The 138,338-nt window shown below is 38.5% G+C and overlaps 3 protein-coding genes across 4 annotated transcripts; all 3 read right to left on the reverse strand.

Moving 5' to 3' along the window:
• Positions 1-1,334: 1,334 nt before the first annotated feature.
• On the reverse strand, positions 1,335-17,723 carry fgf10a (fibroblast growth factor 10a). Its single transcript, XM_058416515.1, has 3 exons — positions 16,666-17,723; positions 3,293-3,396; positions 1,335-2,251 (listed from the first exon to the last, which is right to left on the reverse strand). The coding sequence occupies exons 1-3, from the start codon at positions 16,979-16,981 to the stop codon at positions 2,057-2,059; spliced, it is 615 nt and encodes a 204-aa protein (XP_058272498.1). The 5' UTR covers positions 16,982-17,723; the 3' UTR covers positions 1,335-2,056.
• Positions 17,724-49,672: 31,949 nt separating this feature from the next.
• rai14 (retinoic acid induced 14) lies at positions 49,673-119,358 on the reverse strand. Of its 2 annotated transcripts, XM_058415841.1 has the most exons (18): positions 119,130-119,358; positions 115,557-115,628; positions 82,626-82,756; positions 79,950-80,038; positions 79,570-79,634; positions 75,039-75,096; positions 72,132-72,202; positions 63,065-63,171; positions 62,800-62,987; positions 61,910-61,935; positions 61,542-61,631; positions 61,286-61,369; positions 61,035-61,157; positions 59,131-59,226; positions 56,886-58,448; positions 55,383-55,538; positions 54,448-54,513; positions 49,673-53,585 (listed from the first exon to the last, which is right to left on the reverse strand). In XM_058415841.1, exons 2-18 carry the CDS (start codon positions 115,590-115,592, stop codon positions 53,508-53,510), a joined length of 3,027 nt encoding a protein of 1,008 aa, XP_058271824.1. In that variant the 5' UTR covers positions 115,593-115,628; positions 119,130-119,358; the 3' UTR covers positions 49,673-53,507. The 2 variants fall into 2 exon arrangements, with proteins under 2 accessions (XP_058271824.1, XP_058271825.1); XM_058415842.1 differs by lacking the exon at positions 61,542-61,631.
• A 10,487-nt stretch (positions 119,359-129,845) lies between these two features.
• LOC131368795 (granzyme K-like) lies at positions 129,846-136,173 on the reverse strand. Its single transcript, XM_058414931.1, has 5 exons — positions 136,031-136,173; positions 135,797-135,941; positions 134,750-134,900; positions 134,396-134,665; positions 129,846-130,735 (listed from the first exon to the last, which is right to left on the reverse strand). Exons 1-5 carry the CDS (start codon positions 136,083-136,085, stop codon positions 130,565-130,567), a joined length of 792 nt encoding a protein of 263 aa, XP_058270914.1. The 5' UTR covers positions 136,086-136,173; the 3' UTR covers positions 129,846-130,564.
• Positions 136,174-138,338: the final 2,165 nt, after the last annotated feature.

Raw genomic sequence — 138,338 nt, forward strand, 5'->3', positions numbered from 1 at the left:
CAGATTTCATCAAACATGGTTATCTCTTCACAGAACTCTGGAAAGTTTCTGGAAAGAATCTACATGGGCAATACTTTGGACACATTTCCTCTTTCAATACAGTCTGATATCTCGTCTCGTCCCTCCACACTTCCTTTTAAAGTATGAAGGGATAAAGACAATGACTTTATTTCAAGCTTAAATGTACACTACATTGCCAAAAGTTTTGGGACACCCCTCCAAATCATTGAATTCAGGGGTAATTCAGTGAAAGGAACTCTTAATGCTTCAGCATACCAAGACATTTTGGACAATTTCATGCACCCAACTTTGTGGGAACAGTTTGGGGATGGTTTATCGGGTTGAGGTCAGGACTCTGTGCAGACAAGTCAAGTTTTTGAACTTTATGGACCTTGCACTGGTGTGCAGTCATGTTGGAACAAGAAGGGGTCATCCCCAAAGTTGGGAGCATGAAATTGTCCAAAATGTTTTGGTATGGACTGAAGCATTAATAGTTCCTTTCACTGGAACTAAGGGGCCAAGACCAACCCCTGAATTCAATGGTTTGGATGGGTGTCCCAACACTTATGGCAATATCGTGTATATACAGCAACTCTTACTGTGATTTTTTCAAACTTGTTTATTTACCAGATGTGATTATGGAGTTTAAAAATATGGTTAGAAGCAAGTATATGAATATTTGTCTCGGACAGACTTCCCTGACTAGTTTCAAGCTTTAACAAATTTAAAACCAAACATGTTTTAGTTGATTTACATGATTTTTTTCCCCTGAATTGAATCATTTCTTCAAATATAAATCTTAATTATCCCTAATTCTTAACCTAATCAATAATTTCCATCATGCTTATCTACGTCTAGACAAAAGTAGTTGAACGAATCACACAAGTCATGCTGCATAAAATTAATAACTCTCCTTCATGATGTCATTTTAGCTAACTGTCTTTGCATATGGTATTTTTATTTCACTGCATAAGAGCTTATATCCTAATATAATGAGGAGCCAGGGACTGTTTTTAGTTAACCGTGTGTCATTCTGCACATCAGCAAGGCAATCTGAGATGCTGAACATCTCCACAAAGCTGTTTGTGTGATGATTAACACAAGCGCATTTAATACACCATGCTAAACCTGTGTTTTTTCCATTAGCTGTTAGTGACATTAACCCCGTCGCTTTGATGTCAAACTAAAGAAGCAAACTTAACACATCACAATTGCCTTGGCTTTATTTCACAGAAAACTGCTCCTATACTTTAATAAAAGTATACTTAGACCTTATTCAGACACAACGAACACAAACTCTGCAGTAAACAGACAGTTCTTTCTTTATATCTTTCTTTATTTCTTTCTTTATTTATTTATTCATTCATGTTTTACCGATAGAATAGCTTTTAAAAGAGGAGGCATAAATGATAAAAAATGTCCATTTCATATTTTTTTGTCTTTGTATCCCTTTAAATATTACATAAAATAAATAATTTATTCCAAAGCAGTCAGGTAAAGAATGGAGCTATCAAATACAGTGGCTTTGCATGTTAATAAGGATTTTGTTAGAGTTGTTTTATGCTATGCTTGGCTAAGTCCAGCGGTTTGAACGCCGTCCATCCGTCTCAACTCCTCTCCTGTACGTGTTTGCGGACAGAGCACACAGCGAGTCCATGAAGGAAAGTCAGTATAGCATACTATACGAGTTAGTATAGCATAAATAACTGTGTCCGACGGTCACACGCACACACTCACACGTACAAATACACAATACACGTGATACGCTCTGTGAAACGTCTCTGTAGGCCGTTCAGGAAGGCGGGAAGGGGGCGTGGCCTTGCCTTGCTGTCCTTTTATCCTTTCTGGCCCGTCATATTGTCAAAGGATTTCGGTGACTCATATTATTTCAGGCGCCAATAATTTATATATTTATAGATATTCATATATATATATCAGCAAAGAGTTCAGCTCAGTTACTATACATAGTGCTGTCCTTCCGAAGACATCTCTTTATACTGTAGAAAAAAGTTCCAAGTGTTTTCTCAGTGCAGTGAACGCGTCCCGTGTACAGGCCCTATGGGATGGGAATGGGCAGGAAGTGCGTGGCTGTGTTTTTTCTCCGCGTCTTCTTGGCCCTCATTGGCTTGCCGTTGGCGCTCAGACCCACGAACATGTGCTTCTTCTTGTTCTTCCACTCTGCCGAGGCGTACGTGTTGTACCGGTTCTCCTCGATCCGCTCTATCAGCTTGCAGTCAGTGCCGAACTCCTTCTGGAAAACGGAAAAGAAACGAGATTTGAGGTCACTATTTTTTGTGAAAATGCATGTCAGCAGAACATACATGAACCTATATATAAAAGGCATATATGTATTTATTTATTTATTATTAATTTAATACTTGAAGTAGTATTTTGTAGATGTCAGTATTTGATATCCCTTTTGCAAAAATAAGCATCCGTTAAGGGGGTGTATTATGTTACAAATTTGTGTTATTTCTTGTTATGTTGCTAGAATTTTTTTCTTGTTTCAGGTAACATTTGCAATTCGTGAGAGCAGCTGAACGGGTTCCGGCGGAGCCGGAGGGGGCGAGGGACAAAGGCAGAGCTCTGGATAGTGTTGCGGGATGGTGAATGGAGCAGCGCTATGAGCACGGTGCAGTGTTTTGCGGTAAGAGATGGCTGTGTAAGGAAGAGGGGGCTTCTCGGCTTACTTTCCCAAAGATGACAGAACTCTTTTTTTAGCTAGGGGATTATTTACAGGCATCGGAGTGGAACTGTCCTTTAAAAGGACCCGAGGCTTTTTAAGGGTCTTCAGACACAAGAAATAGAGCGTGGGCTCAGGCGACATCAAAGAACCTTCATCCTCGCTGATTTTTTACAGAGCTGCTGAATAAGAACTGTTGCTGATGCTGATGTTAAACACAGCTGTGCAGTAAAACTGAATTCGGGGTCGTTTTTATGCGAGTTGTTATCTGTTTCGGAGCTAATTTCAGGGGATAGGTGTAAACAAATCTCAAAAACAAATTTTATTTTACAGTAGTCCTGATTTGCTTAAAGGTAAAAATCTGAGGTAAATTTGAGGTCATAAACCTTATCATATGACACCAACAAAAGTTAGGCTAATCTCACCAGTATTCTAGTCAGTATGTGAGAATCTGTTGCTAGGGATCATGGTTTGGTCCTTAATTTCACATAGCTTCTGCTGGATAGGTAATGTTAATGTCAGCCAAAAAAAATGAAAGGAAATGAACATAAAGGCTAGCAGTGATGGCGTGTGTGTTTTGATTGGATGAATGAATTTAATAGAACTTACCGCTCCATACACCACCCCTTTCTTGTTGATTGCAAGGTAGTAGTTGCTATTGAGGCCTTTAATTGCCACAATGCCAACATCCACAGACTTGATTTCGAGTATACCTGCAAACAAACAAACACAAACAGACTTGTCAATTAGTGTGAAACAAACGCCATTAAAGGTGCTGATGGACATCTTGAAAATTGTTTCCCATTCAGCGTCAGTGCTGGTAACACCCCCATCCCCTTCCTGTTTTTTTTCAGCTAAATAAGTGCATCATCCAGGTATTTGAAGTGTACTTCTTGTTGGAATTTTCAGTATGATCACACTATTCACACTATTTACACTACAACAGGATGTAGAATAGTGCACAAGTATGCAATTTCGGAAGCGCCCATCCTGTACAGGCCATGCTTCTCTCTGTAAGCTGTTTTTCCACGTTTTCTAATTAAATAGATTAAATAGAAACATTTACCATAGAAGATATGATAAAATTACAAATATTCATTTGTATGCACAACAAAAGTGTTACACACACAAAAACACACTTTTTGTCAGGTTCACCTCAATCTGTCCCCTTTGCTTTCAAGCATCAAGCCTCACCAGGGTATAAACATACACACACACACACACACACACACACATACACACACACACATTCTTATTGTGGCATTCTTTCACTGACTTGCTCATTAACGCAGCTAATAAATGTCATGTGATGCTACCTCCAAATCTAACCCTAACCTTAACCCCAGTGCCCGAAAAGAGGAAACTCCTTCGCTCTTTCATTTTTTTTTAGTTTTCATTTTTTTTTGTAAGACCAAGATCCAAAACCACCATGATTACCCCCTCCCCCACCCCACCAACTCCCCACAAGAAAACCAAAATGCTATGATCCAAATTGTGGTAATCCAGCTCATCGGGACCTTCATCAGAACAGTCATCAGGTTGTAGGAAGGGTATAATGTTACAAAAATCAAGCTCCTGCTTCATTCCCAACATTCCCAGGCAAGAACGAACACCCTGGAAAGGTTAGCGTTAATGCTCTGACAAATAAAACTTTGCAAGAATGTTTTCCAAACAAAAAAAAAAATGAAAAAAACATGAGCGAGGCTTGAACAAAGGTTGGTCGAAACCTAAAACTGGTACCTGAGGAGAACAATCGCCTCAAACCACATCCAGTTCTTCAGTGATGTCACATGGATGTACTGCTGTGGCACTGTGGTTTAGGACACAATTGGGCTTCCTGTCATCTAAAAACATGACCTGAACTGCTCAAAATACTGGAAACTTGTGGACAAAAGGAATTGAATATTCATCTAGAGAATTGATGAGGATGATTAATAAAGTTCTGCTTTGATCTTGACTGTGTAAATACAAAAATCACTGCACTGGTGAATCCTCCGATCTTATTGGTCAGAAGCTGATGATTTATTTTCCGTAACGACAGACAAATCACATGTTTATGTGAATGCGTCGTCATGGTAACAGCTCATTCACAGGGACCGGTATTGTGGATGCTTGAAATGTGTATAACTGTTAATGTGGTGACGTTTAGCATTTATGGAAGGAGTCTCCAGTGTCAGAGCTTTGTCAGAGGTAACTTTTAGTTTTCCAACCTGGATAAGTCTTTAGGATTGGGTAGAGGAGCTTATGCTTTTCAAGAGAGAGAAAAAACAGAGGTTGGTGAGGTTGTGACTGCTTACAGCTGTTATAATGTACATGAACTTATGTTACTTTTATGTGTTATGGTAAATGGATAAAAATGTAATGTTTATTTATTCATCTTTAGGAACTGTTTTATCTTGGATTTGTGGAGGGTCCAGAGAGGGTCCAGAAACACTGGGTGGGAGAATTGACTCTATATGAGATGCCTCTCTCTCTCTCTTTCACACACACACACACACACACACACACACACCTAGGTACATACAAAATATGATGTATCTTTTTTTATTAGCTAAAAAAATGAGATAGACGTCTCTTTTCCAGTTCCTCCTGACCATTCCTTTAAGCCACACCTGCACTAGCGAGGACACAACAGAAGGATTAGTTGGGATCTGAGAGTTGTCCTTCCATACAGAGTCAGGTTGCAGCCATCTGAAGGGAGATGTAAGAGAATCTAGTGAGCTTCTCTTCTGTCCTCCCTTGCCTCAGGTTTACCAGCAAGAGAGAGAGAGAGAGAGAGAGAGAGAGAAAGAGTGACAGAATGAAAGAGGAAGAACAGAGCATAGATGACAGAGGTGCTGGGATTAGAGTGGAATAATCCTCTGATCAAAGAGTGACAGCATGGACTCGAGTTGTGCATGAAGCTGGACAGAGCAACGTGTAGGTATCAGAATCAGCGTAAAGGTGTAGTGTATAAACACAAACACACACACACACACACAGGCTCTGAGGGATGTTACACATCCAGCATACTCATATCCTACTCCTTCACTTGAGGATGTGTCAAAGTGAAATGTCAAAATACGAGCTACTGAGGATGTTGGAGCACAGTCGCACCTGTACCATCCGTTCCTTCATCCAGCTGTTTGATGTGGTCCATTAGATCAAAAAGCACAATTTCTTTTACAGCCCATTCGCTAATCACCACAAGCTTTTCATCTGCCTGCACCCACAAGTTGAAAAGAAGAGCAACAACAAAAGGTGCAAGAATGTAAACGAAAAGAAAAAAGTATTTGTCCCTTTAGATCTTCACCTGGACACTGAAAGGAAAACAAAATCAAATGGACACTGTTTTGGTCAAAAATGTTTGGAATAATGGATATCTGCATGAACCAAAAACCTTTTGTGTAAATCTGCAGCTCAGGCCATGTCCGGTTTATCAGGGATGCCACACAGACGTGCTGATGTGGTTTAGGACACAGTGGGGACTTCTTGTCATCTATCAACATACACTCAACTGCAGTGTAGCTGAACACCGGAACTGGAACTGGATGATGGTGAATATATATGAACATTTGGGTGTGTATTGATATATATGATTTTGGGTAAGATTTCCATTACTCCAATCTTGGTTAACTGATTATATTTATGGTTTGGCTTAAGGCCTGTCTGTCTGTCTGTATCTCTGTCTCACTGTGTTTGTATCTGTGCCTGTTTCTCTGTCTGCCTGTCAGTCTGTGTTTGTATCTGTCTGTCAATCTTTGCCTGCCTGCCTTTTTGTCTGTCTGTCTGTCTGTGTTTGTATCTGTGTCTGCCTCTTTCTCTCTCTGTCTGCCTGTCTGTGTTTGTATCTGTGTCTGCCTCTTTCTCTCTCTGTCTGCCTGTCTGTGTTTGTATCTGTGTGTGCCTCTTTCTCTCTCTGTCTGCCTGTCTGTGTTTGTATCTGTGTCTGCCTCTTTCTCTCTCTGTCTGCCTGTCTGTGTTTGTATCTGTGTGTGCCTCTTTCTCTCTCTGTCTGCCTGTCTGTGTTTGTATCTGTGTCTGCCTCTTTCTCTCTCTGTCTGTCTGTCTGTGTTTGTATCTGTCTGCCTCTTTCTCTCTCTGTCTGCCTGTCTGTGTTTGTATCTGTGTGTGCCTCTTTCTCTCTCTGTCTGCCTGTCTGTGTTTGTATCTGTGTCTGCCTCTTTCTCTCTCTGTCTGCCTGTCTGTGTTTGTATCTGTGTGTGCCTCTTTCTCTCTCTGTCTGCCTGTCTGTGTTTGTATCTGTGTCTGCCTCTTTCTCTCTCTGTCTGCCTGTCTGTGTTTGTATCTGTCTGCCTCTTTCTCTCTCTGTCTGCCTGTCTGTGTTTGTATCTGTGTCTGCCTCTTTCTCTCTCTGTCTGTCTGTCTGTGTTTGTATCTGTCTGCCTCTTTCTCTCTCTGTCTGCCTGTCTGTGTTTGTATCTGTGTGTGCCTCTTTCTCTCTCTGTCTGCCTGTCTGTGTTTGTATCTGTGTCTGCCTCTTTCTCTCTCTGTCTGCCTGTCTGTGTTTGTATCTGTGTGTGCCTCTTTCTCTCTCTGTCTGCCTGTCTGTGTTTGTATCTGTGTCTGCCTCTTTCTCTCTCTGTCTGCCTGTCTGTGTTTGTATCTGTCTGCCTCTTTCTCTCTCTGTCTGCCTGTCTGTGTTTATATCTGTGTCTGCCTCTTTCTCTCTCTGTCTGCCTGTCTGTCTCTCTGTGTTTGTATCTGTGTCTGCCTCTTTTTCTCTCCGTCTGCCTGTCTGTGTTTGTATCTGTGTCTGCCTCTTTTTCTCTCTGTCTGTCTGTCTGTCTGTGTTTATATCTGTGTCTGCCTCTTTTTCTCTCTGTCTGTCTGTCTGTGTTTGTATCTGTGTCTGTCTTTATTTGTCACTGCCTGCCTGTCAGTCTCTCTGCATTTCTGTCCCTGTCTGTCTCTTTGTCTCCATGTGTTTGTATCTTTGCCTGCTTGTCTGTCTGTTTGTCTCTCTGTCTCTCTCTCTCTGATGCCAATTACTTACTGTAAAGCATAGTAGAGCATAGAAAAATGCAATCTGGAACTAGGCTACATTTATCTAATCAACATTTTTTGGACGTTAGCTAAAACACACCTGTGTGTGTGTGTGTGCATGTAAAGTTTTTATGTGGCAAATTTGTTAAAAAAAAAAAAGACCGGACCCCCTACAATGCAGCAGACACCAGGACGTGTTAATGCACACAAAACTGTTCAAACTGTTCTCTTGGCAAAGTGAGATATTTATAATATTTCTATCAGGTGCTGGTCCTGTATTCTAACAAGGCTTATAATGGTGGTGTCATTCACAGCATCTGCTGAAAAAAAAGTGTGAGAAGTTTCTTATGGTGCAACTTAATCCCTCTGCTATCCTTGGTTTAAACCCCTCGTAGAGCTCGGATTACAGCGGCTTAAAAGCATCTCAGCTTCTAACAAGCTCGCTGTGTAAAGTTCAGCTCCCTGGCCACGTGTCTTAAACACACACGTGTGTGTCTGTGTATGCGTTTTTATAGTTTCGGTCCAGTTCTGATCTTGTTCCTGATGTGTTTTTGTGCTTCAGGTTTTAAGCAGACCTGGCTTCTGCCCTGTGCTCTGTAGGTGGTCACCCTCATGCTCGATGCCTGTCTACGCTCGCTTGGCAGAGTGACAGAAAAACACGTTATCGCATCTTGGGATGATTACAAAAAAAAATTCTTTGTGTTTTGTAGCCGAGCGCATGAGGCCCATGGGAAAGCTGAAGAGGCCCGCAGACTCACCAGTGTTCTGATGTGTTTGTCACTGAATTTGTGAAATTTTCTTTCTTTCTTTCTTTCTTTCTTTCTTTCTTTCTTTCTTTCTTTCTTTCTTTCTTTCTTTCTGTCTTTCTTTCTTTCTTTCTTTCCTTCTTTTCTTCTTGTTTTGTCTTTTCTTCTCAACACCCTTAGCAAGCCAGGGCATATATCCATGTCAGAATGCTTAATTGTCCTGGGAAGTCTGAACTGCAGCTCCTATGACAGACATGTCTTATCAATTAGCCCCCTGGTTCCCAGACCATAAAGGAAACAGGGTCCCCATTAAAAGCGGTCGTTGCTGCTGACCCCGCGTTGGCTCCTGATGACACCAGCCTGCACCTTTGATCTGGCCACTACAGACCCCCACGGCTCCTGGAGCTGAGTGCTGGGCCGAATGCTCCGCTCTCTCGTTATGACCTCCCTCCCGTGGCCATGTGGCCTCGCATGTTGTTTAAACAGCATTGCTCTCACAGCCAACCTCAGTTCTACCAATTGTACAATTCATTATCCATAACTGAGAATAATGAGAAAAATATTGGCGGAGGTAGCAGCCAAAAGTATTTTTTTCTCTGTGTTAGAAATAACTCAAACTTTTGTTTGGTGCTATGTCTACCAACCTCCTTAGGGGACTTCTGAGAGCACAGTGTGTTATTAATTCAGTGTGTGGACTATAATTCATACAAATCCCAGGATTTCTCACCACAGTATGAACAAAATGACAATATTTAACAAATATAGCCTTCTATTATTACACCCTGCAGGCTTGTTTCCTTTAAAAAAATTCATAAAACTCTACAATGGAGGATATCTCTATTGTAAAAGGTCCCTTTAGGAAACTAGAACCAGTAACAATCAAAGAACCCTTTTTTTCTGTGGGTGAATGATAAAAGATATGAAATAGGTAGCTAAGATAAATGATTAAATACACACACACACATTTCCACACATAATGGAATTTTTTTCTAGGGTAGGAAATGTACACAAAAACAAGGGAAGAGCATGAGAAACTCCACTCATCTCATGATGAAGCCCAAGGTCCTGGATCTGCAGGTCCTGCAGTGCCACTGTGCCGCCTTAAAGCAGAACTATGAAACTGTATATTATTGTCCAGTCAAATACATGATTCTGCACCAATTTACTGCAAATGTAAAGGATTTGTTCCATGGTAAATTTTCGAAATTATGACTGAAGCAAATTTGTTCAAGGTTTTCAATTTAAGCGTTTTCATTTGTTACAGTAATCAACAATGGAAAGGTGCAATGAAGCAGAGCTACACTAACCTCTGTAACAACACTTCTCCAAGTGGTTTTTACCTCTTACTTTTAATGCAGTGGAAGTTATCACGTACGTTGTAACCGCTTTGAAGCATCGTTTCCTCACGTCATCTTCTCTCTGTCTCTCTCTTGAAGTTAATAAGGCAGAAACACAGCAGAGTACTGACTCCTCTATCCTGAAGACTTTCCCATGCCAGATAATGTAAACACTTTACCTCTGACTGTTACACAGTGCTGACACTGGAGACTCATTCTATAAATGATAAATAAACATCTTCCCCATTCCAACAATTATTCCTGTTTCTCCTTTTACTGAAAAAGACTTGAATGATTTATAATAATAATAATAATAATAATAATAATAATAATAATAATAAATGCTTTATTTAAACAAGGGCATTGATATAACCTCTCAGCTGTACATGTTGTACATGTTCTAAAAACTGTAACTCTCTTGAAGGGGGCATTTGGAAGATTTGTCTTCCTGTTAAACTCTATGATTCATCACTTTGCTCCAGAATTCACTATATGGATTTCCCTCCCATCCAACAATTTATCATCTGAAGAATGGAAATCTGCTGAAAGGTCATAACATCAGCCTTCACGTGTCTTTCGTTATCGCTTCATACTCCACGTATCTGCCTTTGCCAAGATCTTGCGATCTCGATGAAACACACTTGAGAATTTCACAACATGCTGGAAACCTCCATCATTTAATGCAACACCATCCTTAGTTGTGTACGGTTTGAATGTGGAACTGTCTTTTTTAGCATCAAATAATATGCTGTTCAAGTTTTAACATATTATATCGGGACTGAAAATTCGACTCTTGCACGGTTTAGATGTTTGTTAAGTGGACCGAATTGCATTATGGGGTGACTCACATGAAGGCAGCAAAAACAAAATGTTTTTTTTTTTTTTTTTTTTTACAAAGTGCATGTCTTCTTTTCCCTATAAACCTGTTCATCTGTCTCTGTTTGAGAGCAGCCATATGGAGACTGATAAACAAACTGATAACAAGGCCTTAAGGTTCCTTTAAGAAAGAAAAAGAAAAGCCTTTGGCACATGTAGATCTACTATATATTATATTTCTGTGTATTTCTACATTAACTTTTGATATTAGGAAAAGGTTGATTTTTAATCATTGAAAGATTCCTGTATTTTCTGTACATCCATGTGCAGCGGTTAAATCAATGAAAGAATCCTGTAACACACCAGTACAGGAACCTCAGAGAACCGAGAGACATGCAAAGATGGATAATAACACACAATATTTGTCGTATCGTCACGAAGCAATGATATCAGTTAAACCTTACTACTTCTACTTTGTTGATTTCTCGATTCTGAATGAAACCTCATGCTTTCAGTTACAGTTACTGTTGTGGGACGTCTATGAAACGAGTTACTTCCTCTTATCACTTACATTACCGCAGCTGTACAGAGCTGAAAAAGCCAAAAAATACACAGTAGCGTTAGCATGAAACCAAAACCTGTAAATTTCCTTCAGCTTTTCCCTCTGACTATTCCAAAGCGCTGACACAGAAGACCATAAATAATCTCCTTACAGAAAAGTCACCATTTCAGTGATTACACACATATTTTAAAATCCTACATGTGAATGAGCCTAATGTATTAGAATGAGTACATGAATAGAAATTTTTGAGCTACTGTTATAGAAAATTCAGCAGTACTCTCTTTACCAATCAGGGTTTTTATCCTGAAAAGAGAGCTTTTATCTCAGCTAATTCTACTCCATTTCTATGCCACAGATGGTTTTAACACTAACGAAAAGCCACCTTTCATAATGTGAATACATACACTCTCTCACACATACACACACGTGCTTCAGTGGTGGCAAATGGACTCCAGTGACAGACTGTTAAATGTCAGAGAAGGCACCAGTGCAGACGCAGAGTGGAGAGATGGGAACCTGTTGCATTAGCAGCCTCTTGCTTTAAATATTTGGGGGTGAGCATGAGCAGGATATAGGATCTGTGACAGATAAAACCCAGGACTTCTGCTCCAGCTACCAGTTGCCTTAGGATAAGCTCCCTCCCACTACCCAGACTCCATGCCTTTTGTTCACACAATGTATAATTAGCCAGCATTCCTGCTTGCTTCTTTAAAATCCGGGCCGGCCAACCATGGTCACATCACCGGTCTTACATCGCTACCTTTGATGCTTCCATTATACCCCCTCTCCCCCCTAACACCACCACCACCACCACCACCATCTGTCCAACCACACTCTGCACAGGAATTCACTCTGGTGATGATGTAAAGACGTGCCTGGGAAAAAGTTCACCCCATTCACAGCTAGAAAGGCATGCGTGCGGTGCACCTCGCAAAAAAGCATGCTCGCTGAGCCGCGATATCCATCCACATTCTCCTGAGAAAAGCGTGCAAATCTGAAATTGGATTGGATTTGGTGGGAATATGCACAAAAACATGATTCACAGATGACCAATTTATGCTTTTGCATGATAAGAAGGTCAATCAGATAATAAAAAAATGAATAAAACTTTAGTACTTACCACCTCCAGGGATCATTTTATTGTTATTAGATTTTCTTTTCTTCTTATATAATCTTATTAAGCATAACAGTGTACTACTTCATCTGTTTTTCTCCTTTATAATCATCTGCTGCATGAATTGACTCTTACTGCACAGCAACAAAGAAGGTCACTTTCCATTATGGACCCAGCAGTTATTAAGACACTTCATTCTGACCAGAGACTATGACATGGTTAATTGGATTTATGCCGGTCCAGTTCACTTTACGCTTAATGATTGAAAAATAAGATGTTCAGTCATCCTGACAGCATCTCTGTGGTTCTATGATTGGCATTGATAACTAATTGGGAGAAGGAAATGGGGTGGGTGTAAAATATGACTCCTCAGTGTCTCGTGTAACTTCTAAATCAACAGAAACCACACAATGAAACACATTCCACTTTTCCATCTTCAACTCAAATGATATTTGACCACAAAAGAAGCAGCGCATTATAAAAAATTGGAGTCGGAATAAGTAGTTTGGAAAATCTGGCAGTTCCACAGCTGTCTGCGGGCTAATGGTCAGTTGTGTAAAGTAAACAGAGACAGAGCTGTTCCTCCCCAGCACAAGCCATGCTACAAACAGCCGTTTTCTTTAAGTTATGGGGTCAAAGGTTAGGCATACATCTGGTCTCCCATACCTCTGCTGTGAACTTTCAATAGGGTAAAAACAAGGCATTAAACTGAGAGGAGATGGAAAGAGGTGGCAATGATTGAGTTGTGACTGCATGTTTATGTGGTAAGCTTTCAAATATTTTGAGAAGCTACCAACTGACATGTCAAGAAGCACATTTAGCTATAATGCAGTAAACAATTTGCATTGGGTTCTATGTAGCTGCTGAATGATAAGAATAAAGGGTTTGGGCAGAACTTGATGTTTGAATAGTGGATGAAAAAAAGTGGTTTATGAAACATCACTGCTAATCTGCACCTCCTGAAGGCATAATGTTGTGGTTATGTATAAACTTGTTAAACTTGAATTTTTTGGGGTCAGCAGTCTTGTTTGTGTTCTTAAACTGTCTAGTAAAAGTGAGCTCAATTATTTATGGAACTCCACAAGGTCAAACAAAAATTAATGACGTACCAACTTTGTATTTTTTTTTCTTTTTTGCACATCCATTTGCATCCCCTAAGTCATATTTTTATTAGTCATATTTCTCTGAAAGCCGTGCACGTGCGGCATGATGTCATGATGACCGGCGCATGCTAAGAGCTTTCTGTCTTCTCTTCATACGCCGTTGGCTGACCTGTACATACACTAGCAGCAGTTTGACAATCTCGCTCCCTGCTGAGAAACCTTGTTAACTACACATGATGCGTTTAATATCTCAGCAGCCTCCCGTTCCAGCTCAGGTCACCGCCAGCACGGTTTACAGCAAGCTAAATGGTAGTGTCTCTTGCTCCTGATCTGTTTCCAAAACTAGCAGTGCAGTGGCTTGTATCCTTTGCAAATGGACATCCATTATGCTAACAACCCCATCCGCAAGGTTAGAAATGTGTGTAGAGTAAAAACATGAGCTGACAGATGAGGTGTTATGCCTCTTAACCGTCCAAGAATGCCACTAGCACTCAATTAATTTTGGCCTGGATTCGCCTTCTTGCAGCTGGCACCATCTTGATTCCTAATTGAGCTCTATTAGATTCAACCAGCTCTAAATGGACCAAGCACAGGGGGTGGAAATGGGGGAAATGACCACCACATTGACCTCTGTTTGATGTCCAGCCCACAAGCTGACATGATGATTGGATAGACCCCTGCACTCTAGACCCCACAACCAGTAGTTGAACCCTAAACTGCTAAATATGCTCAGTCAAACATGTCAAAGCCTAATGATGCTCATTAAGAGTTTCCTCCCGCCCCGGATTTGGACTTAAAAAGCGACATTTTTTCTCCCCCCTAAAGAACTGCATGGTTAAGATCCTGGATCAGGTTCGCTGCTAACAGAACAAAACAAACAGAGAGCCATCCCTAAGATGAAGAAGGGAAGAGAAAGTCTGGGCAGTATGTTCGGCCGAATCTGCTTTCTCACGCCAAAAATGCATCACAGTGAGACTGTTGTTTTCCACTGGGCTCAATATGCCAAGGACAGCTCGGACTTCCAGCGGCACCAGCACCAGAATCAGGGGCCGTGTTAAAGAAAAAAAAAATGTCTTGTGGGAGATTGCAAGTTTCAAAACAACAATGTGACAAAGTGATACTGAGCAAATGGATTCTGAAAGGGGGAAATCAAACAATATGGCCGGGATTGGATTACAAGCCGCACATAGTTCTTTTGTGGAGAGCGGGACTTTAGAACTAAAGTCGGCTGAAGACTGGCTCAGCGCTCTGTCCTGACAAAGAGTCTCTCTCAGTCTGGAAAAGAGGGACGCTTCATCACACTTAGGCTTTCTGTAAATGTTTCTCCAAATTGAAACACGATCATGGCATATATTACATGTCTCATTGCGATATCTCATTAATCTCTCTGTCTCTTTATATATATATATATATATATATATATATATATATATATATATATATATATATATATATATATATATATATTGTATATAAATATATATATATATATATATATATTGTAAATAAATATATATATATTATGTTTATAATTGACTTCTTATAAGCACATTACACTGAAAGCAATCTCCCATACAGCATCTCCACCTGTGATTTATACTTCTACTCAAACCGAGCACAGAAGAAAGAATCAAAATTAACTATTCCTAAACAGAATATTTGGAAATTTGATGCCAAGGACATTTGATCCGTCCATCGACTTTAGAACTGAGGTCGGTGTCCCTCTTAACGTTATATAATTTCAGGGTCATGCCAAATCAAACTAATGAGCCTCAATTACTTAATTAGCCAACTGATGATGTTCAAACACTCAGGATGGTAACCTGGCCTGAGGTGATCACTAATGTGATGCCGCTCCACACAGATGTATGTGTACGCATTCTGGTATTTGCATATTAAGAAATATTAGTACCACATACAGGGGAAAGTTTAAAAATGTCCCCAGCTCTGACTAGGGTTAGGCAAAAACCTTGCTGCAAAGACATTCCAGGCGAGACGGTTTTACAGGCTTGTTACAGACAGCAAGGATGGGTTCTGATTACAGAATAAACAAACCGCAAAAGCCGCACGCTTACGCTTCGTAGACAGTGCTGCTTACTACCTCATGGACATCCACAGCATCCTAAGCTTAACGTCTGAATCTGTTTGGAAGAAACATTTCTTTGCATCCCCGGAGGCTGTCTCCATACTTCTGCTGTGACGGCAACCGAGACAAGATGCGAATCCACACTGAAACCCCTCGTGCATCTGGCTGGAACATTTACCAGCATGGTTTGTGCCTTGAGCTCACTGTGGGAGCTAATCACAACCGCGTTATATTCACATGTGGTAAGCAGTTGGCACGGAGCATCTAACGAAGAGAAGACTTTCCCCCTCTATAGGTGATATGAGGCTAAACCGGGTCATTTAGTTCATTTTATTGTCATTTTACTGTCAAAAATCACCTTAATGGAATAAACGCTTGATCGGGTTTCGACTTGCCTCGCCGCTTCGTTCAGATGCCCTTTACCGCGACACATTTAAGAGGTGGCTCAGCTAATTGAACTACCCGCAGCCATGTCTCACAGGGTTCCAGCACTCTCCATCTGTAATAAAAAACTCACGCACATGGGCCCCATATGGCAAAGCCTTTTTTTATTAGGACCAATGTACACGCAGCACAGCAACGGAAAAGTGTACAGGGTGGGTTTGAGGTGTGCTCGCCAGGTGTTTGGCCGTAATTCGGAAGCCTGGGTTTAAGCCTAACAGTAAACTTAACATGGAGACTGATGGAGTATTTTAACTCAAATATAACAGCAACAGGACAGAGCATCATTTCCATTCAGCGGGGATTAAAACTAAAACAACATGACCTGATCATTAGATTAGCACAGATTAGATTACTAAAATGCAAGCCACTTTACTTCCAAGTGAAGTTTAGAGCTCTGCAAGGTTTAATGATAATATAAATATGGTGCCAGTTTTGTGACGAATTTAAATTGATGAGTTTTGCTACAAAAAAGGGGGGTCCCTTGTTATGTCTAATTGCTTCCAGAAATTCTGCTATGAATAAATCTACGCTGAGGAACAAAAAAAAAAAAAACCTGAGGGAAAATGTTTCTGTTTTACACGCAAAGCTGAATCTCCAAACAACGTGGTAACTGCTGCCACCGCAAACTCAGGTAAGGTTCTTATTATCTGTGGACAAATATCAAAGGCTGGGAGGAATAAACTGAACTATATCCTGGGAAACATTTTGCCTCTATAGGTCCCACATGTTAAGGGAAAAGGAGAAAAAAAAAGGAGAAAGCATGAGAAAAAAGAAGAAAGTCTACTCACTGAACGGATCATCCTTGGACTTGGTGCCATTGACAGTGCCGTTCTTATCAATCCTGAGAAAAAACTTCTGGTAGGAGAAGAGCTTCCTGCGGCGCACATCTCCTGTGAGGTGGCTGTAGCTGCGGACATGCCGGCCCACCACCACCGCGGTCGAGGATGAGTTGTTGGCCACCCTGGAGGTACGTGCCGCCCTGCGGGCATCGTGGCACGCCACAGGCAGAGCCGAGAACGCGAGCACGAGCAGCAGCAGCAGCGAGGACAGGTAGGACACACGAACCCAGGCTGCGGCACTCTTAGTCACTTCCCATGTGCACATTGTACTGGAGGGTGGAGGACTGGGAAGAGCCTCACAGAAAGGTACATGCTGGAGAGCTGCCTGGAAGAAGGGAAGAGGCCAGGGGGCAGAGCCCCGAGCGTTCACCGTAAATGTCAATTCCTACTCTGGACCTGGTTCCCTTCGCGTCCGAAAGGAAGGTGTCAACATCCATAACTTGGTTCACTCACCCTCTTGGCCTTGGAGACGGACCCACGGTGCCCGTCAAAGAGCTCCAGTCAACTTTTAAAAAGTCAGGGAGAATAAAAATGTCCTTTGGAGAGGAAAAAAAAATGTCCAAATTGAATTTGAATCAGGAATTGCAGGTCTGTTTTTTAGACAGAAGATGGGAGAATCCAAAACTTGCGTAATCCCTGGTCCTTCTGGAAGTGAGTCTGTGTGAGCAGTGAGAGAGACGAGAACGTTCCTCTTCCACTCCTTTCCTCTCGTCGGTGTGTAGAGTCCCTCCTGTGTGTCCTGTTCTTTACCGAAGTTGAAGTTGTGGGTCCTGAGGTGAAGCGGGATGGATCTCTCCCTCTGAAGTGACTGAGCTCTGCCACTCTTCTCACCTTATTTATTCAGAGCAGGGCCCATATGTAATCTTTTTAGCTAATAGGCAGTCTATGAAAAGCCCTCGGCTTTGAAGATTTGTGTGTGTGTGTGTGTGTGTGTGTGGGTGGGTGTGTGTCAGAATGATTTTTTTTTCCGCCCTTCTCCTATCTGTCTCGCTTTCTTTCTTCCAGTTGCTGTCTTGTGCACTCTCTCTCTCTCTCTCTCTCTCTCTCTCTCCCGCTCTCTCTCTCTCCCGCTCTCTCTCTTTTTCTCATAGCCCCTCCCACACGGCTCCCTCCCTTTTAAGTTGTGAGCCCCAAGTTGCCCGGTGCAGAACAGCCAGGTTTCTCTCTCTCTCTCTCTCTCTCTCTCTCTGTCTCTCTCTCTCTCAAACTTTTCCTCCAGATCCCTCTGGCCATGTGAGCCTTATCAGAGACACCTGGAACTTTTCCCCTCATTTACTCACCACCCCTTCTTTCCTGGTCCTCACCAGCAATCCTGTTCCTCCCTTTTAAAAATCGATGACACACCTTCACTCGAGCTGCATGTGAGCCGTGGCCTCTCTGAACTTCAAAGCACCTGGAACCTTGCTTTTATTGTCATGAGGACAATTAAAGTCACCTAAATGCCCCAAAGATGACTGGGGGAAAGACAGAATTACAGCACTCACACTGCACGAGAACGCAGGCTTGTCGTGTCACTGAGAATACACCGCATCTGACTCATGTCTGCCTTCTTGTTGGTTGTTGTTATTTCATTTCCTTTTTACGTCGTCGGATGAAATCCATATCCCTGCTCTTTTTTTGTCATTCTTGTCATATTTGCTCAAGTGCTTCTGCAGCAACAGAGTGAAGTACAGCAGACAGAATAAAGAGGATTCACAATGATGAAGCTTTCCAAGTTTAACCATATCCAGACTCACATTCTTCAGCATTCTCTGTTCTTTAGTTTAAAAATGCACTTACAGAATAACAAGATTTCTAACATGAACAACCAAATAATAAGCCGTAAACATTTCAGCCTAGAATCAAAAGTACAGAACCTTCGACTTTACACCAAAATGTAATCGACCATCAAGATTAATGTAGCTGACAAGCAGATGAGGCTACCAGTTTGGCACTTTTGAGCATTTTGCTCAAAAGTACCACTTGTACATAAAGTGTGCAGAACAACTGTAAATCATTATATATACAAATTATATGTGAACTCACTGCTACATTAGGCCGCTCCACCTACCTGAATTGTGGACTGACACTAAACACTAAACTATGTGCTGAAGAAAACAGATAGAGTTGTGATTGTTTTTTTAATCTTAGCAGCATCTTGATGCCCTCTGGGGTAATACGGTCCCAGGTTGAGTCTGGAGCTCGGTTTTCTGTCTGTGTGGAATTTCTGTGCATGTTCTCCTCTAGTCTGTATGGGTTTTCTCCAAGTTCTCCAGTTTCCTCTCACCCCCCTAAAAAAAACTGACAGTAAGAAGATTGGCTAAGGTAAAGTTTCCCTAGGTGTGAATGTGTGTGTGTGTCCATAATGCCTTGCAACAGATGGATAGATTCTGGATATACCATGACCCTTACCAGGATAAAGCGTTTACCAAAAGTACATGAATGAGTTTGAAAGTATTCCCACAGTCTAACACAGTCAATTTGGACAGGATAAATATCACCTAGGGTTATTTCTACTGCTCATTTTGTAGATGGTAAAATATGGTGTATTATTTCAAGATGTGTCCATGCACGATCAGACAGACAGACAGACAGACAGACAGACAGACAGATAGATAGATAGATAGATAGATAGATAGAATCTCAAATAAATTAATCACGTCCAAATAAGGCTGTACACCACAATGTCAGAGAAGTCTATTTGAGATGCTACAAAATGCCACATAGCTGTTTGTATGCTAAACTTTAAAAAAGTCTAACTGACTAATTGAAAAAAATAAAGAAAAGTGTTTTTCGTTGAACATTTTTAGTTGAACTGCTCCTTTAAATCAGGTGGTGTGTCCTACTGCAACCTCTGTATATTGTTATGTGGGGTTTTGTTTTTTTTTGATATATTTTTTTTTCATGCCGTTGTTGCGTGACAGTCGTACCGCCAGGCTGATTTCATGTACTGTCCGCTGCTAGATTGTGGGTTCGTCTTTACAAAACCACGGGAGAGAAACAAACTCTTCAGGCGGGCGGGAGGAGGGAAGAGGGAGGGAGGGTAGGAGGGAGGGTAGGAGGAGCGGCAGGCCTGGAGAAGGAACATCTGTTATCTACCAAACTGTCCATTGCTTTTGAGTGCAATGACAAAACAGTGTGGTTTTACTGTCGCTGAATGGTGCACATATCGATTTAATTTAGTCTGGCTTGCTTCTGTAGATGCCCCATTCTTTACTCACTGGCTTTGCCTTCCTTCCTTCCACTGTCCTTTACAGGCTTCGTATACTGAAACTCTCCAAGCATGTGTATTTGATTTATTTATTTATTTTGTACATACTGCTGAAGGAGTCCTGCTTTTAAAATAAAAAAAAAAAAGCATCTACACCTATGAGCTCTAAGCTCTGAGCTCTAAGCGTTGACAAACCAAACATGCAGCTACACCAGTAAATTTACCAACAAGAACAAAACCATGAAACTCAAACCTAATCCCTTCAAAAGCTCTGAGACGAATGGCTCTCGTCGATCCAAGGTGTCTTTAGCCATTCCAGGGAAATCTCTCCAACTCCTTTGAGTCTATCTCTGGGCTCTATCTTGGGAATATCCCAGTGGACCGAGTACTGGCTCAGAGCTACAGCTGATGTCAAACTTATCACAGACTTACTCTGTGGGACATTTCCTGCCAACACAAGGAACAACAGCCAACCAAAAGGACGGACGTGCCCAGAAATAAAGTACTGAATTAAATTGAAGTAGTGATTGTTAAACCTAGATATGACTGTGTGTAAGAAAATCATCTCTCAACGCTTTAGTAACAATACAGTAATATAATTAGAGTACAAAATATTCATTTCACTGGTAAAAAAAAAAGTTATGCTTTTGCATTGCGTGGGGTAAAATGAATGTAGCAGTTTAGAAAAGATTTTTTTATAAATAGGCAAAATATGTCTGTATTTAATAATTCAGCGTATACCACAGCGCTGCTGATTTCTGGATTCTGATTGGTTTCATTTTTTATAACAATGGCTTCGACAGTAGTGCAGTCATTAGTAACAGCTCACAATCACATATATAGCTGATGCTCCACATAAATAGATTATAATTGTTGAATTGCACTTTTCTGTAAGGAGACATGTCATTTAAAATGCATTGCAGGAGTGTCCTGGCTGTTTCCTAACATGAGAAAGTCTTAGAACAGAGAAGTTTACACTTTGCGGTTTCTTGTTACCTTGATAAGCTATGCTTATTTTTCACTTTAGCTTCAAGAGAGGGAAAAAAACGTGGTACTGTTGAGGGAATGACTTTACATCACTATAACAAAATAATAAAAGGAGCTTAAGGTTATTTTGTGGACATTGCACAGCATTAAATGTAACTATAAATAGATAAAAAGGTAAGTAATTCTCTGCTATCTTTGACCAACTACTAGGAGCAAAACAATTATTATAATCGTAATCATTACTAACACACAAACTCTGTCTTAAACTTCAGGTCATGGCTCCTACCTGAATTAGATGGGGTGCAGTCATTCCAAAGAGCAAGAAAGAAAGTGATTTGTCTTCAAGATGGCTACTGTTACATTTGAGGTGAGAGTGTGATGATTGACGTATAGGCTTTTGCCAACTTTAAGCTTCCTTTACATGTTGCAGGTAATCGCTTTCATAGCAAATTGGAGGAATATTAAATTCTTCAGCAATCTGAGCAAGTAGCTTGTCTGTTGGATCGGACCACACGGGCCAGCCTTCACTCCCCACGTGCATCAGTGAGCCTTGGCCGCCCATGACCCTGGCGCCGGTTCACCACTGTTCCTTCCTTGGACCACTTTTGATAGATTCTGACCACTGCAGACCAGGAACACCCCACAAGAGCTGCAGTTTTGGAGATGCTCTGATCCAGTCGTCTAGCCATCACAATTTGGTCCGTGTCAAACTCGCTCAAATCCTTACGCTTGTCCATTTTTCCTGCTTCTAACACATCAACTTTGAGGACAAAATGTTCACTTGCTGCCTAATATATCCCACCCACTAACAGGTGTCATGAGATAATCAGTTTTATTCACTCTCAGTGCCTATAATTTTATGCCTGATATGCCACTTGGCTTTACTATAAACAGTAGAAGTCGAGAAGATAAACAGTGATGACATTACAGTATTTAAAAACTTAAAGATGCCATGATTAGAAGTTTGTAGACTATTTTGCACTATATTTATATAAAAGTTGTAGAGTAATATTTATGGAAAGCATCTCCCACCTCAGAATATACATCAAGATCATATTAATATATTTTCAAGTCAACGGAAAAGAGTTTTAACCCCATTCTTACACATCTGCCTGTAATTTATTAAGGAACTTAGTTGGCTCTAATGATCCAAAATATATGCAGATTAGAAATTAGACATCCAACATGACCCTGACCAGGATAAAGCACTGATAAAGCAAGATGAGTAAATAATATAGTATATTAATAAGCAACTGTCATGCAGCAGCATATGTGCCTCATATATGCTCTCATTAATGAACCTGTATTCATTCCATCAAATACAAATCTGACTGGAACATAAAAACCTCAACTTAGCAACTTTTTTATGGGGTCCTGCAGAATCCCAGTCCTGTTGAACACCTCTAGAAACCATGTAACATTAGCAAGCTAGTAAAGGGCAGCCAGATACCAAATGCTGATTCATTTAGATTCACCAAATGATCACTTTTATATTTTGCAATAACTTGATAGTTCAGAGGCTTCCACCACACATTTTTTTGTATTTTTTTGCTTTAATACTGGTGATGGTTTAAAAGGGAGACTAGCCAAGTGCAGGTGAGTACAGAGTGCCATTCACAGAGATAACCTGTCTACAGAGGGATTTGTGAAAGGGGAGAATATGAGAAAGCTGAAGGATTTTTCCCAGCCAGACTCTGCCACTGAATGTCTCGCAGTGTTTTTCATTGTTTGCCGCCTCACAGGAGATGGCCGAGAGAGCCTGAGAAAAAGCACCAAACAGCACTATTTAACGGAATTCAATCTGTCCCAATAGATTCGAATCGCTAACTTACATGTCTGAGTGTAGATTCTATCTGGCTAATGAGGGGCCTGAATCCTTCTCTGTTACTTCAAAGAGGATGAAATTCTACCTTTCCTGCAGTGAGAACTGTCGCCTGGTCTCTCTCTCTCTCTCTCTCTCTCTCTCTCTCTCTCTGTTTTACCCAGCTAAAAGCTAAAAGAGAGAGTTTTCAGGCAATAAGGGCCTATTTGTTTCCTAAGTTCAATGTTGAAAGCTAAATATGAGTAAATATACAGCCAGCTTTCAAAGCCCCGCATTTATTTGACCACGACCGTGATCCAAGATTTCCTTAACGATTAATTTAAATGCCAACCACAATATTTAAGAGCAAACTATTACCACGCAGGCATGACATGAGAACCCGGCCTGCATTTCAGCATATTACTCATTAACACAATCAATCAATTAATTAACAGATAAACACTGTAGATCAGGCTGGCGTGCCAACATTTTTGAGAAATATAGCGGTCTATGAATTAGGGCTTGTCCAATAAACATGTGATACAGATTTTAATCATATACAAACTGAAATCATTAAGATGCTGTTCATTTTACTGCCAGGAAAAGGATCGCCGCAGGACAAAATGGTGAACAATTAAAGATTCGAGTTTTCCATGCACTGTGAATTCTAAAGAACATTCAGCATTTTTTCACATAACCGTTCTCCACTGTATCTGTAGCGCATGTGTGATTACCACAACTATGAATTTGGACTCAACTGCCTGCACTAGGGGACGTAACACAATGCCAATATCTGTATATGGTTAGCGCTCTAAATATGTGTATCTGCATTTGAACTAGAAGTGTGTGTGTGTGTGTTTCTAACTCTTCCACTCCACCCCTATAAATCATTGGTCAATATGAAGAACATAACTTCTTTTATTTAACCACATTTATTTCTCAGCCAAAGAATATTAGATCAATATTGTGATATTAAGGTGGATAAAATTCAACAATGTACCACTATCATATACAGTACCCTACAACTTCTGTGTCATTGCTGCACTGGGAAACACCACCTGAGTTGTAACCACTAGGTGGTGGGCTTAAGATAGTCCCTTTTCCCACTGATGGATGGACTAGAAAGAATCCAGTACATAGATATAAGTGGAGGTGAATACATTAAAATGGTGGCTGGATCAGATGAACACAATGGCTTAATTTTACACATTATGTATACTGACTACAAATCCATCTGCACATACAGTGACATTAGCATTGACCTTTGATCATTTGAACCTGCTGTTACCCTCCAAACCCATTCAGGGCAACTCCAGGAAAATAAAAACACTGGCTGCCTAATGTTGAAAAATTTATAACGCGAGTGTTCACAGATGATGAATGATGCATGGCCAGGGTTAGTTTTGGTTTCAGGGAAAGCAGGACCTGGATGAATAAATGATCACGCTAGATACCTGCATCTCAGTATCAGCAACGCAGCCAGCACACAGTGTTGTATATATCAAACCTGAATATATATATTCTGCTCATGTGGGGTCAGGGTCCTGCAGCTGCACCCTGTAGGCTCATTAACTTAAATCAAGTCGATGGCCAAGTATAACTTTATTTAACTACATCTGAACTTTATTTTAGAAATTCCAGAACAGTAAAATGATAAATAGAGTTTAGTACTCGGTTATCAGTACTCAGTGCTCAGTACTTAGTGTTTATTACTCAGTGCCCAGTACTCAGCCATCAGTAATCAGTACTCATTGTTTAGTGCTCAGTAGTGGTCAGTACTCAGTGGTCAGTATGCAGTATGCAGTGGTCAGTGTTCTTTTCTTAGTGCTCAGTATTTAGGACTCAGGGTTCAGTGTTGCAGTATAGTGTGCAGTACTTAGTAATCAGCAGTTGGTACTTTAGTTAGTGTTCTGTGCTTACTGCTCAGTTCTCAGTGTTTAGTATGCAATGCTCAGTTGCCTATGTCCAGTGCTCAGTACTCAGTGCTCAGCAGTCAGTGTATAGCATTCAGTACTCAGTGCTAATAGTTCGGTGTTCAGTATGAAGCGCTCAGTAATGAGTGTTCAGTGCTTGGTACAGTGTTTAGTGCTCATTACTGAGAAATCAGTGCTCCATACTCAGTATTCAGTAGTCAGTGTTTACTGCTTATTACTGAGAACTTAATGCTCAGTACTTAGTGTTTAGTAGTCAGTGTTTAGTGCTCATTACTGACAACTCAATGCTCAGTACACAGTGTTCAGTAGTCAGTGTTTGGTTCTCATTACTGAGAACTCAATGCTCAGTACTCAGTGTTCAGTACTGACCCAGTAGGGACACAAATCTCAGTCTCCTGTGAGTTTGAATAAGCCGTTAAGCTTTTTGTAGGCTGCATATGTTTGTACCTTCAGGTGGTCTGTGAGTTTTATCAGGTGTTTTCAGAGATATGCTGTGGAGGAGAGGAAGAGAGGAAATGAGGCCCAGGTGCCACTAAATGGGAAGAGACTACAGGCGATTAGGACAGAAGTTCTCCCAGACCTTTTAGCACAAGCCTGGCTTATTTCTGTCCATATCAACACAGTTACTGATAGAGCGCTGGGGCGGAAAATGTACACAAGATTCATGTTCTACTTATTAACATAACTTTAAAACTTACAGAAACATTTATGAACCTGATATCAACTTCTCCTCCCTATAATGACAACGTTTTTACTCCTTCTGATGAACCAATCTTGGGTCTTTATGGAGATCCACTAGGCTTCTGGTGGAAAACTAGGTTTTCATCACATTGAGGCTCTCCAGAACAGGGAGAAGGATTGTGTTTGTGATAACTATATATAGTCAACAGACACTTAATTAGGAACACCAGACTGATATTTAGTTAGGACCATGACTGGTGTTAAAGAAAACCTTCTTCATACTATTACATCAACAGTAGAAGCCAGACTTTGACACAAGGCAGATTGGAGATCAAAATCTGATGCTATCATCTGCATGCCAAAGCAGAAGTCAAGATTCATCAGACCAGGCAATGTTTTTCCAACCTGTGCCTGCTGTAGCCTCAGACTCCTGTTCATGACTGATGCATGTTCCAAGACTTACCATAGCTTTTCTGTCAGATTGAAACAGTCTGGCTATATTTTTTTCTTTTACTCAGTCTTATTTTTTAGAGGGAAAATATTAATGCATTTCTGATTCACGGTATCTGCATTGTATGCGAAACCTGGCAACCTTGCTCAGATAAATTTTTAGTTAAGTAGAAGTTCTTGAACATCTTACTAATAGGAGAAACACTATTCTGTATTTATTTTTTTTTGCCTCAGTGGTTTGCACCTGTATCCTGACCGAAACACTTTACTTTGCTGGACTCCCAAATAGAACTATATTTGTATTATATGTCTATACAGAAAAGAAATTGCTATTCTATTTCATTCCTGAGAGCAGGTGTTTTGGTTCCTGTAAACAAAATATAGTTTTAACATAGACTTACTCTCAGTAGGAAGATTCTCCTGTTAGCTAGCTACCAGCCTAGCTTAGACCTTTATGGTTGAATTACCCATAAAGTTTTTCTCCATTTCAAATGTCCATGACATTCTTCACATGTCTGTTTTTCGTATTTTGACAGTGAAATGCATCAGTAGCATAGGCTGTCACATCCATTCTTAACCCTTACATGCATACCTTGCATCAGTAATGACCCATGACCTTATTTCCTCCCTTGACCTTGTTTTTTTTTTTCTCTTGAGTATTACTCATTCTTTTTGCTTTGAACAAATTATTAATACTGGAAAATGGCAATGGGAAGTTTTTCATAACATGGAGCAATTACTTGTGAACAAAATGTTTGGGTTTAATATAGATCCTTTAATAAGTAGTTATCAAACATAAGCGGTTATTTGTATCCAAAAAATCCAGTTATACCAATCATTTCATTATTTGACTGTTTGCCAATAAAACCAAAGTTCAATACATTTTTAGCATAACTCCTATTACAGTATAGATCCTAAATACTACACCACACCAAGGACACCAGATCTGTGCTGATTAGCTATCTATGAAGCTACACTATATTACCAAAAGTTTTGGGACGTCTGCCTTTACATGCACATGAATTTAATATGGCGGTGACCTGCCCTTTGCAGTTATAACAGCCTCAATTTTTCTTGGAAGATTTTCCACAAGGTTTAGGTGTGTGTTTATGGAAATTTCTGACCATTCCTCTAGAAGCACATTTGTGAGGTCAGGCACTGATGTTGGGCGAGAAGGTCTGGCTCGCAGTCTCTGCTCTACTTCTTCTTAAAGGTGTTCTATTGGGTTGAGATCACTCTTTTCATCACTCCGGGTGTCTGAGTTCACTACGTTTTTTCTTTACTACACTCACTGTGGCCTATCAGTCAGTCTGTAGTTCATGCAACACTCTCTCCAGCTGTGCCTTCTTTTCTTATCGATGGAGCAAAAAAATGACTAAATATTTAGTTCTATTGTGTCTGAAATGTCAGTTACTCAAATTATATTTTCCTGTTTATAGATCTGTTGTATAAATCTCATGTCACACTCATACAATCATGCTGTATGAATATCAGCACAGCTGTGATTACCTGTAGCTGAATTACAGCTGTGCTGATATATAGTTCAACAGCACTCACGTCAGCATTATTACTTTATTATTCTCTGCTATATGCATTGGGGTTGAACGAACACCTGATTCTTTAATGCAGTTTGATTATTTGGTATATACAGTGCTGTGCAAAAGTCTTTGGCATATGTAAAGACATAAACAAATAAAAATTACTGTGCTTGAAACTTTTGCATAGTACTGTATCTTAGAGTTTAGTTTATGCACAGATTAGCCATAACATTGAAACCTCTGAGAGGTGCAGTGGACATTGATCTCTGAACATTAATCTCCTGAATAAACCCTTGGGTCCTGGCATTTATGTGGATGTTACTTTGACCTGACCACCTGCCTAATCATTGTTGCAGACTATGTACACACCTTAATGGCAACGGTGTTTCCTAATGTCAGTGGCCTCTTTCTACAGGATTATGCTCCCTGCCTCAATGCAAAAATTGATCAGGAATGGTTTGAGGAACATGACAAGAAGTGCAGGCTGTTGACTTGGCCTCCAAATTCCTCAGATATCGATTTGAGCCAGCAACTGTGAAATGTACAGGACAAACAAGTCCAATTTATGGAGACCCCACCTTACTACAAAGGATCTTGCTGCCAGATATCACAGTACCACCTTCAGAGATCTTGTGGAGGCCACGAATCAAACGGTCAGAGCAAGGGGACCTGCACAATATTAGGCAGGTGGCTTTAATGTTATATAAATTATTATTTCAGTCTCACACATTGACCTGTGCTTGGCATGAAGCTCACTAATAGGATCCCCATCTGAGGTGCACACAACGTGAACCACTTGACTCTTGGTGTAATAGTGAGCTGTAATAGCCCCGGGTCTGGTGTATGCCGTCACCTCCATTGCTGTGGCTAACGTCTGCCTAGGTGCATACCAGCCTGCACTAGGTGAGGTGTCGTGTTCCCATTCATGAACATCAAATACTCAACAAACAAGGCCAAGGGTCAGGAAAGGTCTTTGTACTCTGGCTCTCAGACATGTATCCGGTTTCGTATCTATATTATCCTTGTAAAACACATCGTTCGCCACTTATAAATTTTCTTTCCATGACCGTGTTTTATCGCTAACAGAATTCGGACTTAAAGACGAAACATGAACTTTTTTTTTTGTCATCACGCTAACCTGTTCATCTTATGACAGCTCACACTGACATGAGACGGGGCAGAGTTGAAAGGGTTGCACAGAGATCCGAGCGTGCAAAGGCTAACAAAAGCTGTTCAAGGCTCTGATGTGGTAAAAACATCTCCAGAGCCAGACAATGAGTCCTCCATTCATAACCAAGCCCTAGTCTGTCTCTCTGTCTGTCTGTCTGTCTGTCTGTCTTTTGTCCAGTGGGGATATGAATGAGTATGTGATATTTTTTTCGCCTGCAGGAAGCGAGAATCCAGAAACATTCCGCAAAGGATGAAGGGTTCGTTGCACCATCACATGAGCTCACGTTCGCTTTAGATTGAACAAAAGTGTTTGGACTTCTCTCCACCACCACACCACCCATCTTACATGCTGACCTCTCCCTGACCTCACTATAAAACAACCAAAAATATTTCATGTCATATTTGTAATACTCTTGGTGAATGCATGTAGGGTTTGCAGCAACATTTTTTTAAGGAATAAACATATCTCGGTTAAACAGGTGAACAGTACTGGATAATTCTATACACTTTACATGAATACACTAATATCCCAGTTGCTTATGATTAGTGAGAATAGTTGAGAAAATTTGCACACTAGTTTCTGTATGTTTCCCATTTGATAGAGGTTTTGTCTAGTCACTAACATAACAGAATATCTAATAGAATAAGCCACACTATCTTAAATATCTGTTATCAAAAGTAGCAACACAGAATCGATTTGAAAGATTTTATTGTTAAACTTTGCTTTTAGGTCTCAATACAATACTGAACTATGATAACAATAACAGGACACTAAACACTAAGCTACACCACATTAAAGCGTTTAGATGCTGCATTAATGCAAATTACCCAACAAAGTGGCACATATTCAGCATCAACCTTTCACAAGACATGATATAAGCCCTGAAAATCCTTCGCATAAAGCCAGTCATCATATTTATCTGCATTAGCACAGTGAACTAATTAAGTACAGTTTTCTATTTAATGTGATATATGCCTCATATATCAAATCTCTATTGTCGTTTCCTAGAATATGGCGAGTAAATAAAGAACAAATACTCCATATGGCTAGAAATAGTCTTTGATGGTCATACGTATGCCATATGTCACATATCAGCATTATGCACAAACAGAAGGGAGTTGGAATCGCTGGGACAATTTCATGCACATCTAACTGGATATGAATGAAGCTCAGAAATAGCTCTAACAAAAATCTATTCATGTATTTTTTTTAAAAAGCTGCAAAGTTACAATTTTTTGAGTACTTTTAAGGGGTTAAATTGCTAAATAAAATACGAGAAAATTGCGATTCAGTGCTCTTCCACTTCACTGACATTGGCACTATATACACTACACTGTATGGCCAAAAGTTTATGGACACCCAAACACAACATCATAATATATGCTTTTAAACATCTCATTCCAGATTTTGTCCCGCTTTGCGGTTATAATAAACTCCAGTCTTCTGTAAAGGCTCCTTGATGTTCTATATAGTACTCCAGTGCCAAAAAAAATCTATTTATAAAGCTTGAAAAGCAATGAACCAATTATATTAAAACAGTTCTATAATTCAAGGAACGCATAAGGTGAAATCAGTGGCATTTGTTTTTTGGAATTTTATGTATATATAGATAAATGTAGAATTATTAAGTTTGTGAAATAATTCGAACTGCTGTTATCAGTAGTCTAGTTCAAGCTGTGTTTGAATGTGCTGTATTTTCCTGCTTACATTTATTCAATGAATGCTTCAAAATCGTTCTGCATAAAGAACCATTGTGGGTTTGTATATATGAAGCAAGTGACTTTAGGTTCCATATTGAACCATTTCTTGTAAGAGTACTGGAAGGATCTCCACTAGATGTTGGTGTGTGGCTGTGGGGACTTGTTCATTCGGCCATAAGAGCATCAGTGAAGCCAAGAACTGATGCTGGGTGAGAAAGCCTGGTGTGCAGTCAGTGTTCCAGTTCATCACAAAGGTGTTCATTTTTGGGTTGAGGGTTGAGGTCAGGGCTCATGTAGTCTAGTCCAAACTCAACAGCGATTTAGGTAAAGCCCACGTACTGTATGTGTGTGATGGCGTGTCCATATACTTTTGGCCATACAGTGTTTAATTAATGTTAATCTTAATATAGTGTGTATTTTAATACTACTTAAACAATTCTCCTTCCCTTTATGTTACATAAGCATCTTGTTACAAAAAAATGATGATGCATTTCCATAAAAATAATTATGTGTTAAAACAAGTGCATTAATATAAATATAAACCTGTGATTTGAAGCTGCACTTCTGTCAGAGCTGCTGTTAAAGGAGGTAACCAATCTGACCAATCAGAAGTGACAACACAATGTGGAATATGTGCATGATAACCTTTAGGCCAGCCGCTTTGAACGGTGTTGAGACAGAATGAATATGAACTACAATTGCTTACAACAATGCCCTTAGAAAAAGCTTGAATTGTTCCCCAGCTCAGTTTACATTACAGAATTCAATAGCATTCTGTACATTCTATATCTATAGTCTATACACCGATTACCATTATGATATGACCTGTATGAGCACTGAGAGGTGAAGTGAATAACACTGATTATCTCCTCATCATGGCACCTGTTAGTGGGTGGGATATATTAGGCAGCAAGTGAACATTTTGTCCTCAAAGTTGATGTGTTAGAAGCAGGAAAAATGGACAAGTGTAAGGATTTGAGCGAGTTTGACGAAGGGCCAAATTGTGATGGCTAGACAACTGGATCAGAGCATCTCCAAAACTGCAGCTCTTGTGGGGTGTTCCCGGTCTGCAGTGGTCAGTATCTATCAAAAGTGGTCCAAGGAAGGAACAGTGGTGAAGCTGAGACAGGGTTATGGCCGGGCCAAGACACATTGATGCACATGGGGAGCGAAGGCTGGCCCGTGTGATCCGATCCAACATAGGAGCTACTGTTGGACAACTCAAACTGCTGAAGATGTTAATGCTGGTTCTGATAGAAAGGTGTCAGAATACACAGTGCATGATGGATCAGGTCTGTTTTGGCAGCAAAAGGGGGGCCAACAAAATGGTCATAATGTTATGCCTGATCAGTGTATAAGCATCCTTGTTTGAACACACATCATGACAGATTCTTATTCTGTATGAAACTCAAATTAGAGCTGTCTAATGGTCAGACTTCTTGTCTGGGTCCAGGAGTCTTTCAGACTCTTGCATCTTTTTTATGGTCTTGCATGAACTGCAGTTTCTCAGAAGATGTACATGTTGATTTTCACCAACATGTCCCTATTCTTGTTTACAAATTAATTAGTGGAACAAATTGGGCACAGGTCTGTAAAAAGTTAAATGTATGAAAACATCTTTCAAATGATAATTTATGCCACCATTGTTCCTGTCAAAGCCATATTTTAATGGATTTTTTTTTAGGAGGAAGCATCTGTAATCCTGTATTCCTGTATATCTGGAGGTAAGATAAGTACTTAGGAATTGTTATTCTGGTTCTGAAATGCTAAACTATAAAGCTGTTTTTAAAACTGTTAAGTGAGAGGGTCTGATGAATATCGAGAGGTAGTGTGTTCCAGATTTTCAGAGCATGAAAACAAAAGGCTGCTTCACCAATTTTTCATGTGTTTTAGCCTTAGGATGTTGAGAAAGACAAGCACTTGATCTTCAAATCTGGAACATGGGTCTGTAAGACCACATGAATGCGAGACTTTGGTTACAGTAATAGTTCCTCTGATCTGCCATTACAGATATATGAAGGGATCAGTGAAGTCCACATTGCAGAAATGTGTCACAGTTAATATATCACACCGGTGAATGTGTACTACATTAAAGTGAAATTAAGTTTCAATTAAAAAAAATAAATAAAAATAAATATTTTTTTTCTTTAAGTTAAATATTAAAGGGTAGCCTGAGATACCAGATGAGTCCAGAAAAAATAATAGATTTTTTTTAAACCTAAAAAATAAAACTGCCTAATAATATGAGGTTTTCCACATTTCAACATGACCCAGTGATTTGACATCATACTCATACATCTGTTTTATGAAAGAAATTAGATGCAGTATTTAATACAAATTTAGGCATGTGTATGGGACTTTACAAACAGGTGAGTGAAATAAGGCAAACAAAATAATCATTTGTAATGTAAAGAAAGCTCAGCTAATGATACGGTGATGCTTATGAAACCGTGTCTCAGGCATGCTGAAACAATTTTTAGCATAAAACATTTTTAGATCATGTGCAAGAATGAATTAACATCATCATCTTTTCCCATCATATTCAGATTCACTCGCGAGTACATTTTGTGTTAGAGTGATTGCCTTTTCTGTGAAGTGCTCTCTATTCTTGGAGGGAGAAACAACATTCTGAGTGGTGATAGCTGGTGATAGGGGGTGCTGCGTTGTCTCAGATCAACAGGGCTGTACCTCATCCTGACAGGTCTTGCACTCCTCAAGCGCCCTCACTCGGTCTCATCACTCCCCCGTGCCGATTCGCTCCGCCTGGTACAGTCCTGGAGGCCCCTTTCCCCCTTGAAACAAACCATGGCCATATCCATGCCTTATTCATGACACTGTTACCTGTTCGGACAGCTGTGAACAGCACTGGCAGGATGACAGGTTCCTCAGAGCGGCGAAGGGAAACCGACACTATCCGGCTGTCCATCCCTCACACACACTTCAATCTCTCTCTCACCCGTATACACTTCTTCTCCATATGTAACTTCAGCCACTTTAAAATGCATTGGCTTTATGAGCTCTCTGACCTGTGGCCAGCGTGCATATAAATCCAGCAGATCCTCTGGTGGAGTCGTGACCACACATGGACATGTGCTCCAGGCTGCTCTGTCATTCAACTTCCACTTTTTATTTTGAGGAATGTTTTTGTCAATAATCAAATGTTCAATTCATAATTACCACCAATTACATTAAAAGACACACAAAAAGATGATACTCCTGATCATCATCAATATTGGACTCTACACCCAATTTTGGAGTAAAATAATACTTATTTTTATTAATAATGCTTTATTGATATATCACTTTGATATATTATTTCTGCTTTCCAGGGGTCAGACCCTTAAATAGTTGAATAGAGAGGGACACAACTCAACAACATTGGAGAAAGAGCTCATCTGATGAATGGAATTCATCAAAAATGTCTTTAGAAATTTGTGTACACTATATAGACAATGTCACAAAGCAGTTTTACAGAAATATGGAGGTAGATTTAGATCCCTACATATCTAAACCAACTGCAACGACATCCTGAGATCAACCAAACTCAAAAGGAAACCCATCCTCCTCTGGGTGAGACAGGATGGCAGGATTATAAATCATTATAGTACATAGTCATAAAACAAGCATGATAAACCTTCCCTAAGTAGTCCTAACTGATATATTTTCTTCATCCAAACAGTATGTCCAGGCCAGATGTTCCTCTCTGGTGCTATACCATGGTAAGTTGAGGGTCTAGCGTGGGCTGTTTCATTATACACAGAGAATAGGTCACATAGGTCAATTTGTTCTGAAGTGATTAGGAAAATTGAAGAGCTAATCCAAATCTTGATCCACAGTGTATGTGCATTTGCTGTGTATTTATCTGTATTTGTATTCTGACTGAAAGCAGAAGTGGGCTGAACAGGAAGGTTTAGTTGATTGCAAAGTATAAGCAAAATATTATCAATGTGAAAAGGTGCAGGCTCTTTATTAGTACTTAAATTAAAGTGGCTTTTCTTTCAAAGTCCCCCCAGTTATTGAACAGCCTTTCAGTTTGTGTTTGCAACTCACACATAGTCTCTTTAAGTCTAAACTGAAAAGTAAATGTGTAATGATTCACACTGTCCAGTGTCACCCAGAAAGGGATGGATGGAGTCAGTTGAGTCTGATTCCTCTCAAGGTTGATTATTTTCCTACTACAGCATGACACAGAATGTTTTCTTCCTCATATATAACATGCTCAGTTGTGAGCTCCACTGCAAGCCTATTCTACACCATGTCCCAAAAGTCTCTATACACTAAAATTAACACTTTTTAACAAAGCGTAACTTTATTTACAAACCATCCTCTGCATGATTGCTATTTCTTTGTAAACACACAGTCATCTATCTAACTTTGGCTCCCAGTTTGGCAACAGTGTCGTGTATGATGTGCTGGCCAAATTTCCTTTTAAAGTCCATCACACCCTTGTGAAAGCTTTTCTATCCAGCCATAAGAATCACTTCAATACATTCTTTTTATTTTTTTGCAGAATATAAGCAATTCAACCATCCATCCATCCATCTATCCATCTAATTTCTTCTTAGTAATCCATATCTGTAATTCTTTAAAGCTGCTTTGTGACAGTGTCTGTTGTCAAAAGCACTTTATAAACTTTTTTCATCCTGTGTGATCCCAGTCCTGATGTCTCAGTCAGATTTTTGTGAACATATCAGGCAAGCTTTATATATAGTAGTATGCCTTAACAAATGATCTAACAAATTATGTATCGAACAAATGATCCATTTATTCAGAATAATGTATTAGTATTTGGTTCCAGCACAAGTATCTAGATAAATAGATAGATATACATAGTTGGCCTAAAACTAACCCTCACCCCCACTGAGAACCATAAAAGACATCTAGCATTATCTATGGCTGCCAGCTCCATGGTCACTATGAAATTGTCAGAGGATCTGATGCTTGGCACTGGGAGGGTGTGAATTATACTAACAAGGGTTATAAGAGTCAGTGGGATCAGTTTTCCATGAGAGAAATGAGGTGCATTCCTAAAGCACACTGACTGACCTGATAAAACACTCATGGATGTCCTTTATTGGTCTAGTCTGACCTGACCACTCTTAGCTGCAGATGCAGTTATAAGTTGTTTCGCAAATGACATTAATTTAAACAAAAAGCAAATAAATGTAAAAATATGCTTTTACTCTACCCCAGTGCTGTTGGAATCTGGTAGAATAATTTTCTCTACTATACCCTTGTTATCGTTTCTGTAGCATCAGTAAGAAACATTCACAGCAAATTGTGTAATAAACTGAAAATGTAGAAAATTTGTGGATTTGTTGATATGTTTTCTGTAAGGAGACATTTATTTAACATGTATAAAGGAGTCTCCAGTGTCAGTGGTTTGTAAGGCTTCAGGGCAGAAAAGCTTCTGCTTAGAAGTCTGTCTTTAACATGGCAGGTTCTATGGTGTTTTTGTCTTATTAACCTCAGGAACAAGAAAAGAGAGGCTGGTGACGGAATGTTTATAGTCACTTTACAATGTAAGTATCTATCTATCTATCTATCTATCTATCTATCTATCTATCTATCTATCTATCTATCTATCTATCTATCTATCTATCTATCTATCTATCTATCTATCTATCTATCTATCTATCTATCTATCTATCTATCTATCTATCTATCCAAGGTCAGAAGTAGCCCGCAGCCTCATAAGACTCAGGACATAAGGTGAGACACAAGGTTGGGACAAATCTATTTTTTTTAAATAGTTGTTTACACTGATGTTTAAACTGCATGAGAACTGGTAATACCCTAATACCTCAAGAGTAATTCTTGGTTTTCTAGAAAGGAAAAAAAATGTCAAAAATGTAAATAATTGGATCATAACTGTTGAAGATTTTGGATTTGGTGAGTCAAAGAGGAAATGGAAAGTACAGACAAGATGTCTGTGTTTGTGACATTCACACTCCCAGATCCACTGTTCACAGGCCTACAGCATAAAAAAGTGCACACAGCTGAGCTTAAATATTTACCCCATGCACTTAGGGGATGACTTCGATTTGTGCTGAGTAGCTTGATAAAACAGCAGGGAATTCACATATGACCAGAGGGTGAACGTTAAAGACCATGTGTTCTCCATTGTTTGTTACTGTATAAAAAATTACAGAGAGAGTGAGAGAGAGAGAGAGAGAGAGAGAGAGAGAGAGAGAGAGAGAGCATAAACTCTTTTACTTTATATGAAGTGAGGATGTCAAATTTCTGTTACAGAAAACTATCAATGCTCATAAAAGGGTCCAGGAGTCTGTTTGGAAGCAAAGGTAGAAAAATCTTGCTTTCATTTCTGGTCATATATTGAGAACGTTTTTAAGAGTAGGGAAGTTGCTTTCTGGAGTTTATGATCAAACTCATCATGTTTACCGAAGCTAAATATTTGCCTGATGAGCTAAACTGCCTGGAATTAAATGCCGGAAATCTCACATCTCCGAACTTCATTTGGAAAATGGGGTTCTTTACCGAGTTCTCTGTTGTAAGAGATAGAAAGGTGTCCTAATTAATCCAGTAGCTGCTTTTACAATGGCATCAAGTCACAGGCATCTGTGGCCCAACGAGCAAAATTGCTCAAACAGTCGCAGACTTGATAAATGGCATACGATATATGACCGCTAGACATTTATAGTACTTAGCATAAATAACTTTAAAGACACACATAATAAAGGTTTCGTAGTATTTGTTATGCTTTGTGGCCAACTTTTTACGTGAAAGAAAGAAAGAAAGAGTTGATAGGAAAGAAGTAAGAAATAAAAAATAGAGAATAAATAGGAGTGATGAAGAATGAAAGAAAAGGGTAAAGAGAGAAAGAGTAAAGCTGCCTAGCAAGCTATAGTAAGATGTGTGGGAAATGTGTGATGATAGATCTTCCCTCTCATTCACTGTACAGGGTTACAGAATTCTTTTTCCCCCTCTCTTATGATGCTAATATCTCAGCAGCTTAAACAGCACCACCCTGATTAGGAGGCATGATCTCGCTGATCTGCTTCATCATCTCCAGTCGTACAACATTTAAGTGACTGTGAGGGATGAACACAGGTGCACCGAGAGAGAAAAAAACAAATGGCCCCAGGACTGTGCATCGGATTAAAATCACGCGAAACACATGGGTTTGGCCTTGTGTGATGGTTTCTGCTTTACTGTTCTGTTGACTTCATTCCAAAAAATATCTGCTACTAAAACACAAACACACACACACACACACATACAGTATAATAGGATACAGGCTTACACACACACACATACACACACACACACGTGTATGTATATGCATAAAATTCTTATTTGGGATCATATAAAATAGCTGTTAATTTTTGTTACAATGATGGCCATAATACTTCAAGCGTAATTGAAGTATATGTAAAAAATGTAAAAACAAGCATATATATATATATATATATATACGTATGTATGTATGTATGTATATATATATACGTATGTATGTATGTATGTATATATATATATATATATATATATATATATATATATATATATATATATACATATATATACGTATATATATATATATATATATATATATATATATATATATATATATATATATATATATACAGTATATATATATATATATACAGTATATATATGTCTGAATGACCAGGGCTAAACTGTGATGGCTAGGGTCAGAGCATCTCCACAATGGCAAATGAGCATAAGAGCTAGACCATGGAGCAGTAGAAGAAGGTTTTATCTTTTATTATGTGGACATCTGGGTATGTGAGTGTGTGTATGTGTATGTGTCGCTTTCCAAGGGAAAATATGGCACTACGTAAATAGTTCCACCTGGTCATAATAAGCTAAAAATGTGCATATGCATATCTCTACCTATATTTATAAATATATATTGTGTGTGTGTGTGTGTGTATGTGTGTGTGTGTGTGTGCATTTGTGGAAATACAGTATCATGTCTTCAGTGGTGCATGTTCTCTGAGCAATGTGATGAGGAAAAATGGGAAACCAACACAAGCGTGTCATGTTTTTCCTCCAAATGGCCTCTAACGTGCATGTTTTACTTTGCAATTAAGACATCTCGGTTACAACAACAATCTGCAAGAAAAGGTCTTGAACCCTCAAAGGCAAATGAAAAAAAGGCAGGCATTTATCTTCCCTAATTATTATCAGATTCCTGTTGAAAAAAGTTCTTTCAGCTGCTCAAAGGGTTTGAGTAATGACGATAAAGGATGGGACATTCTGATGAGGAAATAATATGATAATAAAAGGGACAGCCCATGGCTTTGAAGGAAAAGCTGATGGGAGTTAATGTAATTCAGATGGAGAGATGTGTTAACTGAATATTTGTAGGGAAGAGAAGAGGGAAAAACTCTTCCAGTAACGGTGTAAGGCTATTTCAGTCCCAAATTTCAGAGGGAATATGGTAATGATCTCATAGACACTCAAGAAACAAGTGCATGTGGAGCATGCTGAAAGAAAATTACAAAAAGGAGTGAAAAAGAGTGTTAGTTTGGTAAGTATTGAGACCCCCTTCACTCTGTACTTAATTGTAGTATAGATTTTATTATTGTTCTCCCATGCTTTTTCTTTCTCTCTTCATAACTCTCTTCTTTTCTTATTTTTTCTCTGCCTTTGTCCATCCATATATAATGGGTTCAGACCTCTTCAGTCCTTCATTGTGTCATATATTTATTAACAATGGGTTAAACTGACTTTTTGCCACATAATAATGTCTGAAATCCTTGTCCTTCCGGCAGGGTCTCACTTATCTGCAAAGGATTTTTGAAAATATCTTGGCTTCTTGGCCATGGAAAAGTACCCACTGGTTACTGGGTTCTTGGTCACCTCCCTAAAAAAGACCCGTCTAGCCCCATTACTGAGTGAGCTCTAGGTGGTCATTCATTTCCAAAATTCAAATATTCAAAAATCCATATATTGACACAATTTGATCATTGAAGTTTCATGACGTTGGTCTGACATAAATCGTGTCCAGTCAGTTACATTTGCTGCAAGTGATCTCCAGTCAAGATTTGAAGACAATCAAAGCAAACAGGATGTACCTGAGCTCAGTTTGGAGTCCCTTAGCCAAGCCTCTGAATACTTATCTGAGTGGTCTATTGTGTGTGGATCAATATAAAATACATATTAATAGATAGTAATCTTTTGTTGATGTGCCTCTAAAAGGTTACAGATTTCTTTAGCTACATCAGTCTGTACCTGAACAAATACATAAAAACCAACCAACCAACCAAAAAAAAAAAAAACAAGATACATATCATATTTCCCCTATCCCATTCATAGAAGCCATGCAGGACAATAGCATGCAGCTAGCAGATTATCCAAATTCTTTTCCAAATATTTGCAAAAAAAATAAAAGAAAATAATGAGTACATTACATCACATACACACACAAATATCATTAACATTACGCTGTATTGTTTTCTGTGGTTTGCTGTGGGCCTCAAAATAAAGAGCACATACACCCGTGGAGAATGGTCAACCCCCTTCCTTTTTTGTTAGTGTGTTACTTTGTGAAAATTTTTGCTTTGATGTAAAAGATTACATTCACTCCACCTTAACAGATCTGCATAAGTAATTTCAGTATCTTCCAGGGGATGTCCTGATGCCACATTATCTCCATCGCATCTGTTGTCTTATGCCAGGAATAAACTCACAGAGAACAACTAATCCCCGCTGAACCCGCAGCCAAGCGTTGCAAAGGAAGACTGGTTTGGTGCCAGATGCAACAGACCTCCTGGCACTTTCAGTTTTAGATTCAAACTCTGTCCTGACCAAAAATAGAAATATTTTGCCCGAGAAATCTTAGGCAGCTAGTATGCATCACTATTACCATAAACTACTTCTTTATAATCAGATTACAGTTAATATTAATCTCACTATCTACAGTACAGTGTCTGAATAAAATTTATCCTTTTTCAGTGCAAACTGTGCCTGGTTTAGTTTATGTAAGATTCATGCTCACAGTCACCGGGCTAAACTTCTTCTCTGCTGGCTCCTCACAATGAAAGTTAACTTAGTGAGTGAAATCTAATCAAGTGAGTGAAAGTTAACTTAATCTAGTTAATGAAAGGTAACCTAGGTTGTGAGTTTGAATCCCAGGTCCACCAGGCTTCCTCTGCTGGGCCCATGAGCAAGGCCCTTAACCCTCAATTGTATAAAATGAGATCAATTTTAAGTCGCTCTGGAAGTCTGCCAAATGACATAAATGTAAATAAGTGAAAGTTAATCTAGTTAGTGAAAGTTAATCTAGTGAGTGAAAGGTAATATAGCAAATGAAATCTAATCTAGTGATCGTTTATCAAAATGATATATTCATATTAGAACATATTTTAAGGTATGAGTGACAAAATCAGACCTAGGAAATGAAAGATTTACACAGGATGTAAAATCTAACTTCATAAGTGAAATGTTACCTAGCAACGTAAATAAAGTAAATAAAGCCTCACCTAGAACAAAAGCTAACCGAGTGAAATCTCACTTGGTGAGCCAATTATCATCTAGTGAACAAAATATAACTGATCCAGTGACATCTAACCCAGGGAAAGTTAACCTAGAGAGTGAAATTTCAAAACTAGTGAGTGAACGTCAACTTAGTGAGTGAAAACTAATCTAGAGAGTGAAATTTATCCTAGTGTGTGAAGTCAAAACTAGTGAGTGAACGTCAACTTAGTGAGTGAAAACTAATATAGTGAGTGAAATCTAATCTAGTGAGTGAAATCTATTCTAGCGAGAGAAACTTAACTTAGTGAGTGAAATCTAATCTAGTGAATGAAATCTATTCTAGCGAGAGAAACTTAACTTAGTGAGTGAAATCTAATCTTGTGTGTGAAAACTATTCTAGCGAGAGAAACTTAACTTAGTGAGTGAAATCTAATCTTGTGTGTGAAAACTATTCTAGCGAGAGAAACTTAACTTAGTGAGTGAAATCTAATCTAGTGAGTGAAATCTATTCTAGCGAGAGAAACTTAACTTAGTGAGTGAAATCTAATCTAGTGAGTGAAATCTATTCTAGCGAGAGAAACTTAACTTAGTGAGTGAAATCTAATCTTGTGTGTGAAAACTATTCTAGCGAGAGAAACTTAACTTGAGAGCTAAGCCTAAATGCATATTTAGGTGTTTGCTACATGGAGTTCTGCCATGTTTGTCTGCTTGATTGACATCTCTGGCAGGTTTTTTTTGTCTTACTTGCTTTATTCAGACTTTATTCCACGGTACTTTAAAACATATATTGCCGACATTGCCTCTAATGTGTCTAGGAAAATCAGCATTAAGCTTTATTTTCACGGCGCTGTGAACAAGCCAGTGAGCTGACCTTGCTAGGATGTGTCAGGAACACATTTCGAGAGCCAATCCAAATATTAGTTCAAGCCAAGCTCGAGAAGTGTTTGCATCCCAGTAGCTGAAACCACAGACGGGATGCGAATGTGCTTCAGAGGCTCCACATAAACGGATGGATGTGTGAGGACAGTGAGACATGTGGCGTACACAACTCCTCACTCTGGGAGAGCAGACGGTTTGATCCAGCATATGCAGATAGAGATGCAAGCCCTCGTGAGCAACTTCCTCTTTGGACTTCCTTCATGGCTTGCTAACGGTTCTCCAGTGACACGACTGGCCTTTTGAAGTCACTTTTAAGAGCACAATTATTTCCCCTCGTCCAGACAGTACAGTCACTTCTCACCTTTTTAATAAGCCACTCATAGACCAGGGTTTGACTTTTTTTTCTCCCCCTCATTCTTACTCCACAAGATGCCTAAGTGCTCCCATAAATTCCCTGTCACTTGGCTGTGAACATGCCTCACTGCCCACCCCCCAACCCCCCGGCGTCTTCCCAAACCGGCTCTCCTGCTACATTTCAAGCCAGTCTGAATGCTGCTTCTGTTCTTTTGATTCTTGATGAATCTGGTGCAACTGAGCCATTAACTCGCCGGATCACAGGAAGTTCAAAAGCGCCGTCCAACGTGTTAAAAAAAAAAACGCCACCTTTCGTGAACCAGATCCGAAAACTTTCATTATGTCAGGGTTTTTTTTTAAGCCTTGACGTGTTAAAGAAAGAGAGGGGGGTCTTGACGTACTGTGTCATTAATAACACAATCCCATCTGTTTTGAAATATATTTACTCCATCTGGTTCCGTTTAGCTTCATAGGAACCTGATGTGGACACCGTAAGGGAGACGGTATGGAGCGTGTTGGTGGCAGGTCAAGACAGGGCAGGCTAACACAGCCACAAAGATCTCAGGGTTGTATAAAAGACCCTTGATTTAATCCCAACATCACAGTTGTGTTATTGATTGTTAGGGGCTTTTTCTAATATGTTACCATTTCTATAACAGCTCATTCACAGGAAACTGTATAGCAGATGTGCTACATAAGCTAAGTTCAATAATAAACTGATTTTAAATGACATTTTGTTTACTTAAAAACTATGTATCATTGAAATGGTGAGGTTTCCTGTAAGGTGCAGATTACTAAATATTTATGGAAGTATGGAAGGAGTCTCTATACTCTGTCCCATGAAAGATTCTTTTTTTTTCTTTTTCGAGTTGAGGTCAGGGCTTTGTGCAGGCCATTGGAGTTCCTTTATCTTTTGATGACTTTGGTGTGAAGGAACTTCAATGGCCTGCACTCTTTAGAGCCCTGAACTCAAATAAATGATCAGTTTTATTTGTATATCTCTTTAAACAAGGGTCACAAATCAGCTTTACAAAAATATATACATTTCGGATATAAAATATTCATTTTATCCCTAATGACCGAACCAGAAGTGATGGTGGCAAGAAAAAATCCCTGAGACAGTATGAGGAAGAAACCTTGAGAGGAACCAGACTCAAAAAGGAACCCATGATCACTGAAGTGAGATCCTGCCTTAATCTGTTGTCACAAAGCTGAAACCAAAAATTGTCTAAAATAACTTTGTATGCTGTAACCTTCACTGGATCCGAGACCAAACCCTGAAAAACAGCTTCAAACCATTATCCCTCCTCCACCAAACATTACACTATGCTTTTCAGTAGCTTGTGTTCTCCTGGTATTCTCCAAACCCAGAATCATCCAGTGGCAGAGCACTGTTTTCTAACTGATGCTTGGTACAGCCTCTCAAGATCATGCTCAGGCATGGAAACCCATTTCAGGAAGCTCCTGATGCACAGTTCTTGTGCTGATGCTGCTCCTGGAGTAATAATAGAACTCTATATTGAGTGATGCAAAAGAAGAATTTATGTACTACACATCAGCACATCCTCTCTGTGACTGTGTATGGTGTTCCTCCTAGATGCTTTCTATTTGTCAATTACAGTTGCCTGGGGAAGATATATCAGAGAATTTCTCAAACTCATGGCAAAGGTGAAATCCTTGGACGGTGCCAAAAAGTAAAGTCACTGACCTCTTCTATATGACGCAGTGTGATACCTGAATGCAATCATTGGGCAGGGTGTACAAATACTTTCAGTCATAATAGTGTGTGTGAATTCTGTCTTTTTTATGTTTAAATAAGGAACATAAAATGACTTAATTTTTAACAGACAAAATAGGAGGTTGAGTTACACTATACTGCCATACGTTTTGGGACACCCCTACAAATCACTGAATTCAGGCGTTGTTTTTCAGGAGTTGGGTTTGGCCCCTTAGTTCCAGTGAAAAGAACTCTTAATGCTTCAGCATACCAAGACGTTTTGGACTTCATGCTCTTGGACTTCAACTTCATGCTCCCAACTTTGTCGGAAAAGTTTGGAGATGACCCCTTCCTGTTCCAACATGACTGTGCAGCAGTGCACAAAGCAACGTCCATAAAGATATGGATGAGTGAGTTTGGTGTGGAGGAACTTCACAGAGTCCTGACCTCAACCTGATAGAACACCTTTGGGATGATTTAGCGCAGAGAATGCGAACCAGACCTTCTCGTCCAGCATCAGTGTCTGACCACACAAATTTGCTTCTAGTGGAATGGTCAAATATTCCCATAAACACACTACTAAACCTTGTGGAAAGCCTTCCCAGAAGAGTTGAAGCTGTTATAGCTGCAAAGGGCGGGACAACTCCATATTAAATTCATGTGCATGTAAAGGCAGACGTCCCAAAACCTTCGGCACTATAGTGTATTTACGAAATTGAAATGTGCTTCAATGAAATTGGAAGTTGAATTATTACAAAACTCAAAAGTGAAGACAAAATAAGAGACTATGGAGTTTGAGTTACAAAATAATCCAAATGATGGACTAGTTAATTACACTGTACGTAAGGATGCTTAAAGGAATATTCCAGATAAATCTTTTCATAATTTCTCAATTAGCACAAATTGATTTGATTGGTCAAGACACGTTCATTGACCAACATTTATTTATTTGTTTGTTTGTTTATTTAACTAATTCATTTGAGAAGCTTATGACTATCCCTTTTAGAATTGTGCTGCTTTTACAAAATCTGCTTTACTGATTATGAAATATTAGCTTTATGGTGTAAAAATAAGATTTTCATATTTGATCTGTACAATACAGACTTCCTCAATTATATGCTGGCTATATTATCATTGTAGCACCAGTAAAACACTAAAGAAGTGAAATTCTGACACTAAACATGTCTTGGTTGATCGACTCCATTTGGGAAAAAGTGGGAAGACGTGTATGTTTCATTTTTGCCAAAAAACCTCCAGTGTAGCAGACAACATCCTGGCACATGATGTATGATCTGTTCCACATGAGGGCCTCTAACATCAAATCTACAATGACTGCATAGATCTGTCTTTCATTGGCTTGTCTGGATCATTCACACTCGCTGTCTTTATTCCAAGATCTTAGAATGATAAAGGTTTAGCTGAAAAGATCTATTGCTAAATGTTATCACTTACACTCTGACAGATATCAACAGCATCTTTTTTTTCTTGAGCTTAGAAGTATCTTGTCATGCTTTTGAGAAAACGCAAAACATCAGCTCTTCTGTCTCAGAGACTTTCCTGTGCCAGAAAGCACTGACACTGGAGACTCCTTTAATAAATGTTAAATAAACATCTTCTTACAGAGCTCAACAATGATTATATTATCCCAAGTCCTGTGAAAGAGCCATTACGACAGAAACCGTAAAATATTAGAACAGGCTGCTCTGCTGTTTGAGAAAATCTAACCGATTCTGACCAATCAGGATCCAGCACTGTGCTTATAAAACTCTATACCTATTTCTAATATGCTTACAGTATTTTTATTTATTGCTTCACATTCTCACGTCACACCACTGACACTGTATAACGGCTTCCGCAGCCAGGGTTAGGGGTACAAAGCTTTCTTTTGAATATTTTTCTTATACACAGAAAGCAGAAAACGTGTCAGTGCAAACCCAGTACTTTGACATGCTGCACTAAAATATATGACTGTGTGAAATATGGACCTGTATATGACATGACTGTTTAATGGTTAGGGTCAGTGGAGGGAAGTGTAATTACTTCCTTTGTAAAATATCATGGTAGAAAAAAAGGGTTTTGCTAATGAATGTCTTTTTAATATCTCAGAAGTTATACTTCTACTTATTAAAACTTTGTTTTCCTTGTTTGAATCTATTTTGGCTGAATTAAAAAAGGGTATGTATTTAAAGTAGAAAGTGGTATTGATTACTGATTTCTTTATACTATTTACAAATGACTAAAGAGTTGAAAGAACCACAGTATTAAATATGTTGCAACTCATCCATCCATCCATCCATCCATCCATCCATTGTCTATACCCGCTTTATTCCTAATTAGAAAGGCAGGGGTACACCCTGGACAGGTCGCCAGTTTGTTGCAATTCATTTTAGAGCAAATTTTAGCAGTTTTTAGGCCATCTTTGTATTCCCATATATTTATTTGATCTTGCGTTGACTCTTATTTTTGATTTGACTATCCATGTAAACACCTATTAAATCACCATCACATCCCAGGAGGTGTCTTTTTGTGACAGTAAATGAATTTCCATTGTCTTAAAGGTCCGGTAGGATCTGTCTGCTTTGGTTTGTAGGATTCGGTGGAAGTCATTTCTGGGCAAGAAAAACATAAACTAAAGCCTGAAATGAAAATAGCAGCCATATTTGTTTATCAGGCTTTTAGCATGTTGTTTACTTTAAATGTAATGTAATGAACTCTAAATGTCATGTCATTTAAGTGTAATATAATAATATTATTTTTTATTATTTATTATTTGTAATGACAATTTTAATAAGCTATGGAATGCTGGCTAAACCTTTTTATTTATTAATAAAAAAATTAATTTATTAATATTTTATTTATTAAATTGTTTATTTAATTAATATCTACAAGAATCTGCAACTTGAATATTGATTAATCAGTACTGAGTATAGTAAATAGATTAGATTATGAATATTAAACTTTAAATGGATTATAAATGATTTTTTTATGTTGTTCTACACTATCAGTATCTTCTGTAATGTTAAATAAACGATATATTGAGCATTTCTCATCAGTGGATAGATGGAAGCAGTTTCCCAGGATTATTTCAGCAGAGCAGGACAAAATGACCATACTGCCACCTAGTGGATATATACTGCAGGTGTAGCTGTGATTTCATATTGGCAAATACAGTAAGGCACAGAGTTTGTTTATGGGCTATTTTGTTTGGGGGGGGGACAATTTTCTGTAAGAAAAAGTTTAATATTTGGATGCAAAAAAGAGAAATTATTTAAAGGTTTAGGTTCAGAGTATAAATGTTGTCATATACTGGACACATTAGTTTACTTTCAAAAAGAAAATTACTTATTTACACTGAATATTAAACATCTACACATCCCTGTTAAATGGCAGTTTTATGGTGTAAAAAAGAAACAAAATGAATAATATCAGAACCTTTTCCATCCTCAGTGTGAAATTACAATATATAAAAATAAAGAAAAATAAAGAAACACAATGAGAAACATTTAAGGAAAAAATTTGGAAAAAAAAAAAGAAAGTATAAAAGTATAAAAGAAACTATAACCTGCTGCCATAAGAGTGCACACTTTTATAATCAGGGATTTATTCAAGAACAATATTTTGATTAACTCCAAATAAAGCTAAGGCTGTTTACATAGGATATTCTATCTCCACATCCTCTTGGTTATTTTTAATTGCTGAAGCCATGGTCCAAAAAATGAGCTAACTTCACGAAGGGTATAAAGGAAAGAAATGCTGTAACACTGCCATTGTTAAGAAATTGAGAAATTAAAGCCCCACACTGACATCACCAATGACAGGACGTCCCTTCAAGGCTACCAAGAAACCTACAGCTACACTAAAGGAGCTGCAGAAATATCCGAGAAGTACTGATTACTCTCTGTATTTGCCCACTATGTCTTATTCTTCATGTCTGCATATAGTGCTGGACGGCTAGACAGATGTTCCTCACACAATGACATCCAAGCTCTAATAAATCACCCCAAACCATATGGTCAAATGTGTGATGGTCTGATGAAACCAATTCTAGAAGATAGAAGACCAAATAGATCAGCACCCACAGTGTAGCATGGTGGTGGCAGCATCACGCTTTAGTGCTGCTTTCTTCACTCAGAACTGGGGCTTTTATCAGTGTGGAGCAGCTACAAATAGCAGACCATTTTTAGTGCAAAACCTTCAGGTGCCTGATAGAAAGCTGAAGATGAAAAGGGAATTCCACCTCTCAGCACAACAACGACTCGAAGCTCACATCCAAATAAACAAAGAAGAACAAAGAACATTCTTTACCAAAGGAAGATCCATATTTTTGAGCGAACTAGATAGACTCTTATTTAAATAGACTGTGGAATAAAATCAAAAGGTGCTTCAACAAAGTATTAGTTTAGGGATATGCACAATTATGCAACAAGGCTATTGTAACTGTTTGATTTTTCTTTTCTTTCTTTTTTTTTTTAAACCCCTAAAACCCCTTTCAGATCCCTTTATTGTAGGAAAACATCTGGTCTGATTGATCTTGGTTTTATTTATTTATTTATCTTTATTTACAAAAAACTGCCATTTTAATAGAGGTGTGTAGAGTTTTAAAAAAATGTATTTAGAATTTTTTTTTAGTGATAATAGTAATAATATAATACACCTATTTTTCATTCATTTTAGTTTTGGACCTGAAAGGAAGTCAAGCATGCTACAAACATTTCAGTATGAGCAGATCCGATTTGATTTCCTGGATTTTGGTTGCAGCAGCTGCTCTGAACCTATAAACCATGCTATTGGCGACTGAAGTATAATACTGACCTTACCAGGAATTCAGCCTGGCACCACATCTGAGTAGAAAACCGGCCAATTTGTGGATTTTTACACATGCATAGTGAACACAACAGGTCAGTACGAGCCTAAAGGCAGAGCCGTGCCACTTTTTACTAACCAAAAGGAAATGACATTCAGGTCAAAACTGGCAAATATTTCAATTTCTCCTCTAGCAACGCCTAAAAGAATCTGAGCAGCATATTAGGAGATATGAAAAGCACTTCAGGCCTGAGCTGCTGGAGTCTTGACTCACTGCTATTCATCATTATTGATAGTCTGCTGCCTCGGGCTACAGGCAAACACATGGGTCCTATTGCGGTAATTGGTCTTCCTGGAAAGACTTAGTTGTAAAAGGTCTGACTATGAGTATTGCAGAATCATCACACAGGTAACAGAAACACTGAGCCCCAGCAAATTACTACCATTTCAAACTAATTACATCATTAAAATAACGGTTCTTCTTGATACACATCCTTTCAGATAAACACAAAAATGCTAAAATATCTAAATTAAAACAACTAAGAACGTTCTTGCTCGTCATTATACAAACTTTTTTAGATTATGTAGAGGAAACTCAGAAGTTCTTCACTTCCTCATGAGGTTTATATTGGCAAAAGTTTTTTTGAATTCAGTGTTGGGCTTAATTTTTTAGATGTTGAATATTTCCCTTTGAGATCCTGCTCCATGTTGATATCACTGCATTGTGTAATTCCTGCATCCCACATCCCAAAGGTTTGATTCAGATGTAGTGACCGGAAAGACCCAGGAACACTGAACTCATTGTAATGTTCATGAAACCAGTTTGAGATGCCTTTTGATTTGAGACGTGGTCCATTATCATGCAGGAAATAGCCATTAGAAGATGGTAAATTGTAGCCATGAGGAGATGGACATGGTCAGTGACAATATTCAAATAGTCTGTGGTGTTCCAAGTGGTGATTGGTATTAACAGCCCAAATTGTGTCAGGAAACATTCTCCAAACCATGTCTGGACTGGGAAGGTTGTCTCTCGATTCTGCCAAATTCTGACCCTACCATCTGCGTACCTCAGCATGAATCAAGATTCAGACCAGACTATGTTTTGGTGAGTCTGATTGGATGAGAGTAAACTCTAGAGTCTTGAAAATTCCAAGAGATGAGCAGTTACAGATATTCTCAGACCAAATTGTCTGGCACTAACAAAAATGCCAGAATCAAAATCCGGATGTAAACACACACACACAATTATTTTCTCATTGAAGACACGTGAACAAATTCATAGCAGTTTTATTAACTAGTAAAAACACATGCCAGGACAAGTTCAAAAACATCTCTATTACAAAAGCTGGAAAAAAAACCCCAAAAAAAAACAAACACACACAAAATATTATTAAATCAGTTTTGCATTATGCACCATGCCAGTCATGGAGGATAACTGAGATGGAACAGAATGTAAAGTCCTGCAGACCTCTGGCCTTTGATAATTTGGCATTTTCTCTGTTTTCACACACCTGATCCGACTCATCAGTTAATGAACAGGCCCTGGAGTCAGACTGGAGTGTGTGTGTGTGTGGCAGGGGGGAAAAAAAAAAGCAGTAAAGTAGGTAGAACAGGAGGACTGCAGGCTAGACAACCACCTTTTCTGTGAAGCCAGACAGTTGTGGTTAAGCAGTTAAAATGTTGTGCTAGTAATAAGAAGGTTGTGAGTTAAAATCCCAGGACTGCTGCTGTTGATATTGTTAGCTCTGAGCTTGGATTGTCCTCTTTCGCTCTTATAAATCTTTTAGGATAAGCTACAACGCATTAACAGCATTCTAACCCCTTACACTGTTATAACACAGTCGGCTTTATTGCACATAACCACACTCAACATTCTTAAAACTAGTTTCAGAATAAAGACTTCTATATGAAATAATAACACTATCCTATTTACTGCATATATTTAAGGTTTATATAGTAGCACCACATCTGTGACAGCATTTACTAAATTATCTTTATATAATCCTCAGTAATAATTATTACTAACTGTTTAAAAAAGCCATACATTTATGTCCCAAGTCTCTCTTTAAAGACTATAAACTGAAAATCTGTTTGCTAACAAAAAAAAAAAAAAAAATGCTTCGTCATTTTGCCTTTAATAATATTATCTGCTGCTAATATTTAGTCGGAGGACGTTTGTACCCAGTTTAAATCACTGCTAATCTAGCTACTAGCCCTTGCTATGCAATGTGGCTAAAAGGTTTGATATAATAATCTTCTGTCAGCTGAAAGTAGCTTGTGTTAATCTCTGTAATGTTCATATTTGTTAGATTTTATGTCCATGGACTTTGCAAAGAATTAATATTGGGTTCCTGGATTTGAACTCACAACCTTCTGACCACTGTGAGGAGCTATGAAAAAAAGAGAGCGAGCACTGCCGTGTGCTGTATATTTGAAAAGCACTTGTCTGAGTGTCATTACTGACCCTGTGATGAATGTTTACACTGTAAATATTTACATGTCCATACGAATGGGAAAAAAACAAAAAAAAAACAAGGTTACAATATTAAAACCTAATACTGAAAAATCGTCTACACCAGGTAACTGACATGCAGCTAGTGTGTACTTCAAAATACTGCAGGGACACGCACCCACGGCTTAGTCTGGTTTAAATAAGTGTGACAGGACAAACAACACTTCCTAACAGGCCTTACAAATTAGCACAGGCACATGGACACGGCGTTTTTATGTCCTGGTTAGCAGGGACTCCAGCTGGCATTGAAATCGGGAAACTGCTGTGTCTGGGAAGTGCATGGTTCCATGGGCATTTCTGTCAAAGCTACACTGGTGCTAAAGCCTCCCACAGCCCTAAGCAACATTCTGTCAAACGCATCCATCTGCTAGCACTATTATTAATCTATCTTCCTGTACACACCGTTTCCATATCCCTATCTTTATCACAGTCTGCAGCTAGTAAACCAACAGCACTTGCTAATCAGCTTGCTAGTTAATTAGCTAAACTGCAGAAAAGGCTACTGAACATCTGCGATGATCACTAACTTGGTAACACACTGCGAAGCTTACTAGTTAGCAAAGACCGCACTCTAAACTTATCTAACTACCATGTTTAGCTAGCAGGTCATATAGCTAGCGTGTCTCTTCTCAAATTCTTCAATTTAAGCCACTAGGAATAGAAAGTGGATCCCAAAAACTCCAAACAGTCAATTCATTCAACTTCAGTTTCTTCACAACCAAGATAAAGTAAGAGAAGGAGCTCTTGCCAATACATCAGCACGCTGCCTCAAAGTAAATTGGATTTATAGGTTTAGCTACCATTAAGTTAGCTATATTAATCAACGAAAAGTCCAATTCCATTGCTTAATAACTACTAAGGATCATCCATATGTATTATGGCCAGTGTGTAGTGTAGTTAGATATTGTAGTGTACTGGAGATTTGCCTGCTTTTAATGTTTGTGTGTATTTTTTTTTATTAATACTGTTATCCAATATTAGCTACATGAGCAGTGAAGATCAGACATTTATAAAGGTATCACTATAAATTCCTGTCAGGTTAGCTGATGTTAGTTTATGAACAGAACTTAAATATCCTGCCAGAACTCCTGTAAGTTTGGCTTGTAGAATTAGTTAGCTGGCTAGCACAACATTCTAAGCTGTGAATGTGATGCTGTTGACATAGCTAGCTGGCTAGCACTAGCATTGAAGATTATGAACAGTTAACAGTTATCAGCTGTTAAAGGACTATTTTTAAAAGTGAAGATCATGAAAGGTTAACTTATTTATCCTGTCAGAAATCCTGTCGAATTAGCTAGCTGTGATTATGAAAATGTACATGACTTAAAAATCTTCCTAAATATCTGTCAGATTAGCTCATAAGTTATGTAGCTACTGTTAGTACATAGGTATCATAAATATTTATGAATAGCTAGGCAGGTTCTGCTGATGTCTGATGAGCTCTACTAACTCACAATAACAGGATTCCTAATTTTAAGTAATCAGGCAGCACGGCATGGTGACTAGCATGTTAATGTTAGCATCCATCCTCTGTTTCAGTAGCTAGCAGGGTTAGGGTTTTCATTTTTTTTTTTTAAACAATACATAGAAACACAGCTTTACTTTGCTGTCTCGACATCAAGTCACTTTTTCCTTTCTTCTTTCACTTATTTTCTTTACTCTGCACCAGATAGCGCTGCTGAAATGCTAGCTCTGACACTAGCTCTGTACACAGACATCACACAGACATCATAGTTTTGGTTCATGAGAAGCTGCTGTCTGTCTGTCAGACTCTTTAGAAGTGTATCAGGCCATTTACACTCTTTGCTAGATAATAAATAATAATTCATGACTTCATTATGGGAAAATCTGCATCATTTCGAATCTGCTACTGTGCCGAGTTTCTAGCATTCGCTCATGCTGATTTTGCCAAGCGACAAACAATTGGGGGTGAAGCTTACATAATATCTAATCAGCCAATCACACCTCAATACTTTAGCTAACTTTACCAAATAAAAATTCAACAATTTTTTTAGTTAGCCTGCTAGTTTAATGTTAGATAACCAGATAGCTGGCTAACAGTGTTGTGCTACACTTTGGTAGCTGAACTGGCTAGCTTAGCTAATGCTGCTATACTATTATGTTGTGTAAAGAAAATACTTGAGCTAGATGAGTGAAAAGGAAAAACAGTGATATCATTGGCTGATTAATATAACTTAAGCTCCACCCCTTTCCTGATTCGGTTTTCTGCCGTAGAGCACAAATATGCAAACTGAAGTAACAAATCTTGCAGTGTGCTGAAAATTTCTGATTCAAAATGTATTAATGCTCACAAAAATATTTTCTTTTTTTGTTCCATTACAAGATAACATGTAGAGTATGTACTCATGAGCGCAATGTCACGGCTTTATTCTTTATTTATTTGATTGTCTGATGCGGTCATAAGCAAATGCTTGCTAATAAAAAAAAACCAAAAACCCACAGTTATAATTTCACAACATTTTTCTTTTTTCGGAGAGATGCAGGAAGGACTGAAGAGTCCATAAAATCTGGACATATTCTCAATACATGTGCAAGTTTCCTTATACCACTGTTATTTAAGTCAGACTCCGGAGGAACATATCAGCGATGTCATTTTTCCTCTGATGGTATTTTACACATCACCAGAATTTGTTTCAGGGCCTTTTGTACATCTTCATCCATCTGACCCTGAAATATACAAAAAAAAAAGTTAATGTTAAAGCTGAATTCTGAGCAAGTCTTGCCCTAGAACCATGAAGCTAATGAACCATGAGCTCACAGGTAATGAAAACTTCTGACCTACAGTTTAGGATCGTACAGTAAATCTGCCTGTATAGATCTGTTCACTATCTCAAACAGAACTCCTAAAAGCAGGCGTAGCTCCATCTTTCTTTCTTAGCACACAGTTTATCATCACACCAAACTACAATTGGATAAATGACTAGGATTTTACTAGCATTTCTAATGTTGGTTAAAGTATGTAAAGTTGATTAGCATCTCAAACTTTTACTAGAGTCTTTGACCAGCATCAGCAATGCTGACTAGCATTTATTTCTCTGGAAACATTAAGTTACAGGTTATTTTCCCTTTCAAAAAGGAATAAGAGATGAAAACTTGCACTTAACTGTACATAGACTCTCAAACATTCTTAGCTAGTGCGTCAAACACTGCCTAACCTTTTGTCTTATTGCTAAACTGTAAAATAGAAAGAATTTCTGTTTTCAAAAGAGCATGAGGAATGCAAGTTCGCACTTAATTGACACCTCATCAAACACTCAGTAGCACAAAGTTATATATATATCATATCTGTTCACAGTTACTCAATAAGGACATTTTTCTTAAACTGCTTTTGTACAAAATACTGCCAACTGATATGGTATGGTGAAGTATGTGTGTAAAATTTTAGGCTAAACTGGTAGTTAGAAATAAATATTACATGTCAGCTACCAGTACAAAAGTAACAAAGTACTTCAGACATGTCTCGGCTTTGCTACTAACAGTATTTATGGTTCAACTGTTACTTTTATTGAGGAGTGAAACGAGTACAAACCTGAACAGCGTAGAGGAGATGCATTCTGTACACAGAAACTATTTCATGGTGCCTCTTTTTAGACTCCTGTTTGAAAGCAGAAATGACAAAAAGGAATGTAATATATTGTTATAATTAATAATTGTTATTTAAAACAGGGCCATCGATATTCGTTATACCATTCAGTTATCTGTTGATTCTGAATATATAAATAACTCATCAAAATTTTATTCACATCCCATGAGGGTTCTGCAGTTTCTATAAAAACTCTAAACACAAATTAACTTACAGTAATTAGAGGCATATTAGGAGACCTGGGGTATAAACAAATTGTTTATTGTTTATTCTCAAATTGTTGGAAACGTATTTACTAATTTAATTTAATTAATAAATTAATTAATTAAACTAATTTAATTAATTAAGATTTTATTATCTACAGTCATTACTTTCTGAGAAATGCTATATAAATATAAATATCCTTTATTTGTTCACAATTCAAATTTTCTTGGTCAGAAACACAGTAAAACAGCACGATATGCAGGGAAGTGGGGTTTTTTTTCTGACTGTGTTACAAAAAATAGAAATCAGATAAATAAAAACCGACTACAAACAGGATTAGAATAAAGTAGAACTTAACTGCAGGTAAGTAAGGAGAAAAATATACAATATGAACACAGATACGGTCTGACTGATATGGGTAAAGTGCAGATTGTGTGCAATTTGTTGTTGATGGAGTCAGAGAGACTGAGAAATTAGGGAATCAGTTTCATTATATCGAAACTCGGAGGAGTTCAAATACTGTTTAAGTTGCATTTTGTCACATTTACATAACCCTTTACATCATGTTTTCACATGCAGATTTGTATCATACAAACATATTTCCTTCTACGCTGAATTCTCTGGGTGTTTTGTTATAAAAACAGAGGTGATGAAAGTAAAAGAAGTCTTTAACTCACAGCCAGTTGGTACTGCAGCTGTTTGATCTGCTGCTGAAGAGAATCAACCTGCTGGTTCTGCTGTCTGCTTTTCGGACTGCTTGTTGTGTATGAGAGCTGGGACAAGCTGTTCAAGGCCTCCTTCAACTTCCCTACCTCTTTTGACAGATCATCGATCTTGAAGGGAAGAAAAACACATACTACAAATGAGCAGGAAATAAAGTTTAGAAGCCTCTAGTGGTGTAGTCTAGTTTCGCGTTTTGAACATGCGTCAGTTCCGAGTCGAATCACAGCAGCGTCGGCTCACATTTATCGATCTTAAAGTAAAGTTGTTGTTAAGTGTTGGCGGAACTAACTCGAAAAAATGTTTCAGATTTGCTTTGCACTCGTGTGTGAATATGTTGACGTGTGGCAATCACAGTACTTGGTGTTTTATTGACTTTTTACGGTACATCAATATATTTTTTAGATGAGATATAGGCTGAAGCATTATATATAATTTAATGTTGTTCTCTGCACATAAACCTGGTCCCGCCCACTCTCTTACAACTTCTCCTGCAGCACGGAGGGAGACGCAGTGCGGGTCCATGCCACGGTTAGTAAAAAGAAAAACAATGCTTCTATTATTCAGAGATGGTTCGGATTTACAAGACCAGATGAGCAGCAAAACAGTGTCATCTGTAGAGAATGCCATAAACAGGTTGTATCCAAGAGTGGAAGCACTTCAGATCACTTCAAGCATTTACAACACCACCATAAACTGCAGTATGAACAGTGTGTTACAACTTTGTGCTGCTGTATGCAAACCCCTGATGTGAAGCCTTCACAGTCTTCTACACAGAAACAAAATGCTGTGCCTTACGAAAAGTGCCAAGTGGTGCGATTTAACTACGTTTCAGACAGAGAGCTGTCAATCATGCTTACTAGACTATTAGGCCACGCCCATTAAAGTGCTGATAAAGTTGTATTTTATTTAAAAAAAAAAAGAAAATTTTAGCTATTTTGTGCATATAGACAGGGGCAGTGGTGACTGAAGTGCTCTGGGCTGCCAAGCTGCCACTATTGGGCAGTTAAGCAAGGCCCTTAACCCTCTCTGCTGCAGGAGGACTGTATCATGCTGCCCCTGCACTCTGACCCCAACTTCCTCAGCTGGGATTTGCGAAGAAAAAGATTCCGCTGTGCGGTAATGTATATGTGGTGGTGATAAAGGCTTCTTCTTCTAACTGACACTGAAAAATAAATTTTAAAACCTAATGATCTTAGTTAAGGTTTGAGTTAAAGTTCAAGTGCTGCTGAGAATAATTGTAAAGAATACTACTCCTAGAGGAAAGCCAGTTCCTGCTAGAAATAATAATAATAATAATAATAATGTGTATAGCAGCTTTGTTACATAAAATAAAGAAATTAAAAAGATAATGTTAAGAATCAGGAAGGCACAAGAGCAGTAATAATAAAATAAATTAATTAAGAGATATATAAAGTGAATAAAATAGAAAATGAAATAATGTTTAAAAGTATATTTACCTTTCTATTCTTCTCTCTTTCAGAGTTCACATGATTTTCCACCTGCTTTTTAAGCTGCATGATGGCTTCCTGGGCCTCTCTGCACTTCCCACTCAGCACATTATTCTCCTGATCTCTCACTAGAGCGAGCTTCTGCGCTGCCTCCTTCTCGTTCTTGTCATCCTTCGCCTCCTGCCAGGCTGCGGTCACCTCTAGTGCCATCTCATCCTGTTTCCTCAAAGCGTCCTGAAGATGCTGGGTGAGCTGATTGATCTTGCGCTCCAGAGACTCTCTCATCTGCTCATGTTCCACTTTGGAAACGCAATCATCTGGAATCATGACCTTTTCCACAGTAGGTCTGTTTTGTAAGGCATCCAGCTGCATGGTCTTCTTCGTAAGCTGCTGTTTAAGGACGTCCACCTCGGATTCTAAGTTCTTGACGGAGTTTCCTAACGAGGCCACAACCTGAGTGTGGTCTGCAATGCTCACTGAGGACTTGGCCTGAACTTCTGCATCCTGTTTGAGTTGTGAAATCTCTTTCAGCGCTGACTGATGCTTGACTTCTGCGTCTTTCAATGAATTCTGCACGTCCTTCATCTTAAGTGTCAGCTCTTGCAATTTGTCCTCATGCTGCTCTTTAGTCAAACACACTGCCTGTGATAGCTGCTTGGTCTCCAGGGCTTTGCTCTGCAGCTGGCTCTGGGCTTCTGCAAGTTCGTTTTTCGTCTCGCTGTAGGATTTCGAGAGCTCCAAAAGCCGTTTCTGGAGTCCTTCGATAATCCCGCCCATCTCCGTCTTCATCTCATCAAAGTCTTTAGCGGCGGCCTCAACGGACACGGTACCACGCAGGGCTTCCTGGAGCATCTTGATCTCGTCCTGAGCCTCCTCGTACTTCTCGATCAACAGTGCCTTCTCCTGGTTGATGTTCTCCACCAGGATGCTGTAGGTGTTTTTCAGTTCCTCATGCTCATCCTCTATAACCCGACGACTCGCGCTCTCAAGCCGAGACTTCAGTTCTTTTATCAGCTGAACGTCCTGCATCTTCTCTTCCTGCAACTTGGCCAGCTTTGTCTTCAGATCTTTAACCTCCTGCTCAAGACAGCTTTTCAAATACTGAATCTTTTGCACTACTTGATCATCTTGGCTAGGAGATCCCGCAGGTGTCACTCTCACCCTCTCCTTCCGGAAAGTTTCCAGCTCTAACACCACTTCCTGGTACTTTTTCTGCAGGTCCACCAGCTTGGCCTTGAGCACGGCCGTGCTTTCTGACAGGCCTTCATTTCCACTTTCCCCTGTGCGAGAGTTGAGCTCGAGTCTGGCCTGCAGGGAGTGATTCTCCAGCCTCGACTCATCCAGTTTAACTTGCAGGCTCTGCAGTGCATCCCTAAGCAGCGCGATTTCTTCCTCGTACACAGCCTTTGTTGGCTCACTCACGTCTTCGTGCTTAAAAGCCGAAACGTCCGAGAGCTCCTGATCACTGGAGAGATCGAATTCAGCACGGGTGGAGTGGTATGATGTGTTAGAGTCGATACTGTTTGGCCGCGAATCCTCCTGACCTTCTTCACCTTGAGGGGGTGGACGCTTCTATTCAAGCAAAGACAGAAAAAAAATAATGCAATTTAATTTGAGCTTGCAATGCATTCTGTGACCTTGAAAGTCGTATAAACTTTACAATGGTGTATAATCTTTTATATTCATTTGTATATATTACAAACTTTGGAGAATGTCCAGTTGGCAATACATAATTCATATTCAACCAAGAATCTTTGCTGAAACTCAAATAACGTCTTAAATAATTCATAAAGGATTTCCCACAGAAACAGTGATTCAACAAATGTTAAGAATAATTGTGTTGCAAGTTTTTAAGCCAAGAAAGGTTTGGGTGCTTCTTTAGTGTTTCGATGCTCTTATGAGGTTAATGTAACTAAGAAGTAATGAAAGTTTACAGCAGCCTGGTTTTTGTGCACAGCTACTAGTCTAAACAATCAGACTCTTGGTTATTAAGTGTCTCAAACACTATGCTGTAACACACTGTTATCTATAAACATAGAGAAAAGGGAAAAAGTAAGTAATAATAAAACTAAAATTTATTATATAACTGGATGCATGGAAGTGTGTGATATACATGCTAAACTGGAGGCTGTGCCTGTATTTGTTAGCTATATTGCACAAACATGGTAGTTTGAGTACGTTTTAGACACTGAAGCGGTCCTTCCCTGATTGACTACATGTGCAGTAAAAGGTACTGATGAAGCAAACTCATTACCTTGATGATCTGAGCAAGCTGCTGGTTCTCCAGTGAGAGTGAGGCCACCTTGGCTTGAAGGGCTGCAAGCAATGCTGAGTTTCCAGCACGCTCAGTCTGCCTCAACACAGGAAACAAACAGGGCTTACTTTCAAAGACCTTTTTATTAGGTCTGTAGTCAAAAAAAATAAAAATCTCACTTCATTTCTAGAAAAGCACATGGGATGCCTTAGCACTGATTTTTTTTTTTTTGATCACAGTGCCCAGATTTCTGGTTCAGAGAAATGGACTGAGAAAGATCCCCTGGCAGCAACAGCAACAGTGTTATTAAAGACAGGAGATCTCCCTGATCTGAGGTCAGTTTAACACTCGAGGGCTTTATAGAGAAAGAACAAACGGAAGGTCAGGACTGTGTGAATCATAATTTTGCATAAGGCTTTTAATTAGCACTTGTATCTATGGGGTTCATACACACTGGTATAATTAAAATATGAAAATGAAATTGAATAGTGGCTTCTGATTGGTCAGAATGTGTTGGTTCATTTTCTACCACAATAGTGCAGCCACAAATGACAGGTTTATATTAATGCTCTATTAATATAAATTATAATATTAATATTAATTATAATATTAATATTAATTATATGAATGATTATTCCAATGCAAGATCATTTCTAGAGTAACAGCTCAGTCACAGGGACTTGTATGGCACGTGATCAATACAAATGCTTAACTTAATCGTTGATACGGTTCGGTTTTTTTTTTTTTTGTAAGCAGATGTTTGTTTAATATTTTTTGGAAGGAGTTTTTGGACAAACGTTTTTAGAATACTTGGTTTCACGAGAAAAGGACCAGATTAATAACTTCACGAGAGAATAAAAGGGAGGCTTGAGATAGAACGAGTGTTTATAGCTTTAACTTCGAGTATAAACAGATAAAGGGAATCATGAACAGATGCAAAAACTGGGAAGTTGCTGTAGTATAAGAAAGGGGTTAAAGGAATTAAATCTGCTTTATCACAAAAATCCATTATTGATTAATTCACTAGAACATCATGCTTTATTCTTTTACTTAAGATTCTGACAGTTCTTTTAGGGCGGTTCTGCTGATGTTAGTAAATCCTATTAATCAGAAATTGGCTTCTACTGATCACAAATTCACAGCAGATTCAGTTTCACAGCTGGGTAGCAGGATTTGGATGTGAAAATTGTCCATCGTCATATGCTATATGCTCAAAGGTTTGTGGACACCTGACCATGGACACCCAGACATGCTTTTTAACATCCAACTCCTCAGACACCCCTTTGCTGTTATAATCAGCGCCACTCTTCATGGCAAACGTTCCACTAGATTTAGTTTGTTTAAAGCTAATTTGTGTTCATTCAGCTACAAGTGCATTAGTAAGATCAGTCACTGATGGCGGTTGAGGAGGTCTGGGGTTCAGTCCATCCCAAAAGTGTTCAGTGAGGTTGAGTCAAAGTTAGGGAGCCCTGAGCAGGAGTTCATCCAGTCCAACCTTAACACCCCAACGTCTTCATGGCTCACTTCATGCACAAGGGCATCCAAAGCATACAAATTTTGTGCTTCCAATTTTGTGGCAACAACTCTGCAGAAAGGACCTCATATATGGGTGTAATGATCATGTGTCCACATACTTTAAGCCATATAGTGTATTCAAGTACAATAACAAAGTCTAATGGCTTGTGTAGGTTCTAGCTCTAAGAACTGTAATAAGGGTTCGTGATGGTCTGAAACGGCACACATGTGAGACGGTCCTGCTGCCGTCACATCCCCTAAAGCAAGGTCCTTTACCTGGCCGGGGTCAGCAGATGCAGCTGGTAAAATGGTTTCCAGAAAGCGTGAGTGGCTGAGGATCAAAGTCTCTGCCACATGAGAGAATATTAAAGGGCTTGTGCTGTACTCGCCTTGGGCTCAGTCTGCTCCATAATCTGCTTCAGATCTTCAATGGTCTCCAGCAGCATGCTCTTCTCTTCCTGGAGCTTTTCAATCTCCTCTCTCAATAGTGACACACTCCTCAGCTCCTCCTCCTGTAAAAACCCACAGTATTATAATAATCAAAATAATCATAATGAAGCTTTCACTATGGAGATTTTTGTGCTCAGACCTACATGAAAAGGGTCAATATTGCCCAACTGCCTGTGATATGTTCTTGTACCTTGTAATTGAACCTTTTGTACCCTTTACTTGACACTGGAGTTTCATTCGGGGTGACATACGGTGGAGACACCACATCCAGCACCTGAAATTGTACAGAAATATAACATGGCAATAAAATACTTCAAGCTCAGATAAATTTGTCCTGACTGGGTTTTTTTTTTTTTTTGAGAGGGCAGGACATGCAAGTGGAGCAGAAATCATCACACACACACACACACACACACACACACAGTGACACAAACACAGGTCTTTACCTGCACAGGGCTAATAGGAGGAGGAGGGGGTGCTTTTCGTTTTTTTGGGGTTGTGCTCCTCTCGTCGTTTAGCTTAGCCGTGTGCTCATGCTGAGATCATGTGAGAAGGACAAACCAGGTTTAGTTGTTAGTGAGAAGAATAAAACTAACTGTGAATAAAAATTAAGAACTTAAAGAATAAATGAATAAATTTTAATATATATTTATATATAAAGTGTGATGCTCATGCATGTTGCAAAAAATGTATAATGCAACACAGGCACCAAATAAATATTCTGCATATGAAAAATGTATAAAATCATTACAAAACTGATTAAAAAGAAATGAAAAAAAAAATGAAATGCAAAAAAAAGAAAGAAACTGCATACCTGCTGGCTTCTGGGTGAATTCTTATCTGTTTTTTTAATAAGGAAAAAAGCAACAAAAAAAAACGAATGAAAATAATTATGGGATGGAAGAATGAAATGAAATAAAATGGCATGTCGTCCTGTTTTATTTCAAATTCTTTATCGTTCATTAATCTCTCACTCCATCAGCAGACTTGAGACATTTCAGTCGACCGCCACAAGATGGCACTGTTGAGCCTGAGTGAGTTCGAGAGGAAGTCATTCGCACCTCTCACAGCACAGAAAGAGACACCAAAAAACCCCTTCACAACAAATAACTCAAGGGTGTCGTAACACATTTATCTTCCTTCCTTTCTACTTGTGATTGTCTCCGTGGTGAAGGAACACGCTGAGGGGCTTCGTTTCATTTCCATCTCCAGGAGCAGATCCCCGAGTCGCCTCTAATAAATCAAATTACTATTTCAGGAGCAAGAATGCTTTTGTCGTTTCTCACCTGCTGACACTTTGCAGGTTGTGTTTGACTTAATGCTGGGGATTTACTTTAAAAAAAAAAAAAAAGATTCATGATAATATTTATTTTAAATCCTTAATAGACTTAAATCCTAAATAATCCTTAATAGACTTTACAATTTTTATGACTTTTTATAACCATGGAAACCTTGAACCTTCAATTAAAGGCTTTACTGCTATCGGCACCCCTGTACCCTGTTCATCGATGCCAAAGCAACAAAGTTCCCATTGTAACAACAAGCTAATCTAGATTCGCTTTATCATCAGCAGTGCAGATGAAATCTGTAGCTTTGGACAGTAATGGTGTGTCTGTAAGTGAGGAAATGGCTGAGGTGTCAGGGTTATGACAGAGTTCCCACCTAGTATTAGTGTTACTGCGCATTTGATTGATGAGTAATCACCTGACTCAGACGGGTGATGCTGCAGGGCGGCGGTGATGATGGCTTGGATCTCGGCGCTTCCCGACAGCTTGGCATAGTGCAACACGTCGTGTCCTAGAGAGTCGAGCAGGCGTAGGTCGGCTCCCCTGCGCACGAGTAGATCCACAGCCGACACGCAGCCGCTCTCTCCGGCCAGCATGACTGCGCTCCTGTAGCATTCACACCAATTATTAACCAAACCTCAAATGAGAACAGATCTCAGATAGAACGAGCGAGCTGGACACACCTGCCGTTTCTATCACAGGCGTTGATGTGGGCTCCCCAGTCCAGCAGGATACCACAGACCTCTGGGTGGGCGTGTCTTGCTGACAACAGCAAGGGCGTCAATCCGTCCTATGGGAAAGCAAGTGAAAGATTAGAGAATGATTACAGGTGGGATGATACATCAGCATTACAGTGTAAGAGAAACCAGCTCAATACAGCATAGGTTTTACTCTACGGTCACTTGTGTGACATGTAAATCGTCTCTATTGGACAGATTAGCGAAGATACGGACACTCACAATGACACCAGCTCTCATCTCTGCTACTCCTTCCCCAGCTTTACATAGAGGCTGTGTTAGAACAAGTTTTCTTCCATTTCCTTTGTAAATTAAAGGCCAAAAAAAATGGAATATACGCCTGTTATGTTGCATCCATGTTCAGCATTTAATTTTTGTGGCGCAAGTCGACACTCAGAGCTTTAAGAATTTGTAGTTTTCTGTTTTTACTTGGCGTACTAGGGGTGTCAAGACCAAAACAGTTATTTTTTTCACCTTCAAAGGAAATGGTGATATTAAACCCATTTCTGCCATTTCTACTTGTTCAATGATTGCTAAAATTTGAAGACGTTAACTTTAACCACTAAAATTCTGTGTAAAGTTTCCCAACAGAGGATGTCTCACTCTGAAAGCTGACAGCATCCTGACTCACTTTGTATCAGACTTGCAGCCAGAAAATCATCTGTTTATACTGATTTTAAAATGTCCCACAAGTCGATTTCCAGTACGCCAGGAGAAAAAATGTTTAAATAGTAAAATTCTTCTGGCAGACCGCTTGTTCCACCACCACCTATCGACTCTATCCATGGAGACAGTCCGTCACTTTATAGATTCATCTCTAATTTGGACAAATCTGAGAAAATTAAGTTAGTTGTAGCTTGTTAGAGTGAACTCAGGGTTAAAGCTGGACCATAATGGAAAGGTGATCATCAGTAGCACGTGTGAATGGAGTCTAATGAGAAACACATTCCTTTTATATTCCACTTATAATAAATGATTACATGTCTCAAAGCCCCAGCAACCAAAATGGGAGTCACTCAACAACCCTTTCTTAACCCTCCTATTATCCTTGGACCCCATTCAAATGTTTAATATATATAGCTTAATATTTAATGACTTTCTTAATTTAATGGGGAAAATGATCATGATAATACATTTTGTAGCATCAGAGCATCAGTGTACCTGGGGGTCAATTTGGCTGTTTTTGCTGTATAAAACATACAAAAAATGCATTCATCTGCTTTGGTCGTTTTGGAGAACATTGAGGTCACTATAACAATCGATTTTAGAATCTTCAACAACATCTCTCTGCTTTAGAGCCCTAATCTAACAAACATACCTGTGAACCGCTGAGAGTTCACACGACATGATGGAGGGAAAAAACAATTTCTCAGACACCTAGAGGAAAAGACATGGTTCTATCCTTGATAACAGAAACTTGTACTACTTTCCAAGGGTCATACAAAAATCTGTAAAAAAAAAAAAAAAAAAAAAAAAAAAAGTTCTTTCTGTCCAATTTGAGGTCAAGCAGTGAATTTTTTCTATAGTTTATATAGAGTTTAGGAGAATGGGGTGGGTTGGGGTTATGTTTTATTTAAAATGCTATTTAGGTAGTCAACAAATAAAAAATTACCTGACAAATATTTTGGAGGTTCAACTTGCTGGGGTCAAACTAACCCCGAGGGCAAAACATTTGTAAATTTGAGGATAACGGGAGGGTTAAGTAAAAATACTGTTACTGATAAATGTGGTACATGAGTAGGGTCAGAAAAGCAGGATGTGGTCTGGACGTGAGCATCAGTCAGAGATTAGACTAGCTGATGAGGTTTCTGACTCTGTAGGACACGCTCATCTATAAACACAGACATCGCAAGGATAAAGCACAGAATTTGGTGTCACTTCACACAAGCCTGATGCCCAAATAGGGGGTGTGGCCTGAAGTTTGAAGGCAGAGTTTTGGGTAATAATAGTCCACATTTGTAAAAATTTGCCACAGAAATGTTGATCGTGTTTGATCAGAAGCTTTCTTTCATTTCTTTTCAATAACATCAGCTCTAACAGCTGCTCTTCAACTTTTCCTTCTTAGAATAAAGATGTTATGTATAAATTGTACTGTTGTCTTTCGCGAAGTGTGTGATGCGGTTGCAGGACGCTCGAACGTGAAATGGTAATCGTGATTAAACTATAATTTACACTAGTACATACATTTTTCATACCGTTCCATTCCATATTTCAGTTTCTGAATGCATGCGAATCACAAATTATTCAGCTGTAATGACCTTCCATCTGACAGTAGATGAAAATCAACGGCACAAAAAAAATTTTCTCTTTCTTCCTCAGAGGAATTTGATGATCTGCCACAAGCTGTTGGCACCAAATTAAAAAAAAATATCTAAGGGTAATCTTAAAGACTGGAGTGAAACAAAAAAGATAATGAAAGCAGTCACACAAACTGATCCCCCTCCCGTCTGCCCAGGAGGTCACAGCGCTCTGTGCCAATTAGCCGAGTGCAGGAAGCTTGAACATGACATCTCATCAGAAGTGTGTTTAGCGAGGCTGAGTTCGGCTTTTGGCTGCACTCAGGATCATGATGAAAGCTCAATCACAACCGGCACCATAACAGATATGAAATGCATATGGGCACGCCAGCATCTGTGATACATTATGGATGTTAAAAAGAGAGGATTGCAACCTTGTGCATGAATCAAACCGGCTTTCATACCGTGTACGTTTTTCATCGGGTTCATTTATTCCAAGTACGTAGCCTGTACCGGTTCCTGATTCTCAAACATCGTTGTACGGATTACAGCAACAAGGTGTGAAATACTGGCTTTATTTATGTAGGATACATGGCCATTAGACTACACCTGCAAATATGACCTAGCTCCTCAGTGTTAAGTTATCAGAATTTGCTTAATTATTCTTACAGATTAGCACCATTACCTTCCTATCATTTTAATGAGGAGAGTAGTGGACAAGAATCAACTCAGTGTTTCATGAGCTCCTGTTAAACTTTTCTATAATTTACATTAAGATTGTGCATATTTCTTTCAATTACAGAAAAAAAGTTGATTTCTGCCTTCATTTCATTTTCATGAAACAATTTTGAACATTTCTCATTTTATATATTTTTAAGAAAACAGGTTCATCACAGCTCCATTTACATTTCTCGAATGGCTTCTTCTTTATTTCACATGATAACTGCTTAGGGAATATCAGTGTCGCTGTAGACTGTACATGGTAAACTATATGCTCAGCAGAGCAGCGTTCATGATCCAACCACAGAAACTGTGGGATAGAAAAAGAATCTGTGGCTTAATATCACTTTCAGGACACGACGTTTGTCTGGTTTTTATAGTTAATTTAAAAAGCAATCCACATTTTTGAAAAATGATAAATGACATGTAATTATTTGCAGCCCATTTTGAAGATCTCTCTGAATTACTTTTCCTGTGTAATTGTAGTATGACCTTGGGTATGAGGAAGAGGATTGTATTTAAAAAAAATAAATAAAATTATATATATATATATATATATATATATATATATATATATATATATATATATATATATATATATATATATATATATATATATATATATATATATATATATATATATATATATATACACACACATACATACACACACACCATAAAAATAAATAAATAAATAAACAAATAAAATATAAAATAATACTGAACAAAGCTTAAAATTCATTATTGATATAAATAAATAGACAGATAGATAGATAGATAGATAGATAGATAGATAGATAGATAGATAGATAGATAAATAAATAAAAGATTAAATCCATTTTTCCAACAGTGGATCACAAATCAGCTTTATTAAAATCTATAAATTCAAGGTATAAAATCATACACTTTAAATGACCATGCCAGAGGTGACTGTGGTGAGGAAAAACTCCCTGAGATGAAATGAAGAAACCTTGAAAGGAACCAGGCCCAAAAGGAAACCCATCCTCATCTGGGTGACACCGGAGTGTGTGATTATAAATAATTTCCCTTCTATAAGGGATAATAATAATAATACAAAATAAATGAATGCTAATAAATGAGAGAGAGAGAGAGAGAGAGAGAGAGAGAGAGAGAGAGAGAGAGAGAGAGAAAGAAAGAAAGAAAGAAAGAGGATCATTATGTTATAAAATGAAACAATAAAATCTTGGACAAGTAAATTTTGCCTCTAAATTGAAAAAATATTCTGTGACATTTGCCTACACAGCCCTAATAAAATCCAAAGCGCAGTTTTCCACAACAGACCTAAAATGATCTGTTTTAAATAAAGCAACTGGTCACAATAGGAATAGAAAAATCACTAGACTATCTATAATACAAATAATTCTCCCTCAACACGCACAAATCATCCTTTCTTAAACAAATTCCCACAAGAAAAATCCTTGCAAGAGCTGACTACGAGGCACATCATAAAGTGTTCTACAAAGACAGATTAATGCGGCGTCTGTACTGGAAACAACTCCAGACTCGGGACTAATTTAACAATCTGACATTTCAACTGTGTGTAATATTAGCGCATGGGTTGAAGTTGCCAGAGAAAGTCCTGGCTACGGTTTTAAATGAACACAGTGGGTGGAGCCAGGCGGTGATCTGAGCTATATTCAGACCATTACACAGACACTCAGACACACCGAGACTTTTCAGACACAGCAGAAGGTCAAGAAAAATCCGCGGTTGATGCATTTTCATGTGGTTGGAAATCACATGCCATGTGATATGAAACCTTGCTGAGATACCCGTCACGTTTACTTGTGAATGTGAAAATTATTGACATTTTTACTTGTACGAAATAAGAGCATTTTAATAGTTCTATAGTGATGTATTATAAGAATAAATTATTATTAATTATTACTTAGCCTTCTCCTCAGTCTCCTTAGTATTGTTTTAGGGGTCCAAGCACCAAACCCATGCAAAAGTCCTGAATGTAAAAGGGTTTCATTTTTTATTTCTTCTTGCTGCCTTTTTCTTCTTCCCCAAGTTTATCGTCTTCTTCTTCTTGTTCCGCAAAGTCTACTTCATCGTCATTGCTTCTTCATGGTTGAGGTCTTTGTCATCATCACCATCACAACCGTCGTTGTTACGGTTTTCGTCAGCATCCAGATCATCTCCATCTTCATCACTGCTAAAACAAACTTGTGCAGACTCAGTAGGTAGTACACCCTCCTACGACTCAGGTAAGTGAGATGAGCCTGATCAGCCTGCAGGGGGCACTAGAGCGCAGAGTTTTTTTGGCTCGTAACTCGTACACTGTGAGGCATATAGACAAAATGCTCTTTGAAGGTTCAGTAGGTTCAAATCCAACAAAAGGTTGTGGAGAATCCATAAGCTTCAAACTAATTATATTTTGAGTTAATCTGCATTGTATGCAGTACCCACAATCCCTAGTGCACTGCGGTTTTTCCCAATTTTCAATAAAGCTTGGGTTACTCAAACTCAGCGATGGAACCAATATATTTGCATGAAACTCGAAAGCCCTGATTAGGACGAGAATCAGAGTTTGTGTGCAAATGTTGGTGTGTGGTCATTCATAGGGGGCATCATTAAGTTCAAATACGTGTTTGTCCAGACATGTCAATCCAACTGAGCTGTAATTTGGTGTACTGAATCCCTGTGGTGAGCAGTAAATGGAATTCTGATGATGACTGGGTAAACATGACCTCCATCAGCCAATTAGTATTCGGCAGGCAAAATATAAATTACTATTGAACTGGGATGCTCTCTAGGACTGGACTTCACTGATGTAATGAGAAGGAACATCCTGCATAACATTAAACCCACCTGATTGATGAAACCAGGCTTTCTTCCATTGCTTCATAGTCTAGTTCTGATCCTCTGATAGGCGCTTTCACTGGTGGACAGGAATCAGCCTGGGCACTCTGACCGGTCTACAACTACACAGCCTTATATCATGCACTGTATGTTCTGACATTTCTGTCAGAGCCAGCATTCACTTTTTCAGCAATTTGTGCTTCAGTAGGTCTTCTGAGGGAGCAGACCAAATGGGCCTATGCTCTTTACACACATTAGTGAGCCTTGAGTGCTTGAATGACTCTGTCCCCAGTTTTGTCCCCTGGTTTTGTTTAATTTATTAAACAGCTTGCAATTTTTAAAATTCAATCTGTGTTATGGACTGGAAGACTCAACTCCATGGTGTTGACGTCCTTGTGTACTCCCACACAGTTTTTTTTTTGTATGTGTGTGTGTTGCCATCTGATAATAGAAACTTCCTTCCTTATTAAAACATTCTTGTGGTGCTTGTTCCAAATAAGAGATACAGAGGCATGCTAAAGATTAGCGAGCTGGCATCTGTGCTTTCACTATTTAAAAATAAAAGTCAATAAGTTCCAGATGTGCGCTTCAAGCTCTGAACTCAAGCTTTGCATTAAACTTTAGGTGACTTGTGCAAAATGGAGAAAATGGGGGGAAAAAAGTGATTGAAATTCGCTCAGTTTGTGTGGGCAAGTGTTTGTCTTCCGGCAGAGAGAACGAGGAACAGACGATAAGAGAGCAGGTAACGAAGCAACGAGTCATGAGTATGAGGGGGGAAAAATACAACAGCACACTAACGTGCAAAAGCTCATCTATGGAAAATGACTAGAGAGCAAGCGGTCAGTTAACACGTTTATAATTTTACTTCACTCTGGCACTTCCTCCGTGACCGACGTGTGGAAGATCGTTATCGTCTCTACCTGGGACGCGGAGTCATTTTGCCACACAGAAGAAGGCAGTAAGAGGCTTTTTTTTTTTAATGAGAAGCAACTGCAGTGTTTCAAACACATTAAATAAAACATCTGGGCTTCTCCATCATGTTTTCTTTTGTTTTCAGGCATGGTTTATTCCCCCAAAGCTTAGCATTAAATATGTAATGAGCACTTGGGTTACGCCAGCCTTCTTCACTTCACCTCGTCCAACCTTGTCTTAACTAGCTCACTGCATTAACGTTTCTCACATATTGCATCAGGTTCCAAGTTTCAGGCAATCATGTTAATATGAGAGTGGAATTAGGAGTGATGCAACAAATCCCAGCACTTAAGATCATAACTGGCCCTCTCCTTCCAACACTTCAGGACATGAACAGGAGCTCGAATACAGCTTGGCACAAACTGAAATGGAATGGCAGAATAACTGATGATTGCTCGCACATTTCTGGAAATCTGGTCAATTTACCCTGTTCTGTGTCACACTACATCTTTCTGTGTGATGGCTGAGAAAAATACACACACACCAGTGTGTAGCACATCATACCTCCCACATTATAGGTCACTTTTAGGGTAATTCACTCACACACACTTACTCTCTCTTACACATTTACACACACTTACACACTCACTTTCTCTCTTACTCTCTCTCACACACTTACACACTCACTCTTTCACACACTCACTTTCTCGGTCTCACACACACACAAACACTCTCTCTCTCTCTCTCACACACACATACACACACAATCACACACACTCTCCCTCAAACTCATTCTCTCATTCTTTCACTCTCACACACACACATACTCCTTTACATCTACATTTACATATGCTCCATCTCTCACACTAAAAACTATTAGCTAAAATCCCAATACACTTTCTAGGCAATGCACATCAGCTCCAGATAAACCACTAGGCCAGAGCTAAATGATTATACTGCACATTGTAATGTGGTGATACTGTATTTGAATTTATTGCCCTATCAAGCTTCAAAGGCTATTTCATGGCAGCTTAAACAACATAATAAACGAAAACTTATTTTAGAATTACCGTCACCACAAGGAACAATATTTGACATACCAAATATATTAAAGATTCTTTAAATGTACTTTTGATACAAACTGTAAAAAAAGTTTATCTGGGTTCATTTGACCAAATATGCCCTTAGAAGTATTTATAATTAAAAATACATGTACATATAAATATAATTAAATATAAAATACGTTAAATATAATTTAGATTTCCTGTGGTGAGTTTAATAAATGTACTTTCTTTAATAATGCTGTTTAGACTTGCCAATTTTGTAATTTTGTCAAATACAAATCTCAGACAAAGCTTTTTTAAGTAAACTGAGCCATTCCCAAGTATCTGGGACTCCAATGAAAAGCGGACAGTTCCAGAGTGGACTTTATATTCTATTCAAATAGCGAGTTTTGTCCAGTGATGTTAAACACCTGATGATTAAAATATACCAGCGTAACGTTTCAGATAAAGTTCTAGCTTGTTGGACTGCGCTAACATGAAATTATTAACATCTCACCGCCAACAGTAGCTGTTTATTAGGAGTGTATCTATTTCAGTAGAAGATAAAAGCTTTAGAGACACGTCTCGTCACCTCAGAGTTCAGTCACTCAGAAAGCTTCCACTTTTCCCTCCGATCCCACCAGCTTCACTTTTGGCCTAATTTCCATTAAATCTCTCTTTTTTGTGTTTAGAATTCAGATTTTTTTTTAAATCTCAAAACTGCAGTTTTAATTTAGATGTTTTAAAAGCAAATCCTAGCCCGGGAAATTTCAAAGCAAACGCGTACATTTATTAAATACCCCATGGAAAAAAAATATTTAATGCGATGTTTATATAATTAAAATATACAAAATTTATCAGGTTCCAAGCTAAAGTAGAAGACAAGGATGCAGATAATTACAGAGAGAACCAGCGAGTGTACTGCGCAGAAACCACACAGGAAAGAGTTTAACGAGTGGACTAACGCCAACCAGGGGAAAAGAAAAAACACCACACAGACATGGCAAACTCCTTCTCATGGAGACCTCGAGTCTACCATTAGGAAACCAACCCCATGAGACGCGAGTCAGGGCAAGGCGGCGTGTTTGTTATTGCACAAGTTTGAGGTAAACCACAGGACCTTGGACTGAACTAATCAAGTGTAGAGAAGTGAAAAGAACTTTTTTTAATGACAACTCTTATGTATGGATGCCAAAATAAAATAATAGTAGTAATACAGAAAAAAATACCCTCTGGCTAAAAATAACAAAAAAAAATATCAGGTTTGGTACATACCACATCTTTCAAATTCACTGGACACTTCTGCTCACACAGGAGCTGAACAATCACAATGTTCCCGTTGGCAGCTGCGAGAGAAAATAGACAAAACCGGTGAACATGCTGAGGGGGAGAAAAAAAAAAAAACCCATAATGCTAGCACATATTTTGTACACAGTGAGTCACTCTGGAGTAGGAGTCAAACCTCTGATGTTTAATGCTGAAACTCTGACATCCATTTTAGAAGTCGCCTTCGCTCGGCTATTCTGAATGCGACTTTCGGCTAAAGGAGAAAATCCTTTCGATATATTTTTTTTAAAGCCATCTACAGTCTGCATCAAACGACTGCAAAGAAAATATGGGAAATATTTGGCAAAGAAAATATTGAGCAAACTATGAAGAATCTTAGGATGAAAAGAAGTAGTAGAGCTCTTTGGCAGTGGTGTTGATGTGGAGGGCTCTGCCTCCACAAAAAGGCTAGTCCTTCTAGTTACAAATTACTAGCATCCTTCAAATACCTTAAACAGGAAGAAAGCTAGTGAAGAAATGAGTTATTTAGGACATGTGAAAAATTTAATGAATCATCTGCTGGTTACAACAAAATTTCCATATAAATCCGAGAAAAGCTCAGTATCTATGTTCTTAAGATACCATGCTAACAAGAATCTAACCATTTACATTGGACACCCTTAACCAGAGCAACTTACATTCTATGTCATTTTCTACAGAGGGTTAAGGGCTTTGCTCAGGGGCCCAGCAGTAGGTGGATATTCCCTCTCTTCAAAGATCTGACTCCTCATTTACTCCATAACAACTCATATTTGGTTCATTCTTATAATAAACTACTTAATTTCGCCTTGCTTTGCTGTCAAGCATGGTTATTAATGCTTTAGTGATTAATATATTATCACCTATCAATGGTTATCATTTTAATGCCATAGCTGTGATATAACACACTATATTGCCAAATGTTTTGGGACACCCTTCCAAATCATTGAATTCGGGTGTTGTTTTTCAGGAGTTGGACTCAGCCTCTTAGTTCTAGTGAAAGGAACTCCTAATGCTTCAGCATACCAAGACATTTTGGACAATTTCATGCTCCCAACTTTGTGGGAACAGTTTAAGGGATGACCCCTTCCTGTTCCAACATGACTGTACACCAGTGCACAAAGCAAGGTCCAGTCCTGAGTTCTGACCTCAACCTGATAGAACACCTTTGGGATGAATTAGAGCGGAGACTGAGAGAGCCAGGCCTTCACGTCCAACATCAGTGCCTGACCTCACAAATGCGATTCTAGAGGAATGGTCAAAAATTCCCATAAACACACTCCTAAACCTTGTGGAAAACAAGGAACTCTTCTATTCCCAGAAGAGTTGAAGCTGTTATAGCTCTCAAAGGGCAGGTCGACTCCATATTACATTCGTGTGCATGTAAAGTCAGACGTCCCAAATCTTTTGGCAATATAGTTAATATAAAGTATAGCTAAGTAAAACTTCCAGAAAATGTCAACACTGCTTGGTAGACCTGGGATTCAAACTCACAACCTTCCTAAAACTAGTTGTATCGACTGTCACAGTGTTTCGAAAGTCACATGCTCAAGAGGGATTATTTATTGTATACACAGACCAAAATGAATGAATATAACACTATCAAGCAACAAAGCAACATGCGAGCATTCATTTGCTACGTAGGTGTGGATCTTTTCAGTGACGGATCTTTTCAACTTTATGCAAATTAGGCATGACGCAATAAAATCACAAATCCAAACAGATACCTTGAATGATTAGTGGTATCAGTACAATGGAGTCTGTGGTGTGACATTTCTTCAGTTTCCCGCTCACAAGCACAGCTCCTATCTACAATTTACTCTTTGACATTGCAAAAATGAATGACAAATGCGGCTTCATCTTATCTATCCATTTATACATGACCTGACATTAAATATGTCTATAGAGCCATTATAAATAAAGATCAAATTTGAAAGGAACTAGTGGTATCACTGGAGCTAGTATAGATCGCTTGCTTTGCTAATCTGGGATTGTAGTAGCTTAGTGGTTAAGATGTTGGGCTACTGAACAAAAGGTTGTGAGTTTGAATCCCAGGTCCTTGAGGAAGGTCTTTAAACCTCAAATGCTCAGTTGTATAAAATGAAATAAAATGTAAGTCGCTCTGGATAAGGGCATCAGCCAATTGCCAGAAATGTAAATGCTAATAAAGCTAGTTACTACTTCTGAAGCAAGTTGACTGTACATTTAATATGATTTATTTAATAACAAATAAGCTTCTGAAGCCATACACACACACACAGTATCTAAAGCTTCTCACTGGAACTGAAAAACGACTACACAAGAAAAGTGACCAGCAATTTTTCCATGATTGAAATGCAGTTTGTAAATAAAACGAAAGTACAGAGTGGCTGATGTCTTCAACCCCTGCTGAGTAACGAGCACTAAATGATATCCTGCCAACACTGGCATGGACGCTGGTGTTTATTAAAAAAAAAAAAAAAAAAAAAAGGAAAAGATGCTCCATTTTGAGCAGGCGTATTGTCACATTGGTCGGCTCTGTGCTGTTTTGACGCAGGAGAGGGACTGACTGGCGAGCACTTTCTCCTCTAAAAGGGAAAAACAAATATGACCCTACATGACCTCACCGCTCTCTGACTGAGATTTAATACTATTTTTTTTTTTTTTTTTTAGAGCCAAGGACAAAGACAAATGCTGCTGAAAATTCAACCATACTGGACACTTAGGACATGGACTGACATATCAGTAGCTACAGATGATTGAATCAGTTCATTCTGGTCTTCACTCAATTAGCCAATGTGCCTCCTATTTGATTTGTCTGGAACAAAAGTTTGCAATTGCATGACCTGCCAAATTCCCGAAATAAAGCTATTCCTTAAAATTATGAAAGTTTCTCACCTGCGTAATGAAGAGCAGTCCTCCCACCACTGTCCAGAGCGTCTATAGCACATTTACTCTGTAGGAATAAAGACATCAACATTTACTCAACCAAAGCCTTCCAGCAGCTTAGATATCTTACTGAGATGTAAATAAAAGGAACACTCTAGCATAAAACTAGCATTTAATATTATTTGTCTTGTCTTGTATTATTGAAATAAGGGTGATATAAGAAATGTGAAATTTGTAATAGGAAACAGTAATAATTTATGCCAACAATCAGGAAGAACAATTCTCTAACAGGTTTCCTAATGCTATGCTCACACACACAGCGACTAAAGATTGTTCATTTTCAGTAAAAGATGGTGACATGAGTGATAGAGTCCATCAGTGATCAGACGTGGGCGTGTCCAGTGATGCAACAAAGTTGAACTTTATGCAAATATGATTATCAATGGGAGTGAAGACAGTCGAACGCATGTGGTCCATAGAGCACTTCTCCTTCATCTCATATATGATGCCGATATAAACTGCTGAATTTTATACACAAACACCAAATTTCCCTCCTGAACGATTCATTTTAATTCATAGAGATGAGAAAACCAGACGTAGAAGGAACCCATTTCCAGTTCACACAGACCCAAACCCCACTTTAACACACATTTACACCCTGCTAGAAAAACCAGTCTCGTTTACTCCCAAAACCAGTTAATTAGTTGTCTAGTTACATCTGAACTCGGACCTCAAATTCTTTCTAGACGGCGCCGCGTGATGATAAGGAAAGAATTTCCCGATACTGTGCACATGTGGATATATATAACGCCAATGCAGGCTGTAATCGTCTTTTATCATCATCTAGATTGTCAAACAAACTTCTTTTCATGCCAAACAACGAACAAATACCAGGATTCCAACCAGGAATGTAAACAGCACTGAAAAAAAAAAATGCTGGTAATCTGCATGATGAATTCATGAAAAAAATAAAAGTGCAGCTCGGTTTGCTGTACAGGCCTGAGCCTGCGGATATTTACACATACAGACCAGCGCATAACTGCATTTCAGAAATTGGATATATATAGATGCTTTATTATGGTTTAATCACAGACCAAATAAAATCTAAATCTTTGTGAAACTTCACAGTGCTTTATTGTGTAGGTGTGTTGAAAGTTAAAGCAGTTAATCCTATGCATAAAATATTTGTACACGGTGCTAATGTAAACTTTAGCAAATTTTTTGTTTCTAGAAAACAATGAAGTGTAAAAAAGCAGTGTTATAATCTGCTCTACGTCTACACCATCATTAAACATATGGTGTCTCTTGCTAGGAAGGAATTTATCTATAATTTTGCTTATTCTTTTTACAGACGTTGCTCAAAAGCTCCTGGTTACACTGATGAAGTTGACTAAATATAGATATAGAAGGTAAATTATTTATCAACGCACTCTCTGGAGTCAACCAATTGAGGATAAGTTCCCTATTTGAGGCTGGTTCCTCTCAGGGTTTCTTCCTCATATTGTCTCAGGGAGATTTTCTTTGACACGGTTGCCTCTGGCTTACGCATTCCTGATAAATTTAAAATTTTTTGCTATGATGTCCATTGTTTAAGAAAGGGGGTCTATAAATAACAATTATAATTAATTCAATTTAGTAACACTGCTTTCTTTTCTACCAAAATATACTAAAGCTAACATGTGTACAAGTATTTCGATGGATGTTTCATCTCGGTAAAGACTCACTTATAGATAATCTCACCTGGATACCGTATACTTGTATACTAAGAACTGCTGCTGTAAAATCACCAAGAAGGTCTTTTCAGGAGTTATTATTAAGTATCTGCTCAAACTGCACACCTTTTCAAAACCCTTCACTGTTCTATACCTGTATAACGATTTAAAAACAAATCCAGCATCACCCAGAAGAGTTATGGATTGTCTTCCGAGACTGGTTCCTCTTGAGGCTTCTTCCTCTCCATCATCATCTCCTCAGGGAGTTTTCCCTTCGGTGAGCTCAGACTTGCTGATCAGAGATCTAAATCTGCATCCGGATTTCTGTAAAAGCTGCTTTGTGCTTTGTGTATTGCACACAAATACCATTTTAACAGAAATGAATTAATCACTTCCTACCAGCCTGAGCGGAAATCTAGCTGTACGGTGAGGTCCCTTGTGCGCTAAACAAGCAGGATTTGCACTTTAGTATGGTCTCACGACGCCTGTACGGCTCCATCAACAGCTGTATGGCACATGACTCTCGCAGGATCACGTTATGAAACTTGGCACACATTAATGCTGCAGAATCTCCATTCAGAAACAATATGTGCATTATTTATTGAGCAGACGGAATTTCCACAGCACACTGTGACCAAACAAGCAGGAGAATGGTGCAGGACGAGGCTTGGGGCTGCATCACTGGGGCTTGATAATTTAACAGATTTTTTGCACTGTAACTTGGTTACTTTTGACTTTCTGCTGCAAGACTTTGTCGCCTGGAGGTTTGGGATTGGAAACATCTCAGTGGTGGAAAGTAACATCTGTTTTGTTTTTTCCCGTATCTGTACATTTTACTTGTTTTCTTTTTTTTAACTACATTTTATAAGACGTTCTAATTTCAACTCTACACATTTCTGGTCTGGTGTAAAATCTGTGCCAAATCAAAATGTGCAGGTCGAATAATCTGCTGTAGTGACCCTGACTAGGGAGAAGGACAACAGCAACTACATTTCTCGACAAATCAAATTTTTCAGACAGCTCCAAGAATCAAAATTCCCAATAAATCTAATCTAATAAAAACCTAAATCAATCAGTACAGGCATGCTGATATTAGTGTAGGACAGGCCACCTTCTTCTATTGCTCAGTGGTCTAGTTCTAATGCTCATGCTCCCATTGTTGGTGCTTTCAACAGTGTACAGGGCACTGTGCATGGGCACAGGGCACTCAGCATGGGCACCCTGACTGGTCTGCGGCTATGCAGTCCCATACGCAACAAACTGCGATGCACTGTGTATTCTCACACTTTTGTTATCAGAACCAGCATTAACTTCTTCAGCAATTTGAGCAACAGTAGCTCATCTGTTGGATCGGATCACACGGGCCAGCCTTCGCTCCCCACGTGCATCAGTGACCCTTGACCATGTCACCAGTTCACCACCGTTTATTCCTTAAAGCACTTTTTATAGATACTGACCACTGCTGGCCGGGAACACCCCACAAGAGCTGCAGTTTTGGAGATGCTCTGATCCAGTCGTCTAGCCATCACGATTTGGCCCTTCGTCAAACTCGCTCAAATCCTTACGCTTGTCCATTTTTCCTGCTTCTAACATCAACTTTGAGGACAAAATGTTCACTTGCTGTCTAATATATCCCACCCACTATGAGGAGATAAGTCTTATTCACTTCACCTGTCACTGCTCATAATGTTATGCCTGATCGGTGTATATATGACATAGAAAATGAATAAACTGAGATACAGGGTTGAAGAGTGAAATATAATTTAAATTCTACATGTGAATAATAATTTAAAACAAATTAACATGCCTATAATGAGACTTATATCCATTTCAGGAGCTTAGCAACAATTACAGAAGGACAAAAATTAAATAGAGATTTTCACACTTGAAACAGTTAACCCTGGGAATCTCGAAACTTCAGATAAACAGAATCTAGGGTCATGCTGTACGATGTTTCACACTGTACATTCCTAAACCGCTCTGATTTCAATATCTGTGCTGTAAACAATCACGAGTGGATAAATACAGCGTACGACCACTTTGCATAACGTCTCGTCTCGTCTTTGGTTTAAAGGCTCCTGAAATGCAAAAAAAAGGGGGAAAAAAAGCCATGTTTTTAACTACTGTTTCCATAACACACAGGGTTTCTGCGACTGTTTAAAGCACATGATATGAGACATAAACACTGTTCGGTTTCTGATTGAGTGTCTGTTGCTAAGCGTAACATTTCAACCACATCATTTCACACTGGTCACGTTCGGCGCCTCAATTTGGGGTTAACGCAAAAAAAAAAAACCCGGAGCTAACCTTGCTTCAGAGCAAGCCAGGATAAAATGCAGAGCTAACTCTGCTTCTGAATTATAAGTGTGTAACGATCCTCTAGCTGGGGTTAAAAGCAGGGTTTAGAATGACAATAACTCAGGGTTAAGTGCAGGATAAAAAAAAAACCTTAAGTGTGTACTGACTATTTTATTTATTTTTCCATTCTGCCCAGTAACAAGCAGCAATATGTATGATTTAGTGTGAACATATGAAACTGTATTATGCTGACCGATTCAGAGATACACATCATCACATTCATGTCTGGTCACATTCATCTCTGATCTCAGGATACTGCGTGATTTAACACACACGTTTCAGGTCATTGGTCACAGTCTTTCCAGAAGTTATCTGTGTGAGTGAATCTCACAACATTTACACTGGGAGGAGGAATGGAAAAGTCTTAAACTCAAACAAATACTTCAGCATGAAAAATATTCACCAAAAAATAATGATGTATATCGAGATGATTGCAATGGATATTTTAGATATTCGTGTTGTTACTGTACCTGTATGAGTTTTTTGGCACATTCCTGGTGGTTGTTTTTGGCAGCAAGGTGTAAAGCACTAAAACCTACAACAAAAGGAGGAGAAAAAAACAATGAGTTGCCTTCAAACACCTCAATTCAACAGAGTGTTTTTAATGATATTTTGGCTTTAAGCAGTGATTGTTGTTTAAAAGACACCGAGGCGATTATGTGCTATAGAAAAGAATTGTCTGCTTTATACTGTATCTTGCATATTAACACTGAAAGTATGTGAAATGATTCCTGTGGACGTATTAAATAACAGCAAACAGAGCTCAGTGTCTTATGTTCAGAAGTAAAGAAGGAAGAGTGCAGGCAAAAACAGAGTAAGTGCAGTGAAGTACTGTGTGTTTAAACCCAACCTGAAGCGTCCACTACACACACATCAGCTCCGTGGGCCAAGATGATGGCGAGACACTCAGTCTGACCCCGAGTTGCTGCAACGTGCAGCCTGAAAGAGAAGAGACACACGTTGACACAAACACACACAAGCATATTTATAGGACACACACATTTATGAACACGCACACTTATAAAGACAGACACATATACGCACAACTATGCAACCACACACACACGCTCGTGAACACAAAGACGCGGTCATGAACTCACATGCGCACACGAACACGTGCTCATGAACAAACACACACACGCTCATGAAAACACACTCATGAACATACACACACACAAGATCATGAACACACACATCTGCACACATTCATGCACATGAACACACATGCACATAAATACACACGTTCATGAACACACACACACACACGTTCATGAACACACACAAACACGTTCATGAACACACACAAACATGTTCATACAGATGCTCACGCTCATCAACACACACAAACACGCTCATCGACACACACACGTGCACAGTCATGCACCTGAACACAGACACACACCCATTTATAACCTAACATACATGAACACTTCAGATTCAGTAAGACATTTTCAGGCTTTTTTGATACACTAGTATAATGCAGGAATTCTCTAATTACATTTAGACATTTATCTGATGCTGGTATCCTAACTAACCTAAAGCTAAGCCATGATGTTCCTCAGCGGTAACACAACTATTCCAGCTGAAACCATTTCATACTAAAACAAAAATCACATGGTCAGTGGAGTATATGATTAAAAAACTGTCCGGTTATTATAGTGTCCTGATTTAACAGACCAATAATATTTAGATATTTATAGATATATAGATATAGAGATTATAAATCAATTTATAATAAAAGAAATTTATAATAATGATTATAATTAAATATCATATTTATATTTAAGATTTATGCCATTTAGCATGCTAGACATACAGATGTATTTGTAAATTTAAAATCCTGCGAGTCGCCAGATACGAGAATGTGGGGTGTGAATAAATACCTCTCAGCGATACCAAGATAAAAGGTGTCATTTATTCCTCAGTAATATTCTGGGCTTTAATACATTCAAACACTCATACTTGTATCAGATTGAACAAATCAGTGGACATGTAGTGGTCCATCAGCTGCGTCTCTTCTCCGTTATTCATGATTAGGTGCGGGATAGATGCAGTATCAAATCACATGAATTTTGTCCTGGGCTCACAAACAGCTAACACATGTCTTATGTATTTATTACCGATTTAAACCTGACAGATTATGCTCGTCAAGATTTGATTAGATTTACTCGAGCATTTAAAATGAACAATTTAAAAGGAAGCGATCCAAAACAAAATCAATCATATTAGACGAATAAAAACTCGGCATTCAATTTGGACTGCAGTAACCATGTGCTATAAACAGTGGAAGATGTAGTGGGAGTGTATATTCGTTATAAAAATGATATAAATAAATGTAATATATTAAAAATGTGACTTTGGATAATATACATTACTACACTACCTTTTTATTCAGTTATTTAATTTAATTTAACTTTAAAATCTTCTATCTTTCTGGTCTTGTATGCTCTAGATCATTATCATTTTTAATTCCTTAATTAAAATATACCTGAATATTTAGCACATGCTGTGCTCAGGATGTTTGTATTTACCATTTAGTTGTCGTCATTTTCAGCTCCCTCTAAGCTTTTTACCTTTCATGGAATTTTGTGGGTGTGGCTAAAGCAATTGGGAATTTAATGCAGGTTGAGCTTTCTTAGTGGACGATAAGCCTTGGTAAATCTGGGGGGACTTTTTAGTTTGACACCAAACAAGGAGAAACATCTGGGGATACTTATAAGATGAGCAATTGGCTTGTTGGAAAAATGTAACAAATAAAAAAAATTTAAAAGCAGGTTATAACACGTGAACCTGTCTGCAGGCAGTGTACTGTAGCAGACATCTGACATGAGACTCGGGAGAAAACTTGACCTTCTTTGAGTGTTTCATTCATCCTCAAATACGGAAAAACGTGTTCCCAATTAAATTCTAACAAACATCTGTATTTTATATAAGTTTAGAAATCAGGAATTACAAATAAAAGGACAGAAAGAGTCAATATCAGACATATAGCTATCAGAAAGTGGTCACGCCAGATGATTTCTGGTTGCACAACATGATATATTTTGGGTTCACCTGCACAGATCTGATCGAGTTCCTCAAGGCTGCCAGGTGAAAGTTTGATTGTTTTTATAGAAAAGCCTTTCTTGATGGTTGCACCAGATGATGAAAAAGGGGTAAAATAAAGAATTAAAAGCAGGTTATAACATGTGAACCTGTTTGCTGGCAGCGGAATAGAAATGTGACATGAGACTCCGGAGAAAATTTGACCTTCGTTGAACGGTTCAAGCTTTCATGTTCACTGCAAAGAGAAAGCGAGTCTGGTTTCTCTTCAAGTTCTCTGTCGTTTTCTTAGCAGTTTGTAGAGCTTCCTTGTTATGTACCTTTACTGTTAGCACTTTACGAATAAAATGAAACTGATAATCCAGGCAACTTTCTCGGTTACATTAAACATACTGCTGCTTTTTCTGACACAATAATCATGACAGAAAATCAATCAGGAACAAAGTAAAGATTTGGATCAATAAGAAATTCTCTCTGTACTCACGCTGACTTGCCCTCGCCATCCAGTTTGGTGGCACTGGCTCCTTTCTTGGCCAGGAGCGAGGTGACCTTCTCCGTCTCTCCATGCTCCACGGCGCTCAGGAGACGCTCATCATTTTTGCTCCATTCGTTGGACTGAAAAAAACATACAGCAGGTGGGTTTCAGAACATTCACAATAACAGAGCTGAAGAACAAAGAGCTTTCAGGGCTTTCTTTGAATCCATCAATACAACCTGCACCAGCTTCTAGCAGAAGAGAAACAAAATGCAACTGGTTTATTTCCAGTTACAACAGCAGACAAAAAAAATGAAATGGTTCATCAGAGTCTTTTCAGCAGCTACAGTACATAATTGATGCTATTTCACTCTATTCACTCTTGATTAACTGTAGACTGCATGCAGAAGAGTTTTGTGCACAATCGGCACAAAGGCCAACTATTTCATCTCAGAATCAAACAGAATCTGCATCATCTTGCTGTATTTTAATTGTACTGCCAGGCGTATAGTTTCATCATAATCTGCTGCACCTTGCAGGATCTGTGAATCACATGCCTTGAATTATTTGTCATTTCACTGAATAGTCATTCCTCATGTTTCCTGTGAAAATGCATTTTCATCAAATTGCCATATTTTTCAGATTGGCACACCTTGCCATTTTAGCAAAAATCACCCCCCCCTGCAGTTTTACACAAAATAAAAAAACAAACAAACATGCAAGCATTATTTCTGAATTTCTGAAAGCCTTTCTATTCTCATTTCTCTTCTACGGGGAAGACTTTTACTCTTACTTTAGGATGAGTCAAAGCGCTACCTGTGGAATATACAGCCTCTGTATATATGAATCAGGAATTAAAAACAAAAGGACAGAAAGAAATCAATGGAACATGGTCATGCTAGACGATTTCTGGTCACACCACATGATATACACTATATTGCCAAAAGTTTTGGGACACCCCTCCAAATCATTGAGTTCAGTTGTTTTTCAGGCGTTCAGCTTGGCCCCTTAGTTCCAGTGAAAGGAACTCTTAATGCTTCAGCATACCAAGACATTTTGGACAATTTCATGCTCCCAACTTGGTGGGAACAGTTTGGGGATGACCCCTTCCTGTTCCAACATGACTGCACACCAGTGCACAAAGCAAGGTCCATAAAGACATGGATGAGTGAGTTTGGTGTGGAGGAACTTCACAGAGTCCTGACCTCAACCTGATAGAACACCTTTCGGATGAACTAAAGCGGAGACTGTGAGACAGACCTTCTCGTTCAACATCAGTGCCTGACCTCACAAATGTGCTTCTAGTGGAATTGTCAAAAATTCCCATAAACACACTCCTAAACCTTTTGGAAAGTCTTCCCAGAAGAGTTGAAGCTGTTATAGCTGCAAAGGGCAGGCCAACAGCATATTAAATTAATGTGCATGTAAAGGCAGACATCCCAGTTTTGGCCTGGCATGCAGTCTCCACTCTAATTCATCCTAAAGGTGTTCTATCAGGTTGAGGTCAGGACTCTGTGAAGTTCCTCCACACCAAACTCACTTGTTGGACCTTGCTTTGTGCACATGTTGGAACAGGAAGGGGTCATCCCCAAACTGTTCCCACAAAGTTGGGAGCATGAAATTGTCTAAAATGTCTTGGTATACTAAAGCATTAAGAGCTCCTTTCACTGGAAATAAGGGGCCAAGCCCAACTCCTGAAAAACAACACCTGAATTCAATGACTTGGAGGGTGTCCTAAAACTTTTGGCAATAGAGTGTATTTTGGGTTCACCTGCACAGATCTGATCGAATTCCACACAGCAGTCAAATGCAGCAATTACAGAGCGGTACTTCAAGAGGTGAAAGTTTTTTCTTTCAATTCAAAAATTCTTGATAGTCACACCAGATGATATCTGATAACTTCAGGCAACCCTCATAAGTGAATTCTGAAAAATCGATAAATGCCAACGCTTTGGTTTTTGGTTAGGACTGCAAGATGTTTTTTGAAGTCATGCCAAATGTTTCAAAAATAAGATAACTCAAAGACGGTTTGATAATATATGATAGATAGCACAGTTTTTCAACGTTGCTCAGGATTTTTCCATTTTTCTAAACGGAAAATAAGTAAATCTGACGAAAAAGGAGCATTACCAAGATATTTTCAAAGTGTACCAAGATGCAATTTATCACAATAGTGAGATCATATTGTCCGGTGCTCATCACCCACTAACGCATTCATATTTGTTAACTTACAAATACCAGTTAGTTTTAAGCTTTTTTACAAGGTCACAAACCGGCACAGAGGAAATTAAGTGTCTGTATGATGGATGATCCAAACAGGGAAAGAAGACAAATCAACATGAAAGAAGGACCATGAATAATGCAAGCAAAAAGAGAGTGTCATAACAATCCGCTAAACAGGAAGACAAGAGAAAAGCACTGCAGAAGTGAAAGCAACAGTCAAATCATTTTCCTGTACGGAGCATTAAACAATGATTACAGATGACCAGAACACACAAGGTTTCAGAATGTCTTTTTTCTTTGCACTTAGATTAAAGGATTTTAAACCAGATGACACAGCATGCAATAAACAGGAACTGAGAGTCGCTCTATGACTGGCTGACTCGGCTCTGTGTTTTATTTTGGACAGCGAGAGGAAAGAAAACCGCGGGGGTCAGCCGACAAAACACGGCGGTCTCTGTTCACTATTTATGGAATGCAACAGGAGACGACTTGCTAATGGAAAACTTGCCACTCTATTTTATACACAGCTTCACTTTGACCCGTTATCCAGAAGCACAGGTCAGCTGGTGCAGCGGAAAGTCCGGAGCAGTAAAATGAACTTGTTGAGAGCTAGTATAACGTTTCAGATATGCTAGCTGAAGCCCAAAAAACATTCATTAGTACATAACAGAGCTTTTTAATGCTTAATGCAGGAGCAGTATCTGCAAATGAATGCAGAAGGATTTGTGCAGGAAAAAAATAATCTATGCATTTTAATAAAAGATGACCAAATTAAATATTGTCTATTTACATCCATGTGAAGTGAAGAGGAAGCATGAGTACATGCAAAATAAATGAAAGGTCTTAAACAGTCAACCCTTTTAAAAATCACATATTTTATATAGTTAAATGATGTTAACTGTGCACTTGTGTAATTATCGTGGTAGCTTAGTGGATAAGGTGTTGGGTTACTGATCAGAAGGTTGTGATTTTGAATCCCAGGTCAACCAAAAGCTGCCGCTGTTGGGCCCTTGAGCAAGTCCCTTAACCCTCAATTGCTCAGATGTTTAAAAAAAAATAAGTCGCTCTGGATAAGGGCGTCTGCCAAATGCCAGAAATGTAAATGTAATGATAGCCATGTCAAACATAATCTATAAATAAATAAATATAATGGAAAACATTCTTGACTTAGGACGAAAGAGTGAGGAATCGGAGCATCTTTCAACCACAAAGCACTAGTAGAAACTTCACTAATACCAGATGGGAAGTTAATACCGAAGAGATGCACAACCGTCAATCATTTCATATTCAAAAATCGGGGGTGGGATTACAAGTTGTCTGCTCTTTTTTTTTTTCAGAATCTCTCATTCACTGATCTTATAATGTTGAGCACTTGATATGAACCTTATTATAATTAAGACCAGACCTGCTTTTCTTTCTTTTTCTTAAACTTGAAAGGAACAGACGCTGGAGAAAATTAAATTCAGGGTGTTTCGAGTTAACATCTGGAGCAGCGACAGAAACGAACCACTAAGAAGTGGAGCATTCGCCCGTATGCGGGATGAATTCACGGGTTCAATCGATACTAAAAGAGATGATGGAATTGTGTGATATTCATTTTTTTTCCCCATCCTGCAAATCCTTTAAAAAGCTTTAGGTATTGAGAAATAAGTCATTAAAGTGTACAAAACATAAGTGAATTTTATAGTATGCATTTTTATAGTTTACACAAAGTTTGCCTGACTTAAGTGCACTTTTGTCTAAGCAGGCTTTAGTATACAAGCATACCTGCATAGTTTTCTTACCAGTACTTTAATTTCTACATTTTATTTTAAATATTACATATCAACATTATTAAAAATCATTTTGAAATATCTTTTGTACATATACATTGATTTAAGTGTAATTCATTACAGCACAGTAAAGTATATTTTGTATAATTATTTACAGATGCACAAAAATGCACATAATTACACATGCTCTTTACTCATATTCATTATTAAATTTATATTCATACCACTGTATTTGATCAGTAACTGTTTTGCTTTCACATGCTGCATTTTTTCTTTTCTCATCAAGTCATTGTTCCTCTGCACAGCCGGTTTATTTCATTTTGTTTATTTGCACAGCTTTTTCCACTTTATCTTAGTTTTCTTGTCTCAATTTTTATTTTTTATCGTATTCTATTTCATTTTATTTAATTATGTTCGATTTAATTTTTTTAATAAGACAGTCGTAAAAAAGCAAACTGTGCCTGACCGAGTATGTGACGGACGGATAAAAAAATTGACTATTTAAGTGTCATTTATTACAGCATACTGAAGTAGAAAATATTGAAAGTTTGAAAGTATTACTTTAAAATATAAATTTTTGGGGAAAAAAAAACTACCAAAAATTATTGACTACATTTCTAGATGGTTAACTGTACCTGATTTAACTTTAACTCTTTCAAATAAAACGTAAACTTTAGGGGGAAAAAAAGAAAGTAGACTTAAACAAATCTCTGCAAATGAAGCTAATTTTGATCTCTCCAACAGAAATTCTCCAACTGTAGAAACCAAAAACTGAAACCTCCATGATATTCTAGCGATTTTCTATCAACATCTGAATACAATTAAAACCCGAACAATGTGAGACTCTGAAACAGAAACGGTGAGAAATCTTAAGTTACTGAAAGCCACAGTGTTTTCTCCACAGTGGAAATTCCAGTTGTCTATTTATATTTCCCACATCGCTCAGCCTTTCGCTCTACCACATCCCGGCATGTGTGGAATAGGTGTAATGTAACTTAGCCTGCACTTATGACCTTTCTGTGTCCTCTTTCACCTCGCATCTGATCTGCTATCTTGACAAAGACAGCTAGCTGTGTTGAAGACGTCCACCGAGCGTCCGACGATTTCCAAATAAGCCCTTCAAGAGCTGCGAGATTCAGTCACGTAGTCAAAGTCACGGCGGTTTACAAATCTAATCCAAATTACGATGATTTTTAGTTTTCAACCTGCAATATGCCAACACAATTAAACTAATTACAGTGAAGAGCTTAATCACATCACCCAAAACCAACGTGTCAATTTCTTTTTTTGCTCTTTTAACACTCCAGGTGCTTTCACGCCTATTAGTCTGTGTGCAGAGTACTACACAATTCACACTACACAATTAAACCAAGCAATACAAATGTCTAAGGGGCATGTAGAGCCAAAAAGAGACATTCAGAATTTTAATGGTCAGAGCAAAGATGTTAAAGCTTGCCAAGTTTAAATAAATAAATTAATAAATAATAATTTAAATGAAAAAGAAAAAAAAAACTGCAAAAATCACCAGAGTACAAAACACACTGAGCCGCTAAATAAATGATTAAATAACTATATAAATAACCCGTTTAAAACATTTTGTGAGCTTTTATTTGCTTTCACGGCACATCTACAGTTCCAGTTATTGCGTTTAAACCTCACACACAAAACCGTATGATGTCATTAGTGTATAACCAATTTATTTCCAGAAAACTACATGATATACTGTAGTGAGAAGTGTGAGACTTTCTAGCAGCTTCATTTTACAGCTTGATTTCCACCTGTAGGATGTACTTCTGTCTTCTTTCTTCTAACAGAGCCCCAGGAAAGACAACACAGCTACACAGAAATGCTTTCAGTGAGAAACGACATGATTGATTATTGATGGTGCAAACGTTCTTTCTTTTTCACCCCACAGGATTTTTCAGCTGTCCTTTGTTTATTGGCCAAAAGGCTGTACTTTTTGATTTCTCCATTTTCATAAAGTCTAGGTTGGAAAAATGGACAAGCGGAAGGATTCGAGTGAGTTTGACAAGGGCCAAATTGTGATGGCTAGACGGCTGGATCAGAGCATCTCCAAAACTGCAGCTCTTGTGGGGTGTTCCTGGTCTGCAGTGGTCAGTATCTATCAAAAGTGGTCCAAGGAAGGAACAGTGGTGAACTGGCGACAGGGTCATGGGCGGCCAAGGGTCATTGATGTACGTGGGGAGTGACGTAGCTTCGCATCTAAACACTCACTTACATATTTTTTTAATTTTATTTTTAGAGAAACCTTTATTAATCCCCCTTTTGGGAAATTCATAAAATCATGATTATAAAATAAGTTGTAGAAATGATACCATGTACTAAAATGAAATGGAAAAAATGTTGTGTCTGATTACCAAGAAATACAAAATGGGCAAACACACATACACACACACACAGTGAGTGGACTCTGCAACCGGTGATTTAGTTCAGCAAAAATGAAGAGGTGCAACTCGAGACTTTATAAACATCGTCCACTGAATTGTTGAGTAACAGAGTCCCTCCCTGAGTAATGCTCACCATCCATACAGGAAACTATATCCATTCCTCAATCTCACGTCTAATCTAAATATTTATCCTTGCGCTTATCTCCAAATGTCCCATTTCTGGTAAGAGATAAGCTAAAAACTAACAGTTTTCGAGTAAACACTCAGATTTCTCGACCCTGGTGCTTTTACAGTTACTACAAGCATCCATCAGCAAGCAGTGATCAAACAGCTCTGTAACCCAAACTGCACTTAAAGCTCATCAGGAGTAAAAAGCCCATCAGGGAAGCAGTGACCAATCCGCCTCCACCCAACACTTCATGTAAACCTTTAACTGTTATCTGATCGAATTCTTCCTCCACACAGTATTATTTAAAGAACCGGATGAGACGTATAAACCAAGAGCACCGTCTTTATACACCCAGAAATGTTGCTCTTACATACACACTTGAAAAGGTTGGAGAATATCACTTACAATGTTTAGATACAAAAATAGAAAAAAGGAAAGAATGTGTTTCCTAAAAGACATCGTCTGAGGAATACAACAGCTCCCTAAAATAACCACACACACAGCCAGACAAGGACAGACCCACAAACACAAATCTACATTACACAGACACACAAAGACCCAGACAAAAACACACACACCCGGCCATACACACAGACACACTAAGACCTAGACACAAAGAGCGCAACTACAGACAAACACAGAACCCGCCCCCCCCCAAGACACAAAGACCAGGATGCAAATACACTCACAGACCCCCGACCACAGACACTCACAGACCCCCGACCACAGACACACACAGACCCCCGACCACAGACACACACAGAGCCAGACACAAAAACACACACAGACCCAGACACAAAAACACTCACAGACCCCCGACCACAGACACAAACAGACCCCCGTCCACAGACACACAGAGACCCAGACACAAAAACTCACAGACCCCCGACCACAGACACACACAGACCCAGACACAAAAACACTCACAGACCCCCGACCACAGACACATACACCCCAACACACACAAACAAACAAAGACCCAGATACAAAAGCACACACAGACCTCCCCACATACACAGACCCTCACACAAACACACAGCCCCACCCACCCTCACTCACAAACACAGACCCCCCACAAACCCCCACCCACATTTTAAACAACAAGAAGAATTGCACTTCAAGTGTCTGGATGATTCACTTCATCAACTGAGAAAAACCCACAGTTATGTGGAATGTTGGACACTTCATGCACTCAACACTCACAGCTTTGCTTACGTAGCAGAAGAGGGGCGGGGCTACCAGGCACTGACACTGAATGAGAAAAAAATGCAAGATGGCTGACACTCACATGAACAAACCATCTTATGAAGGTCTTAAAATTAATCCAGTTTGTGTGATTGATTATTCAACATTCTGTTTGAGGTCATTTCCCCCATCAACTGGGTTACGACTTAGACTTAATTGGTGTACTGGTGCATGGCAAAAAAAAAAAAAAAGCATAAAGAACCTATAAAAACTATTCGAATAAACAAACATTTTAAAAATCAAAGAAAATAATTGCAAAACAGTGCTCACATCTTGATTTAAAAAAAAGGAAGAATTATTAACATAGAACATTATGTACAACTGCACTATTGTGACCAAAAGTTTGCACAACCCTCGTTCAGGTATTTCAGCCAGCCGTTACTGCATAAAATCAATCACCACAGACACACCGTCAGTAGAATAAAGAAGCTATAAACTGAGCACGGTCACAGGATACCACCTTTGCTACAAGCCGGTGGTCTTTCGAGGTCATCTGTATCTGCTATTATTCTGAGACAGAAGATTACAGAAGCAAAAAGTGTCTAGTGCTCCACCATGAAGCACTAGACACACAAAAGTGCTTGGACATGTCATTCCAAAACCATGAGCATTAATAAGTGTAAAGGCGAGACGTCCACATACTTTCGGACCATACCGTGTCCAACAATCATGGCCAACAATTCAATCAGCCTCCCAGTGCAGATAAAGTGAATCCGACTAACACAACAAAGACTTGATGTGAATTTAAATGGTGGGTGAAGATGGAAGCACATCTTCACTGAACTGTGAACTGACTAGAGGTTGCAGAGGTCTGGAACAGCACCCCCTTTACCTCAACACAATCCTTCACATCTCGAGGTTTAATATTCCCGCCCACAACCTGCCATCAGTTCCTACTCAGCGAGGCAGGAGGTCCCCTTTTCCTGAAACTTCAAAATGACTGTTCCCCAGTGACGGATTCTGCTGTGCAGATTGAGCTTGAAAGTTCACCAAGGACTAACCTCTTCTGTGAACACATAACTACCAACTAGTCCCTTCTTCTAAATCTGCACCTACACCAGCTCTTTTTTTTTTTTACTTTGTGTTGTCCTCTGTCTTGTATATCACTTTGCTTATTGCAAAATCCTCATCATAAATGAGTAAATTTAAATGTAGATCACGAACATGTTCACTATCGGCCCCTTTTGGGGCATGTCCGGCAAAAAAAAAAAAAATTAGTCAGGCAGATAATAAGGGCAGGGAGGCGGTCAGTAAAGAAAGCAGACTGAATGTACTTTGTTAGTCTGAAAATCTCTCACACTAGACGAAAACAATTCTCTAGTCAACTGCACAAGACTATATATTTTTTTTTATTAATTTGCATAAAATGCAGAGGAACTCCATTTCCACCCGCTCCTTAAGGAATTCACCCTTCAGTTATTTTCACTGTCTTTTAAACAAAACAGGGCTGTGCGAAAGAGTGCTTTCGGAGTCACGGGTTGCACATCCACTACCATCCCACTGAGCTAGTTTAGAATCAGATCAGCACATGCCGCTTTAAAGCTCCAAAGCCAGTTCAGCTGAGTCAGCAGTCCATCCGAACACATGCAAATGTGCAAAATTTTAGAACCGACATCTATTTAAATAATAATAAGGATATAATGGGATACACAGATGTAAGGGTCATTTATACACACACACACACACACACTATATTATTATTATTATATATATATATATATGCATATGCGTTTTACCGTTAACAGAGCAGCCTTAAAAAAAAAACAATAAACTGGAAATGTAAATGTAGCCTCGGAACAATCTGTGCATGAATTTGAGTCACTAATTATATATTTACACCCACAAGTGAATCAAAATGGCTTTACAAAGCAAAATGATGTGATGCCACTGAGGGACGCTGAAGCGTCAGCTACGTGCTCTCCTTACATTTTAGAAACATTACAGAACTACAATTGGCAATATTCAGACACCAGACATGGTCTGCGTTAGGAAAAAGAGGGAAAGTATTCTTTTAACAAAAACAGCACTTGTGCAGAAAGCTCAGATTTCTGCGGCTGAATGAAAGCCAAGTGGATCAAGTGCTCATGAAGCAGCGATACAGCGTGTGAACCAGTGGAAGCACTGCTCAGCTTTCAGACCAACAGCTACTTGTATTCGCAGGCTGAAGCAGTGCAGCTTGAGAAGGGACCAGACTTTCACCTGGTTATGTCTGCTTTATGCTCACTTTCCCTCAAGTGCCAGTTGGTGGTAAAACATTTTCATACCAACTGCTGACCTCTGAAACTCTAGATATGAAATGAGGCAGGAAAAGATATCTGTGAAGAATAAGAGTGGTAAGTGACTCATACAACAAGAACCGTGTAATGCTGAAAATGTTCCATCTACCAGTGAGTTTGTTCACTATGTATGAATATTCATACAAAACCCAGTGCTCATAAAAATTCATGAGCTGACTTGGATGATGGGTTGGAATTGGTAAAAAAAAAAATTACAGTTATTACCAATTGCAACTGGAAGCAATTTCATCCTCCCAACATATCCCACCCTTCACTTACCTACTTGAGCATCTTGCTAAAAAACATCTTTTCAAAATGCTGCACTCTTACTCTGAGCAAAAAAGTGCTCTCTGCCCTCTTCCACATACATGAGCTCACAGCTGCTTATGATGGGCTTGTGTCATGATCATTGACGAGAGAGAGACAGAAAGAAAGAGAGACAGAGAGAGAGAGAGAGAGAGAGAGAGAGAGAGAGAGAGAGAGAGAGAGAGAGAGACAGTGGGAGGGAGAGAGAGAGAGAGAGAGAGAGAGAGAGACAGTGGGAGGGAGAGAGAGAGAGCCCATTCATAAGTTGCTTACACATCTGCACTTGATTACATACTACACAGTTACAGAAGGGAACCAGTTCAGAAGGGCACTATCCGGTGTCACCAAGATGAAGAAGGCTTCCTTCTGAGTCTGGTTCCTCTCAAGGTTTCTTCCTCGTAATCACGTCAGGGAGTTTTATCCTCACTACCGTTACCTCTGGCTTGCTCATAATTGATATATATAAATTCTAAACTTTAGAATTTGTATTCTAAATTTTTGTCCATTGTCAAAAGGGCTATACAAAAAAAAAAATTGATTTGAGATTCACATTGTTCACTATGGAACATATAAGAGTTATAAGAGTTTGTCCTTGCCACCGTCGCAGGCTTGCTAATTAGGGCTAAATTTACAAATTTATATCTTCCTGTAAAGCTGCTTAGCATCATTGTCCATTGTTTAAATGCTATACAAATAGGATTGAATTGAATTGTGCTCTCTTGGACTCACATTGCTGGCTGTGGCACATCATCAGGATTAAAACTCATCACTAGAATATTGGGTGAACTATTTAGCTTTCCTATAGCACTACTCAGGAACAGATCAGGCTGCTAATTCTAAGTGAAAAAGCAGGAATATATATATATATATATATATATATATATATATATATATATATATATATATATATATATATATATATATATATATATATATATATATATATATAACACACACATTCAGGATATAAATATTTGCATTTAAATTGATCCCTAATTAGCAAGCCAGCCACGACAGTTTCAAGGACAAACCCCCTGAGACGGATCCACTATTGTTATGAGATGAATAAACCCATGTATGAATATGAGCAAAGAAAAACAAGCTTTATCAGAGATTACGGAGAGGTTTTGTGCTTGGGGAACAAATGAGGGATTTATTTAAAGCTTTGTGGTGAAAACAGCTTATTTCATCACACATTTTAAGTAAATAATTACAAAGCTTTGTGCATCATTGTAATCTAGTGTCTGTGATTAATGAGCGAATCAATGAATTTCAATAGCATGGAATAACACACAAAGCTCAATACTAGCCCTGTAATTGCTTCGAAATACAGCAAAATTAAAACCTTTTCAAGTAAAATATCTTTGTCAAATTTATCTAATAATAAAGCTTTGTTGTTATGAGATTATTACTAAGCCTATAGCGAGGAAATGAAGGAAGAGAGGAAATGGCAACAAGGCGGAAAGATGTTTAATATTACAAGGAATAGTGCCTTGCTTTGCTATTGCTTTGCAATAATGAAATATCCCACTGTCAAAAGTTCAGTTATTTTGACATGAGAATTAGTTCATAAGTAATTTTTAAAAAAAATATATGTTTGATTATATTTCTAGAAATAAGATACATTATTGTGCAAATAGAAAGACAAGCATAAAAAATGCGTTAAACCAGTTAGAAAAAAAAAATAGTAACAATTATTTAAGAAAAAAAGATTATACATAGCAGCAAATAAAATCAAAATGTACACAAAAATGTATGAAGTAATTCTCGTGTGAATTTTGAAAACAGAACATGTCGTTAAACATGGCACTAATCGGTGTGATATTAAACATGTGGTCATTTTCTCAACTTTCCACATTGTCGCCATTTCCTCAGGGTGAAAGTGTGTTAAATCTCCATTAAATCTCATTACTAGAGCTAGAGCCATGTGGCATGCGGGTGAAAATACAGCCAGAGGCAGAAGCCAAGCGTCCTGCATTACCTCTCAGCTCTCTGTACAAGACCTGTCTCTGGAGAACCACATAGAAAAGAACCATGGAGAACTGCAAAGGAGGCCTGGAGAAAGTCTCAGCGCAGATAAACAACAGCTGTTAAAATCGCTCCAGATTACCCGAAAGCCTCAGCCGTTTGTCATGAAGTTAACTGCAAAAGCAGTCCCAATCTCATGGAGAAGCCATGTGAGCTCCCAGAATGAAAGCTCGGTGTAAAACTGCTGTGCTAACACATACCAGATAAAATCTTGCTCAATTATAGATGAACATTCACCATGTAACACACATGCACACAACTGGAGCAGGAAATAAATGCACTCTACTTGTCAATTTCTGACCCGAAGACACCAAACACGACCTGGTTCTCAGAGTTGGACAAATACTGGGCCAATCAAGTAACCAAACAATGGAATAAATGGTGAAAGAGCACCTCCCAAGCATGGTATGTGCCAAACCCTTCAATAATACTCCTTAGCTACTCAGGGATGTTAACTACCACAGACCTCCTTTTTATAGGGTGCCCTTACTTTTGTCCTAATGGAATTTCTCGTTTTCATTTACTGACCTTTCTTTCAGGTCAAGATTCAAATTACTGAGCTTCCTTATATATAAATCTACATTGCAGAATGAATGCTCTTCAAGAATGCCACAATGCTCCTGAAAACGATTTATGAATAAATTTGTCTGTATCGAGAGTGAGAAATGAGGTGTACATTTTATTCTTGGTCTGAAATGTTGGATTCAGTAGTGGTCCAGGTTCAACATCACACCAGGTAATTTATCAATTATTTCATTACATTGTTGGTCACAAGAATTTCAGATAATAAATTACTTAGTACAGAGTATACAACTAAATATTATATTCTTGCACAAAAAAGCATGTTTATCTACCACAAGCATTGCAGACCCAGTTCAACCAGCACATTTACAGCCAGTGTGGACTATTTATAGTTAAAGATGCCTATAAATAGTCAAAACTATGCAGAAACTATTAAACGATCTAAAAAATATCTATAATGTTGAAGCAAAACTGCTTTACACCAACTAAATACCTCTGAATACATGGGGCAGATTTGAATGTCTCTTGTTACAAATTCATAATGAAGGCCATATGGATCACGTCTGAGAACAATGCAACTTTTCCGAGAAATAATAAGCAATACGGTGCCAATTATTAGCATTAGCAGGCACAATGACTAACAAAAAAAAAAAAAAAAGCGAACTATCCAGGAATCCATGTACATGCGTCAGAAAGTTGGATTTTCTGGACAACTTCATCCAGCATCACCACATCCCAGCATTTTGACCCTTCTAAACACAACCCAAGAACATTTTGTGCTGGAATGTGTCTGTTCTCCCCCAAAACACCGTCCCCTAACAGCCTCCACAGACATTCTGGCTAAGCTGCAGAGCTCTTGGGAGATGTTCCACAGCGCCACGCTGAAGATTGATGGGGATCAGTTTACAGAAGATGTGGTGCAGCCTCAGAGAGCGCACGGGTCACAATCGAGCAAATCACGAGCTTATGCCTGTAAAGGCAAAAGAATGAAATGCTAAAAATAGATGTTTTTTTTCCTCTCGGCATGCACTAGACCATGTCTTGCATTCTTCTGGAGACCTGAACTGGTCCAAAGAGCTCATTTTCACAGAAATAGCCTTCTCTGTTCTAATAATAGACTAGAAAAGAGACTGATTGGACTAGAAATTCCAGCGTTGTCAAAATAGTTCTATATTCTGCTACTCTAAACACATTACGACTGCCAGTGGATTTAAATGCATTAACTAAGCAAACATTGAAGAAATATATATACACTATATAGCCAAAAATATCGGAACACTCGAATACCGAATATTCCATTCCAAAACCATGGGCATTATAATTACTGTGAAGGCACTCCAGTAGATTTTGGACTGTGGCTGTGTGGATTTGTGGCTGAGCAATAATGTCAAGAAGACCTGGAATAAAGTTAGTGTTCCAATTCAACCAAAATATGTTCAGTATTATGGAGGTCAGGGCTGAAGTTCTTCCATACTAACCTTAGTAATCCATGGACTGCACTTTGTGCACTGGTGTATTTTCATGCTGGAACATGTTTAGGCTAGGTGGCATAGTTACAGTGAAGAAAAATCTTAATGTTATACACAAAAATATTGAAATTTGGTTTGAGGAGAGAGTGCAATGTTTAAGGCACTTGGTTATGAGCCATTACTTGCAAGCTACATCAACCTGCAGACACTAAACATGACCTTGCTGACAGACTAAATGCTGTACATACAAACATTGGGTTTTACTTATCAATCGAATGAGAAAATGATGAAAGACTGCCTCCCAAATGGCTTCCAGCATTAATACGTGTAGCAACAATTTGTGGAAGACCTTCATATTAGTTTTATGGTCAGGTGTCCACATACTTATGGCCATAATACACTGATCAGGCATAACATTATGACCACCTGCCTAATATTGTATTAGTCTACCTTTTGCTGCTAAAACAGACCTCGACAGCCTTCTCTCCCCATGTGCATCAATAAGCCTTGGCCACCCATGACCCTGTCACCGGTTCACCACTGTTCCTTCTTTGGACCACTTTGATAGATACTGACCACTGCAGACCGGGAACACCCCACAAGAGCTGCAGTTCTGGAGATGCTCTGTTCCAGTCATCTAGCCATCACAATTTGGCCCTTGTCAAACTCTCTCAAATCCTTCCGCTTGTCCATTTTTCCTGCTTCTAACACATCAACTTTGAGGACAAAATGTTCACTTGCTGCCTAATATATCCCACCCACTAACAGGTGCCATGATGAGGAGATAATCAGTATTATTCACTTCACCTGGCACTGCTCATAATGTTATGCCTGATTGGTATATATATATATATATATACCAATGTAAACACTTCCTATTTGTAATAAAGGGTATATATCAGAACTGGGATTGCACAGTGAAGGCAGTTAGCCCTCCCTGACCAAAAATCATTGTGGGAAAGCAGGACCGGAGCGACATGGAGGAAATGTAGACGCAGCATGCTTTTGAAAGAAAACACCACAGCTTCCTGTTCTATTCCAAAACTGTGACTAATGAAGTGACATTTTATTTAAAAGCCAAATTGCAGTCTCACAGCAGGGTAAACAAATCAAATTTATTGCCTAGCCTACTGAGCAACTGAAAGTTTCCGTTTTAGTGTGTGGCCCAGTCGATTTTCTATGATGGAAGACAATTTTCTTTCATTTAACGTTCATTAAACAGTGTCAACTTGTCCTCAGGGTGAAATTAACGTTATTCATGAACCTGTCAGTTTTTGAGTTACTGAGGTTTGGATTATACTTATTAAATTTAAATGACCACTCAAGCTGCTAACTTTAAATAAATTTTAATAACAACGTCGTTGATAATTAACACGTCTTTGCTAAAAGTGTCACACACTCTGAAGTAGTTTGACATGAATTTTGTGAAGATTGGCTAATTTGTGAAGTGCTAGGACTAGGTCACAAGTATTTTCGCATATTATGCAAAATTATCATGAATTTCACTGGAGGGTAACTTTCAGTAGTCTCAGCAAGAGAATCAAGCTAATGAGGACATTTCTTACTATAACTTATTAACCTAGAGATATGCTAGTTTTTGTGAAAAATTAGAAAATACACACACCTAGGGGCCAAATTAAGTGAGGTCACTACCTGTATCTACCACTGATGTTGATGGCTTGATATTTACCCTGTTAAACACTGGCTGAAATCTGATTGGCTGATAGTGGTCATGCTTTTTAGTTAATTTAAACATCATTAAAATCCACTTAAAGATAAGCACACAGATGAACCACACCAAATTTCAGCTTAGTCAGATTTACGCATCATCTGAACATAGCCCCCCCCCATTTATGACCACGCCCCTGACCTAACACAATCTCCTTATCAGCAACCATTTATGCTTTATACAAATATATGCAAGCACAAGTGTTTGAGTCAATAAGGTTAGTATTGACTGACGAGTTTGACACTAAATTTGTGAAGACAGGCTCATAAGTATGCAAAGGGTACATTATGCAAATTAGCAAAAAATCTAAGTAGGTGTAACCTAAGTATTTATTTAAACCTTTGTTTGATTGTTTGGGAAACCCAAGAAATTGGGGCTTAAAAATGTAAACACTTGTGCTCTAGCGACACCACTGGGCAAATCAGGTTGCTCTTGCTTGCCTGAGTAGTTTTGATGATGAAGATGAAGAGTCCTAACAATGGCAATAGCAATGCCGGACCTTTTGTGCTTGGACCCCTAAATATAACAGCATTTAAAAATGGTGGGTTGCGGTTTCTCACCATTGCAACAAAACTAAACAAATCTTTAATCTTTTCTGATCCCACTTTGAGAACCAGAGCTCTAGAGCTTCAGAGTCCTGGAGAAATGTTTCATTTCACTATGTACCGTGTATATGTGGTTGAAATGACAATAAAAGCTTCTTGACCTGACTTCTTGACAATGCAGAAATTTCAGTGACATAGGTTCACAAAGGTTTTGTGGCTTTTCATTAACACAACAAGCTTTGGGTGTTTTTTGGAGCTTTTAACAACAGGAGAGGAAAAAAATGAAGCTGACGACTGTTTATAGCTACTATAAGATTAGCGATAACAGGAACTAAAGTGTCACAGAAGTTCCACAAAAATAAACGTAACTATAATTGGACAGAATTGTCATTTTCTGCTAATAAATAAAAAGTTGCCAAGTGTCTGTGCTATAAGAGGAACATAACACACTGAAAGGGTTTTATTTAAGGCTCTAGCAGGAAATCCAAGGTGAGGTGTTCATCTGCTCCTTCAAAGGCTAGAGCAATGACATTTTAATATTTCTGAGGGCTAGGATGAGACAGTTAGGGAGTATGACATCACACATGAGCAATCAAATGGATTTCCTAAATTGGTGTCTGGCGTTGGAATGTGCGATGCGTCACAGAGGAGGCACGGTGCGAAACGCTTTAACATGTCCAAACTTCCCACAAACCCATGCTGAGCAGTTTGGAGACAGTGATTCATACAGCAGCGTTAAAACCAGAGCATGAAGTGCGTCTCATCAGGAGGGTGTGTGAGTCAGGGAGGAATCTGAGAACTCATGAATAAAATGTGTTTTCATTTCAACAGTCTTAAATTTTTATTTTTTAAACAGCAGCACACTAAAAAAATAATAAAGTAAGCAATGAATTGGTCAGTCATGAAAAGAATGCATTTTTCTTCAAGACTTTTAAAATAAATGCTGTTCAAGTTTTCCTAAAACTGGACACAATAAAATCAATTAATAAAATGCTTGGTTTGTGTGTTTAGGATCGCACCCTATCACTACTGAGAATGCAAAGGTCTCCTAAACATTATGTTGAAATGACTCAGTGCATGAAATTGTGTATTTTCTATTAAGAATATAGCAGAATTAAGAATTCTATATAAAAGTGCTATATTCCCTTAAATCACCCAGCGTCCAGGTTTGAATCCATCTGAATGAAGGACAAACAAGTTTCAGAAACAGCGATGATGCATCTCTTACTTTTCAGCATCTTGTTCTGCATCATTACTTTTTACTTTATATATAGGCAAAAATATCTGAACACTTGAGTGCCGAATATTCCATTCCAAACCCATGGGCATTATCCTTAAGAAGGCATTCCAGTAGATTTTGGACTGTGGCTGTGGAGATTTGTGGCCATTTTTACCCCAAGGAACAAATTTGTGGCCATTTTTTCCTCTAAGGAACAAAAACAAGATCACGGCAAGAATTTGGTTGTCATATCCATCAAAATCCCCATAAGGACACACTGTAAAAACGATTACTGCTTAAAAATTAATTTATTATTCAGACTTTAGTTTAAAAAGCTGATAAGGTGCCTGATCCTGGCTGGTTTTATGAACAGTCTAATCTAATCTGGGGTGTAAAAAAAGAAAAGCTGGATGGATGGATACTTTTTTGGGAACAAAAACTTTCAGAGGGTGGATTTTACGAAGGTGGGTTTTTTCAAGGACTTCGAAACAAATGTGAAAACAAAAAAAATCCTAATGATGTAATTTCTAGAACATAACTTACTATTGTATTAAATTATAAAATTATTTTATTATAGGTGTGTTGTTTATCTATTTAAGGTGCTTTGATTCGATAATATGTTGGCACTGGCTGTAGTTCCCTAGGTGGTCAATCAATTGTGTAAACACACAGACAGTGACAACTAAATTTCTGGAGACCTGACTACATCCTTGTTATAAAACGTCACTATTGACAATCCTACTCTTTGTGCTGTGTGAGTGTGATCCAAATTATTTCATATAATGCAAAATAATGTCTTCTTAACGCCTAGAAAAAAAATGTTTCTATATGAATTCAAGCTTGTGCAGATAAATCTATTTTTATTGCATTGTTTCATTAAGCTTTTTATGACACACTCAGTCAAAAAGCATTTCAGTACATGGCGTTGTGTAAGGCTGTGTGTATTACAAATAAAATGTGAATTCTTTAACACTTTTTTTTGACTTATAGGTTCTTATATTCCTCTGTTTGCATTAAAACCTCTCTGAATGGGAAACCCAGTGATTCCCTAAAATTTCTTAGCTGTGTATATAGTGTGGAAGTGTTTATACAGACCGAATCATTCACACACAAGAGGTAGAACTCATTTTCATTTACAATCTGGATCTGTAAGCGTACAACCAAACCAAACCAAAGCAAACATGCTCTACATGGCAAACAACAAACAAAAGCCAGTAGCCACCAGTTAGCATGATGCACATGAGATCCTGCTCACTGGTGTCGGTCTACCAGTTTCCATTCAACAGTCGTCTTTCACTAGCAGTCACATTTAATAAAATGCGTATTTCTATATGAATCCCAGTAAACTACAATAAATAAAGTGTTGACTTTTGTCACTTAAGTTCTTAAAATCAGTGATGAATTAGAGCTTCTTTGTTTTTTTTCCTCATCAGAAAGTATCACAAGTTTATTGAAAGCTTTGTTGTAGATCCTTTGAAAGCGCCACCAGATAGGCACACGAAGAACCTTTGAGAGTGTAGAGCAAGTCAATGTGTTCATTTATGAGTCCCATGATGGGGCTACGATTCATAAATAAAAGAACGTTAACAATCATTTTAGAAAATGAACAATCAACGTCTGTGTTACACACGCTTCAGAGAAAAGGCACCTCGATATGTTATACGTGGGACATGGAAGAAAACATGCATGCTTCCATTAAAGCCTGTCTTTTGCTGCCTCTGTCAAAGCACATCAAAGCTTACAGTGTGGCCTTCTACTGTAGTGACCTTTAAACATCATGCAACATTTTGGACAGTTCAGCAAGTGCAGCATACATTAATGAGTAGCTTAGCAACAAGCTAGCTAGCTAGTTAATATCAGTGATAACGCTAATGTTAATGAATACCTTCTCAAAACATTGTTTTGTAGTAAACTTATTTCACTTCGCAGTGTATGCAGCCATGTTGACTTGATTTCACTCTGTAAACACAGCAAAAGCTGGTGGTTGTTTAAACCACCCCATGCTGATAAGGTGAAATTTCACACTGGCGGGGCGTTTTTGGTGTTTTTTCCTATTTGTAAATAGGGAATTATAAGCTGCAACCTCGCCTCAATCTGCATCAGTATAAATCTGGTCTCCTCACAGCGCTCTTCTGATCTGCTTCATTCTGATTGGTTGCCTCAGGCCTGGGCTCCAGGTCATGGAATTAATTTGCGAGGCTTGTCCAGCTGCGGGACCTTCTGCACAGGAGGACCACCAGACGGTACGTTCTAATGAGCACCACTAGAACATCTGCAGGCATTTTTCTTGGTTTGGTAATTTTCTGGGAATTTTGAAGACAGCTTGAGAAGGGTGAGGAAGCTGCATTTGTAAATTTGGTTTTGTTTGCTTTTTTGGTGGTTTGGGCAAACATGGTGATGTGAATAACGATGAGCGCAAACAAATGGTCAGCGATTTGCATAACGTAACGTTAATTGGTGGGTATTTACTTGGAGGCATTGCAGCTGTAGCAGTTGTGTTCCTTAATTAAATGAATTGCTAAACCAAACATTAAAAAGCTAGCAGCCACGACTTAACATTAGGAATCATGCTAATTGGTGTCTACTAGTTTCCATTCACTAGTGGCATATAACTGTCACTTTTAGTAAGATAGCACATTCATAATCGATAATATACATATAATGACCATTTTTTAAAACATTTGGCCAAATATGCTAATAACGAATTTGAATTACACGTTTTATTAACTAACTTTTATTAACTAACTCCAAACTAACTTGGCCACTCATCCTAATATAAGAGATGACGTTTAACTGGCAGTAACCAAACGATTAGCATGAGCCAGTGAGCGTAACACCACTTCACCTTCTTACATAAAGGTATAAATATGCTTCAGCACTAACGCTACTGCTGATGCTATTTACAGGAATATATTTCCACGCTGTCAGGTCTTTATACCAATTTATTCACACCTGGTCCTGTCAATAAGAAAGTTACTATTTCTGATGCCCATATCACTGGGGGGAAGAGCACAGGCACTCTCAGGGCCTTGCCCTCTTTAAGGTCAGCTCAGTGAAAGGCGTCAATCCAGGACAAGGGATAAAGAGGATTAGCGTCACATTGGACTGCTGAGCGCAGAGTGTGAGGCAAGATGTGATTCAGCGTCTTATAGCCTGCTTAAACCTCAGCTCTGCTGCATTCTGATTAAGTGTTGGTTGGGGTTTTATAACAGCAGCTCTGACAGTAGTGCAGCTGCCAATCACAGCTTTATATTAATGAACTTTTTCATACGTTGTCATCGGGACACTCTATTAAACACTGATTGTGTATGCAGTGAGGTTTCCTTTATTTAGCAGTTAAGGAAGGAGTCTCCAGTGTCAGAGGTAAAGCTGTAAACATATGTTCTGATGCTGGAAAGTCTTCAGGATAGACGGGTTTACTATACTAGTGCCGGGTTCTAGGTAACGTTACAAGTGCATTTATTTCTTATTAACTTCAAAAGAGAGAAGAAAGTAGAAGCTAATGGTGGAGAAACTGTTTATATCTGCTATCAAGAAATAAGAGAGAACTAACTTTTTATTGATGGATTATTTCATCACACTATCTTTTGTTACCTTTTGAGTCTGGTTCCTCTCAAGGTTTCTTGCTCATATCATTTCAGGGAGTTATATCTGGCTTGCTCATTAGGGATAAATTTAAATGTTAGAATTTATATACAGCGATCAGGCATAACATTATGACCACTTGCCTAATATTGTGTTGACAAATTGCTGAAAAAACAGCCCTGACCCATCATGCACTGTGTATTCTGACACCTTTCTATCAGAACCCACATTCTCCTGATCTCATGCTTCTAACACATCAACTTTGAGGACTAACATGTCCACTTGCTGCCAAATATATCCCACCCACTAACAGGTGCCATGATGGAGATAATCAGTGTTATTCACTCCACTTCTCAGTGCTCACAATGTTATGCCTGATCGGTGTATCTCTGAATTTATATATTTTATTAAAGTTGCTTTTGGACACGGTTAAAAGTTCTACATGAATAAAATTGAATTGATTCAAAATGTAGCTATAAATGGATAAAAATAAATAGTATGATGCATGACTTTTTAATAAGAAATAATCATGACATTTTTTTTGCCACATCATCCATCTTCAACTTCTTTAATAACAAACAGAACTCTAAACAAAAGACATGAGTTCATTTTGGTTTTACAAGCACATTATTTTACTTCACTGATGTCTCCCCTTTAAGACTAGGACATTGTTACCGCAGTAAAACCGACCTTTTTTTCCCCCAAACATATTGTTTTATTTGCTTCATATGTTGAAGCAAACATCTGGAGGATCTCCTCCACATTCCACTAATGCTTTACGAATCCATTATCCATGAACAACAATGAAGTTAGGACTTAAAAAGAATTTCGCAGATTCCAAGAAGAGGAACCGCACAGAGTCTCACAGGCTTTAAAGCATGGACGCTAATTAATTGCTTTCGGCTTGATTGCACTCCAAATGAGAAGAGACGTGCACTCGGATGAAAGGCTGGAAACGATCAGACATTCCCAGGGCACAGGCCAGGAAGATCAGGAAGGAGAAAAAACATCCTAATTAATGAGGCAGGGTTTAATGACCCGAGGGTTATATTCAGCTGTCCGTCAACTATTAGGCTTAAGAGACGCAGTTAAATAGTTCAAGCAGCATCTGTGGCATTCCTGGCAAATCCCTGACACAATGTTCTCACACACACATACACACAACACAAAGAAAACTGAAGGAACCAAATGAAGTAGGTTTAGAACCACACAATAATCATGCTCACTTAAACATCTGATCATATATTTCACTTTAAAACACATTAATAATTAGCTTAATCTTCCATCACTACTTTTCTCAGATTTCTACACAAACACAATTTCTCCCCTTTTGTTGGAAAGTGGGCAGAGCCGAGTTAGGGTCCCTCACCAAATCACATGACTCATCAGTCAAACCCTTGCAATTTACTCTCTTCTGCACAAAATAACGAACAAACGAAGCTAATCAAGCGGAAACTGTCCTAACGAGCAAGAAAACCTATTGAGTATAAGTTTACCGCATGATAAATCTAATCTAGGCAGCAAAATCTACCCTAGCGAGCAGAGCTACTATGTAATTGTGTATTTGGAAGATGAACCCTGACTCTGTGACGGTGTATGCTGTCGCTCCGTCAAATTATGGCCCATCAATCAAAAGTGCTCTTTAGAGTATCAGATAGTCTTAATAGGTGTATCTCTAAAACTTGGGCGTGTCTCAGTCAGCATCCTAGCTCCTCTAGGTGGTGAATTAGAGCACCATGGACATGAGGCATCCACTAGAACACTGCTGTTGTTGTTCTCCCTGTTCGGAGTCGGTACAGCGGATCATCTCATTCGGATATTTGATTTTGGCGCAGGTTTTATGCAGGACATGCTCAGACTTAACATTAGGACACTGAAGGCTGAATTTCTGGGGACATTTCTGGCAAATTCCTCATCACCCAAACATAAACTATTCAACTTTTATACATCATATAAATTTGTTAGCTTAATCAGGTTGCCAGATTTAACCAAACTGTATATCGAACATCAGCTAAAGAGAAAAATCGCTAATTATTTGAGAGCCACAACAAAGATAAAGCTGCTTACATATGTACATGAAGTTGGCTGAGAGATTTTTCTTCAGAAAATGGGTCACATTTCCAGTAAAGGAACATAGCAAGCACTGATACTCCCGGATTTTTGCAATGCATCATGGGAGCGAACAGCTATTAAAACATCCGACTCCCTGATCAGTTCCCTGATTAGTGAACTGGGGAGCTGATCGAGACGCCAGACATCTGATCGTTCATTTCAGCTGCATATGATTGTTTTATTTCATGCCTTTCTTGTATTTCAAACATTGCGGGATTTGTTAATACGGCACTCATATAAGCGCATTAATCTTTGGTGTGTGAGCTTTATGTAAAAACACAGGTCCTGTGCTGGAAGCGAGGTTCTCAGGCTTTCTGTCAGACATGTCAACACCACTCTTACGCGTGACCCACGCAGGAGTTCGAGTGCAGCAAAATCAACACGGCTCATATTCCAAACCAAACATACACTCAGGATGCTACATTTTACATGCACATGAAATGTGATAGAGGGCTGTGAGAAAGTTTGTGCACCCTTTGGAATCTGGAGTCACAGTCTGAAAAGAATAAACTCTTTATTCCGTAGGCAAAAAGTATTTATATAAAACAACTGGTTCACCAATACATTTTAACCTTAAGAGAACTTGACAGTCGATTAAGACAGGGAACTATGAGAAAGGTTACATCCTCCCATTTCCTCCCATGAACACACTTTTTTCCCCTTCTAATGTCATCTCGGTATTCTGTGAGTACAGGACGAGCCTTCGGATATTTAAATGTCATCCTGTGTGTTTTTGTCACTCGTCTGCTTGCTCTCTCTGTTTTTTAGGATGCTCATTTCCTTTATACAGTTCTGATGAGGGATAGGAACAACAACACGAGCACTTGGAAGTGTCATGATGATCGGTCATGACAATAGAAATAAACGCATGAATGTTTATTTAATAATAATTCGACTCTTACAATCCTATCAAAGATTGAACTTTAGCTACAAACAATAATATGAAGAAGAAGAAGAGGGAGAAGAAGAACTTTCTAGTTTAATTTGAATGTTATCTAAAACCTTTCAGAGAACAGATAAATGTCATGTCTGAACTAAACAGAGTTCACTTTTAAATGCAAAAATACACAATTCCCAATACACCCAGTTAGCCATGAGCAGGATCGGCTTAACAGCTAGCTAAAGATACAAATTCCCCAACAGGGATAATCTCTCTGACTCTAAGGGAAGCTTCCTGATACTCAGCTCATGTATTCACAATCATAAAAGATGCCTGATATCAGCATTTGATAGCAGATATTACATAACGTAAAGCTAACATATGCTACCTCCCTATAAACAGACGTCAGGAAATGGCAGCAAACTGGCAGTGTTTCCTGCTTAATGATTAAACTGAAGCAGACTGCAGACTTTGTGAAGTGATAAAGAAAAGAAACTACAAAATCCTCAGGACAATAAAAGTGGCATCTGAGCAAACATCTACACACCAATTTCAGAACATTACTAGCATCAAACGCAGGCTAGATGTGGAAAAAAAAAAATCCTCAGTGCTCGCTGAGTGGAAAAACACCACTTCTTTCCCAGCATGCTGTTCTAGACAAACCCAGTCACCATCTTTGACAAAGAAGGAACTCCAGCGGAGTGAAAAACGTAACATCGTTTAATTACAGCTGTACAGAAACAATTTTCTGAAGTGAAATGAAACCTGCTCTTCTTCTCCATGGAAGCTGACTAAGATTAGCTTGTTAATGAGCTTCATTTAGAATTATCTAATTAATGTGGAATGAGACAAGCTGCCCAACGGTGCGTTCAAGTCTTCCTGGGAAATTCGTATCTCCATGTTGTTGGGAAGTCTTAATTACGACATCAGGTGCGATCAAGTCACCTTATTTACTACAAAGAAACTGCAAGTTTTTAAAACTCTGCTTCTAGTAAATGAAGAACAAAGAATGCATATTAGGTGTGTTCAGCCTTTTTGTACTATTTTTAAGCAATTTACGAAGCAGCTGTAAACTGTCTATAATATTACACATCATATCATAATCACACCATTTCTCTGTGACAGGTGCTGAAATGTTAACCAATTGCTTATTTTTAAAATATACTGAAATCAACTTCTGAGATGAGTCAGCTTTCAATTTCGACAAATTTATCCTCAACTACAGATCCACTGTATTGATTCCACCATGTTTTCTTAATGATACGACTCCCACACTCGGAAATTCAGCTCTTAAAGAAAATCCAGTGTTTCCTGCACTCGTAATTACGACTTCATGCTGGTGTTCGTGTGTGTTCAACTCCAAAATACGATCATTCTGACATGACTAACGCAGACACACACACACTTTTCATGGCCACCTGTCAATCCTGTGGAAAGTGGATCCTGTCCTGATTAATAGTCAAAGCCAAATCACTAAGCTGTACTTTGTGATCTTTATTGAAAATTATATATCATCAACCAAGATGTCACGATTGTGCAACCTGGAACTGCAAAGCAAAAGGGTTTGCAAGCTATGACACTCATTCTATATCATTATGAAGAAACAAAATTAACATAATTATGCACAATTATTCACGGTGTCTGATAATTACAGATGGCAGATTTCTACAGGTGAAACAAACAGGCTTAATTAATGACGAATACTCGAGAAGCACCATGGCGCAAAAGTGACCTTTTTATTTTTTGGATTGCGAGCAGGTTTCCTCACAGACCGTCTTGTAAGCATGACCGTCTTCATGACAGTTCAGCAAATAAAAATCTCAGTAATAAGTAAATGAAAGTTTTTAGATCACTGGGCTGAGAGGAGGCTGCTTTTCAGCAAGGGATTTGGCTTTTTTCTCAAAAGTAGGCTTATTCCATGAATTATTAAATATTAAATAGTTAATATCTCTGAAAAAAATATTCAAAGACTCATAACTTATAAATGAATGCTGGAGTTGCCAAAACAGATTAAAAATCAAAGTGCAGTGTTGCCAGTAGCTCCTAAAGAAATGCCACAAAGAGACTTCTGGAATTGGTGAAGCCATTAAAATAAAATAAAATTAAAATTTATAAAATAAAATAAAAACTCCAAATATTAGGAATCATATTCTGATATATATCTACTAACAAGAAAATACAAATAAATTATTAAAAACTCTCATGCCAGATTTTATTTCTCTCTTACAGTATATACAACATCCTAGTAAATGTACCTCAGGAAATGCAGCAGAGAGGACTCTGGAATTGGTGAAGGAAATTAATTAATTAAAATGAAATAAAAAATAATTTAAATGAATGAATTAATTAAAAAAAAGTAATTAAATGTCAAAATATTTGGACTCCTACTCTGATATATCCCTACTAACAAAATAATACAAATAAATTAATTAAAAAGAGAGTCAGCAGAGAGGACTCTGGAATTGGTGAAGGCAATAAAATGAAATTAAATTAAAAACAAAAATAAAATAAAATAAAAAGTGCAAATATTTGGACTCATACTCCCTACTACTCCCTACTTTCCCTACTAACATAAAAAATACAAATAAATAAAATTAAAAAGTCTCACACTAGATTCTAATCCTCTCCAACAGTGATTAAAAGTGATAATATATTTAAAAGAGAGCATTAATACAGTATACAGCTGTGATCAGCTGCTGTACTACTGTCCGAGCTGCTGTTCAAAAAAAAATGAATCAACACCATCTGACCAATCAGAATCCAGAATTCAGCTGCGTTGATATTCAGCAAGCACTAATTGTTATTGTGGGCATTAGACAAAAATGATGGCAGTGGTGTTGTGTACTCGTGTGCGACTGTCCCATGTGGAGTCGAGACCTTCTTTTGGAAGTTTGAAAAAACCAAAAATGAATGTATACAGTATATTCAACATCCTATTTTCCCCTGCTCTTTATGTTCTGATTGGCTGCAGCTCCTGCCAGTCACCACGTAGCTGAACAGCTGGAATATAAAGCCATATGATCCATCACAGCTGCTATATGACATAAATGCTCACTACCTCTCACTTTTTGTAAGCGCTATTGATCTGATTAATGACAACTTTTTCCCTACATCAAGTCAATATTCACCAAGTCAAAATTTCTTTCCAACAAAAAATCCTTTTTGTTGTAGCTTTACGGTGATCTAAACCAAATGTTTCACGCACTGCTAGTGCACGCCGCAATACAGCTTTATTTACTGCACATCTGGAGGCCGTGTTTATTCACTTTGTCAGAATAAATTAACCAAAACCAAACAGTTGTTTTGTTGTTAATGAATAAGACTTCATCAGATGCATGTTTAATTTTGTTATTGCAACTTCACTGAAACTATACTTCATGCACAAAATATAACAATAATAATAATTATAATAATAAATAAAGTCAGTGTTTTGATTTATAACCCTAATGATGCAAATGCTTTTAAAAAGAGTCATGATGGAGAATTGTTTATTTCGTGTCTCACTGGTGCTGTGATAGAGGATTAAATCTTTTGTGTTTGTTCTTTGTTCTTGCTATATAATGATGTGCAATGTAGAATTTTGTACTTTAAGTCATGAACACTACTGTAATTAAAAACATAAAAGCAGGAAATACACAAAAGCAAAAAAGCACAACATGGAGTTTATGATGGTCAGAGTTATTGTTATCACCCTGAAGATTATTTTCCTAGAACAGCATGGCTATACTCTTTTATCTACATTGACCAGGCATAACATTATGACCACCTGCCTAATATTGAGCTTGTCCAACCTGACCAGTCATGCACTGTGACACCTTTCTATCAGAACCAGCATTAACCTCTTCAGCAATTTCGTCTGTTGGATCGGACCACACGGGCCAGCCTTTGCCCATGTGCATAAGTGAGCCTTGGTCAGCCATGACCCTGTCTCAGGTTCACCACTGTTTCTTCCTTGGACCACTTTTGATAGATACTGACCACTGCAGACCAGGAACACCCTACAAGAGCTGCAGTTTTGGAGATGCTCTGATCCAGTCATCCAACCATCACAATCTGGCCCTTGTCAAACTCGCTCAAATCCTTACACTTGCCCATTTTTCCTGCTTCTAACACATCAACTTTGAGGACAAAATGTTCACTTGCTGCCTAATATATCCCACCCACTAACAGGTGCCACGATGAGGAGATAATCAGTGTTATTCACGTCACCTCACTGTTCATAATGTTATGCCTGATCGGTGTATTTATAGTCACTTTTAAGTTAACATTGCTACACAATGCTGTGCACCATGCAAAGTTAGTTCCTGTTCTTGCTTTATAGCAGCTGTAAACTAACATTCCCTCACACTTTCTTATCTCCAGACTCAAATGTTAAATAAATCTGCTGATAGAAAACCTTGACATATTACTGAGTTTTCATTTGTTTACACCAAACTCTATGTATAGTATAATAAAATGAACAAGCAAAATACATTATATTATGAGGAGCTTAAAATGAATCAAAATTAACACAGATATTCTGCAGATTCAGCCAAAGCCCTCTACGATTTGCGTGTCTCGAACGCGAGTACACTGGAAGTAAGTTTACAGGAAGAATCCTGTGCCTGCAAATGTGCCAATTCAAGTAGATTTAGGGGGAAAAAAGAACAAAACTCCACAGGTTGCTTTACAGATTTTTGAAAAAGGCTACAGCTAAATGAAGCATGTTTGTCCACAACAGTAAAATCACAGAGAAGCTGATTAATGAACAGTGCATTGTACTTTTTATCTGTTTGTATAGTTGCAGATCTTAATAGGAGCTATAAGAAAACTTTCCTCTCCAGCCACATACTTTCTTATCTCCAGACTCTTTCCTGAAGTGTTAAATAAATCTGCTGACAGAAATTTTCACCATATGAATGAGTGTGTGCGTTTCCTTGTTAAACAAAAACACATACTCAGTGTTTATTACGCAAACGCGTTCCAGTGAATGAGCAGTTATTATGGAAATGATAAGCTATCAGAACGAGCGCGTTAATATAAACCCGTCATTCAGGTTACAACCGCAGCTATGGAGATTCCAGCAATCAGAGCTTCTTTGTTTATATTTCACAATGCATTTTTCACCCCCTTTTACACCCCCTTTTACCCCTTAATTTTGCACCACACCTTTTTCTTTTTTAAGTGCGTTCGTTTAAACCCATAAATCCGTGAAGGGGCCGAGATGCTGGAAAAGGGGTCCGGCGGAACCGGAGCCAAGCGACGTCATGAAAGCGCTCTTAAAGCTGTAGTAATAACAATACAGACATTCTGTAGCCTGCATCTAATGTGTATAAAACCAGCATTACAGGATCGACTTGGCATCTGGCTGCTCTCATTATTTGTACTGGCTTCACTGATCTCCTGTTTTGCCCAAAGAACGAATGTTTGGCCCAAAAAGAAATTCCACAACAATTTTGAGCTTACACAAAACCCTCCCCGAACAAAACCCACAGGATATTTTCTTTCTCTGTCTCATCACTGTTCTTTTTCCAAACCGTGCCCTGAGCCGCACGCTGCAGGAATGAGGCTTTTAAACTGGCAGCACTCTCGAAGAAATCAAAGACAGAGGCTTTCTCTAGGAGCGTCCCAGCGTCTCCGCGTCTCGACCTCCTTTAACCGCCCAGCTCAAATAAATTAGCTCAGACTATCCGTGGAGGGTTTACCATGTTACGCTTCCATATTAATTCCAGCTGCTGCTCGGGTAAACTCGAGCCTGTTTGGAACGATTCGCAACAAATAAAAGAAAAGGTAATACTCCTGGGATATAACCTGAGATCTTTAAAAGGAAAGCGCCAGCAAGACAACAGCTGGTTTAAATAATCCTAAGACTGAGATTTTCTACTTGTTCAATCAGCCTTAATGATTTTAAGTAATACTTCGGATACTGATAAATGAGTAAAATGACACTGGTTTAAAAAAAAAAAAAAAAGAACAGCACTGCTGATTGGTGCTCTGGTTAATACTGGATTCTGATTGGTCAGAAGCTGATGATGAATTTTCTATGAGAGTAGCTGTGACAGTAATGCAGCTGCGAATCAAAGATTAATGTTGGAAGATGTCTCATCTAGTGCTTATCCTACACTGGGTCACAGGGAACCTGGAGCCTATCCCAGGAGACTCAAGACAGGGGGACACCCAGGACGGGATCACAACCCATCACAGGGTACAATCACACACACACTTTATAGATGCCACTCAGCCTACAATGTATATTTCTGGACTGGGGGCAGGAAACCAAAGGCCCTGGGGTGTGAGGGACACATGCAAACCACTATGCCATATAATTTTTACTCTGTTAATTAAACTTAGATTATATGGATAAGATTATATACATCCATAATACAATGCTCTGTTAATGAGAAATAAGAATAAGCGCGATAATATTAACCTGTGCTGCTGTCTGAGCTTTTGACCTGTCAGAATCCAGCAGCGTGGTATAAGAGAGTTTGTGTTAAGCCCTGCCTCATAGCTTCATAAATCCATGACTTGAACCTGAGCTCAGGTTACTGTCTGTCTGGAGTTTCTGAGCATCTTCTCCCAGTGCCAGTGTGGGTTCTCTGGGGTTCCTCCCACCTCCCAAAAACATACCAGTAAGTGGACTGAGGCATGATGAGTGTTAGAATGTGTGAGTATATTGCCCCACAATGGTCTGGCATCCCCTCCAGAGTGCATTCCCGTTTCACAGCCAGTGTTCCCAGGAAAGGCACCACATCCCTGGCCAGGATGAAACGGAAACTGAAAGTAAGAGTAAATTTTTCTTTGGATCTTTACTAGTCGCATGTCTAAGCCACACTGCTAACACCAGAGGCTGATTCTTATCCAGGATTCACTTTTTTATTGAATGCTGTGGTTTGTTAATCACACACAGAACGCTGCCACAATCTTTACATTGTGACCAAGCCTAACCGGCGACGGACTGGTAGGCCAAAACCAACATTATTATGCGTTTAAACTGGAGCCGGGCAAATTCCCCTGCAGTCACTGTGGTGTGTGATGACGCATCATTATGGTCACTGAAATAACGGCTGAATCATCCGCGGTGGAAACAAGTCACTTCCTTTCAGATTCTTTTCTCCCTTTTGTTGGAAGACAAAAAATTCCCTGTGTTGCAAAGACACTCCCAGTCACAACCAGTAAACTGGTATAGGCTGCATTTTGTTTTACACAGACTTTAACAGCCACTCTTCATCCGGATAAAGGAGTGTCAAATTCACAGCGCCTCTTTATTATTATTTATTTGTCAATATTTCATTTCCATATCAGAAAAATCACAGATTATGCTCAAATTATAGCTCACAATTTCTAAAATATTCCAAGTAAGGCTTCCTTCCAGCACAGATTTTAAGGATTTGAACAGGAATTAATTACTTCTACCAAAATATCCAAAATTTTTGGTAATTTCAAAACATTCATTTTTGGTTTTTTCAAACTTCCAAAAGAAGGTCTCGACTCCACATGGGACAGTCGCACACGAGTACACAACACCACTGCCATCATTTTTGTCTAATGCCCACAATAACAATTAGTGCTTGCTGAATATCAACGCAGCTGAATTCTGGATTCTGATTGGTCAGATGGTGTTGATTCATTTTTTTTTGAACAGCAGCTCGGACAGTAGTACAGCAGCTGATCACAGCTGTATACTGTATTAATGCTCTCTTTTAAATATATTATCACTTTTATTGCAACAAAACCTGAGTCTAATAACCCACATACTGTTTGTTGCATGTTCTTTAAAAAGAATTGCTGATCAGGGAAATTTATTTAACATTTATGGAAGGAGTCTCCAGTGTCAGCACTCTGTATTAGGCAAAGGTGAAGTCATGGAAAAGTCTTCAGAACAGAAAACGCTGATTAACTTCAGAAAAGAGGGGAAAATAGAGAGGTAGAATGTGTAGATGTAAAGAGAGAAGAACCTTACAAAAAGGATTTCTCCGTTAGTTAGAGGTCCAAAGGAAAACGTGAAAAGAAAAGAAAGAAAGCAAGCACGTGTCTGAAAAAGGAAGTTCCATGGAATCTTACTTGGAAACCATTTAATAAAATCATTTTTGAGCTTTTGCATTAATGGTCATTTTGGCCATGTCTCAAGTCCAAAATTTCAATGCAATCCCTCACACTTGCTCATCCAAGTGTACCATGATTTATTGTAAAATTGAAGTGTGTCAAATATATAATATGCAAATGTATTACATCAAATACAGTTTTACTTCTTTTTTCTTTTTGTAGTAAACCAATCAGAGGTGCAAGAATATCCCCAAGACCTCTAAAAGCATTAATTACATCCAATTACACACTCAAAACACTAGCAGATATCAAGATACAATGCTTTAAATAAAAAAGCTTAGAATTCAACAGTTACCACCTTTCTGATTTCCTTCTCTTTCTCTCTCTCTCTCTCTCTCTCACACACACACACTCATGTCATACTTACATCAGTTTTCCTGAACTTCGCTTTAAGGCTTTTCATGTTAGTCCATGCAGATTCCAACTAGTCCAGACAGGTCTGAAAATAAATCCAAAGTTTGTTTATTGGCATTCTGGCATCCAAAAACCAAGTACAGCAACACAAATTAACCTTCGATGGAGCGGATTAATTACAGCTGACTGCATTTTATTTAGAGACAGGAAGCATCAGGATTCTCTAAAACTATTCTACATTGACACACAATGTGTGTGTGTGTGTGTGTATTTGTGGACTTTTACATAGTGTATGTGTTTTTAAGTTAAGTGTTTTTTCATTAAAATTTCTATTTAACATATTAACATGAAAATTCGGTTTCAAAAGCAGAAAACTACAAGATTCAAGATTTTAAGTTTCTATGAAACTTAAAAACTTGAACCCCTAGATGCATAAATAAGGTTTTATGAACACACTGTGGCATCAAAAGGAAATCATGAGACTCTTCGTGATTTCAAGTACAAATTTTAATCAGTGATGCGCTTCCAAAAATGCTGACTATACAGTGAGGTTAAGAAGGCTCTAGGGAATGGAAATGATTTGGATTGAGTGGCCTGTGCACTGACCTATGAGAGGGCTGAAAATTCCTACTAGTCCCCTGGGCTTAATAAACTGCTTGGATTTCTTCATGTGGTGCCATGTTTGCTTGCTTATTTCTTTAACATTCTAATTAGGAATATCTTCCCCAATTAACTAAATACAAACACAATTTGCATATGAATAAGCATGGTTAGGTAAGCATTAATGATTCCCTGTTGGCATAATATATTGAAGTGTAATAAACTATTCATATATTTACCCTGATTAGATCATTGTAATTAGTCCAGATTTTAATATTTATCCTTGCTAATGCAAACAACAGGAAAACATTAACATTCTTTAAACTGGGAGGCAGCTGCCAGGTTTGAAAACAGCCTTGTTATTCAAATTCTCTTATTAAATGCATTCTCAGAAATGTTTATTAGTCTTGTGCAGTGAAAGGTAATACTGTGATGTCATTAAGTGGCGATCATTGCTCATTTTGCACCAGGGAACAGCTCAGATATTCTGAATGTGCCTTCCCTGCTCATGGCTCGTTTACTAAAATAAAATAAAATACTATTTTACTAAAATAAAATAAAAAATTTGGTAAATTTTATGCACCTTCATAAACTTCATTAAAAAATAAAAATTTAAAGGCTTAGTGACAAAACTAGTATCCTTTTGAATAGACTTTAGCAAGTTCAGAGGAGTGTGTAAAGCCTGACTAAGTTGCACTTCACTGATCGCCTTTGTCAATGACCAATCACTGGTCACCTTTGTTTGCCAATGACCAATCACTGATCGCCTTTGTTTGCCAATGACCAATCACTGATCGCCTTTGTTTGCCAATGACCAATCACTGATCGCCTTTGTTTGCCAATGACCAATCACTGATCGCCTTTGTTTGCCAATGACCAATCACTGATCGCCTTTGTTTGCCAATGACCAATCACTGATCGCCTTTGTTTGCCAATGACCAATCACTGATCGCCTTTGTTTGCCAATGACCAATCACTGATCGCCTTTGTTTGCCAATGACCAATCACTGATCGCCTTTGTTTGCCAATGACCAATCACTGATCGCCTTTGTTTGCCAATGACCAATCACTGATCGCCTTTGTTTGCCAATGACCAATCACTGATCGCCTTTGTTTGCCAATGACCAATCACTGATCGCCTTTGTTTGCCAATGACCAATCACTGATCGCCTTTGTTTGCCAATGACCAATCACTGATCGCCTTTGTTTGCCAATGACCAATCAGTGATCGCCTTTGTTTGCCAATGACCAATCAGTGATCGCCTTTGTTTGCCAATGACCAATCAGTGATCGCCTTTGTTTGCCAATGACCAATCAGTGATCGCCTTTGTTTGCCAATGACCAATCACTGATCGCCTTTGTTTGCCAATGACCAATCACTGATCGCCTTTGTTTGCCAATGACCAATCACTGATCGCCTTTGTTTGACAATGACCAATCACTGGTTCCCTTTGTTCCCAACAACCAATTACTGATCACTTTTTTGTCAAATGACCCATCAGTGATCAACTTTGTCAAAGACCAATCAGTGAGCACTTTTGTTCCTAACAACCAAATCACTGATCACCTGTTTGTCAGTGCCCAATCACTGAGCACCTTTGTTTGTCAATGACCAATCACTGATCGCCTTTGTTTGACAATGACCAATCACTGGTTCCCTTTGTTCCCAACAACCAATTACTGATCACTTTTTTGTCAAATGACCCATCAGTGATCAACTTTGTCAAAGACCAATCAGTGAGCACTTTTGTTCCTAACAACCAATCACTGATCACCTGTTTGTCAGTGCCCAATCACTGAGCACCTTTGTTTGTCAATGACTAATCACTGATCACGCTTGTTCCCAATGACTAATCACTAATCATCTTTGTTTGCCAATAACCAATGATTACATTTGTTTGCCAATGACCAATCACTGATCACCTTAATTTGACACTGACCAATCACTGATCACATGTTTGTCAATGACCAATTACTGATCACATTTGTTCCCAACAACCAATCACTGATCATCTTTGACAACGACCAGTGACCAATGATCACCATTGTTCCAAATAAGGAATCATTAATAATGATCACCTTCAACCAATCAATTTACATTTCTGGCACTTGGCAGACCAGAGCAACTTATAATTCATCTCATTTTATACAACTGAGTAATTGACGGTTCAGGGCCTTGCTGAAGGGCCCAGCAGTAGCAGCTTGGTGGACCTGGGCAATGAACTCACAACCTTCTGATCAGTAGGCCAACACATTAACCACCAAGCACCCACATCCCCGATAAGGAACAGATTACCCCAGCAACTCAATACGGTGATATTAAGAAGTAATGAAAGTGACACATTCCCAACATTCAACAAGATGTGATCCATCATTCTGTATTCTGACAGCTATATTGTTCTATTCTATCTTAAGCAGCATAAAAAAACAACAACTTCCTCATTCATGGCACATTTTCGCTATGCAACAATCAGTGCGAATTGGACCTATATGACGTCATCTAGCAACTTCTACTTACTTTTGGGGGCAAAAAAAGAAGTTTCCCTACGACTCTGTATCTACAATCTGAACATTCTACTGCACAAAACCTATATAGAAAAAAAAGTTAAAAAGACATGTTAAAAAAGAAACTTGGTCGAACGCATCGTTTGCACAATTAGTGCATGTGGATAAGTTCTTAGAGAAGCATGCACATTAAAACACACATGAGCTGATTGGTATTCCTAATGCAGGAGTGGGAGAGTGAAGTTTCCTCGGCTAGCCTGCAGATAAGCAAAGCAAACAACCGTGTTTCCAAGCACGAGCGCTCCTTAACAAGTCTAACACTCTGCTCCAAATGACACCATTCAAAAGAAAGTAGATTAAAAAGCATGCTGGTCATTCAGACGAGTTTCCAGTGGACAGGATGTTACATGGTGACCAGCAACTAATCAGATTTCGCGCAACAGTGAACACGGTGTGTTGTTTCCAGATCCCGGACACTCACCCGCTTTACAAAAGTTGAACTTGGACGGTTTTGTTGCAAACACGCTCCGATGAGACACACAGCTTCATAAGGCACTGTCTGCTTTAATGTATTAGTATTACTATGATGCTAACAATTATTACTATGAAAATATGTAGACACGCAGCTGATCCTAACCCACAGCTCAGCCCATTCAAATGGCCGGAATGGGAGCACCGTCGCCTCTCATTGTTTCCCTCTTGCACAGAGAAAGCGGTCACGTCCCAAAATGGCTCCTTGATCCTTGTAAGAGTGCTCTATGTAGTGCACGAAAATCATGCCTTGTGCGCCCAGGGCACTTGCGTGCACGTTTGGGATTCGACCTGTGACGTCACCCGCGCCCTGACCTCGCGCGCACGTTTGTAGACTGAATAGTCGGCTAAAAATATAACAGTCAAAACATTTCATTTATTTATAGCTTACATATACGCGTTTGTTTGTTCGTTTTAGTTGCAAACCATGTACACTTTTTACACATATTCTTGACTGAAGACCAATCACTTCACTTATCTTGAAATAGTATTTACAATGAAATAAGACAATGTTTTTGTAACTAGTCTCCTTGAGTGGACACATTGGCACGTGCCTTTCCTCTTTAGATAATGCTATAAATGATCCCTTTTGGTGCTAAGAATCAGGACACAAAATTATACACGTATGCATTCTTTGCACTTTGTATTAGACTTTGTATAAAAGCTGCAGTTCTTTACTCACTCCCCGATTTTTCTATTCGTCATACTTCAAATTATTGAAAGTCAAATTGTTATTTTTGTTGTTGTCGTTGTTTATTGTCTAGGGCAGTCTACATGCTACCAGTAAGCTTCTTCCTATTTTCTAAAAGTTTGGATTTTCCCCGATTTGTTCCACCTTATCAAACTTTCTTATATAAGGCACAATAAAACAATGCCGCAAATATATCGTGCTATCTTGTCTACTTTATTGCTGTAAGATGATCAGAAATCGCCTCCAGCATAAAACTACAGGCAACAAGTACCGATAGGATCACACATGCCTCCAGTTACATGAAGCAGCAGGACGGGTGAAAAGTGAAGTGCGCATGCGCCGTAGCTGGACACCTGCTGGGGTGCATGAACTCGACCTGCTCAAAGAATCTGCTGCGATAAAAACCAGAAGCAGTGTGTGTTTGCAAAGTGCGCCGCAAGGTGGATATGGGAACAGAGTGCAATGTTACATGCACGCTGATAATCTAGTGCGAAGTCCAAACTTTTGCAGACCCTTTAACTGGTCAAATAAATTCCACATACCCCCCCTGTACGTTTCATAAACATTAAAAAAATGTACATATGTAGTCATAGTAGTTCATAAAAGTTTCTGGACTTTCCACCCACAGAGCACATTAGTGTCCAAGCTTATTGTATGTTATTTATAGGAGACATCTGTTGAGGCTTACTGACAGTCAAAAAGGGTAATAACTATAAATAAAAAATAACTATGGGAAAGGTTATTTCCACCTCTCTAACTAAATGGATCTCCTGCACTTTGGCTGATATAGTTAGTGAATTTACAGCACAAGGGCAACTATAATAAGCAAAATCTCCCCATGGTCTCAATCACTGCCCTCTGTGCTGTCCTGGGAATCCGTCAGCTAGTAAATGAAATGTAAGTTAATGGCCATCGATATCCATCCATCCATCCATCCATTGTCTATACCTGTTTTATTCCTAATTAGGGTCACAGGGGTCTGCTGGAGCCTATCCCAGAGCACATAGGGCGAAAGGCAGGGGTACACCCTGGACAGATCACCAGTCCATCTCAGGGTGGCCATCGATATATAAATATCAATTTACTAGTTATTTACTGAAATCCAGTATAATGTACAATAAAAAAAGGACTGAAATAGGACTAAATAAGGACTGAAACAGCACTGTCTTCCACTAGAGATAATTAACTTTGTGTTTAACAATTCTATATCCTCTATGACAGATCTCAAATAGCACCATGTAATAGATAATAGCCAAACCTCACTAAACATCTCAGCCTTCCTAGCCTCATGCGATGTCTGATATTTACACACAGTGTTATTCGCAAGTGTAACCAAGCATGGAAATTGATCAAAGGAGCTTTCATGAAAGTTATAAAAGTGAATTGTCCTGTCATATCTACTGTGACATTTCAGTAATGCTTTCTGGGCCATGTCTCTTCCTTCCTCTTATCTTCTCTGGTGCTGTTTAATGTTTAGATAGATGGATAACCTCTTGAGGAAGCCATGCGGAAGTCATCCATCTTTATATTTCACAATTGTCAAAGGCCATGAGGATCACAGGGGATTCGGGATATCCAGTACAGCTTTGGAGCAAGGCATTTGGAACCTATAATTGAGCTCTGAGATCAGATATTTGAAACCTTTAATAGAACTTCGGAACATCCAACAAGGTTTTCAGAACCAGGCTTTGCGACTGGGTTGTGGGTCCTCCAGAAGGGTTTTTGGGGTCAGGCTTTGAACAGAGCTTTGGGAACTGGTTTGTGGTTAATAAAACCTCCAATAGGGCTTTGGTTTTTTTAACAGGACTTCAGGAACTGGGTATGGGTTCTCAAAAGTGCTTAGAGAATGGAGTTTGGGAATGTGCTTTTGGTTCTCCAATAGCTCTTGCGATACTGGGTTTGGGTTCACCAGTCAGACGTAGAGATTACTGATTCTCCATTAGAAATTTGAAACCACCAACAGTGCTAGACTTCCAGTAGGTCTTTGGGATATCCACTGGCTTGTGAACTTACCACTCCAAAAACTTTAAATATGGAAATTTCAGTGAGTGTTGGGGATCACCAAAAGGTCTTGTGACCTCCAGCAGGATTTTGGATCGTCAAGTAAAGTTAGGACATGACAGAATATACAATAAAACCAAAATAGACTGTTCACATTATGTGTTTAAGTAAACACTGCGTATAATCAGATATCTCTAATGCACAACAATGTGCATGAATTCCACAATGCAACATGACGTGAGACACACTGCTTCCAGAACGTATCCAACCCCACCCACCTATTATTTCTATTTTTGCTCTATTAAAACATCAGATTACAACATATTACTAAACTATTTTAGTGAATTATATTATTATTTCTCTAAAGAAAGAAAATTAAGTACTCCAAGTAATTAAAAAACGTCTAAAAACTGATAACTATTCACCCCCCCCACACACACACACACTTTTTATTTAAATTAGTACAAGTAATTAATTTTCAATAGCTGATACTAAATGAGTGGAACAGGGAGCACTACAAAACTACAGAAAAAAACATCCTGAAAAATAAAAGTTTGTGTGTTGGAATGATTAAAGCCCAGGGTAAAGTGGCATGACTTGAAAATTGCTGTCAAATACCATTCTTCATCTGATTTGGCAGAGAACTTTGTATTCAGGAACGGAAGAAAATGCCAAAATTCAAAAGCTCATAGAGACACGATTTTAAGTCTGTAATTGCTGCAGAAGGACAAATCGCACTGAGCGGCTGAATACTTCTCATTTAAGACATTCAAAAGAGAAGAGCATCTAACTACTTTATTGAATTATAGTTCTGTAGAGAATCACTTCAAAAGGAGTCAAGGGGAAAAAAAATCTGAATCTGATATGTTTAGATTTGATGTTGCAATACAGTGAAAAAAAGAAATAATTTCTGGAGGCACTGTGTATTTCATAGTTCAATTTAGGACTCATTTATTTCAAGCAACCTGCTTGTTTAAAAAGATCTTTCACATACATACATACATACATACATACATACATACATACATACATACATACATACATACATACATACATACATAAATAAATAAATAAATAAATAAATGTTTACAGTGTCACAGCTGTTTTAGTAATTGTTCCAATTGTCTCATTAAAGCCATGCAGTTCATTTTGGAGTGTCACCTTCGCAGCCTCTCTCTGAGCCTTTAACAATCGCTTTCATTACAGGCAATTTGCCATTCAGAGCAGGGAAGAATTTTCTTTCCTTTGAAATGAGGTTGATATAAAGCCAAGAATCCTGTTTATCAGTCTGTAAACCGAGACAGAAATATCCACTGTCCTCAATATGTCAGAGTCAGACTTAACCCAATATTGATAGACAGCTATATATCACTCACAACCTCAGTTTGTCCTATAGGATTTAAGATTAGAGATATGATTCATTATTAAGACATGTGGTTGGAATTGAATATTAATAGGGATTGTTAGGGTTTGAAGCAGTTTGGTAGTCCTCTGGAGGGTTGCTGGATTTGAAAAAAAAAAAAAGATTTAGAAAAAAGATTTATACACATTATTATATTATTCCTATGATCCAAAGCTTGTTGCTGTCTTGAGACAGATCTCATGACAAATCGTGGTTTTTTGGAGCTTTTTAAAACACTACACAGTTTCACATTTTTATAATTATGAGACAATGACAACAGAAGCACAGAATCTCATCAATTATTATTATTATTATTATTATTATTATTATTATTATTAGTAGTAGTAGTAGTAGTATTAGTAGTAGTAGTATTTACATATACAATTTATACATGCTCCAGATAAAAAAAAACGCAAAGCCATGATCAGTGAGTCAGTGTTTTGTTAGTGAGATATGCAGCAGTTCTTTTAAGGTAGTGATAAGAAAAGAATTCGTAACCTATTGCTGTCTAAAAGAGGCTTGCAGGTTTTGTGGCTAAATAGAATTTGGAACTATTCATGATTCCATGATCTTGACTAGAGCTCCAGTCCCAGCTGAAGAGAAGCAGCACTTTAGCATGATGCTGCCACCACCATGCTTCATCCTTGGGGTGGTGCTCTCTGGGTGATTGCTTCGTTTATGGACCAAACATATATTTTAGAATAGACATTTTACCACAAGGTAAGGTGAAAAGTATGTTTTCTTTTTTTATGAGAAAGGGCTTCTGTCCAGCCATCCTCCCCCACAGATCAGACATGTAGCGACAAGAATAAAAAGGGCAGTGACCAATACTTGCCAGACAATCCTGCAGCTCCTTTAATTAGCTGTAAATCTCTTGACACCCTCCATGATAACCTTGTCTTTTCGTCAATTTGAGAGAGATGTCTTGTTCCTGGTAATGTCACTGTGGTGCCCTTTTTTCTCCACTTCTAACGTATTGGAAATTCTTTTATTTGCTTCTTTTGATCCATATTTTTTGACAGTGAGATCCTTTACATGCTTTGCAAGCTCTTTGCAGATCATGACTTCAGCAGTCAAATGAAACCAAGAAGATGTCCAGAAGATCTTATAGAAACAGTTGATCTTTAGTTGGGGTTAAACAGAATAACATCATTGATGGTAGGCGTATGATCATTATTTTTGAGCATGCGAAGCAATGGAAAGTTAATCCTGAGCACAGACACGTCTTTTTATTAAAGGATCTGCACACTTATGCAACCAGTTTAATGTACATTTTCTTTTTTTCCCCTAAAACGTGTCTCCTTGTTTTTCATTTCACTTGTGTTAGTTGCTGAACATCTTGCTAAAAAGGGAAAAATGACACTTTTTATATCCACTGTATCTAGAGCAAGAATTGAAATCCTGTTCATTTTTTAAGATGATTACTGTTCAGGTGTAAAAAAGTCAGACCTACAGTGACACAGATGAATAAATAATTTCCCTTATAATTAGACCCCATTATTATTTTACTATAACGGCACTTCACACATAATAAAATCTGTGTTGCATAATATAAACCCCACAGATGGTAGGATAAAAATATCTGTTGCACAGTGTACAGAAACTGGTTCACACTATTTATTACTTACCTTTGGATGAATGTAGTGCTTAGCAGGAGCCAAAATAAGCTCCAGTTATATTTTTTTAAAAATGTTTTTTTTTTTTACCATTTTACCACTATTTTATAAATTATACGAGCTGCCAGTTGTGTTTATTGCAAAATATGTCTAGCTCTACATGGTCTTGGCCCACAGTACCCAAATAAATCGAGCAATTACAGGATTCAGGCTTTCTTTCTTTTCTTTTTTTTTTAATCACAACTTACAATTATGAAAATTGCGGACCCAAAGCTTACTAAACTCCACAGATTACAGGTAAGATTCCTCTTTCTGCTGCCGTAAAGATAACATACAGAGAACTGTTTAGCAGTCTGTAAAATGGGACAGAAATATTGACTGTTCTCAACATGTCATATCCACAGAGTGAGAGTTAATCTCAGACCCAAACTGATAGCAATCACAATGTAATAGGCAACAGCATTCAGCCTCAGTGTTCACCTCTGATTCATGCTGTGCCTTGTAATTAGACACATTTTAGCAGAACTAGCTTATCAGTTAAGTCTTGAGATTTAGAAAAGACCACACAATGGAACAGTTGGTTAGAAAAAAAAAAAGAATGAAAAGAAAAGAAAAAGAAATACTTGTACACAATGTTCCAGCCAAGACTTGTACAGTGTTTGTACACATTTAGGCATGCAGTTTCCACAGCAGTGCATTAATAATTCTCAACGTCAGAAAGTATATTTTAACTTGTCATTAAATAAATATCCAGAATATCAATAACACAGGTAAATTTTACATTTGAAAACAGTAACCATACATATACACTATTAATTAGATATAGATAGAAATATCACAGTCATAATATCAGATCTGTATTAGACGTGATTTGGGAATAAAATTCTCTGAAACCCAACAGAAAAGTCACAGGAGCATGCGGTCACCTCACGGTCACCCAAGTAATCACTAAGTAACCTTTCTCTCCTTTCTTTTTTCTCGGAACAATTTCGGAAACAGCAGCAAGCAACCGAGGCTTTCTCGATACTATGCAAATTAGATACGATGATGTCATAATTCCAAGGCGACATATCAGGCTATTGACTAGTCATAGACTAATGCATCATTCATCATCATTAATTGGAATCTTGATTTCTTTTATCTGCAAGTCAGTTTTGAGAAGACTAGTGATTATATGTATTTAAAATAAATTGATTATATTAGGGACTTCTCAAACTTTACTAGTGAAGTGAGTAGTAGGACACACAGAAAACAAAAACTTGCAATATTAATAAATACCCAGTGACTTAGCTCTGTTTATCAAATCCATGTGAAAGAGTCACTTTTACAGAAACAATAATGTATTAATATAAACCTTTCACTTGCAGTTGTACAGCTATCAGGGCTGCTGTTAGAGCAAATGAACAACCCTGTGCTATGTAATTATACTTACAGCATACAGAACTGGATTTCAACAAGTCGAATTAGTGTAGATGTACTGAATTGGAGGTTTTGCTAGTCAAAATTGATTTATATTCTCTTGAAGCATTTTAGACTAAGACATCTTATAGTCTTTATTAATTCCAGAGGAACACGGCATTTTGGGAGGATGAATGCATTTTAATTACTGACTATCCAGCAGGGGGTGGTACAGTCCTGTCAGCTCTTACATTTCAGTCATGTCTGTTATCTCTCTCTCTCTCTCTCTCTCTCTCTCTCCTTTTCATCAGAACTCTGAGATAAAGGACAGCCTCTGGAAGCCTTCCATCTTTACATTTCATAACTGCTAAAGGCCATAAAGATCACAGAAAGATCACAGTACACTATTGACCTTGAACCTGAAATCTCACTTAGACTGATTAAAGTCCTTTTAGTGAGCAAAGAACAGTGGAGTGCAATACTGGCTGTAATAAGTACAGGGAATTGCGCTTATAAATTATATATCAAGAGTAGATTCTATAGCTAACTTGCTCAGATCTCTGGAGTCTATAACTGCATATGGAAAAAAAATCTCTGCTGGTCTACCATGAATCACATTAAATACACTGATCAGCCATAACATTATGAGCAGTGACAGGTGAAGTGAATAAGACTGATCATCTCCTCATCATGGCACCTGTTAGTGGGTGGGATATATTAGGCAGCAAGTGAACATTTTGTCCTCAAAGTTGATGTGTTAGAAGCAGGAAATATGGACAAGAGTAAGGATTTGAGCGAGTTTGATGAAGGGCCAAATTGTGATGGCTAGACGACTGGATCAGAGCATCTCCAAAACTGCAGCTCTTGTAGGGTGTTCCCGGTCTGCAGTGGTCAGTATCTATCAAAAGTAGTCCAAGAAAGGAACAGTGGTGAACTGGCGACAGGGTCATGGGCGGCCAAGGCTCATTGATGTGCGTGGGGAGAGAAGGGTGGCTGTGTGATCTGATCCAACAGAGAGCTACTGTTGCTCAAATTGCTGAAGAAGTTAATGCTGGTTCTGATAGAAAGGTATCAGAATATACAGTGCATGACGAGTCAGGGCTGTTTTGGCAACAAAAGGAGGACCTACATAATATTAGGCAAGTGGTCATAATGTTATGCCTGGTTATGCCTGTGCTTGAGATTATGGTGCAAATATTTGAGTTGGCGATGGCTTTTTATCATTGATGAGGATCATTGATGCTGAACAGTTGGACTTTTTGAGTCCAGCTTAAGTGAATCTGCCCATCCTTAGATTCCTGTTCTTGGCTGACAGGAGTGGAACCTGATGTGCTCTTCAGCTGTTTGTAGCTCATCCACTGAGATGCTTTTCTGCTCACCATGGTTGTAAAGAGTGTAAAGATTATCTGAGTTACTATAGACTTCTCTGTCAGATCAGACCAGTTTGATCACTCTCCTCTGATCTCTCCTCCCAGCGGGCACATTCATACAAATTTGATGTCAAATATTAGTCAAGACTTGATCAAGATGCTGTATAACATTATTTTAAATTCAGTTTGGAAGGCAGTTTCTTCCAGCGGAATAAAATAAAAATAAAATAGGAAGTTAATCCTACACTGAAATTGGTTTATTATACATGTAGGCCAAAATGTTTGATGTTCAATTTACATCAGATCAGTGTTATGTTTTAGACGTGAAACTGATGTCATATTGACATCACATTGACATCAATAATTCAGATGTTTAGCTCTTTTTCTTATAAGGCCTCAAAGGCCTCTTTGCAATGGGGGAGGGGTGACGAGATCCAATTGAAGACTCCAGAATCAATCCTAACAAACCCTTCCCTTTCACATTAATGTGAACTTTTGTCAGACTCACTGACTCGCGCTGTGTCTTTTTATCATGTAGGTAAATGTGTTGACAACTCAAAAATGTAGAATATAAATTATTTTGGGCAACTTTTAACACTTTAATGAAATATGACTTTGTGCAAAGACGTTTGGTACTTTTTGTCTATGCTATTTTTCCACGTTTTTATATTCTGTATTAGTTTAGCTTGCTGTGGCTTATGTGAACAGAGGAATTCCCGTTGTTAAGCTGGTTTTGTAATGTCAAAAGAGTAATGTTAATTTTGGGGTCATTTTAATTTTACCTTTTGTGTTTGGCCTAATGGGCAGCACGGGGGCTTAGTGGTTAGTACCGTTGCCTCACAGCAAGAAGGGCTTGGGTTTGACATGACATGTTTGTTGGTAATTCTAAATTGGCCATAGGTGTGAGTGTGTGGTTGCCTGTCTACATGTGTGACCCTGTGATGGACTGGCAGGGTGTACCCCTGCCTTTCACCCTATGTACGCTGGGATAGGCTCCAGCAGACCCCTGTGATCCTAATTAGGAATAAAACTGGTAGAGACAATGGATGTGTTCGGACTAAGAAAGTGTCCAAAAGGGCCAAACACCTGATAAATAAAATATTTCTTACTTTAATTACTTTTGTGTCATTATTTTGGTGTTCAAAATAAGACCTCAATATGTGGATGTCAAATTGACGTCAATTTGATTTGCATTTTTGACTTGTTTTTTGACATATTTTTGACAGTTTTTTGGCGTCAATTTGATGTCGTTTTGACATGAAATTGCCCACTGGGCTATTAACAATGTGTTTCAGCCTGCAGAAATTCCACTCACTGGATGTTTTTCGTTTTTCGCAGCAGTTATGTGTGAAAATCCCAGATGATCAGCAGTTTCTGAAATACTCAGACCAGTCCATCTGGCACTACAACCATGCCACGGTTAAAGTCACTGAGATCACATTTTGTTTCACGTTTGATGTGAAAATGAACTGAAGCTCCTGACCTGTATCTACATGATTTTATGCATTGTATGCTGCTGCCACATAATTGGCTGATTAGATAACTGCATTAATGAGTAGTTATTCCTGTTTAAGTGGCTACATTGTAATATAATATTATGACCATTGCTTAATATTTTAAAAATATAATTAAACTATAACTTTTGAATTTTTCTGTGTGTAAGCATACAGTATATCGCTCACATGTTTTGAAAAGTACATATTTGCATTATTTTCTTCATTTGAATGACGATCGACAAACATGTCATATTCATTATGAGAATTTATATTCACATTGCGATTCATTCAACAGCAACGAGCTTTCAGTAAGAAAGAAAAAATAAATGTACTAAACACAAGCAATAAAATTCACCATTCCAGAAGGTTGTTAGGAAATTGTTTCTCCATGTGGAGGATTTTTCCCAAACTGTTTTTGTGTTTTTTTACTTTGAGCCCAGTGGAAGAATTCCACAGAATACATCACTTTTTTAGGCTGCTCATGTTCTCAGCTGCTCTGTGGGTGTCTGAAATTGGCCATGTGCTGCCAGCAGGAGGCTTCGCCTTGTTTGTTTTTGGGTCTTAGCATGATCTAGTGAAAGGATTGTCAGAATGCACCCAAGGGTAAACCCTCAACAAACAAAACTGCTATGCTCCACAAACTACGCTAAACTCTTTTACACTGCAGTGGAAAATGGATCTAGAGACAGTGGTGTAGCTGCAACACATATTTATTTATTTATTGTTCCAATAAGTAAGAGCTCATGCACATACACATGCTTTTACACAAACCTTTGCACATTTTTAAAAGAATAAAATAACAAAAGTTGAACAAAAGTTGAATTTTTCTAATACAGGAAAATCTTCTTTTATTGTTCTGTTTATAAGAAATTATTTTAATAACTTCAATCAAGAGGAAAAACAAGAGAAATTCTGAAATGTTAAATATAACTATACATGGATTACATGTATTTTAAGAAAAATAAATCATTGCTCTAGTTGGCAAATTGCTGTGCTGTCAGGCCAGTAAAACATTCGGCAGTGTGCTGTTTCTTTGGCATGATAATGGTGATTATTTTCCTATAATGCACATGCACACACAGTGTTTTGCTCCTGACCCACTGTGTCCTGTTAATGTGGTTGTTTCCGTATTGCTCAGAATTTCTAATGAAACTCATTGTTTAGCAAAGGCATGTCTTTAGTTTTTAACAGGAATGACAAAGCCAATATTTCTAGCAAATAATAGAGATTTATGGGCAACTCATCCTACAGTGTTGTCTGAACAATAAGTATTGTGGAGTTGTAAAATGTCACAAGCAGACTTAAGACAGTTATCTACAAATTATGAACAAAAAGGTAAAGTCACTGACATCTTCAAAAATAAACAAGGCTTTTTAAAACCTATATCCTGCAAGCATTTATAAACATGTATCTAAACCTCTGTGATGTTGGAATGCTTTTTAAGGGTTTTGTTAATCCAGGAAATGTGTCTCTTAGAGAGAAGAGTGTAGACACCAGGTTTTTTGGGATTGCCACAGCCATTTCCTCCTGACACCAGACCCACAATGCTTTTCTGACACTCCAGAGGTCCACCAGAATCCCCCTGATAATACAAGAAGACTCAATTAGTTTCTCTGTATGCTGTAAGGTGTCTTATTTTTCACCTAAATCAGAAACTAAAAATTCTATTCTATGAGGCCAGAATAATCATTACTTTCATGAGCCTCGGAAGAGACTTGAGCTAAAGCTATTAACACATTATTATCTATCAGTAAACACAGGTTTACACTGATCACGCATAACATTATGGTGAAGTGAATAAGAGTGATTATCTCCTCATCATGGCACCTGTTAGTGGGTGGGATATATTAGGCAACAAGTGAACATTTTGTCCTCAAAGTTGATGTTTTAGAAGCAGGAAAAATGGGCAAGCGTAAGGATTAGAGCGAGTTTGACAATTGTGATGGCTGGACGACTGGATCAGAGCATCTCCAAAACTGCAGCTCCTCCTGGTGCTCGTGTTCTTGATGTCGCTGCGCAGGTACCCGCGATCCTCACCAAGAACATCGGAGCTGTGGTCCTCCATGCTGGCATGAACGACATCAGGCTGAGGCAGATGGAGATCCTGAAGAAGGACTTCAGGAACCTGGTGGAGAAGGGTCACACCACATCGCCCCCTACGAGAATCATCGTGTCAGGACCACTTCCCACGTTCCAGCGAGGAATCGAAATGTTCAGTAGGCTATTTGCATTTAATGAATGGTTACAGTCTTGGTGTCAAGAACAGAAAATACCATTTGTTGATAATTGGAATGTTTTCTGGGAGCGTTCTAGGCTCTACCGTTACAATGGCCTGCACCCAAGCAGAGCTGGAGCAGCAGTCCTCTCGGACAACATATCCAGGACACTGCGCACCATCTGACTGGTAAGTTATTCCTCAGATTACATCTATAATAGCTACTGTTCAACTCGCCAGACTAATACAAGTTCACACATAGCTCGTCATATAGAAACTGTGTCTGTTCCCCAATTAGTGAGATTAAAGGATACATTTGTTAATAACTCTCGAAATAATCTTATCACAATTAAACCTGAAAAAGGCCAAAAAAGTAAAGAAAAACAATTTCTTAAATTTGGGCTTCTAAACATTAGATCCCTTGCACCGGAAGCACTTTTTATTAATGAAATGACCTCAGATTATGACGCACTCTGTCTTACTGAATCCTGGCTTAGACCAAATGAATACATTGGCCTAAATGAGTCTACTCCATCAGGATATTCATATAAGCATGAGCCCCGTCAGATGGAGGTGGTGTTGCAACCATCCATAATAATTCTCTTACTGTTACTCAGAAAACAGGACCCAGGCTTAACTCATTCGAAGTGCTTGTCCTTAATGTTGCACTCTCAGACATGCATAAAAAATCCCTACTATATCTTGCTCTGGCCACCGTGTATAGACCCCCAGGGCCCTACAGTGAGTTTTCACATTTACTCTCAGATCTTTTGATCAGTTTTGACAAAGTGTTAATTGTAGGAGACTTTAACATTCATGTAGACAGTGCTAACAATGCGTTAGGACTCATCGTTTTAATCATACACTAGACTTAGGTATATCACATGGGACTGATGTTTCTGGTATAACCGTTCTACCTCAAAGCGATGACATCACAGACCATCACCTCTTAATGTACACTCTACCTGTAGAACATATTAGACAGGTCTCTCCAGGTTATAAACTTGGTAGAACTATAACTCAGACCACTATAGACAGATTTACAAACAATCTGCCAGATGTGTCTCAACTTCTTACTAGATCCCTAAATGCAGATGATCTAGATGAAGTAACCAACAGCATAGGCACTATTTTTACCAGCACACTAGACACTGTTGCCCCCATCCGACTAAAAAAGGTCAGAGATAAAACACCTGCACCATGGTACAATAGTCATACTCACGCCCTCTAGAGAGCAACCCGTAACCTTGACCGAAAGTGGAGAAAAACCAAATTAGAAGTTTTTAGAATTGCGTTTTTAGAATTGCTCTAAAAGCTGCTAGGGCTGTGAATCTGAGCAATCTGATAGAAATAAACCAGAACAATCCCAGATTCTTATTTAGTACAGTGGCTAAACTAACAAAGCATCAGATTCCTGGAGAGATTATTTCAGCACAGTTTAGTAGTGAGGACTAAAAAAATTGATAGTATCAGGAACAAAATATCGGATGTTCAACCTTTGATGGCATCCGGTGATCCAGACCAGCCTATAGCTCCACACTTAAAGCTACAATGCTTTACCAGCATAGGGCAGGAAGAGCTAGTTAAACTTATCACCACGGCTAAATCAACAACGTGTTGGTTAGATCCAATTCCAACTAGATTGCTGAAAGAAGTGATACATGCAGCTGGACAGCCTCTTCTCAATATTATTAACTCCTCGTTATATCTAGGTCATGTCCCAAAATCTCTTAAGTTAGCAGTTATTAAGCCTCTTCTTAAGAAACCGAAACTAGACCCTGATGAAATATCAAATTACAGACCGATTTCAAACCTTCCGTTTATATCAAAAATATTAGAAAAGGTGGTGTCAGCCCAATTATGCTCCTTCCTACAGGAAAACAACATCCTTGAAGAATTTCAGTCAGGTTTTAGGCCCCATCATAGTACAGAAACTGCACTAATTAAAATTACAAATGACTTGCTTTTAGCTTCGGACCAAGGCTGCATCTCGATTTTAGTCCTGCTTGATCTTAGTGCTGCATTCCACACTATAGATCATAATATTCTCATAGATCGCTTACAAAATCACATAGGTATGCAGGGACAGGCATTAAAATGGTTTAGATCCTACCTGTCTGATCGATACCACTTTGTAGATTTAAATGGAGAACTGTCCAGTGTAGTGCCAGTGAAATATGGGGTCCCACAAGGTTCAGTTTTAGGACCTCTGCTTTTCTTGGTATACATGCTTCCATTGGGTAAAATCATTAGAAGGCATGGGATTAGTTTCCATTGTTATGCCTATGATACCCAGTTATATATTTCATCAAAACTAGAGAAATATCTAATTTGTCTAGACTAACTGAGTGTGTTAAAGATATTAGAGATTGGATGACCGATAATTTTCTATTACTAAATTCTGATAAGACAGAGATATTACTTATTGGCCCAAAAACCAGTACACAGAAGCTCTCGTAATTCAGCTTGCATCTAGAAGGATGCACTGTTACTACTAGCTCAATAGTGAAAGACCTGGGTGTAATATTAGACAGCAACTTATCCTTTGAAAATCATATATCCAATATCACAAAAACAGCCTTCTTCCATCTTAGAAATATTGCCAAGCTTAGGAACATTTTATCTGTATCTGATGCAGAAAAACTAGTTCATGCATTCATGACCTCCAGACTGGACTATTGTAATGCATTACTAGGTGGTTGTCCTGCATCTTCAATAAACAAGCTACAGTTAGTCCAGAATGCAGCCGCCAGAGTTCTTACCAGGTCAAGAAAATATAATGATATAACCCCAATATTATCATCCTTGCACTGGTTACCTGTTAAGTTTAGAATTGACTATAAATTAGCTCTACTTTCGTACAAGGCTCTAATTGGTTTAGCTCCCACGTATCTCTCCAGTCTTCTAACACGTTACAATCCACCACGCTCTTTAAGATTGCAGAATTGTGGACTTCTAGTAGTTCCCAGAATATCAAAGTCCACAAAAGGGGGTTAAACATAAGTGTAGAATGACTCAGTGACTTACCCAACATGCATCTTTATTCCCCTGCTTGTTTCCTGCACACAGCATGTCGACAGTAATGTTAGGTTTGCTGTTGTAGTAGCAGTTACACAGTTCCCTGTCTATCACCGTCACCTCCACCTCTTGCAGGGTGTCACTGGATTTTGGAGTTTCTATCTTAGTGGTTCCCCACCCACTCACTACACATTTTGTCCCTGCTGGGATGTCTTTGCCCGATTTGGGAATCGTCCTCACTTCCACTTTTTTTTTTTTAAGCTGGACTTTGCTCTGGAGCTGGAAAAAAATAGCATAAAATTGTCTTATGGAAAGTTTTTGAAAATTTGTTTTCTAGAAAATCTGTGCAAGAATGTTCTTTACCTTCAGGAGCATGATGTCATCAACCTTAGTTTTATTGCTGAAGGTTTCAGGGATGTGAAAGCTCAGGACGTTGACCCGTTGAGCAGTTTTCATGTCCTTTTTCAGAGAGTGAGCACCGACGAGCACTGCCATTGTTTTAAGTTTGTAAAGACTGAAACAAAGTATGAAAGTGGTTAAAATAAGAATAATGTAAATTAGATTCACTCCAAGAAAAAAGGTGTTCAGGGTTAAGAGTTTCCAAGCAATGGGTTTTGACCTGTCATGAGAGAAACTCACATTGTCCTCTTTTGTTTCAGCCAGTAATTTTACAATGTATACCAACATCAAGTGATTCTGACTCAGTGGAATGAGTCGAGAAAACAAATATGAAAATACACCTAAACATGATCTAACTAACTGCATATGAATTTAATAGAGTGACATGAGAGTGACATTACATAGCTGTGCAAGTTATACACTTCTATAACTGACAAGTTACAATAGCCATATTTTAAATATATCTATAATTTAAAACGTAGAGCGCTACTTAAGGTCATTTGGGGTTATTTACCCAAATGTTCAAGACATTCTGTGCTTTATCTATCTATATCCGAGCTGGTGGTACAGCTTTTGTACAAGGTCATGTTCAAGGCCGTAAAGTATGTAAATTTAAAGCTTTTAAGGTCATTTAAAGCTTTTAAGGTCATTTTCACTCTTCAGTGTTTATAATAATTTATAATCACACTCTCTGGTCTCACCCAAATGAGGATTAGGGTCCCTTTTGAGTCTGGTTCCTCTCAAGGTTTCTACCTCATACCATCTAAGGGAGTTTTTCCTTGCCACAGTCGCCTCAGGCTCGCTCACTAGTGATGATTTTGTCTAACATCTAGGACTTTTGTACTATGTTTCTTGTGTTCTGTAAAGCTGCTTTGAGACAATGTCCATTGTTAAAAATGCTATACAAATAAAATTGAATTGAAATTGAGTTGCATAAAGACAGTGAAGTATTTATTTCAGAACATTAGAACAGAATGAAGCATTTTTGTAAAAAAAAAAAAAATTGCATACGCTTTGCAGTGTGCAGCCGACAGAACCCACTCCTGATGAATAAGAGTTCCTCCACAGATGTGAAAATTCTCGATCTGGACTGAGACCATCCATGGTTTGGGTTTTGTGACCTCTCTGCCTCCTATGATAAAACTTCCTGAGCAAGCTATAATGAATGGAATGGGAATGAGTGGCATTGCAGAGACAGAAAATGACTCAGTTAGCAGATTTAAATAATAACCAGAAGAATTTTACCTGTTGCTTGCAACAAGGCGAGAAGCAGAAGAAGTGATGACTGTTGAACATGCATGGTGAGCTGTTATCGCGGGTTATGTGGACTGGATAATAAGTAGTGAAAGCAAAGCACTGAGGATGAGGCAAAGACTCTAGAGGAAACTGTGAGTCGTTTGTGGTCAGCATTGTGGGTGCAGATACCCTCAGGGATATAGACGCGTTCCACGTGGGCTTTTGATGTGATGTGATGCATGCAGCTTGCACAAAACACACCCAAGTACAATATGTGTGAAGTTTCAAACCATCAACAGTAAAAAAAAAAAAAGATCACAAATCACACTTTAAAATCTATTATGACTGAGTGACCTGTAGTAAACAGTTTGGTAACAGAAACCACAGTTACATTATGCTTCATTATTTTTTGGCCAGCCTAACACTGTGCTCATTATTAAAATCCATTTCATGGTCCAAACCAGAGTCTAAAAAACAAAATATTTTTTGCCTAGAATTGAGAGGGGTTGAATGGTACCTGAAGAACCTGCAGAAAGTTCCCTAACTTAAAAAAAAGCCCTTTTTTTCACATGGGGGAACATTTTATGATTCTATTATGGAACTATTCCTATGAGAATTGTACAATGACCCCTTTTAGCAAGAAGGCTAAAGAAGTGAAGAACATTTAACTATCAAACCAGTCACTGAAAAACTTTTCTAAGAAACAAAGAGCACATAAGTATTAAAAGAATGGCTAAAAAAAAATACTTGAAGAATGCATGAATGTAAGAAAATCATTTGAGTCATCAAGAAGACTTTTTTACATAGTACCGAACACTTAAATATCAAAGGAACAACTGAAGAACCTTTTCTCCAGAAGAAGGAGGGTTCTAAGAACACTTAGATATCAGACGATTCACTGAAGAGGCTTTTTATAAGAAGTAGAAACTTTTTGAAAAACAACTATTGAACTCCCCTTCATTAAATTATGGACTGGTGAGGGGTTTCAATGATATGAAGAACTTTTTAACCATCGAAACATCCATGAAGAACCCTTTTCTCTAAGAGTGTATCAGAAAGAGTTCTAAAGATGTGGAAAACACTGAATTGTCCCTTGAAGAAACTGAAAAGAACCCTTGAAGAACCATTTCTCTACAAGCAATCTAAAAGATCATCAAAATAACCCTTAAAGAACCATTTCCTCAAAAGTAATCTAAAAAATCATTAAAAACTATGCAGAATACAAGCATCATGTCAAAATGTATTAAGGTTGCACGCAATAAACAGAATGGTTTCAGTGGTATGACGCTAATAATGAATTAAGTGAATGAAATGGAGTAAGTGAAGAAGCCAGGCCATGTGTGACATGTGATATATTACATCATTTCCCCCTTTTCCATCACCCGTCTCATTAAACCCTGGATGAGAGGATGCTCCATATGTCATGGGAGGCAAAAGGTAAAGCTTACAAGAAATCTCACCACAGGGAGCACAAAGTCCCCCTGCGCTAAGACAGATCAAAGTGGAGTGGAACCCAGCAGCACCTACTTATCACACCTCTGATAATGATGTGAAAGCTGCAAAGCAGAAAAGCAGTAAATTCACTCTGCTGCACAGCCTGGCTCACTGATGTGTGAAGCTCAGCAGGAAGGAGAAAAAAGGCCAATAAACCTCATCAGATAATCAAAGAGATCACAATGGCACAGTTTACACTCTGCCCATGAGATTTAAAAAATGTGTGTATGTGCAGTGCAGGCGGTGTGGAGCAGAGAATTTGAGTAAAAAAATAAAACAAATATCTTTAAATTAAATATTTTATTTATTTATTTATTTATTTTTCATTATTAATATAGCTCTTATGTGGAAACTACGAAAAAGGCATATTTGCATGTGTGTGTGTGTGTGTGTGTGTGTGGGTGGGCGTGACAACATGGCACCTAAACTGACGCCTCTAGAAATCTTTACATGCAAAATGTTCCCATGAGAGTTTAACTAATCTCAAGCAACTTCTTGGTAATTACCCACAAAGACATTTTTTATAAATTCTGGGTCTAAACCTGATAGATTTGTTGGATTAACAATTTACTGAATGAGAGCATTGCAAAAAAAAATAAATCAGTGATGAGGTATTTTTATATGTCCTAATTAATCCTAATTAACATTGGTCAGATATTTTTGAATTATTTAGTAAGCTAACTAAGGATTTTCCATCTTCTTTTTTTCAAATAAAATAAAGAATATACCCATACTGTACACGTTTTGTTTTTTTTCTAATCTAGTCTTTGTCTTTTTGTCAAAGGCAGCTCAGGGTTACAGCAGAAGTAGCAGAATAATTCAC

Source organism: Hemibagrus wyckioides, linkage group LG18, assembly GCF_019097595.1.
Source record: "Hemibagrus wyckioides isolate EC202008001 linkage group LG18, SWU_Hwy_1.0, whole genome shotgun sequence".
Classification (NCBI taxonomy): domain Eukaryota; kingdom Metazoa; phylum Chordata; class Actinopteri; order Siluriformes; family Bagridae; genus Hemibagrus; species Hemibagrus wyckioides.

Excerpts from the sequence above, each read along its gene's own strand:
- fgf10a (XM_058416515.1), bottom strand. The coding sequence starts at position 16,981 with ATGTGCACATGGGAAGTGACTAAGAGTGCCGCAGCCTGGGTTCGTGTG. Across the intron at positions 3,397-16,665 it reads GTCCAAGGATGATCCGTTCA|GTATACTCGAAATCAAGTCT; the intron begins GTGAGTAGACTT and ends GTTTGTTTGCAG. Across the intron at positions 2,252-3,292 it reads AAGGGGTGGTGTATGGAGCG|AAGGAGTTCGGCACTGACTG; the intron begins GTAAGTTCTATT and ends TCCGTTTTCCAG.
- rai14 (XM_058415841.1), bottom strand. The coding sequence starts at position 115,592 with ATGAAAAGCCTTAAAGCGAAGTTCAGGAAAACTGAT. Across the intron at positions 62,988-63,064 it reads GCCTGTGATAGAAACGGCAG|GAGCGCAGTCATGCTGGCCG; the intron begins GTGTGTCCAGCT and ends TGAATGCTACAG. Across the intron at positions 55,539-56,885 it reads AAAGAGAGAAGAATAGAAAG|ATCGATGATCTGTCAAAAGA; the intron begins GTAAATATACTT and ends CTTCCCTTCAAG.
- LOC131368795 (XM_058414931.1), bottom strand. The coding sequence starts at position 136,085 with ATGCATGTTCAACAGTCATCACTTCTTCTGCTTCTCGCCTTGTTGCAA. Across the intron at positions 134,901-135,796 it reads TCGGCTGCACACTGCAAAGC|TCTTTACAAACTTAAAACAA; the intron begins GTATGCAATTTT and ends ACTTTGTTTCAG. Across the intron at positions 134,666-134,749 it reads ATGACATCATGCTCCTGAAG|CTCCAGAGCAAAGTCCAGCT; the intron begins GTAAAGAACATT and ends ATTTTTTTCCAG.